Here is a 124,661-nt window from a genome sequence, read left to right as displayed (position 1 = left end):
TGGTGCAAATGTGATATTTCAGAATAAATGCACAAAATGCTGTTCAGATACTTGGCTCACTTCTTTCTTTGTCGTGCCTGTCAATTAAAACATCAAGTGGCGTGTGCGCATGCTGCGCGATGATAATCTTCCACAAATAATGAGGACAGGCAACGAAACCATACACAAATGGCTGCAAGTATCTAATCAATGTCTCACAGGGATGAGAATTGTGTTTTTTCTTCTTCTCTCCCTATTTTATTTTACTCTCCCCTCCTCCAGTAAATACAAATTGCTTATGCATCAGAATAGTCATTATCTCAGCTGCCAAGGTGCGTCGAATCTCAGAAACACGTGCGTTTTCCTGCAGTCTCCAGATCACAGGGATAGGCTAAAGTAGCACGGCTATTACAGCGGAATACAGGCCCGGTGTCATTCTAATTATTCACTATCTGCAGATATGCAAGCACTATAATCTGTTTGGGTGAAATAGCCATTTCTGATCAGCGGTGCCGCGTCGAGCTGTTTAGGAATTCACTGCGTTTTTGATCTAATCACAACATCAAAATATTCATGACACACAATGATATCTCTCCGAGGCAGGCTGACAGCCATTAACGGGGAAACATGGGTAATTTATTAACACTTATCTAGACCTGAAAAGGCCTTTCACTCCGCTCACCACAGAGAGAAGAGTAAAATAGTTTTATGTGATACCAAATGATTTATAATGGTCAGTCGTTATTTGCAAAAGGGATTTAATTAAAACGTGCCTTCCCAATTTTGTCCTGGAGGAAGTTTCCTGGAGAGGGAGAAACAGATGTAGGGTTTTGTTTGAATCACTTTTGCTATATTGTAAGTATTGTAAATAACTTAAATCGTACGGAAAAAAGGTGCGATAAGCGACCGAACAGTCATGCTTTGCAACAATGGATGTACTTCGCTAACTGCTACTGCTAACTTTTTCCACCTTCTCTCAGAGGCTAGGCTAAGATGGTCAGGGTTGCCAGGTCTTTGAAACAAAACCAGCCTAATTGCTAATCAAAACTAGCCCAATCATGTTTTTTCAGTAGTTTTTTATCCTCGTCAGCGTTTCGGAGAGATCACTTCAACGCGCAGACTTCAAAAACAACCTGCGGTAAAAGTAGCCCAATTCTGCAGTAAAGCCGCAGACTTGGCAACCCTAAGACGGTGGATCTCTTTGTCTTCTCGCAACTGTTCAATTAACCCAATCACCCACCATCAGAGGCAGCTGCGAGCTCTGATTGCAGTCGTGATAAACACAAAACAAATCAATACGAACGTTGTAAAGGTTAAATGATGTTATGTTGTCTGTTGTAACGCCGCTGTGTGCTGGAGCAGTGAGCCACTGACTCGCTCTCGCCTCGGCAGACTTTTAATGCGCAAAACACTTTGTAGTTGCATTCGACCCACCAGTAATTCATTCAAACCTTAGTTTATTTCATGTTTCTAATCCAAGAGCACACATTACGCTTGCTAATTAGTCTAAATTAGCCGATTCTCTCACGCACATCTTTCCTCAGAGAAAGGTTGTTTAGTCGATCCCACAAAAACACGACTTTGGTGTTGAAGTGAACGTTTTCAGACTCAAATCCTGTAAAGGGCCCAGCAATCTTTTCTTACAGGCATACAGTCACTTTCAAAAACAATTAAGCCAATGACATCACTGTAATTACAGTAACTAATTACCCTCTCTAAATGAACAGCTTAGCCCACAGAAAACACGCGCACACACAACACAAAGTGGCTTCAGGGAAAAGAGCGTCCGCTAAACTTCTCTTCTGCTCACCTCTCAAGACCACACAAAGGAAGCTCTTGTTTTTGGCTCACGTACGCGTCGTTCTGAAGGTACATCATAAATATTTGCACTCAGTTCTTATCAGTGAATTTGCATTAGTCTCTTATCAGTCCTCTTGCCGGGCTTAACTTGATAAGGAGGAAGCGCATCGCACGCCTGCCATTAATGAACCTTCGCTTAGTCTGATGTCATTCTTTAGCCAAGACTTCATCAGCATCAAGGAGTTTGCATGTTAAAGAGTTTCCCGTCTTATTATTGGGGCTTGCTAAAGCAAGCACAACTATATTGATTAAACTTGGAGTTAATGATTTGAACAAAGCCCTAATGTTAAGCTTTAAACTTTGGTGTCTAATTTGTCCTTAACATGTATGCTATGTACGTGATTGATATCTTGGATAATGTGGCTTGCAGGGAAAAGGAGCAAATAAAGATTTCACACCAGATTCAAGTGGATCACATGGATTCACTACGTTGACCAACAGCCGTCTGTCATATTGGAATGGATAAAGCCAGTCTGTGAACGCTCAAAAGCAAGCTGATTGTGTGTCTGCATCCATAGTTATACATAAGTGTCAATATCTATATCTGCAATAAACTTGTGCAGATGATTTAGCTAAATCAATACAATACAACAAGACAAAGACGTTAGCAACACATAAAAACATTCTGTCGGTTTCAGAACTCAAAACTTTGTCGTTAGTCTAAAAACAGCTTATATTGAAGCCAGTCTGCCAAAATGACATCTTGTGGAATGTGCTACGCTATGATGTAATAGTGTGGATAAGCACCGCCTCCACAGAAGATCAACACCTGCTTCTACATCACTGCCTGTTTAGCCCCGCCCACTGATTCACGCATGCAGTGTTTATGAGAGAGGCGAACGCAGATCTACGCAGAAACCAAACGATAAAGATTTCTCTGAAGACAACACGACGCTGTGCAGTGCCAAGTTGTGGAAAAACACAGTCTTTGCATTGCCTTCCTTCTGATCCCAATGCTAGGAAAGAGTGGATGAACTTTATTTTTAATGAAGATCCAGACCATGTCAGTAAGAACTCGTTCCTTTGTTTACATAATTTTACCACGGATTCGTTTACAAACAAGGCACAATTCGATGCGATTTCAAAAAGATTGAAACTAAATGACGATGCTGTGCCGACTATATTGGATCCGACAGTAATGTCACAACACACAAGTATGACTAACTGTTTTTATTAAGGGATCACAATTGCTTTGTTATTACAGAAAATTTATGTGAATATTTATGCATTTTTAACATAAATCACAGCAGCGTCCATCTTTAAAGGACGAAGACTGTCAATCATACACAACTGTTAGCCAATCATAGCAGTGGGCATTTACTTCCGAGTCTAGAACTTACCACACCTACTCAAACAGAGCGTTCTGATGAGGGGGGTCAATACAGGACAGAAAATAGCTTCTAAATAAAGATGTTTTTTGATGTAAAAATCTTGATAAAATTTTAAGTGGACCTCAGAGAACAGTACAAATAATAAAGAAGGCAGTTCATGACCTGTTTAATTTCAGCTGTTTTTACAACCAAGGGCTGTGCAGTGTTGTGACATCTTGAAAAACGACATGTTGATGTTTCAAGACACATCAGTGTGACTGGAGCAGTCAAATGTGGCATCTACATACAGTATAAGACTACTCCCAACACTCAAGCATCATAGGAGCGGGTTTTGCACCGGCAAGAGCCACTCAAATCAGGTTTCTGGTTTTCAGAAGGTCAGTTGTTTGGGACAGACTAATATATTTTGCCTAGAAATCTATTTTATTTAGATTCTATGCTTTTATAAGGACCAAACAAACCAAAAACTACATTTTCAGATCAAAACTTCTCGTCTCAAAACAGGTTAAGATATGACTGTTGATTACCAATATCAATTTATTAGAAAATAATTTTCTCTTGACTCTCTGTTTGATAAAGCAACTTGACCCTACCAGCAAAAAAACTAACAAAAATGTACTACAACATTTACAATAATGCACTTACAATGGATGTCTGTGGAGCAAGACATTCCTGAGGGTTGCAATGCTGCAAAGTAGAAAAACTGTGAAGTCAAAAATGTGTTGTTTGCGCTGTAAAGTTGTATAAATTGTCCTTTTGAGGTGGGGATACTGTTCTCTCATATTATACAGGTGCATCTGAAAAAAAAAAAAGAATATCATGAAAAAGTTAATTTTTAATTTTTTTGTAACATTTCAAAAAGTGAAACTTTCATATATTCTAGATTCATTACATGTAAAGTAAAACATTTCAAAAGTTTTTTGTTTTAATTTTGATGATTAGAGCTTTCAGCTCATGAAATCCAGTATCTCAAAGTATTAGAATATTTCCTAAGATCAATCAAAGAAAGGATGTGCAAACAGAAAAGTTCAAGTTCTTTAAAGTATGTTCATTTCTGCACTCAATACTTGGTCGGGGCTCCTTTAGCACAAACTTCAGCATCAGTGAGGTGTGGCATGGAAGCGATCAGCCTGTGGCACTGCTGTGGCACTATTGAGCCTTCAGCTTGTCTGTTTGTTGGATCGACTGTTTCTCATCTTTCTCTTGAAAATATCCTATAGATTCCATATGGGGTTCAGGTCAGGCATGTTGGCTGGCCAATCAAGCACAGTAATATCATGGTCAGCAAACCACTTGGAAGTGGTTTTGGCACCGTGGACAGGTGCTTAAGTCCTGCTGAAAAAGGAAATCAGCCTCTCGATAAAGCTTGTCAGCAGATGGAAGCATAAAGTGCTCCAAAATCTCCTGGTAGACGGCTGCATTGACTTTGGACTTGATAAAACACAATGGACCAACACCAGCAGACGTCACGGTACCCCAAATCATCTCTGAAACATCATCTGAAACTTCACACTGGACTTTAAGCAGCTTGGATTCTGTGCCTCTCCAGTCTTCCTCCAAACTCCAGACCTTGATTTCCAAATGAAATGCAAAAATTACTTTTATCTGAAAAGAGGACTTTGGAGCACTGAGCAACAGTCCAGTTCTTTGTCTCCACAGCCCAGGTAAGATGCTTCTGACCTTGTTTCTGTTTCAGAAGTGGCTTAGTAGCCCTTTTCCTGAAGATGTCTGAGCGTGGTGACTCTTGATGCACTGACTCCAGCTTCAGTACACTCTTTGTGAAGCTCTCCCAAGTGTCTGAATCGGCTTTGCTTGACAGTATTCTCAAGCGTGCGGTCATCCCTGTTGCTTGTGCATCTTTTCCTACCCAAATTCTTCCTTCCAGTCAACTTTGCATTTAATATGCTTTGATACAGCACTCTGTGAACGGCCACGCCTTTCAGTAATGACCTTCTGTGACTTACCCTCTTTGTAGAAGGTGTCAATGACTGTCTTCTGGCTCAAAAAATATTCTCGTAGCTTCATAAAATTACAGTTGAACCACTGATGTCACATGGATTATTTAACGATCTCCTTGCTACGTTTCTGAGCCTTGATCATGTAAGGATCCTTGCTGTCTATGGGAGGGTCAGAGAGCTCATGGAATTAATCAAAAATATCTTAATTTGTGTTCCGAAGATGAACGAAGGTCTTACGGGTTTGGAACAACATGAGGGTGAGTAATTAATGACAGAATTTTTAATTGGGTGAACTATCCCTTTAAACCTTACAGATTTTAATATCTATTCCAATACAGTGCCATCAGACTTCCATAGCAAGTCATTACTGTATTACTGTATTACTGCATTACTGCATTACTGTAAACTGTTGTAGTGAAACAGCCTGTGACAGATGCTGTCCACGAGCTGCCGATGGAGAGACTCCAGTGGTGTTTGGGTTGTGAGCTGCTGCTGATGAAGTGTTCTGCATGTTTTTCTGTGTCTCCTCATGTTTCTCTTTGCTGCTGATTTGAAAGAGCGGCCTCTCTTCACCTCGCACTATGAGATTCCCCCATCTGCTTCCCCTCCATTTCATCAGCTCTCCGATCGACAGCAGCCCTTCCCTCTATCACAGTCACCTCGCTGCATGCCACGGATTTGAAGATTAGCTACTCCCATATTTTCCCTTTCAGCGTTTATCTCCTACAAGACACAGCCATACTGAAAAAGGGCAAAACCACAATGAGCCACATGCTTTCCCATGCCTCGAGGCCTTTTAATTACAAAACCAATGAACAAACTGAGCTGGGGAGGGGTGAGTGTTAAAATTAAAGGGACACATTCAATATGTTGTTTGTTCTTTCTTAAAAATGCCATGTCGCATTGCATTGCTGTCATTGCAAACATTTTTTTCAGATATATATATATATATATATATATATATATATATATATAAACACACACACACACAAAAGATTCAGTAATGTTTAAGTATTTATTGACCCCCCCAAAAAAACATACAAATGAATGAATTCCATTGCCCTCCCAACCAAGGATGTGCAGAGAGTTCCTCAGGGGCAGGGGCTCAAATGTAAAAAGGGGCAATATGAGAGGAGTAAAATTATAGGTCAAAAGTTTGGATACATTACTATTTTATATTTTTGCAAGAAGTCACTTATAGTCACCAAGCCTGCATTTATTTGATCAAAATTTTTGATATACTTTATTCATTTAATTTATTTACTTAACACATTTTATGCAATGCTGATTTATTAGCAATGTTGGAAACCTGTGATACTTTTTTTCAGGGTTCTTTGATGAATAAAAAGTTAAATAAGAACAGCATTTATTTAAAATATAACTTTTGTAACACTATACACTACCATTCAAAAGCTTGAGGTCAGCACTTTTTTTTTTTTAAAGCAATTAGTTTTTATTCATCAAGGATTTGTTAAATTGATAGAAACAGTGATAGCAAAGATTGATATTGTTAGAAAACATCTCTATTTTGAATAAATGCTGTTCTTTAAATTTTTATTTATCAGTGAACCCCAAAAAGTATCACAGGTTCCAATAAATAAATAAAAATACAAATAAAGCAGTACAACTGTTTCCAACATTGATAATAAATCAGCATATTAGAATGATTTCTGAAGGACCATGCATTGAAGAATGGAGTAATGATGCTGAAAATTCAGATTTGAATCACAGAAATAAATGATATTTTATTAAAATAGTATAAAAGTATATTTCAAAAACAAAAACAACAACAAAAAAAACATTCTATTAAATTGTAACTGTAATATTTCACAATATTAGGCTACAGTTTTTTTTCTTTTTTTTTTCTGTATTTTTGATCAAATAAATGCAGGCTTGATGAGCATAAGACACATTCATAATGCTGCATAAATATCAAAAATGGTAATATTTAAAGTCCTTTCACGTCGCCATTCCGCCAGCCTACACTTCACATAATAGGCCTGTAGGTGGCACTGGCTATGATAGTTTCATCCTAATATTATCAACGTGATTGCACAGACACTATTGGAAGACAACTGAAGTGAGCTGCATGGTGACTTTAACTGAAAAATAGCTTTTTACAGTAGAATTTAATTTTGTTTACATTATTATTACAACCTGAATTCCCGGAAGTGTTCGGAAGTGTTCAGAGATGCTGGCTTTTGAACTGAACGCTGATAACACACTGGAAGGTCTCCCTCATCTTTAGCCCGGAGGACACGGTGTCCAAGATTTCCAACAAGAATGTTAAATTTGGACTCGTCTGACCATAGAACACTTTTCCACTTTGAAACAGTCCATTTTAAATGAGCCTTGGCCCACAGGACATGACGGCGCTTCTGGACCATGTTCTCATATGGCTTACTTTTTGCATGATAGAGCTTTAGTTGGCATCTGCAGATGGCATGGCGGATTGTGTTTACTGACAGTGGTTTCTGGAAGTATTCCTGGTCCTATTTAGTAATGTCAGTGACAGAATCATGCCGATGAGTGATGCAGTGTCGTCTGAGGGCCCGAAGACCACGGGCATCCAACAAAGGTCTTCGGCCTTGTCCCTTACGCACAGAGATTTCTCCAGTTTCTCTGAATCTTTTGATGATGTTATGCACTGTAGATGATGAGACTTGCAAATCCTTTTCAATTTGATGTTGAGGAACGTTGTTTTTAAAGTATTCCACAATTATTTTACACACTCTTTCACAGATTGGAGAGCCTCTGCCCATCTTTACTTCTGAGAGACTCTGCCTCTCTAAGACATCCCTTTTATGTTACAGACCTGATGTAAATTAAATTAATTAGTTGCTAGATGTTCTCCCAGCTGAATATTTTCAAAATTTCTTGCTTTTTTAGCTCTTTGTTGCCCCCGTGCCAACTTTTTTGAGACCTGTAGCAGGCATCAAATTGAAATGAGCTCACTTAGTGGATAAAAGCTTAAAATTTATCAATTTAAACATTTGTTATGTTATCTATGTTCTATTGTGAGTAAAATATTGGCTAATGTGATTTGAAAGTCTTTTAGTTTTCATTTTATTCAAATTTAAAAAACGTCCCAACATTTCCGGAATTCGAGTTGTATTATTATCATTATTATTTTTATTATTAAAGCTTAAGCCTAGTCCCAGCGTAAAATGCATATCTTGGCTGTTTTAACTGAAAGAAACTTGCGCTGACTCATCTTAAATATGTCAGTGCCATTGTTTCCATGTTTATAACATGTTTATAAAAGTCATGTTTATAAAAGGTACTTAAATATCCTAATTGAACTATGACATAATCCTAGCTTAACCCAAGCCCTGTCTGTGAAACCAGGCTTCTTCCTGTGTGTTCTATATACCCTAATTTTGTCCCACATGCGATGAAGACTCCAGTCATATCAGCTGATTTATTTTACATGGAGTGGTTGCGATCACATGACCAGCCTAAATTTCAGTAAGTGCGTTAAACGTTTTGCACAATAAATAATTCTTGGCTGACTGTGAATAATGGATTTCTACAATGCCAGAAATAACTTAAAAGTTTTGATAAATGAACTGAACTGCATTAGATATATAGCAAAATATCAACATAAAGTGGATCTATTTGAAAGAAAAACAGTACAAGGACACTTCTCAAGCATGAAAATAAGTTTGTTAGGTTTTAAATGATAAAAACAGTAAATCCACACTTACAATTGCATTAATTTCAATGCATAAGATGCAGAATACCAAAGTAGGTGGCATTAAGACAAATTGCTGTAGCTTTTCTCAGAACTAACTTCATTACTGTTCTCAGCCAATTTAAGATGGTCTCAGGTGATTGTATGTCCGTAAAAACTAATATAACATTTATAAAACTTAAAGAGAGACTCTGTCATGATTATTTCACACTTAAGTGCACGTTTAAAAAGTGCAGTTTGTAATAATTTAAACGTTTTACTGTAAAGTACATTTTAAATCATAGTTTTAATAATCTTTTGTTTAAAGAAGTGCATATATTTTGATTTGTTGACTAACATACTAAAACACATGTAAAGTACTTCATTATAGAGTGTTATGCAATATGACATTTAAAGTTAAAATATTTTAAATGTAGTACATTGTACAGCTTCATCATTACAAATGTGCAATTATATACTGGGGTACATGACATAAAATGTTCAGAAATTACATTAAAGTATGTTTTAGTATACTAAAAAGTTTAACCATATTTTAAAGACAAAAGATGTTTTACATATAAAGATGTACTTGAGTCCTACTTAAGTGCGTCAAAAAACACTCTAAAGATCAACTAATTGCATTTAATATAAATTTGATTGTTTAATTATTTAATTGTAAATAACATGCAGTTAAGTGTCCAAAGAACATTACATTCAGTTTATACTTTAAGAATATTATTTGAAAGTATATTTCCGTAATAATTTATCTTTTTAAAACAGTGCACTTCTTTTTCACCAAGTGTAGTTCATCACATTAACAATCAAAGTTATCCAATAACGTCTGACAACCACAATATGTCATAGTTTTTGTTTTAATTTTGAACAGAATATCAATCAATTTATTTTAAAGTTACTTATGTGAAAAAAGTGCTTGAACGACTTTCGTTCTTTTAAATAAATGCCTTTCGAGCTCATATTTTGTTGCAATGACCATTAAACAAGTGTCTAAAAAGCTGCTATTTGAGAGCAATAGAATGAGTCTGATGATCAAGGTTGAAATTCCAGTAAAAACAAATGGGAAATAAAGATATTCATTGCATGATACAGACCATGAAGCAACACAATGATGGATGTTTCATAACTCTATAAGAGATCCTGGTATATGTAGATGACACTCGGAGCGCTATTGTCTCCTCGCCGCTAACAGCTGTCTTTATCTTTTGTTATGACACGACAATCTCTGACAGAAGCCTAATTACTGTTTAAGTTAATTACCAGCACTACACTGATGCTCTGCCTTCAGTTCAAAGCTCTCAGCCGCTAATTGACATGTCGCCTTCTGCATATTGGAACGGTAATGGTGGCGTGCCATTATCAAACCCCTAATGATCAGGTGCTGGGCGTTATATGAGGAAGCAGGGCATTTCTGCCAAGGCCTCTGGACTCTACTCGCCCCCCGTGGCGACTCTTCTTGCCCCCGTCGCTGCTTTGATGCACTGGATGCTACGGCGGTGACAGCACTAGGAGAGGATGTTCTCAGAGAGAGGAAGTGAGCGTGTGACGGATAGTAATTATGGAGTTGTTCATTTGATAATCCTGTCTGCTGTCCCACAGGGAGCTAATTAAACACTGGGAGCATTCATTAAGCTGCACCTGTCTCACTGGAAACGATAATGGGCCAAAGTTCATCTAAGCTGAAAATGTCAATGACAGAATGGAGGAAGTCAGGAAACAATGTAGGAGCTGTTGTGGTGAACGACTCGAAGCATCAGTGAGCTTTATTTTTGATGAACAGCTTTATAGTCTAAACCCGCTGGGAAACCAGTTTTAATAAACATGCAAGCGCTTCATATTGTTTTCAGTTTTTTAAGGTGTCCTCTGCTAAACATTTAATATTGTTTTTCCTACTTAAAGACAACATGAAATTAAAATTGGCAATATTTTCTTTCTCAGTTTGGTTTATTATAATGATAACATCTAAATGGACTGTTTTCATTAAAGTTAAAATATTATTTACCATCACTGAATCAAAGTATTTTTATCCTTAAATAAGGTGAAAAATGCTCTTTAAAGTAACCATTGCAGGTTACCACTTTTTACAGTGTACTTGATAATTATTTTCCTAATTTAAAAAGTGTTACACATATCTCATTGTATTAATGTATTATTTACTATAAACAGTGGAGCTGTTATTTAATAATTTATGATGTAGATGTGCATTTCCAACATCTATACTATTAATCATAACCTACAGGCCATGTGAGAAAAATTATTTAATCTTAAATTCTTTTGTTTTATGCCTTTCCTATTAAAATCACAGACCTGTATATAATACTGAGAATTAAGTCATGTAAGACTGATCTCTTTGACAAATCTGATATTTGATTTGTCCAAATGCATACATTTAATTTGATTTGCATACAGAGTATTTTACATAAACGTTGGTAAAACCTTACGATAAGGTTTCATTTGTTAATATTAACATATAGAACTAACAATGAACACGACTTGAACATTTATTAATCTTAATGCTGTATTTTTATTAAAGGTAACAAAGATGAATAAATACTGTAACAAATGTATTGCTCATTGTTAGCTGATGCATTAACCATTTTTAATGAATGAGATCTCACTGTAATGTGTCACCAAATCATTTATTAAAAATTATATCAGTTGTATTTGATCTGTTTTGTAAAAATCAGATAACATTAGGGAAACACAGCCGGTAGATACCGCAAAATTTGCTGAATTTTATTCACAATAAATTTAAGCCAGATCAAATCAGGTAAGTAAGGGAATGCACTGATCGATAATATTGTGAAATTATTTTTTTAGGATTTAGTGGCATTCAATCCAACATTGGGAGCATAAGTCAAGACGTTTTATTTTATTTTATTTTTTTAAACATTGTTCAACTTTAATTATAAAACAGAAAGTTTCTGTAATTAACGCTAATCGGTCAATCCAGTGTTAGAGCTTCTATGACTGCACATCTTCCATAGAAACCAACTATTTTCTCTGTCTAAGACTACTTGTTTGTGCAAAAGTGGTACTTGATGGATTTTCTGAATGAAATAATAAAGAAAAATTGTGTACTTAATATTTTTTTTATTATGTATTATTATGTAGTTAAAACAACAGCCTTTAGCTGTATATTTACTGTGTTTTCGACCTTTGTATTCTATTGCATGAATATTGTTTTTGCATTTCTAATAGATTTTGGTATATGATCATTCTTTGGACTATATTAGTTTGCCTACATGTAAAACGAATTATGTAAACATTAAAAGCACACAAAACCGCTGTTAAAATGTTTAATTATTTAGACTCCGAGTTTAAAGATGTGTAACACAATATTGCAGTGTGGCGTGACAGGGGCAGAATTTGCTCTGTGCGACTGTTATAAGCAGAGGTGTTGTTCTCTTAATGATTAATTACCTAATGTCAGCGTGCCTGTGCGAGGGCCAGCCGCACACAGAGACTCCGTCAGGTTGTTAGTATGTGTGATGATTAGCAGTCCAGCCCCATAGGGACGCATATTAATGAGGCCACATACAGTGTTAACAATTCATATCAATTCTTAAGGCAGGGCCTAAATTAATTAAGCTCTCATTTACAGGCACACAGAAACCCCTCTGGATTTGACCTGAAGAGAGAGAGTGTTAATAACGCTTTTTAGAGTAGCATTTACACAATTAATTAATTCTCATTAACAGCTAGTGAAATATAAGAGTTATCAAAAGGATGTTAAGGTGATGTCTCAATAATGACGAGCCTGTCGCTTCGCTCCCTCTGTGGTCAGTCAGTAAAATCTCATTTAGTGTGAGCGTTTCAGTCGAAATATGACAGTACGTTGCATCTTGCTGGTTGTTTATACATACAGGAAATGCATGCGACAACATTTGGACAACACAGAAAAATGTTAAAGCTCAGAGGTTGAGGCTTATTAGAGAAAGCATTTCATCTAATGTATACGAATGTATATTAATGTTCTTCCGCACCTTATATGAATCAGTCTTGAAAGAATTTAATAAGAATTGATCGAGTTATCTTCTGAATTTATATAGGAAACGTGAGATGACTGGAGTCTTTTTTTGTGGGGGCAGAAATCTGTCCCGATTTCAATTTAAAAACATATTGATCAAATGTGGTTCTTTCATAATTCCGAAGACTTCGATTCCCTCTTTATCTACTTTGTCTGAGATGTTTCTCTTAACATGAGAGATAAAAACAGTTAAATTAAAATTGACAGTAAAGACATTTCTAATGTTACAAAAGATTTAGATTTAATGCTGTTCTTTTAAACTTTCAATTAAAAGAATCCTGAAAAAAATGTATTTCCACAAAAATATGACCAGCAGCACAACTGTTTTCAACATTGATAATAATAATGTGACACTGAAGACTGGAGTAATGAAGCTGAAAATTCAGCAATAGGAATAAATTACATTTAAATGTATTTCAATAGAAAACAGTTATTTGAATTTGTAATAATATTTCACATTATTACTGTTTTTACTGTATTTTAAATTAAATAAATGCACCCTTGGTGATAATAAAAGACTTCTTTCAAAAGCATTTAAATATCTTATCAACCCCAAACGTTTAGTGTATATGCTATAAAATGCATGTTGTTAGCACAGCTCAGATCATTTGGTCTTGAATTGTCATAAAAAAAAATTAAAAAAAGAGAGGAATGTTTGACTTGAAATCGTTTGATTGCAGACTTTTGGAGACTTTTTGTCAGGTGAAACTGAGATCTTCATCTGATCTCCTTTGAATCTCACTGTTGTCAAGAAGAAACAACTGAAATATTGTTCTTTACCAAAAATAATATTCATTTCAAAAATGATTCAGAGCATGCAGCGCTTTTAGTATCCAAGATTGCAACAACCAAGACTTTTTCCCCCTCATGATTCAGCGATGTGTGATAGGACCACAGTGTGTGTGTGTGTGTGTCTGTCCGTGTACATGTGTGACAGCCACCGATTTGGGGCCCCAAGGACTTGCTCCTTCCCTTCCCATCAGCAGGCGTTTTCAGGGGGCATGCAGTAATTTCATGGCTCGTTGAGGGTGCGCAAAACCTGGGCCACTGTCACTGTTAACTTTCCTCTCGCCTGGAGCCTTTAAATGAAGTTATTAATCCAGCAAACACAAGCGGACCGGGCTCCTGTGCATGGGGAGGGGAGAGATTCGCAGCCCCCCTCGACATGTGCGTCGCTACGAACCGTGTAATGACAATTTCATTTGTTTTTCAAGATAACTTTGGCATCACCTGACTGGACGTCACCCGTCAGGACCGGTCGCGCTTCGTCTTCCTCTTCCTCTCCGCGTTACGTCCTCCATGTTTGCACCGCATCGGTTTCTCAACCTCCACGTTTTGCCGGCGCATCTGTTTCCTGTTTAATTGAATCAAGCCTTTAGAGTTTCCCTACACCCCCTGCACTGAGTATATGTGGTAAGACCACAGAAGTAAACATCAGAGGTAGTAGGAAGCAGCTTTTGCCATTCACGGCTTATCACCAAAGACCCATATGTTCACATAATATGCCTTCAATTTGAAGGAAAGGATAACATTGTCTACCAAATATCCCTCGCAGACAATGTTGGAGCAATAGAGACAAATACATCAAACTAAATGTGTTTGCCTTACTGTAAATATAATCTTCTGCTTTGTTTTTAGGAGGAGTTAAAGCACACTTGCAGGAGCTGAGTTATTTTTGCCAGATTTTGGCCATTTTAGATGCATTTTTCTCTTTATGGATAGCACACAGGTGGGTAAAAGGTTGGCGGGGATGATGTTTTGCCAATTTATTTTATCAAATGAACTAAAAATGAACTTCAAATATATCTCATGCCAGAGGCGAAAACATATGCAAAACCCATTACGCAGGCTTCACCCTACCCCATTTCACACTATAATTCTATCAGATATCCTTTTAATGGTCTTCAGAAATGTGAAGGTGATGGAAGGTAGGTGCAAGGAGTTGAGGGCTTCAGACAAGCCAGATAAAGTAACTGGATGAATTATGCCTTAATTGTGCCTGCTCGAGTCAATCTTCTCAGAGAGATGGGGAAAAAAAGCATGGAGATGCACGCGGCAAAACCGTCAGACCTGTAGTTCCTCGAGAAAGATCTCAGACTTGTTTGCTGAATAGTTAAGAGCCATTTTAACCATTTAGGATGAGATGTTACATCCAATCCATCGTGAATGTTTAACTTTGACCCTTACGTTCTCCTTATGCCTTTTTTTGTGACAACATATATTGTAAATGGCTAGTGAAAGTGGTGATGCACCAAACACCTCTATTTCTAAGTCCTTCAAAATCTTAAAAATATACCATTTTCAATAATTAATGCATCAAAGAGTTCAAGTTCAAGCAAGCCAATTCTTGTAAACGAAGTCGAAAGGAAGTATAAGTTCCTACCTGCTCATAAATCCCTGAATATAATGAAGGTTAAGAGATCTGGCTTGCTGTTGAAAATAGAGGGCTTCAGCTTGAGACTCAACTCGAGCGTTAAAGTCTCCTTGGACTGCTTAATAATGAATGTGTTATACATTTACATAAATAAAGGAGGAGCTGAACTGTCATGGCACTGAAATATGCAGCTGTTGCATTATATTTGACAAGATTAGATGAACAAACTCATCCAGAGCCTTCATTTAGAGCGTAAAGCCAAACGGGAGAGGTGTTTATTGGAAGATTATTGAGAACAAGACATTCCAGAAGGGAAGTCCTAGTGAAAATGAAGTATACTTAAACAGAGTATACTTATGGTATATTTACACATAATTGTGAATTAATGTATTGGACACTTAATTGTGTGTTAATTGATATTAAATGAAATTTATTATAGTTTCCATTTATATTAAATTTTAAAGTGCTTTTTTGGACCATGTAATACGGACTTTATGATTTGTAATTTTATAATTACTTCTGAAATATGGTTAAAGTGAACTGAATGACAAGCATTTATGAGAAATTAGAATATTCTTTAGTGTCATGTCTATTGAAACTTGTTATTGTGTTAAATACATTACACATTTGTAATGATGAAGTTGCAATTTAGTACGTTTAAAATATATTAAGGTTAAATGTAATATTGAAATAAATGAATCAAGTGTACTTTAAAGCACAAAAATATTAATAAAACACAATGTAAATGTGCATTACATATTAGTAATTTAAAATGTACTTTTAATCTGACAATTATTATTATTTTTTTAATTTACCAAAGTGTGTTAAGAAACATACTCATGACCTGCATGATATGAAGCATGCTATAAGCACACATTTAATACAATTAAGCACACTTCTTTATGACAAGGGGTAAAATTTCAGTCTGAACGAACAAAAAATGCGATCTGTTCAACAGTCAACCTTCAAAATAAAAGTTTAAGCATATTCAAGGGTTTTAAAGCCTGATACCATAAGAGAAAGGTTTTCGGTTATACAATATCTAGTTCTTTAAAAACATTTATGTTTGTGCTTTAAATAATCCAGAAATGGTTTGATCTGAAGAATACAGCAAAAAGGAATTTTTACCCTCTAAAGAACCATAGCAACTCAAAAACATCCTATAGAGTGAGTATTGAAAGAGCCACTGAAGAAGCTTTAGTTTTAGGAGTTAAGTGGCTGCGATGCACTTTCACCCGTTCTGTATCTTCTGTTTCACAGAGGTCATTCTGTCCTCTGTGTTTTATATAGACTGTCTTTCCCCTGCCATAATTTTACAACACAGTTATTTACATCGCCCTCTCGGTTGAGCAAGATACGGCATAATTGCATGTTAGTTTTTAATTATAAAAAAGTAAGGCGATGGGTTGTAAGGTAGCATCGCATTGTTCCCGTCTTATCCGTGCTCTGTGATCGTGTGAGCCTGTCTCCTGTGCTAAGTGATGATAAGCCTGCTTTCTATGCTCGCTCATAATTAATCCATCTCTGGCGCGCCCCCGCCCTTATCGCGCTCGCTCCCGCGTCTCAATGGAACTCAATTCTCTATTGATATCTCCCATAAAAAGAGAGGTGCAAATCCTTTAGTTGAGCCTTAGATTGAAGACATGATTCCCATCGTGCTAAATCTCAGCATCTATAGCCTGAAAATGCATCAAATTACAAACAAGACTGGGACTTTTTTGTTTTGGTGACACACTTTTCTGCCATTTGGTTTTTAAGAAATGTGTCTTCTGGCTATGGAGGAATTTCAGCGTGTTTGTGTATATAGAACACTACACACTCTTAAAAATAAGGGTTCCTTATTGGCATTGATGGTTCCAAGAAGAACTTTTAACATCCATGAAACCTTTCCATTAGGTTCTTTTATAGTGGAAAAAGGCTCCACTTTTTATTGGATGTCATCAACTATGTACTTACATTTAAATTAATCATTTGATACAATGCACTTATTGTGTACATAAATGTTTTTACATCGGATATTGTAATACCTGCATGTAATTACAACAGTGGTTAATTTCTGTAGTTACATCTGTCGTCTCTACACTTACCTGTCCCTAAACTTAACCATATCCCACCTCAATAGCAGCAAAAGTGTTTTACAATACAACAGGAATATAATAGTACATACGTGCACTCTCAGAAAAAAATAAAAGGTACAAAAGCTGCCACTGGGACAGTAATCTTTCAAAGGTACACATTTGTACCTTATTTACCCCTAAAGGGTGTATAGTAAGTACACTGTAAAAAAAAAAAAAAAAAGTTGAGCCAACTTAAAATTTTAAGGCAACCAGCTTCAGCGGATTTTTTAGTTTGCTCAACTTATTTTTGTGGGAGATTCTCAAATTTTTGTTGTATAAACTTAAAACGACAAGTTGGCTCAACTTTTTTTTTTTTTTTTTTTTTTTTACAGTGTATCTTAAGGGTATACATTTTACCTAAAGGGTATAGGTATCTTAATGGTACTTATTTTACCTTTTGAAAAGGTACCAGCACAGTGACAGATTTTGTACCTTTTTTTTTTTTCTGAGAAAGTAGCAGTTAAAGACACTTAATATATATATATATATATATATATAAAGATGATTCTTTTAAGAACTGTTAGCTGAAAGGTTCTTTGTGGAACCAAAAATGGTTATTCTATGGCACTGCTGTGAAAACTCACTATTGGATCATTTTGGAGAGTGTAGGACACAGGATATTTACGGATAGTGAAAAAAGACTGATATAAAAAGCAGTGTGCATCTTATAAATAATAACAAATAAATTAACATTTTCCCTCCCCACAAAGTTTTAGCCTTAAAATGACTGAGCATGTGAACAAAACAGATTCAAATAAACTAGGTTTCTTCATTTATGATTATGAATTCAGTGTGATTGCACATAATAATTTTCTGAGCAGTAGCAGCATGGAGTTTTCATCATGTTTTGGATCTGAATAAATACAAAGGTTAAAGCCAAAGCTGCATGTTGCAATTGACGTGACGCAGTGGTTGGCACGTGATTACGGCATGCTTAAAAGTTTGAGTCCGGCTTCTGTCATGTTCCTGTTCCAGTTCCCCTTTCTCCCTCTCTTCCTTTTCCTGCTGTTCTTTACTGTCCTGCCCGGTAAAAAGGCAACAATTCTCTTAAAAAGTACGCCTAATTGTTACATTACACGCTTTAAAGTAATGCTACTCTGCAAAACTGAACTGAAGTCACATTCGTTGATATTGCTGAATTTTTTACCCTTTTATGAATCAGAATGCATTCAAATCAGGTCCAATTAAGTGAGGCAGCTCACTAGTGATACACTGTAAAAAACAGTGAAAATGCTACAGTAAAAACCTGTTAAATGGTTAACGGTAAGTTCCCCTAATATATATGGTGAAAAACTGTAATAGACATTTCAGACAATTTCACGGTGAAATACCGTTTTTGGAAGTGAAAAAGGATGTAAAATTTACAGGCAAATACCGTAAACTGACATTCCCAGAATTCCCTGCTCTGATTTTCAAATTTAGTTTGAATTTGATGTTTTTTCTTTGAAATAACTATGTTTCTTCTTATCAGTTATGTTTATTAGGGTTGTATGTTACATCTAATGTTGTTAAATTAATGTTTATTGCATATTTCAGTTTAATGAGTCTCACCATGATGGTGTTTAGTGTTTATGTGAATGACACTGTGCACCTTCTATATATGTTATTATTTAAAAGCTGCTTGTAATGGGCTTTGGTTCATCATGTGACTTTCTCATCACCACCTGCATTTGGTGGTTATCAGTGTATTTCAAAGGTACAAAACAGATTTCAGTACTTCAATAGATTGGTATATTAACATTATATCAGTTAATGAACGTAAAGTTAAAACCGTAAAACCTAAAATGTTGCTACCGTATTTTTTACGGTAGAATTCCGGCAACCACAGCTGCCTTATTTTTACAGTGTACATTTAGAATGGAATACTTGCACACTGCTTGTTGCATGCTGTGCGGTAAACACTGCAAACAGCCTATTTTGGTCAAACATGATGTATAGTGCAACATTTCAGATAGTAGTATTGCATGTTTAATTCAGCAAGCCATCAGCTCAGAAATAAAAATGTTCACATTTTATGTAAAATAGTTTTATTTCTTTGTAATCTGATAAACAAGGACATGATAAAAGTGATGGTTGCTGTTCATTCTCACACTCGAAAGGTACAATTGAGTAGATTGCAGCCTATTGTAGGTTATAGGGTTGCACAAATCCCAGTTTTCCTGTCCTGTACCAAATAGGCTTTGCAGGACCCCACAGAGGAGTCTTTGGCATACATCCAGTGTGGTCTCAGAGGACCACTGTGCAAACCATGCAAATGCTGTATAGGCTTTTGCATGAAAAAAAAAAAAAAAAAGTATGCATAGTATGGAAATATGCAATTTCGCACATAGCCACAGTATTAACAACTTTTACATTTTGTTGTTCTGTATTTAATATTTCCAGCTAATATGATAAACAAAACAATAAACACTGGCTGTAATTAAGAGGGCAAGATTGCATTCGTTCACAAGCAAAAAAAAAAAAAAACGCCTACTAATTCGGCAAGTTACATATATTTCACCATAGCTGGACATCCCGAAGGGACAGAGAAAACAGCTTGTGAATGTTAGAGTGCAGTGAATGTGTGTGTGTGGACAGTGTGGAGTGTGTGAGCGCCTCTGCAGCTCTACGGCGCACCGCTGCGCTCAAACCTCCTGCAACAAAAGCTGAAGACGCGCTCATCTGCGCTGTCAGTGTGCGCCCGGATCACAGCACAACTTAACCCTCTACACGACCAGACCAGCAACCCCTGACTGGAATCAGACTGACACCCAAACACACCCGAGTCTTACAGACAGCGCGTTTATCTGGGTTTGGATGATACGCGGTATCATTTTTTAATCTCGAGTCCAGCGCGCGGAGCAGGAATGTCCCGGAGGAAACAGAGCAACCCCAAGCAATTCAAACGTGAGTTTGCCAACGCGGATTTTACTCATGCATTGTTTCAGATGACAAGACAGGTTGTTTACAGTAGTTTCATAGTTTTTATAGGTTCAGCTGAAGTTGATGTTTCATTTAAAGATTTTATATAGGCTACATCGAATGTTGATCAGTCAGATGTGGATCAGAAAAATCAAAGGCTCGTTTATCTTTTATAGTTTGATCCGTTTATCAGAATTGTGATTAATTGTTATTCTTCTTTTATTTTATACATATAAAATAGAAATGACAGAATTGAGATCTCCTGAAAGTTGGAAACTCTTGATTTGTTTGAATGGCTGCATGCAATTTTTGAAGTAGAAGCACTTGCATTATGGTTTTTGCCAAAAAAAAAAAGAAAAGAACTAATTAACTACAACATATCTTTCTCTCTCTATATATTTTTTTAAATCAAGAATTTTCCAAATTAAGGCTAGAAATGTAAAATGTCTTATGGCAAAAAAAAAAAAAAAAAAAAAGATATTTAACCCGTAAAAATAGTAAATCTAGGCTACTACATTTATTTATTTATTTTTAAATAATGCAAACATTGCAAAACATCTGCAAGTATCTGTTCATGCATCTCAGAACTACAGAAAAGTGCTTTGGTCCACACTGTGTGAAATTTCAGTTTTTATTGAAATGTAGCACAAGGACAGCTCTCCAAAACACCTTATTTATTTTCAGTCTTGGCATATTGCGCTGGAGTTTCTGCAAGTGATGAAACTGTTTGCTTAGCAGTCCGGGCATATCAGCTCTCATCATGTCTGTTTTCTGCTTTTCAAGGTCTGCATTATACAGAAGGCAGTTGTAGTGATATCTCAATCTGCAGACGTGTCCCACATATTTCTGGAGTGATTTGAAACACTAGCACACAGCGGAGAGTTCTTGAAATGACTGTAGGCTAGAGCACCTGTAAAGAGCGCAGCTTTACCAGCCACCTGCTTCATAGCAAAGGACAAAGAGGTTGTTATGGGTAGAGACGCTCCTCTCTCTCTCTCTTTTTTTTTTTTTTATGGTTACATTTTGTTCCCAATTGAACAGAGTTTGCCCTGTTATCTGAACCCTGGCGATTCACCCTGGATTTTCATATTTTGCCTATTCCATTCTCTGGTGTGCCCTCTGTGAGGCAGATAAAGCGAGAGCACTGAAAGAGCTCCATTAATTTGCCCCGATGACTGTGGCGATAAGGGCAGATAATGGGCTTGATAAGCTGGGGAAGATATACCATCAGAGACCCCATTATTACCATTAGAATTCCAGGCCGGCAGTCTGTTCCACCCTGATAATCCCTCCCCCATCCTCCAGTTCGCATGATAAGACAAGGAATAGTCAGTCCGCACTCTCTTTATTAGCCCGCCTGGATATTCCGATAATATGGTGATAAATTATGTATTTTCTCTTCTCCCACTATTTTAGCTCCATTGAAGAATCTGTCTCTCTCCTTATGGAGAGATAAAAGGGCATTTTGGGTCATCTTTTTTCCCTTCCCATGCGTCCCTCCCCCCTCGGCTGGTGTTTAGGGGTTTATTGTAATAAGAGTTTGATGGTAAGGGAGATTGGATGGCCAAGGTGTCTTGGTGGGAGAGTAGACATCAGTGCTATCAGCTCAGCATCTCCAGCACAGGCTGCTACCAGCTGTTCATCTCAACCTCTTATCACCTGCACGGCCAATCGCGGTGTAAATTTGGTCAAATTGTTGGTCGGTGAAAGGCGGGATTGCCAAGTAAATGACAGCAACAATGGTACGAGTTGCTATAGTTGTCTACCAGCTATGTTTGTCATAAACTGAAACGTAATTCATTGTTATGTTGAGGACATGTTTACTGTCTATGGATTTTTAAAACAGCGAATAATTGCTGTTGGCCATCGCACTGTTGAGAAAAAGGTACAAAAGCTGTCACTGGGGCAAAAGGTACATTTAGGAATGTACCATTTAGGTACTCATAAGCACACTTTAGATACTAATATGAACATTTATAGTACTAATTTGCAGCCTTTAGGCATAATAAAGGTGCAAAGGTGTAGCTTTTGAAAAGGTACTGCCCCGGTAACTCTTTTGTAACTTTTTTTCCTGAGAAAAAAGGTACTAAAAGAGGCTGTAGATGTATTGAGGACTTTTTTAATGAATGACTTATTCACAAAATTTAAAATTATGGTATGTGTGTGTCTGTGTGTATGTAAATTTATGTATACACAATGTTACCCAGAATATATGCATATATTACACAACTCTCTCGAATACTTGATTTTGCGTTCTATCTTTGAAAGTCTTTGTCTAATGACTGCCAAACTGTAGATTTAATTAGCAGTGTCTTGTCTTTAAAGTCACTCTGCATCTCTGTAATCTGTCCAAAAAAAAAAAATAATATACAGTCTGGCAATCATCATTGCACAATAAACCCCTATAAAAACTTTTTTAAATTATTGTATTGGGGAACAAAATGCTTTTAAAATTTGTTTTTGAGCATGTTTTTAAGTTTATATACACATACACACACACACACACACACACACATGTATATATATATATATATATATATATATATATATATACACACACACACACACACATTTGTTTTTGTGAATTGTGGGGACATTCCATTGGCGTAATAGTTTTTATACGGTACAAACTGTATTTTCTATTGCCCTACATCAACCCTACACCTAAACCTACCCCTTACAGGAAACTTTCTGCATTTTTACTTTCTCAAAAAAACTAATTTTGTATGATTTATAAGCCTTTTCAAAAATGAGGACATGTCCTCATAGATCACCTTCTCCTTGTAATACCTATGTCATACCTGTGTCATTATACAAATTAGTGTCCTCATATGTCACAAAAACGCACACACACACTTAATGTGACACACCTGTGGTTCTTCTGTGAACTAGATAACTTCTGTGACTTCATACATCCACTATAAATCACTTTAAACCATTATAAATAAGTCACTGCAAAAATGAAGAAGAGTGAATTTAGTTCACTCTAGCATCATTTGTGTGCAGATACTGATAGTTTGATATCTATTTCAATGATATTGGCATGTTTTTAGTGCAGCTTAAGTGTTCAAATACTGTTTATGACCACTGTATATGCTTCTATATGTTATGCTTCTGTTTCAATATGTTATAACTGCTAATGAAGTTTTGTTGCTAGTTTCAGCTCTTGCAGCAGTGAACTGTCAAAGTATTTCTCTTGCGCTCATTGTTCATGATACTTCAATTATTTATTTGGAGGCTGTCATTCGTGGTTGTCGGCGCTAACTTTGTGCTGTCAGAATATGATAATTTATTTCATTATTATACCCTATCAAGGATGTCAGATTTGTTGCCTCTCCTTTATTCTTTTTTTAATCCATTTTGATTAACTTCATCTGCCAACTGTCAGCGTGAGGCATCCCTCAGTCGCGAGCTATCTCTCACAGATCAGTGCAATATGAAGAGAGGGCTTATTGCGTGCCAACTTTCTCCCCAGCATCTGTTCAGCACTAATGAGCTATGAAGTGCTGTGGCTCACTAGGCTGCAGGAGGAGGAGGGGAGATGGAGAGGACAGGAACGCCACGCGCCTGTCTCACCCTTCTCCAGGAACGCTGGGAGACGTCCCAACTGTTTAGGAATGCAGCTACTGTTTGTCTTTGTTTGTTACACACAACAGTTCCACAAGTCGGTCACAATAATGCCTGTATTCTAGTCAAAAGCAACAAGCCATGAGAGGCTGCGCATTACAGTAAAGGTAAGAGGTAACGGTGGTAAAATTATTGTAATGCACAGTCTTGACTGGTTTATTGCTTTAAAAATGGTGCAAATGCAGAATGATAAAACACCAATACATTTTTACATTTACTAAAACAATGCAAAATATGAACAAAATAATATTAAAAAAGCATATGGCAACCTAGTGGATGACAACTTGTATGAAAGGTACACAAGCACACACAAATATATATATTTGTGTGTGCTTGTGTACCTTTCAACATTTGTATCAGTAAACCAACACAAAATACAACCAAACAAAAAAGCACTATAATACAAATGTATAAAAGACTGTCCTTAAAGCGCGTCTGCAGGCCGCCTCTGGGACCAGTAGCTTTAAAAGAGGCCGACAGAATCAATGGCAAAAACAAGATAAGCGAGATGTTTATTTGACGAGCCTTAATCATTGTTGCCCCTGCTGTGCTAGATGTCCTATCAGTGAGGTCCAGCGGCTCTAAGGGAACATGCCACTTTTATTCTCCTCACCTTCATTGAGCCTTTAGAGTTCAATGATGTTAAATCAATAACTGTTGTCAGATGCACAAACTGGTGCTTGGTTTTCAATGGGAACAAAAAGACTGCTCAATTAGAGTGTTTGTACTGAAGATTCGTTAAAGAGCTTGTCCTTCCAGTTAGACCAGCATCCCTTTAAGGCATGTCATTGCACTTGGCGGCCATCTTGGTAGCGCCCTTGGGTGTCTGTTTTCTATGTCGTCAATAGGCAAGTACATCTTTCCATTTCAATGGAAAAAGATAGAAGCAGTCAAAACTGTAGATCAAGATTACATTTGAACAATGTCAAATCAGCAATGGAATCAGACAACAAGGGTATTATATATACCATATAAGGGTATCATAAACATTAAAACATCAATTTAATTTCTTTAGCTTTAGCTTATTTAGCTTTGCAATACTTCTGGTTCTGCATAAAGTGTTACTACACTCTAATTTATTGTCGTAAAAGTAGTGGTCGACTGATCTCCCTGGCCAATATATTGCCTGATATTTGGGATTTTTAAATTATCAACATCAGCAAATAAGTGTTTCACCAATCTGTTTCGCCAGTGTGTTGGAAGCAGACTTTTATTTTGACAGTGTACAGGAGTTTTATTTTGACATTACTGAGATCTCCCGAGGTGATACATCTGCTGATATTTGGGATTGTTTTTAAATATTAAAAAAAAAATTGCCAAAAATTGGCAGAAAATTCAAATAAAAAATATTTAAAAAGTTTGGCCAATGTGTCGGAAGTGGACTTTTATTTTGACATCACTGATAACACCAGCACCTAAGTACGATAATCAGAATTATTGTAAATGCGAGTTTTCTAGTCAAAAATTGGTCATATACGGCCTCTCTAGTTGTATTTACAACTGAAAAACTCTGAGATCATTTTAATAAACGAGTTTCCAAGCTGGGCGGGCCATAAACTTTAAACATAGCAGTAGTTCTGTAAATTTTTTTTGTTTTTCCCACAACAATTACATTGCTTTCTCTTGAGGTTACAGTCATGTATATTTACATATATAAATAACCATTTGATGCATAATGCATGTATTGAACACATCAAAAATAGGATTTATTTGACAGAAATGTAGTGTTTGCTTTTCTATGAATCCATTGCAGTTTCCATCTAAATAAAAGTTTATTTTTTATCGTTATACATTTAAAAAAAGATAAATTAAATTTCAACATTTGTTATGCATATGTTTTTACTATCTCTAAATTAAGTATGGTGATATCATATAAATATCAGTCATTGACCACCCTCCTCTTTATACTATTTTATTTCATAAATCAAAGAACTTTCTGAGATATTATAAAGAGAGGGATTTTTGTTGAATATTTTCATCCTGTTGTTGGCTCAGTGAAAGAGGAATTGGTTTGTTGACTGCCTACAGTAAATCATGTATCTGAAATGTATGATCAAACCCATTCGATAAAGGATTTTACTTTATTTTGCAGATTATTAAATGCCTCAAAGCACATTCTCTTTTAGCTAGTTGTGGAAATGAAGAATATCTTCCCTCAGTGACTGTTAAGAGTTCATATGTTACTTGCTCTGAACGTTTGTGCACTGTTAGACATTTCAAAGGGTTTTTACAGTAAGTGCCAGTAAGTTACTGTAATTAAGATTTTCAGCAAACTGTATTTGACTTAAAACTGTACTGGTTTACAGTAAATTACTGTAAAAATAATCAAATTAATCATTATACTACTGTAATTCATTCATTTTAATATAGATTTAATTAGATTGTATAATTTTTATATAGAATTCGTTTTATTTTTACTCTACATAGGTACTACTGGCATTCAATTAAACATTACATAGCCATCTGCAAAACCCAGATGCTGCTCCAAAACATGGCCACCATCTTTGCTCACCATCCACTTTGTTAGTGACAGAAATGTCTTCTCTGAAAAACAAGAAGTAAAAATGACACACTTTTAAAAGGCAACCCCCATATAAAATACACAAACCTCTCAAAACCATAGTTGTTCTCTTACCATGAATTATCAGTCTCAGAGTGGCTGGCCTGCTCATGTCTTTCTTGATGCTTCATTGCCTTTAAAACACAAATACAAAAAAAATGCAGTAAATCTTAAATTCTATTTAAAACTATAACAAACTAATTCTAAAACTAGAAAGGCAGCTAGCCATATAACTTGTTTAGCCTAGCTAACATACGATTTTATTTTCTCAATAGGCTACTGCCCAACATTAACTACTAACACCTGAGCAAAATTTCAAATTAGTTAACTTAATGTTAATATACGATAAAGCGTTGCTCGTTAGAAATAATAAAAAATGTTAATTCGGTAACTTAATTCAATAAGCTGGCAAAAGTCGTTTGTAACAACAGTTTACCATGGTAAAGTTTGTTACTGCCATGTTGACGGGTAAATGTTACTAGGTTAAAATGGTGTGCAAAAATCTGACACAAACACACAGACAAACGTACATATATTGTTACCTTGCTTGCTGGTCTTATTCTCTCGTAAGGTGCATCAACACACAGCACAGATGTTCTCCGGAGCTTTCATCCCCGGGCAAAACCCGCGGCGCTGCCCCGCTGGATCCGTGTCTTCCTCAGACGCGAATGGCACAGCGCGACTCGACAAAAGACAATATAGAACCCATTATACTATCTACAGTGGATGCGGACAGTAAAGTGATGCCCCGGTATATTTCTGCCATACACATTTACTCCAAGCACTCGCGCTGTTTCTGACACGAAGTACAAAAGGATTTTCCAATCATTACAAGCGATGTAACACATCCAGTGTAGTCAGTCCCAAGCTGTTGCGGCGTTGTATAAACGGTGTAGGGCTAATCGTGTCAATCCAAATGTAAGAAATTAGGAAAATAAAACAACCTCAATAGAATGGCGCCAAAGAGGCCGTTACGGCAAATACAGTAGTTTACAGCAATTTTAAAAAATACAGTAAGTCTCTATATGTGGGGTTTGACGTCACAGAAAATTCCCATGATGCAAAGGGTATTACAGTTATTCACTGTAAAGGGAATTTGCAGTATCATATTGGGTGATATATAGTAAATAACTGTAGAAATTACAGAAATGTCTAACAGTGTGGAGTTGTTCCTCACAGGAAGGTTCTGAGATTTTGATCGTCATGTGGCTGAAATATCACTTACGAAGTTAAAGAGACAGAAATATATAAACAGAAGTGCAGAGGAGCTCAGAGCGGTTTGCTTGTTGGATGCAGTTTTTTAATCAGTGTCTAATCTAAACAAAGACGCTAAACATGAGACATTGTCAAATCATCTTGACTTATATAATGCTTAATAAATGAGTTATTTGAAAAGCCAGATATGTTTGCTTGTACAGTGGCTGCTGGTGCCACAGTAAACGGTGTTTGTTGGGATTAAAGAGCTCGGCGGTCTAATTTTAACTTCAGCACCTCCACAGCAAATGTGATGGCACGCTTTTAAATGCGGAGTGGAAAATCGCTAATGGCACAAATCCGGGGCACTAATAGGTGATAGCTGAAGTTTGTGTGAGGATCTTTTGCGAACTGTGCTTAAAAGTTCATAATTCAAAGTGCTTTTGGGGTTGAGTCTGCAAAGCTGTTGATATCAAATGACAGCCTTTAAGTTCTTTAATTACCTTAGTGATTGCACAGCGTGCTCCCAGGATACTGGAATACTGTAAAGCTTAATTATTAGTTGTGCTTTCTGTTTATATCAGGGATTTGTCAGAAAATGATACAGTGTGTTGCTTGTTTGGAAAGGGATTCTTTGCCAAGAATATGAGGATCACAGAAAATAAAAATAAAACAGAAGATCTCTTTAATATCTCAGTTGATTTTCATAGACAGTAATGAGATTAAATGAACTAACAGAGACTTCTGTGTAAATCTGCTGCTTCTCTGATTTTCTCCTGAGAAAACAACCCCAATGACCAATGGTGATTTCTGCTCAGATTTGTAAAGTCTGCAGTGAAAAGTCTCAATATGATCTCAAATATTTCAGATGCTGATCTACATTCATTTTACAGTGCCATACTCTTACTTATTTGTGCATTTTTATTACTTCTGAACAATTTTAGGATGGTCATCAGTTATGCTTAATTTATGATTTAAGAGATTTCGCAACTTTGAATTTTGTACTTCTGCTGTATGACATCCTTCGTAATGTAAATATACAATATTTGTACAATATCAGTAGAGTAAATGTCTGGATAATGGAGACTTTGATTTGATGAATGTAATTGATTATTTTATGGTGGGTTGATTTCTTGTTGGGTTTCAGTAGAGAATTCCGTTTTTTTTTTTTTTTTTTTTCAGACAAGGATGTTGTAGGTCATTGTGTTCCCTCTTCAGTCACAGTTTCTCCGTCTAGATGTCAGCTCTTATACGAGTCGTTGTTCCTACACTTCTCCTTAAATACTAATTCTGGGATAACAGAGTGTATTGTAGGATGAGATCTGAACGTTTCTCATATTTCCACGTTGTGTAATCATTCAACTAATCTCATTTAAAGATACAGCAGCACAAAGGCTGTTCGTGGGAAACACTGAACATGTGTGTGTGAGGATTATGGGAACACGGTGATCGCTGATGGGCTTCTGTATGTTAAACGAAAAAGTTCATATTGTATCTCAGATTAGTCATGCATGGAGTTTTTCATTCTCCCCAAACATCACAGAGCAAACAAAGATGTATCACCGAGATGCTTTGAGAGCTGTATAGAGAATATTATATACTTAGCTTTAGGTGCTAAAAAGCAAAAACACAGTAATTACACCAACACTACCCTTAATAAAATGTACGTACGTTAAGATGTACACTTTGGTATATTTGTAAAAATATACACTTAATTGCATGTTATTTACAACTAAATGGAAATGTATTATAGTTTACATTTATATTAAAAGCAATTAGCTGAAATGAAGAGTGCTTTTAAACCCGCTGAAGTAGGCTTATCTTTATATGTAGTTTCATAATTACTTTTGTTGTCTGTTGAAATATAGTTAAAGTACACCTACTTCTGAATGTACTGACAAGCATTTATGCTAAACTAAAATATAATGTCATTTCTTTTGAAATTTGTATGGCGTGCATTTAATTATATTTGTAATTACACCTTTCTAATGATGAAGTTGCAGTTTAGCACATTTAGAATATATATTAACTTGATGTTAATATATGAAATGAAATATCAAAAACACTAGTTTAAATGATAATCAAGTGCTTTACATGCGCTTTAGTATGTTAGTCAACACATCAAAATAAGTGTACTTCTTTAAAGCACAACAAAATATTATTAAAACATACTGATTGAAAATGTACTTTAAAGTAAAACTTTTCATTTGACATTAATATAAAGTGCACTTTTTAAAAGTGTGTTAAGAAACTCTGTAAGTGGCCTTTTATTTGATTATATTACTTGCAAGTACATTTTCTAAAAGCATACTTTTAGCATTTGAAATACACTACATTTAGTGTAACATTTGTAACACACTTCTTTTTGTACTATACATTGTATGCAACCGTACACTCTCAGAAAAAAGGTACGCAAACTGTCACTGGGGCGGTATCTTTTCAAAAGGTACACTTTTGTACATTATATGAACCAATACATACACTTTCAAGTACTATTATTGACCTTTAAGATACCAATATGGACCCTTTAGGTACAAAGTTGTACCATTTGAAAAGATACTGCTCGACTGACTGCTTTTATTCATTTATTTCTGAGATCGTACGATATATTGAACATGCTGTGTTTTATCCCTCTCAGCCTAATGTTAATTATTCATGTCAAATTAAACATGGCCTGGAGGTGCAGTAGATATTCTCATATAGGCCCTGAGAGACTTTAAAAGACATTCTTGGCCCACACCTTTCCTGAACCCTCTCTTTCCTTGTCCCTTTCTCCTGTTTTCTCCGATCTCTCTGGCCCATCTACCCCTGGGAAGAGCCCAGCAGAACGACTGAGATGTTATGCCACTGAGGTGATCGGGCATGTGATATGCTGCCAGGCTGCCACAGCTGTTTGTTTGATGTTGTGCCGAGGTTTAGAAGGAGGAATCCAAATCTGACATTCACACAGAGAAACAGGAGGAAAAACGATTCTGTTTGGGAATGTAGTCAAGCATGCATACTCTATATGGTGCATCTTAGTTTTTGTGTTGTGTTGTCCTTATAGTAAAGCAAATTGTTTTTAAAAACTGCAAAATGAAATTAAGTAGGTCAGTGTAGGAGGGTAGTTTCTGGATGTTATGCACAGGTTTGCAATACACGGTATTTGCAATATGCATACAACGGGTGTGTAATATTGATAAAAACAGCAGAATTGATTTACACTGCACTTACAATTGCATACACAATTCTATGATATTAATGTTTTAAAAATATTTTGAATATTAAAATATAAAATTATTTTTTGAAATGAAATTAAGCTTTCACATTTGAAACCAAAACCACCAGTAGGTGCGGCAAGTCATTGAATAATTTATTCAACCAATTCTTTTGAACAACTTATTCGTTCAGTAACGAAGCAAATGACTGTCTTTATAGATATAGAATAGATCTTTGAATCACTGATTCATTCAAAAGTGCAGATTCTATCAGGAGTGATGCAAGTGATTGTCTTTATAAATAGATAATTGAATCATTGATTTGTTCAAAAACGCAGATTCATTCAAGAACAAAGCAAGTGACTGTCTTTATGAATGGATCATTGAATCATTGATTCATTCAAAAACACAGATTCATTCGGGAACGAAGCAAGTGACTGTCTTTATGAATGGATCATTGAATCATTGATTCATTCAAAAGTGCAGATTCAGTCAGGAACAAAGCAAGTGACTGTTTTTATGAATGGATTTTGAAATCACTGATTTGTTAAAAAAAAAAACATTTTAAAGAGCAAAAACAGACAATTCTGACAATACGGCATCTAAAATGTAACTCGCAATATTAACTTGTTAATTGAACTGTTGTATAAAATCAATGTAATATCAGTCTGCAGTCATCCTTATATTGGGACAAACAGCACGCTTGCTCATGTAGAAATATAAGACAAGCACAGCCATATTGGGGCATATTTGTTCCATAAATTGAATTTTGGGGTCATTCTAACTACAATTTATTATTCTGTTTTGTTTGTAGATCTGTTTTACTTTTGGCAATCCAATCAAGTAATAGTCAAAACAAAATGTTCAAATTTAGAAAATTTATATTATTTTTATTTCAATATTCATCAAACTGGAAATGGAAGGTCAAGTTGAGCGCATTGCATTGTGGGATATAATATTCTCTGCCATATTCTGTATACTACTGCATATTTTGTCAAATGAATTCAGTCATATTCTCTGCATGAAGAAAATTTGCATCTTGTGCACTGTATGCATTCTGCATTTCAAAAATAATTGGTAGGATGCCCTTCCTGCTCATCAGTCTTTGGTCAGATGTAAAAACTCTACTGTAAAATAGCAGAATAGAAGGAACAGACTGGAATGGCGGGGAAAAGAAGGCTGATTTCCATGCGGCTCGGTGCTGTCAGATTGAATTAGCTCAGGTGTAATTAGAGCGCTGGAGAGCGTCCTGCTTTGGCTGCGGTGTGCGACGGGGCAGCATGGCTCTACACTGAAGCCAGCTGATACCGAGCCGGGCCGCTATCACCATGCAAACACACGCCTCCAACATCGCAGGCGAGCGGCAAATCCAAGCATGAAATTAGCAGTCACTCAGATCATACCCGCATACTTGCATATTTCACTTTGTGTGTTTTCTGCTTTGTGTGTGTGTGTGTGTTTTAGAGGAAGTCTGAGTGTTTGAGCGGCTAGCTGGAGTTGAAGTGCAGTGTGTTCTGCTGGAAGGAGGTTAGACTCTGTTTGCAAACGATGTCTGTGCTTATTTGACCTTTTTGTCAACATGAAAATGGACCTTATTTACGGTCTTCGTATTTATTCAATGTCATTTTTTGTACAGTTTATCAGTGCATGTATGACCAATTCTTTTAATTTTTATAAATCTGTATACACATAAAAAAAAATAGTGTAGAAACAATTTTCACACAGATATGGATAGTAAATTTCACAATTCTAAAGAAAAGCAAGTAACAAAATTTTTTGAAGAATAAAAACTGAGAGAGTGTTTTCTTGTAAAGCACTTCATTAATCTGTTAAAAACATATATAGTGTAGATGTTATGAGCTTTGCAGATTTATTTACAATTACAATTATAGCATTTTACTCTTATTATTGACAGTTAGTTGATGTGATCAATTGATAAAAAGCTACTGTAATTTATAAGCAAGGTCACTGAAACTACCCATGATGCAATGCACATTACACTAAAGTTACTGGTCATTTTACAGTTCAGTAAGGGTTAACAGTGTATTTAGTATCTAGCGTTTATCCTAGAGCTCTGTTTAAGATTTGCCAAGATACTAAAGTCAGCAATCAAAAGATTTCCATAAGAACTCAAACATTTCATTTCTTTGAAGTTATTCCAAGACTAAATAATCTGAGCTGCCATCTACAATCATTTATACTAGGAATGAAATATGTTTATAACAAAGTTTGTACTCAAGCGAGAGCTCCATCAAGTCTGCTGAGCTGTGGAGAAGTAACATTGTCATCTGTTGTCTGGACATTTTTGTTTTTGCTACAAGATCAAATGTTGTAAAACTCTGACCTTGCTCTCACTGCGTCCGTGTCTCCATTCCTTTCATGCACACAGTCACTGCTGCCCTCCTACAAAGGGGCCATTCATAAAGCTAAAGAAAAGAAAGAGTTTACTCACCCAGATCACACCATCACGGCACTAGCACACACACACATTATACCTCACCCAAATGAAAACCTTTAGCTATTTTTAGCGTAAAAACAACACATATTTTATACATCAATTGATTTTCTTACTGAGAACATCTCCATAGAGAGGTTTTGTCAGATTTGGTTCACTTTTGGAGACGGTTCTGCACATAGACTCTCACTGAATGTACATCCACCCTTACAGTTTTCAGCCCTGTAAACATAAAAAGTGGAAGCCAGAATATTTTTAATATCAAAGGTGAAACACGTCTGTTTAATTTCGTTCAGGTGGGTGCTATTCCTCCTTGCCCCCTGATTGAAGAAAAAACATTAATATGCAAATATCAAAGTACATGTACAGCTGGAAGGGAAAAGGACTCTCTTGATAGAATGTAGCCAATGTCTTTTTTTTTTTTTTTTTTTTTGACAGAGGAAAGAAATTAATCAAACAGAGAAAAATGAACTTTGTGATTGCACGGGTGTACCACCCAAAGGCATGGCAAGCAAATGAAAAATCAACATTGTACCCACTGATAAGGCAAATTAATAAGAAAGTGTGCTATGTCTACCTTCAATGCTGCTGCTTGCGTGAACAAGTTATCTCGGAGCAGACGTAACCTTAGGCTTTGGATCTGTTCCTGTGTTGGCTTTGCTCGAACACTTTGCAGTTGCATTCATTTATACTTATCGAAGGTACAGAAACATTACAAAACAGATGTACTGTCGTAGTTTGCGTGCATGGCGGTATATGACTTTTTCAGTGGTGTTTGCATCCTGCAGTGTTTGATGGATAAGATGTTACATGGCTTGTTGATGAGAGATGTGCTTTTACTTTTCTAAACATCAGATTTACTTTCATTTGTGCCAGTAAGCATCCACCCAATACACCCTTGCACATTTTCTAACATTTACATCTTTCAAAAATGGTCAAATCTTGTCAGTTTTAATATTTGATATAGCTACCCAATTATCTGCCTCATCAATGCTCTTGTAAAAAAGAAGTGTGCACTTAACTGTATAGAATGTGCACATGTAGTGTACTTCAAATCTTGTATGCATATTTTTAAAAACTCTACTTGCAGCTAATGTAATATTAATGAATTAAAAAGCCACTTAAGTGCACTTTCATAAATGTTTTTAACACACTTTAAAAAGTAATATCAAAGTTTTACTTTAAGGTACATTTTAAATCATTAACATACTAAAGCACATGTAAAGTAAACTGTAGTGTGTTATTCATTATTACACTTTAAAGTTAATATATTTTAAATGTACTAAATTGCAATGTGCAAATGTGTAATTACAAACATATTTAAATACACGAGATAAATGTTTAAATAGAAATAACATTAAAGTATATTTTAGTTTACCTTAAATGCTTGTCAGTACATTCAGTAGTAACTTTAACCACATTTCAAAGACAATAGAAGTAATTATGAAATTACATAAAGATTTAAGTCCTACTTAAGTGGGTCAGAAAGCACTCAGCTTTTTTAATTAATTACTACATTTTATGCAATTAAGTGTTCAATATTATTTTACGGTATATGATTTCCATACAGTACTCTTCGTAAAAGTGTATTAAAGTGTCCTTATTTTTCACAAGAGTGAAGACAAAGGTGAATTCACTTTCGTATCTTCTGAAGTGCTAATGCTGTGCACTTGTTTCTCCGTTATTTGACAGGGGTGTTTGACAATGGGCTTGAGACAGACTCTGAGGAGACAGAGAAGAAAGAGATCTTGAAAGAAGAAGACGGGTCTGTGGAGGATGACTTGCTTTATTACTCTGACGCAGAGAACGTTGTCTCTAAAGATGGAGATCGCTTGAGGAACGGTGAGCTCAAAGATAACCTGAGAAAACATGTATCTGGTTGAAAATCAATTGGAAATCATGGTAACTTTAGATTAGGAAATGCATTTTCACTATACTATTAACTCAGAGTTTTGCCTCAATTAACTCCTAATTTGCTGCTTTTAGTTGTTGTAGTAGTTATGTTTAGATATGGTGTCGGGTTAAAAGATCTAGATTAATACGTGCTTTATAAAACAGGCAATATGCTAGTAATATGCATGTTAATAAACAACTAGTTAATAGTGAATCAGGTTCCCTAATCTAAAGTGATACCGAAATCACAATACACACAAAATTCATCATTTTTAAGCACATGTACGGGCTTGTTTTAGTACACAAACAAACACTTCTGTACTGTAATCCTATAGAGAGATGTAGATTTTCTATTGTATTTCACAATGCTCTATAAATGTTAGAAGTATCAGACCTTTTCTAGAACCCACAATCTTTCCCCACCTTCCCACCGCAGCCCCTTTAGCTCAAAGCAGTGTTTGGTTTTGTGCTGAAATTGAATTTGAATATGAAAGAGAAGATTGACGAAATATGGCATTTTGAGGGAAGACCTACTGTATATGTTACTAACAGGGTTATTGGTCATAGTAAATAACAACAGAGTTGCTGGTATTTGCTGCAGGCCTCCACCATCAAACTCAGGCTAATAGCATCAGCTCTTTGAACTGAAATTCAATTACAGGCGTTTCTGCCGGCCACACCTCACCGTCACAACGGTATAATTCAGAGCCCCCCCAGCCATTTGAAATTCACTCTGCATCCTAACGTTATGCTTTTCTATTTGTAAACGATGAATCTTCTCTTTGAAATGCCTGTCTCGGTATCCCTGACGTCCAAAAGTTTGCGACGGCAAAAGTGAAGTGCATAAACTACCTGCTTTGCCTGCGAGCGTGCAATCTTCAAAAGAACAATCACTTGCGCTTTTTTGTTCCAAATTGGTGGAACGATGTGTGCCGGTTTGCTTTTGTTCTTGTTGAATAGCAAGAGGGGCAATTCTTTTTAATTTCCTCGCATGTTTTGACCTATTAAGTTTTGAAGGGCAGTGGCAAAAACATTTTTGAATATTTGAATATTTATTGTTTTTCTTGATTTTTTTTCTCCCTCACTTGATCACATAATTGCTTTTTGAATCTCTGAACCGTATAATGGAAATGTCAAGAATAAAAGTATAGATCATGACACCTATACCTGATGAAAATGAGTTATGATGTACCGTTTATGATTTTCTCAGCGGGGTCATTTCGAGCCGCTCTCAGGACTGTATGATTGCTTATTAATTACTCAACCATGAATAAATAAATATGTAAGAATGTCAGTTTTCCAGCTGAGGTTTATTACATATATGAAAAGTCATATAATAGAATAGTTAATCTGCAAACCGTATAATAAAAATGTCAAAAATAACAGAGTAGATAATGGCATCTAGATGAGTTATGATTTCATATTTATAATTACATTAGTAGTGGAGGTAAAGCTGATTAATTACTCTAGAACAAATAGATGGATCTGTAAAAATGTCATGTTTCCAGATAAGGTGCTTTGAGAAAATATTAGCACCTGCTCGCTGACAGCGCTGAGTAGTAACTGAGTACATGTGATCTGGATTATGTAATCAGATTCCAAAAATGATGTACTTGTAATTAGATTACATTACATTTTTAAAATACTTGTAATCGGACTACAGTTACTTTTTTATTGATTACATGATTACATATTATCCACAAAATAGCATTTAATTATTTCATATATTAATTATTAATACAGTTGTGCTCATAAGTTTACATACCCCTTGCAGAATGTGCAAAATGTTAATAATTGAAACAAAATAAGACGGATCATGAAAATTGTTATTTGTTAATATGTTATTTTTTTATTTAGTACTGTCCAACACAATGCATTAAAAGCTGGGGGGTGTAAACAATTTGAATTGGATGATCAGGGTAAATTGTACTTATTTTGTCTTCTGGGAAACATTATGTAGCTTCTGGAGTCCAGTACTAAACTACAAAATATGATCGTTAAACAAAATGAGAAGAATTTACACATCATCATCCTGTTCAAAAGTTTACATCCCCTGGCTCTTAAAGCATTGTGTTGCCTTCTTGAGCATCAGTAAATGTTTCCACCTTTTATAATAGTTGTGTATGAGTCCCTCAGTTGCCCTCAGTGTGAAAAGATGGATCTCAAAATCATACAGTCACTTTTGGAAAGGGTTCAAAATATGCAGAAAATGTTGGAAAACCAAAGAATGTGCAGGAGTTGGAGGATTTTTCTGAAGAACAGCAGGCAGTTGAACTGCTCAGGACAAACAAGGGACTTATGAACAACTATCACAAAATATAAAAACAGTCGTGTTTCATCGAGGAAATTACACTTAAGATTCAAGGGTATGTAAACTTTTGAATGGGGTCATTTTTTTTTTTTTTAATAAATTCAGTTATTATTTTGTCTTGTGGAGTATATGTAAACATCTGTTATGTGAAATAGCTTATTCAGGACAGTACTAAATTAAATTAAAAAAAAATAACATGCAATTTTCATGATCCCTCTTATTTTGTTTCAATTATTAACATTTTGCACATTTTGTAAGGGGTATGTAAACTTATGAGCACAACTGTATATTTTCTTTCTCTTTGTAATTTTATATCAGTATGGTACAAGATTATCCTTTTTAAATCAATGTGATAAACAAGTTAGGTCAAAAGTAATCTAAAAGTAATCCAAAAGTAATCTGAATATATTACCTAAAATGTGCAATTTAATGGATTACTTTACCAACTACAATTTTTGTCATGTAATTTGGAATCAGTAATGGATTACAATTTATAAGTAGTCCACTCGTCAATTTCTCAAAATTACATAGGAATCCATATTTTTCAATATATTGCTTTTTTTTTTACTCATAATTTATCTGAATACATGTAACCCTCTGGTTTGAACATGCACCAGCTTTTAAGTGTTATTTTGGCTGTCTTGTCCCTTTAAGAAGGTTTAATACTTGGCTCTGTCCCTGTTTTTATTCAGCTCGAGTTTTAAGATCATACGGTTTTATCCATTCTAGTCGCTAGAAAGGAATTTCCTGTCTGCAGAGGACATGGTCTGATTCCCTGTCTGTGTGTGTGTGTGTGTGTGTGTGTGTGAAGTTGTGTGAGGATCTGAGGTAAATAGGCCTGTTCTTGGAGTTAACTTCTCTTGCCTGTGACGGTGTTAAATAGTACTTTGCCCATGGTGTCAGAGCCAAAGGCAGAAAATCCTTAATCACAGCTTAATTAAGGAATCATCTTGTAGCTTAATTTCTTTCCCAACACTGTAATTAAACATTTCCAATAAGTTTCGTCACAGGGCTTAACACAGGCAGCCGGTCTGTGATCAAGGTGGGTCCAGGGACTTGCTCTCTGTCTCTTTTCCATTCTCTCCAAAGAAACGAGCATAAAATCCCACAGCAGACACTTGAAAGAATCCAAAATGAGAAACTGCACATTGGAATTACAAGGAATAAGGGTTTTAAATGAAAGAAAATGAACAGATGCTGCCGCTGCGACTGGCGCGGTTAGGTTTACTGACTGTGCTACAGTTTAGCCGTCTGTACCGCAAAACCTTTAAGCTTTGATGTCTTTATACAGGTGAAATGGGTGGAAGTTTAAAGGTGGAGCAACAAGACAGTGACGGACAAGAAGAGAGAGTCCAACCAAGCCCATTGACAGGAGAGGAATGGGACGGCCCAAGTAAGACAGTTGTCCAATCACGTCTCAACAGTCTCAGCATATCTTACATTGGTAACACTTTATTTCGATAGTCCACTTCAGACATTATACTAACTATAAGTAACTTTACAACTACATTTCAATTAGCAGTCATTAGAGTATTAATATACTGTCTGCTTAACAGTGTTGGGGAAAGTAACATTTAAAAGTAATGCATCACAATATTGCGTTAGTCCATAAAAAAGTAACTAATTGCGTTATTTAGTTACGTTTTATGGAAAGTAATGCATTACGTTACTTTTGCGTTACTTTTTGTCTCCTAGGCTGGGCTTGCTTATTTGTTTTTTTAATAACAAAAAACCCAAAAGTTATATTTCTGGCAACTGTAAGCTTCACTTTCACACTAAAAGAGAAATTAATCAATTTCAGGCTGAAGGAAGTGTTTCTGCACTTATTCCCAATTTCTCACATCATGGGGACAGGAGAGATGCTAGTGAATGAATGGGAAAACAATGTACTTGCATTACTTATTTGAAAAAAACATATTCTACTGACTGTAAGTAACTTTGCAAGTAGCCTACATGTTAACTTATTCTACTAACCCTAACCTAACAGTCTACTAATACTCTAATGAGAATTAGTTGATATGTAGTTGCAAAGTTACATATAGTATTATGTCGAAAATGGACTATCTAAATAAAGTTGTAATACAATGCAACATAGATAAATCCACAAATAACACAGAGTGCATATGCCACAGTTGCACAGTGCAAGACGGAGTAAAGTGAGCCTGAAAGGTGCAGCTGGATGATGTAATAAGCCTTTTCCTCTTTAAAAGCATGAAATCTCATAATGTAATAATGGCACTTTGGGAGGCGTTTATCTTGTGTTTCACACTAGATTTACACAATACAGCCACTAGTGCCAAACTGAGCTGACTTGTCTCCTATCTTTATATCTGATCACGGGTCTTTGTAATCAGTTCTTGATGGTGAGATATCACAGCACACTGATATTCACGCTCTTTGTTGCACTCTCTATCTCTGGAATTCTCTTTCTCTCCCTCCAGTCATCTGAATAAACATGATTAGTTCGGTTACAGACTCATTCGAACAATAATGAGGCACAGCGTTTTCTTATCTGATCAGGAAACAGTGTTTTTGTCTTCAGTTCAAGTCTCACTATGCCAAGCCAACAGACACAGAATATCTGGAATTGGTGTTTTTGTGTGTGTTTGTGTCATATCTGGGATCTGACACCACATTTTGTGGATGCTTCATCTCATACGCCTCTAAAACAATCTGTGCATACTGTAAAATGCCATTCAAAAGTCTCTTATGCTTACCACGGCTGCAAAAAACAGTGAAATATTATTACAGTTTAAAATAACTATTTTCTATTGTAATACGGTATATTTAAAAATGTAATTTATTCCTGTGATCAGAGCTGAATTTTCAGCATCATTATGCCAGTCTTCAGTGCCACATGATCCTTCAGAAATCATTCTAATATGCTGATTTGCTGCTCAAGAAATATGATTATTATTATCAATGTTGAAAACAGTTGTGCTGCTTCATATTTAAATGGAAACTATAATACAGTTCTTTGATGAATAGAAAGTTAAAACTGTCACTTCTACTGATCAATTTAATGCATTCTTGCTGAATAAATGTAATAGTTTCTTTTAAAAAATCTTACTGACTCAAACTTTTGAATGGTAGTGTATGTTTCATGAGAAATAAAGTGTAATAATATTTGTTAATAACAGCGCTATCACTGTAAAAATGTAAAACATGAAGTAGCGATGCAGTTTTTGTTTAATCATTGAAAAGAGGTGGCAGATATGCTAGTTATTTGAATGCATTTCACGTTTAAATTCATAGAGGAGAGAGTCTTGCTTGCTACAGTAGCACAATAATCTTATTTGCATATTCATTTACCCCAGTGCATCTTAATAGGAAACCATTACTGTAGTAACGTGTTTTCAAGGCACATCACGCTCAATCTGTACTGCAAGCAAGTGTCGTGACACAACAAAACAAAGGGTGCTTGCACACTAGAGAAAACTGAGCGTTTCACCAACAGGAATATGTTAGAATCATTTGAATGTAGTTATACAGCAATTTGGATTCCCACAAGCACAGCTTGACCTGCCTGATTGATTTTGAAATGCGGGTTGTTTTGTTGAATTTAGTGGGAGTGACGTAGTTTCATCGTGTCACACCACACTCTTTTTCTTTTATGTTTCGTGACCCTCATAACCTGCCGGATCCGTCACTGGTCCTTGTTCCTGGACCTCAGTTACGAATTAAAGCATTGCCTGGAACGACTTCCAACATCTCAAATTGAATTAGCATCTGCAGTTATAACTTCCCTATGAATATCGCAGCGGAAACGGCAACGATTGTCAAAAAAAGAGTGAGAGATGTACGCGAGGAGCCCAATTCTGTCCGAGGCCCCTCAGAAGAAGGCAGGATGGAGTGAGGGATTTTAATGAAAGTGTAGTGGATTAGAGAAATCCCTGGAACAATATAAAATCATTACAGCCGCAGTCGACATCAAAGTCCCACTGATTGAGCCCCCTAAAGCCTTTTCACACAGGGAGCGGGAACGCAGCGGAGAACATGTAAACCAGAGCCGAGAGCGGCTGACCACTGCGCTCACATCCGACCGAGAGAGAGAGACGGATTCCAGACTTCTGACATTTAGACAGAGCATCATGGGAAATGAACCCGAATCAAACTGAGGGAATTCATTATCTCACTGGCCTCCTTGTTTTCAGATTGGTTCGGCAGATATTCTCAACCCTGAGTTCAGTACAAAACAAACTATATAAGCACATGTGGTAGCTTTTGGTGTCCCTCAAACAAGCATAAATCACAGTAATGCACTTACAATGAAGACATTTCACCCGATAAACACTCAAATACACACTGTTTGAAGTACAGCCACAGACGTCAACATTTACATGTTAGCATGAGACTAGAGTGATAAAATAACTTGTGTAAAGATAGACTCAGTTTTTCAGCTCCTGTCATGAACACTCAATACATTTTTCTGTTACTATAGTAATAAGAGTAAATTATGCATAACCAACTAACCCTAAACTAAACCCCAACCCATATTAAGGACATCTTTGTTAATTATTACCCGGTACTTAATTACTAAAATCTTCACAACTGATGACTATGACCAGGACACTTTCCAGCTGGATTGCGATGAAATAGAAGTTGTTAAAGACTTCAATCTACTTGGTTCGATAGTGAACACCGAAGCCACATCAACTATGGAGGTTAAGCGGAGAATCGCAATGGGAAAGTCGACGATGAAGTCACTGGACAGGGTTTTTAAATCTAAGGACATCACCCTGTCAATCAAGATTCGGCTTACGCATAGTTTGATCTTTCCACCTACGGTTGCGAGAGCGTTAAGGAAACAGGATAGACGAAGGATCGATGCATTTGAAATGTGGTGCTGGAGGCAAATTTTATCAGTCCCATGGACCGTAAGAGTCTTGGAACAAATCAAGCCGGTAATATCACTTGAATCTCTGATCACACAATTACAACTTGCCTACTTTGGCCACACCATAAGAAGACATCAGTCACTGGAAAAGGGCATCATGCTTGGCCGAACAGAGGGAACAAAGAAACAAGGAAGACCAGCAACCCGATGGTTCGATACAATCACCGTAATGACAACACGGACACTGGCCGAGCTCAATCAACTTACACAAGATCGATCTTCTTACAGATCATTTATCCAACAAGTCCCTATGGCTCGGAACACGAGCTGAAGGCCCTTAACTAACTAACTTAATTATACAACTACACTGTAACAAAGGCACCAAGAAAGCAACCTGAATTTCTCATTTCTAAAAATATTGAGCTAAAAAAAAAAGAACAAAATAAAAACATGCATGAATTTTTCACAATAAGAAGATTAAAAGATTATAAGTTCTCTAAATCGTTGTTTTAGCATTGGGTTACTGTTTAAAAATGTTCTGTGCTCTGTAAAAAAAAAAAAATGTTGGTGTAACTAAAGATTTGAGTTAATACAAAGAAAATGATTGGTTTAATCAGCAGAAACTCAATATATTATGTTACCTTAATCGTCAACATTAATTATATAAGTTCATTTGACAAAAGAAAAAAAAAGTTGAACAAATCATGATAATATTTTTTACAGATAATATGGAACGAAGTCATAAACTCAACCTTAGACCCTGCCTCTCTCCTTCAATTGGCTACAAGTTTGCATTCAAATCTGCTTCCATCCAATCAACAAGCTGCTGAGAACTAAGCCCCACCCTACAGTTTTGTTTTTCCTTTATCAGTTTACTCCTAGGAAAAGATCAATTGCTACTTCTGTTTCATTGTGACCTTATACCAGGGGCGGTTCTAGGATTCCATCTTTAGGGGGGCTTAGTCCTCAGAGAAATCATTAGATACAGCAATACAAATTACCAAAATAAACAGTATTTTACTGTGCTTATGAAAATTGTATTACTGTATGAAGTAACCTAGTAATTAGACACAAACACAATTACCTATTAAAGTTACAGAAGTTACTTGGTGAGTGATTCTCATGTTTTACTTTTGTTGTTTGATTAACATTATTAGCCTAATATAAGAAATGCATGGATCCGTTATACTGACACACATCCAATACTTTCTCAACTGTTTATGTTTATTTAAGACTTAAGCGACTGCATTAACTTGGATATTTACTTATTTGCTCGAGAAGAAGCGAAAGTGAATGACCTGATCTCATGAAGGTGCGTTTCGATGGCACGATTTTCTGTTTCTACTTGGTGTGCTATTTATATGCAGAAACTGACTTTGGCATGCATATGAAATGCAATGGTTAGGTTTAGGGGTGTGGGGAAGGTGCGTATCATACGCACACCAAATAGGAACAGAAAATTGTGCCATTGAAACGCATTTTCATGAGACCATGCTGGCGTGCTGTCCGTGCAGTGCCTCTCAGTGTTTGCGCTTCATTCAAATGTGCGCGCGCACATTAACCATCTATCACAGCGCGTGAGTACCACACTGAGATCGATAAACGAATGATAAACTTTCTTAAGGAAGCAGCACTGGCCTGATCGTTCAGATAGCTGATTATAGTTTTAGGGGGGCTGAGACGATAAATAGTGGGGCTGAAGCCCACCTAAAAAGGGTCTAGAACCGCCCCTGCCTTATACAAAACAAAATTTGCTCGTTTTTTTTTTTAACTTGAGTCAAAATTGTTTTCTGAGGTAAAACGTACAAACGGAAATAGCTCACTTAAAAGTTACACGTGACCTTTCTGTAAACTTCTTCCCTGTTAGACAGCATTCAGTTCAAAAACCGTCCCGAGCCGCGAGATCTGTCTGTGTGACAAAAGTTTGCGTGCTCCTCTTGACCCTCCTCAGACGGACACAATGTGGCTCATTCACTGCCGGTGCGATACGCCTGTCCCTCCTTACGCCTGCAGGAGGGGGGTGGGGGGTTCTGTCAGCCGAATTAAAATACCACGTAATAATAATAATAATAATATAAATAATGACATTGATAAAAGGGCTAATCTACACAAAACAAAACAGCGTGTTCCTCCCTGATTGTGTGGGTTGTTGCGGTATTCAATTAGGCCATTTTCACTGGCATATTAATCATCTTTTCAACAAACAAGCCGGCGTTAATTAAAGCGGAGCGCGAGGATAAAGACGTGTTGCTGGATCATCACTCCGTTTATCAGCGGCGCGCACACACCCCGCCGTTTAGCAAATCCCGCGCAGCGCTGCGAGGGGAATTTCAATGCTCTCTGGTTTGGAGCTGGTTTTTGGGAGGGGAGGAGGTGGATTTCGCGAGTTTCAAACACGAAGACTGTCAGTGTGAAGCCCTCTGCCCTTCACTGCCGGGAGATGAATTTATTCCTCAGTTTTATTCCTTCTGAAAAAGAAAAAAAAAAAAAGAGCGCGGAGAGTAAATCGCTTTAACCCGAAACGCACGCGAGAGGAAGTTAAAACTCTGTGCTTCTCTTTTAAGGGCCTCGACAGGGAAGAGAGTCAGACCTTTGAATAGGGTTTAATATGATGAATGAATGGATGTTTGGCTGGAATCTGTCTGATATTAATGCACATATTAGCGAGATCTCAAATGCACATGTCGTTAATTGCAAAAGTTTGCAGAACTTTTGCCATGAGTTCCATAACACGCATATTGTTAGCGACATTTATGTGTTTATGTTTATCTATTGGTCAAATAGTATGTATTACACATTCAGTAGTGCGATCCATATGAGATTTATACAATATTTTCATAATTTCCCCCAAAATATGTGTTGTAGGCTATATTTGGATTTTTTATTTATTTATTTAATTAATTTTTGATTATGTTCTAGTCTTATTGGCCACATTCATGAGATGCAATCAGAACAAATTTCTGCATGAATCATTTGTTAAACTATTATTATGTATATTGTCACAGTTCATTGTGGCAACGTTTTTAATGGGGTTTAATATGATGAATGATGGATGTTTGGCTGAAATCAGACTTATATCTGTTGGTCAAATAATATGGATTACACATTCAGTACACAGTGCAATTTATCGCTAACAAATAATCCATATACTATATTATAGACATTAAGTTAACACATTTTATACAATATTTTAATCAATACCCCCAAAATTGTATTACATATTGTTCCCTACAAAAATTAGCAGAAATCTTTACCATAATATCATCATATCATCGGTTTATTGTTATATTTACAGTTACATTTATGCATTTACTTTTATCTGTTGGTCAAATAACATGGATTACACAGCACAGTACAATTTATTGATTGCAAATAATCCATAAACAAAATTATGGAGATTAAATGAACACATTTTATCACTCACACACACACACACACACAAGTGTGTGTGTTTGTGTATCTTGTTCTTTTATATCTTTATGTTCTAGTCTTATTGGCCACATTCATGAAATGCAAAACGTACAAATGTCAATGTGTAAATCACTTGTAAAAATGTTTTAAAGATATTGTCGCATTCAGTTCATCTAGACCAAAAACTGACACAAAGGTTTGTTCTGCTCGCGTTTCATAAATGAGACCCATTACATCGTAGACAGAGAAGAGCCAAACTCTTGAATAAATCGAGTACATCACGTGTGCGTTGTGTGTCCAGGGCAGTCGGCGCGTTTGAACCCCACTCATCCACGCAGTGCACTTTGCCTCCGACATCTCAGCCGGCGAAGGACTACATCACACAATCACACCACACTCCCACAATCCCTTTCTTCTCTGGCTGCTCGACTCCAAGCACACTCAAACAGCCTGATGCACCGCACTGAGATCTTTCTCATTCTCCCGCGCATTCTCTCTCGCCCTTTTCCCGTCTCTCTCTCCAGGAACTCGCGGCAGAGAGAGAGGAGAGAAGTCAAAAACCCGCGACAATGTGCCAGAGAAATATCAGAGTGGCTTTTTTTTCACTCGTCACCCAAGCCAAAGATGGGCCGTCTCCAAATCCTGCTGCCCTATCAGACAAATTAAAGTAAATCAAGCATGAAATGAAGCAGGAGAGCCTGGAGATAAGGTCCCTTTAAGTCCCTCACAGATTAGACCACTGAGAGAGAGAGAGAGAGATGGAAGAGAGGGACAGTGTGGAAGGAGAGAGGTGCAGAAAAGGCCGGTTTGCTGGTTTCTCTGTGGCAGACGGTGCTTTTGATTACTTCACTTTGGCTTTGACGTAGAAGAACAGTGGAGCTGTTCCTTCAGTCATTTTTCTGATAATGACTTTTGTTTATTTTAGTGCTCCTGCGTCCTGAAGTGCTTTGGAGTGTGACTACGTTTTGGAGATGAAGTGTAGTTCATTGCGAGTGTCCTAATGTTCATTTGATGCATTGAAGTGGAACGGTACAAAAAAATATTTGGAAAGAAAAATCCTTTCCGCAGCGTGATATTGTAGTAGCTTTTAACTTGGGTTTTCTCAAACATTGATTGGATTGTAAATTACAAGTCTGTTCTTAGTTTTAAATCAAAACGGACCCTATTTTCTTAATACACATTGCTGTTGTCATTGTGAATGATCTGTGCACTTTAATCCAGAGATAAAGAAAAAAACGCTTTGCAATCTTTTTTCAGAATGCAATAATTTGCTCCGCCTATAAAACAACTTTCCTTTTTGGTTTACATTAAAATTATGATACTTCACCCCACCATTAATCAGGCCTTTTGGTATAATGGCCACTTTTCATTCCTGATGGTTAAAAACGAGTCCCATCCTAATTGTTCATTTTACTAAAAGAAAAGAAAAGAAAATTCTGTCATAATTTGCTCACCCTCTTGTTGTCCCAAAAATTGTATGACTTCTGTGGAACATAAAACATGATATTTTGATGGATGTTGGTAGCTAAACAGTTTTGGTTCCCATTGAGATCAACTGTGTTTTATCCATAGAGTGGAATTCAATGGGAGCCGAATTGTTTGGTTACCAACATTCATCAAAATATCTTCTTTCATGTTACACAAAGTAATAAATGTCACATGGGTTTGGAACAGAGTCAGAAAGTAACTTTTCAATTAAGGGGCAATATTTGCCCCTGGTAATGCACAACAAAAAAGTAACACTTTATTTCGATAGTCCACTTTAGACATTCTACTAAAAGTAAGTAACTTTCCAACTAGCAGTCATTAGAGTATTAGTAGACTGTCTGCTTAATATCTTCTAACACTTTATTTTGATGGGTCCACAACATACAACACACTTACTGTGAGAAACTTTGCAAGTATATGTCAATTTATTCTACCAACCCTAAACCTACCCTACTGAGAGTTAGTAGACATGTAGTTGCAAATTAATGAAAAATAGTTGACATGTAGTTACAAAGTTACTTATAGTTAGTAGAATGTCTAAAGTGGACTATCAAAATAAAGTGTAACCAAATAAATAAATAAATAAAATAATGTGTGTGTGTGGGTGGGTTTTTTTTTTTACCCTTTATCTTCAATTTGTGGGGCATTTTTGTTCATTTTGGTGGCATTTTTTCCACAAGCCCGTGTTTATTTCTGAGCCTGGTTTGGAACGACACGAGGGTGAGTAAATGATGACATGATTTTTGAATGAACGATCTTTTAAAACTTCGATGTAATGTGGTTTCATGTTGTCTTTACGGTTCCCGATTTAAAATGAACCTTTTAATTTACGTTATAAACCTACATGACTTTCTTTCTTTTGTGGAACACAAAAGAAGATATTTTAAAGAATGTTCATGCTGCTCTTTTCCATACAGTAAAAGTGAATGGATAAAATTACCATAAAGCAGTCGTCATTTGCTGAAAATCTTCCTTTTCACTGCAGCTCTCAAATTTTTAAAACTAATTTTAATTCATTTTAAATGTTTTTTTTTTTTCTCTCGCTTATGCATAAATTCATTTACAGGCAGCTACAAAGACATATTTACCTGTTTTGACTGAATAATTTCCTTAAATTATTCTAAAGTACAAACATATTGCACCATCTTTAAAATTCATGAATATCTAAAAATATATTTATATATAAAACGTTTTTGAATCATGCCCCACATTGGTGCCCTTCTGTGGCTGAAGACATCTATTAATCCAGAGAGGGGATGGGTGTAAAGGCTTAACCCTGATCTCCTGAAAGCACTGCCTCAAGATTCTCTTTATTTATCAATCCATCTGCCGGCATTTCGCATCTCCTCCTGAAACTGGATAATTTAACACGCTTCTGCACTGTTCACATCAAAACTTCCAGCAGAAAGAGGCTTAATCCACCTTATCTGAAGCCCTGTCAAAGCAGTGAGCGAAAGCCTAATCAAAGAGACAGGCAGGGTCACCCGGGAGAGGGTCCGACGGATGGGTGTATGATTTCTAATTGAGGGAGATGCTCACACTAGGGCTTAGTCTGCTCATGGAGTAACTGTGGTAACTGTGTAGATGTAGGTTTAAACCCCATGAACTTTCAGCATTGTGCCCTTGAGGAAGGCACTAAACCCCAGGTAACCCCAGGTGGATTTTCCCTGTAATTGAAATGCACATACAATATATACAATGTAATACACAATATGAAAGAACATATATATGTATATATGGGTTGATTAAATAATTTCTATTTCAAATAAATGCTGTTCTTTTGAACTTTCTATTCAATCAAATTCTGAAAATTCAAATCCTGAATCCTGTTTCTTAAAAACAATTATTAGGTAGCACAATCATTTTTAACATTGATAATAATCAGAAATGTTTCTTGAGCAGCAAATCATATTAGAATGATTTCTGAAGGATTATGTGACTCTGAAGACTGGAGTAATGATGCTGAAAATTCAGCTTTGATCACAGGAATAAATTACATTTTACAATATATTCATATAGAAAACACTTTAATAATATTTCAAAATATTACTGTTTTTACTTTATTTTTATCAAACAAATGCAGCCTTGGAGAACCTAAGACTCTTCTCAAAAACATTACAAATCTTACCGACTTCAACTTTTTTTTTTTTTTTTTACATAACATCAAAAACAAGTTAGAAACATGCTGAGCTGCTGTTTGGGTCATAACTTTAAGTTTTTGTCTTCTAAGGGGAGCTGAAAATGTTTGGTGAAGGAGGAGAGAGAAGGATTTGTTCTTGTCAGGCACTTCTGCTGGGCACCACGTGGGGACCTTTCCCTGGGAAGATTGAGGTGGCCACAGGAGGAAGTGACAAGGTAGGCTCACTTTAATACAGCTGTTAAACTGAGTGGGTCTGATATAATGATATATGTTGATGATGATGGGATAGAAAAGGATAAAACGTATATTATTCAATTACTGGTTGTAATGGGGAAATTTCATATACACAAAATGAAGTGGTCGGGTGGTAAACCAAATTTTTTTTATTTTATCAACGAATTTAAACAATATTGTAATATGGTATATAAATGTAAAACAAAAAAAGCTCTCAGGACTTATAATGTTATCTGCAAATTTGAAGTGGACAAATAAACTGTACCATCTTCATTATTTTAGTTATTTTATTTATAATATATATTTTATTTTTTCTTCCTCTGGCTAATTTTTATTTTACTTGTAATCTTGTGTACTGATGGCATTTATATGCAAAGTTGTATTTCTCTTGTGGTTATATATTTTCATATAAATTCGGGCTAAATGTGGACATTTAACGTGGACATAATTCTGAGTTTTTTCATTCACAAATTTCATTTTCCATTTCTTTTTCACTTACCAAGCTTTTTTAATGCTATTTTGATGCTTGCAGAAAATAAGATATGTTTGTCACTGATTGTTTAAATGACACGCCCTCAGTTTGAAAAAAAAAAAAAATCCAGAATTGAATTATCAATTCTGGATTTTTTTTTTTTTTTTTTTGACATTTGACATTGGTGTGTCATTCGTTCATTTCTAAATACAATCATTATGACATGACTTAACATAATATGTACTATTGTGGTTTAGCCAGGTCAACATAATGTTTTATTTTGTATACAGTCTTAATGAATTGTGGGTCATTTTAGGAAGGCATAGAGAGATGGACAGATTGAGAGGGACAGAAGTGAAATCATTTGAGCGCTTTTTGTGTCCATTTTTGTGTTTGGAGGCCTTGGAGAAGGTGGTGTTGTGTTTTGGAGTGTACGAGAGAGAGCGCGAGTGTGTGTGTCACGGGTAATCTGTGCCCGTGGCAGGTTTACCCTGTGAAGCGGACTGGTATCGCAGGCCCATTGTTGTTGCTCCTGTCAGAGCGGGGAGAGGCCGATGGAGGCCTGTGCTGGCCTGATAAGGGGAAAGAGGATTCAGCGGAGAGAGAGAGACAGGCAGAAAGAGAAAGAAATGACTCAAGGAGAGTGGAGTGCTGTGTAGACTCTGTCTTTTTCATGAAGTATTCCCACACAGTCAGATCCGCGCAAACCTCTCTCTTTTTCTGACGCTCCATTCTGAAGGTGAGGCTTTAAAAACAGACACCATACGTGCTGTAAGTGAGTACGCGGGTCGCACGTGGAAGGTAAACAAAGTATGCACAATGTTTGTTTGGTTCTCGTGGGTTTTTACTGGTGTTTGTAAGACAAGGCAGTCATCGCTACTGTTACTATCGCTCAAACTTAAAGGGACAGTTCACCTCAAAATGAACATACTGGCAACATTAGAATTCATAAGAATTAATCAGATCTGAGAGATTTGAGAGACTCAACTTGCATTGAAAGAGGAACCCAGGTGAGAAACCAGTATAGCAACCCATTTATTGCAAAAATACCCGAGAAAAACATACAAATGTCAATGGTCGGAAAACGTGAAATCGGTTTCCTGGGACAACAATCAATTATACCGTTAAGTGTCACTATATAAATATATATTTGACAGCTGACCGCCACGACTGCCCAACCAGAATCAAGTATTCCAGAGAGCCATGTTATAATAATAACTATAGTATTTTTCTCTAAACAAGTGGACTTAGTTGCATCAGTAGAAAAAAAAAAAAAAAGTTGTTTGAGAGATATTTTAAAGAAAGTAAATCATTAAGAATGATTAAAAACTAAAGTTTTTTGGTAACACTTTACTTAAAGCCTTTATGTATAATGCATTATAAAGGTATTCATAATGTATGTTATAATGCATTATATCTTTTCATAAATAATTGTAACCAAAGTTAACATGCATTATAATATTTGAAGGTTTGTTTGTTGTGTGTTTTAATGCATTATGCATTTTATAGGTGTAGTATAAATATTGTAAATGTGGTTACAATTATTCATGAGAACATATAATATGTTATAATGTGCATTACAAAGCATAATTAATGCATTAAAATGGCTTATGCATGCATTAAAAAGGCTTTATAATGCATTATATACTTGATTGATTACTGATCACACTGATCAATTAGTCACAATAAGATCAAGAACATTTATAAAGTACATAGTCAAGTTGAATTTCACTTTCGCCATTACTTTTCCTGGAAAAATAAATAAATAATGCAATTGCAGACACCAAAATCTGCAATCAAACAAGATTTCAATATGAATATTTCTGATCAAACTTGTCTAAAGGCTGGAATACACTACATGACCTTTGCACAGATTTGACTCTAATTTACAGTCTGAAGGAGTCGACTGTAAAACGGGCCAGTTGGAGTCGATAGACTTTACAGTAAATCACATAGTGTATGATGGTCACATATTTTTTGGCTTCAGACTGTGATTCCATACATTCGTCAGAGACCATCATCAACATGTTTGATATTTTAAGGCGATTTCATAACCCATATTGTTTTCATTTGTTTTGTGTCTTTCAGCAACAAGGCACATTTCTCTGTGAGTTTGTTGTGTTCAAAACAACATGAAAAGTCTGGTAGTGCGATCCCCAGTCGGCAAGTGTATAATGCTTAGTGTTATAGTGTATTCAAGCCTCAAGAACACTGTAGAAAATGATTTTTTATATATTTTTTTCAGTGTGTTATTTGCTGGTTCTTCATAATTATTTGTGAAATTTACTAGCACTTTATGTGAAAATTCAATGAGGGTTTATTTTGATTTAGTTTAGGTCTGCATTGATATGCATGGACCACAAGCAGACCCCCATGTCATCAGTTTGTACTAATTTCAGATGAATTCATCACAGCCCTTCGAGGTGAAGTGGATACGATCTCTGCTACCTGTAGGGATCGGGACACGTCCTGCTCTAGAACAGCATCCTCCCTTCATATCCCTGTGGGGGAGGAAAGGGAACCCAATGCTTTCCAGACTCTGAGACGGTTATCAGTGCGCTTATCTCTGCAGGAGCTCGCGCTCCCGCTCTCTCGGGCCAAATCTGCATTTTTGCTGAATCGTATCACCTTCCTGCCGACTGGTCAATCCCTGACCAGCCTGACAGGACTTTGTCTTATGGCCTATTAGAAATAGAGAGCGATAAAGCATACTTAGCACACTTTCAACAAGAACACTTACTACAGAAATAATATACTTTAAAAGAATAAAGTGTGAACTTAATGTAATGTTTAATGCAAGTATTTAAATTAAATGTATTATATTATAGTTTAAAGTATTTTAGTTAAAATTTCTGTTAATTGCAATTAGCTGAAATACCCACTAAGGCCCCGTTTACACTAGTGCGTTTTCGTTTTAAAACGGCGTTTTAAAATAAAAACGATCCTCATCTACACTGGATCTATGGGTATCTATGGGTACAATACGCATCTATGGGTGCAATAATGTGCATGATGTTATTGTTTACACGGTCGTCAAGGATACACTTTAACGCCATCGTTTTCTAAAGTCTCCGTTTTGCTCCGTTTACATTAAAACACAACCCCGGTTGTCATTATTACAGAGTGTACTTAAGCGTGTTAAGAAACAATCATGAAAGTGAACTCTCTTGAAGTACACTCAAGTTGCCTTTAGTTTATTAATATTATATTATCTACAAGCATAGTTTAAAAAAAAATCTATATACTTTTAAGATTCGAAGTACATCACAAGTGCATATTCAATACAATTAAGTGCACTTCTTTTTCACAAGGGTATATTTTGCAACATTACGGATATCACACAATTATGTGAGCATGCTTTTTTTTTTTAAACAGAAATATCCATTTAATTCAGTCACTCTGTTTTCAGTTATGAAATCAAATCCTCCACCCATCCTTTTGAAACCCATGCCAGCTCTTTAAATTCCCCGTGTGTGGGTGTGAGGAAGCTGTGATGCTGTGATAGAGGGCACAATGTGTCTAAAGATCAGCGCTCAGCATCCGCTTCTTCTGTCTCCAAGTCCATGCCGCTCCATTCTGGATCCCAGAGCTCCCAAAGGATGAGATCTGATCAGGTGAAACATTCAGAGGCTCTCTAACAATGCAGCCATTCAGAGGGCGAACGGGACGGGGTGTGGCCTGCTCGCCCCTCTCCTCACACACATACGTGGAGATACAGCCTTTGGGAATGACGAATTCATGGTTGAAGTTGTTTAAACAAGCTCACTTAGACATTGGATAGCTTGACCCTCTGATGCATTTTGCAGACAAAAAATGGCAAGTTTTGGGTTCGAGGCTGTGGTCGGTCGCTGTACATGTGGATCAGATGGTCTGTTCTGGTGGGGAGGAGACTGAGGTGTGTGTTTTGTGTCACAGGTTTCGCTGGGGCTGTATGGAGGTCCTCGCTGGCTGATGGACATGATGTGGGTCAGTGCAGAGGACGGAAAGAGCAACTGCGCCGTGTACAGCAAAGGTGAGAGTTTATTCTTTGGGCTGACAAATGTCTTCTGTCAGGCTTCTGTGTCGCTGAACGGGGTGTTAAAGACCCTGTGAAACGCCTGGACAAACACAACTGAAGCAAATCAGAAGGATATCCATCAGTAGAGATGATTTTGAGGAATACAAACTGTTTAAATGCATGATTTTGTGGCAGTGTTTATTGGATCAAGGCCCTTTTTATTGACTGAAATTGTGTTTACTGATTCACATAATAGGAAACAAGGGAGTGGAATGGTAGTGGTATTAGATCGGGATGGAAATTTGTTTCTTTCCTTTTGAAAATAAGAGAAAAAAAATAAAAAATAATATATATATATATGTATATATAAATCAATAAATAAATGTTTTTTTGTTACATTTTCAAGGTTCATTTTTAAAATCATGATTAAATATTTATTTTATAAATTTTTTTTATTCTATGATGAAAAAATATGAAAAAATACTGCTCAACTAAATTATTTTTCAATTTTACTACAAGTAATTATACATGAAAGTACACAGTAAGATTAAAAAGAAGTGTACTTTTATTCAGAAAGGACATAATCAATTGATCAAAAGCGACCGTTTTGTGTGTGTGTGTGTGTGTGTGTGTGTGTGTGTGTGTGTGTGTGTGTGTGTGAGAGAGAGAGAGACAACAATGTAAAAAAATTTACTATTTCAAAAAAATATTGTTCTTTTGAACTTTTTATCTTCCTCAAGTATCCTGAAAAAAATAAAATATTATATATATATATATATATATATGGAAGGGTGTTCCTCATCATCATATCTGAGGGTCTGTAGCATCAAAAAGTTTAAAAGCTCCTCCAGTACCATATTCAGATGACCTCAAAGCTATATCACACATGGACTGAAAGCCACAGCTCAACTCTTAACTCGATTTCATGGGATCTTAAACCCCCATGTCTTGACTTCATATGTACAGGGAATCCAAAAAAACCATGTGCCCTTTTCCGAGATAAAGCCATGGCCCCGTTTTTAACCAAAGAAGAAAAAGTGAGCGGTAATAACTTACCATTCCACGAACAAATGCTCAATGTTTAAAGAGCATAAAGATAACTCTTTGTTGCTGGCGCTCGCTCTCCTTGACTAAAAGTGATATTTCCGCTAAAGTGCTCCAGTTTTTTATTATCTGCAGGGGCTTAATTGATTAATCTACTTACAGTACATGTGTAAGTTCAACAGAGAACAATCCCTTCTCCATTCTGAAAAAAAGACTTGAGGAAATGAAAGACTTAAAGGCCTTTATCGCACTTATCTGAGAACACAGAGAAATAGAATAATGGTTGAACATCTCCAGCAATGTCAAATTCCATTATCAGTGTATTCAAACAGCACCGCCCCCCTGGAGGAGCGCGCGGCACAGCGATTGCGTTTAATTAAAAGACAACGCTGATGAACTGAAGGGCTTTCAACGGAGAAGTTATTAAGGAACTGAAAGGGGGTCGGGATCGATTAGGCCGGGCTGCCGGATATCTCACAACTCTCCGGCTTACTGTACTCAACCGGCTCGCAGAGTTTCCCAGCGCTGGTCACATCAGAGGTTTTGAGTGAGGATTTTATACTGTATGCAGATTATAGGATGTACTCACATATTCTGGATCGAGGGGTGAATTATCATAGTATAATGTTGGTTTTCACACTTTATTTGCTTGCTTGGTCCAAACCCGAGTATCCTACTGGTCTGTTTTTTTGGCTCTGAGGGCCACTTAAATTCATGGGGCCTGGAAAAGTTGTTATGTGTTGGTTGGGTTTTGACACAGAATTCACAAGTCAATTCAATTCCTATTCATGAGGTTTTGATTAGATTCTGATTTGAGATTGATTCGTATATAGATTCTTTAGGGAGGAAAAATCTCTCAATTAATGCTGTAAACTATACAGAGTACTCTGTCATACATTACTATGATATTCAAGGTTAAATTAACAACAGAGACCAGAATTTGTTTTACTTTCATTTTGTTGTTGAAATATAAACTTTTAACATTTGGCTGTCATAAAAACTTGATTTCATGACAGGTTTATTGAAACATGCATTAAATAAGATATCACTAACAGGTGAAAATATCATCAGTATATAATATAGCACAGTGAATATATTTAGCAAAATGCTGAGGTAATTCCTGAGGTAAATGTAACGTTATGTGACATTATTTGCAAGCTGTTTTATTGACCTGTTTTCTGTGATTGACAAACTGATTGAGTAATTAAATCATGATACATTTTAGTTATTCAGTTTTTTTTTTTTTCAACGTACCTTCTGATGATCATTCATATTTATTTCATGCTGTAACTAGTATTAAAGTGGAGGATATGATATTTTCACGTGAGGTAGCTACAGCAATCTGTCATGCCACATTAAAGAGCATCAACACAGTATTTATTGTTGGAATTTGGTGATAAAATTGATAGACTTGATTTCAAAAGAAACAAAGCACAAAGCTTATTGTGATTATTGGATGGTATTAGTGCTGTCAAATGATTAATAACATAAAATAACAGTTTTTGTTTACATTATATATGTGACCCTGGACCACAAAACCAGTCTTAAGTCGCTGGGGTATATTTGTTGCAATAGCCAAAAATACATTGTATGGGTCAAAATTTTTATTGTATGCCAAAAATCATTAGGATATTAAGTAAAGATCATGTTCCATGAAGATATTTTGTAAATTTCTTACTGTAAATACATCAAAACTTAATTTTTGATAAGTAATATGCATTGCTAAGAACTTCATTTGGACAACTTTAAAGGCGATTTTCTCAATATTTAGATTTTTTTGCACCCAAACCATACATCAATGGAATTTATTCAGATTTCAGATGATGTATAAATCTCAATTTCGAAAAATTGACACTTAAGACTGGTTTTGTGGTCCAGGGTTACATATGTGTGTGTATTGTGTATATTATTATCAACACATGCATATACATATTTAAGAAAAATATGTTATGTTTATATATTACATATATTTATATTTATGTACATGTAAATATTTTCTAAATATATATTGTGTGTGTGTGTGTGTGTGTGTATATTTATATATACATAATAGATATACACAGTACACAAACAAATATTATGTTAACAAAAACTTTTATTTTGGATGCGACTAATCACGATTAATCATTTGACAGCACTAGATGGTATACAAATAATGTTTATAAGTTCTGTTAACTGACAAAATGTAATAGTTAATATCAGTTCATCAAAGTGAAGACTGATTAAAAGCCATTAACTGATATTGTCAACTCAGCCGTAGTCTCGCATAGCCAGACATTTGGACCGATGGCAGAAGGTCTGGACTCTGTTGCAGATTTCACTGGCCAAGGATTGCCCAAGAGGCCACCTGACGGACAAATAAAGCAACCAGTCACAGTTTGTTTTGTTCAGTGTCATGTATGTTTAAGCCATGAAAAAGGGGTAGTTCACCCAAATATTCTGTCATTAATTACTCACCCTCATGTCGTTCCAAACCCGTAAAACCTTTTGTTCATCTTCAGAACACAAATTAAGATATTTTTGATGAAATCCGAGAGCTCTCTGACCCTACAGACAGCAACACAACTGACACATTCAAGGCCCAGAAAGGTAGTAAGGATATCATTAAAATAGTCCATGTGACGTCAGTGGTTCAACCGTAATTTTATGAAGCTATGAGAATACTTTTTGTGCGCAAAGAAAATAAAACCATCGACTTTATTCAACTATGTCTTCTCTTCCGGGTCAGTCTTCGATGCACGTTCACAAGAGTAGCATGCATGCGTAGAACCCAGATGTGCTGCGCCTTGTTTGCAAGCAGAGGAATGCAGAGTGAATAGCGGCGGACTGACCCGGAAGAGAAGAAATTGTTGAATAAAGTCGATGGTTTTATTTTCTTTGCGCACAAAAAGTATTCTTGTAGCTTCATAACATTACGGATGAACCACTGATGTCACATGGACTATTTTAACGATGTCCTTACTACCTTTCTGGGCCTTGAATGTGTCAGTTGCATTGCTGTCTATCCAGGGCCAGAAAGCTCTTGGATTTCATCAAAAATGAAGATGAATGAAGGTCTTATGGGTTTGAAACGACATGAGGGTGTGCAATTAACGACAGAGTTTTCATTTTTGGGTGAACTGTCCCTTTAAGTTGATATCCCTACAGTTACAGACCAGTGTGCAATTCATTCAAGAACGTTGTGCAAGTTTGCTGCAATATTGGTGATAATGATATAATGATAAATAATCATCGTCAAAGTTGTAAACAGAACGGCTGTCTTCATCCATGAGAAGGTTTGGTGTCACAATGGCTTTGTTTCCAGGTGGACCGTTAGCAAACCCATACTGCTTGACCGCTTATTTGGGGGAACGTGTCCCCATGAGGGTCTATAGTGGTTCTGGTCCAGTGTTTTCTGTAACAGCGTATGGGTTGTTGAGTCGTCTGATATGAAATGTTGCGTCGATTGCATTTGGTACACGGCTCATGAACTGATGAGTTCTCGCCAAGAGGGCAGTAAAATTCTTAAGCGTGTGTTTTATATGTGCTCTCTATCCTGTCAGAGGGCTTTTGGCTTATCTTGAGTGAATGTCGAGGCTGGAAATGTCAGGCACGGGCAGAAAAAATATGAGATTATGAAGCTGCTGGATGTTGTCATGGGGTTGTGATGCGTCATAAATCCTGGTTTGATGGCAGTGGATGTCTGGATCAGGAGGGACACGGCTTAAGGACTGCAGAGACTCTGAGCTCTGCCACTGAACAGGAAAGAGGTTTATTCTGGTCATTAGACGATGTAGACCTCATCTTTTGATTTATCATCCCCCCACCTCCTCCTCCGATTTTCACTCTCCTCCCTTCATATTTCATGCTGGCTGTCTCTCTCTCTCTCTCCCTCTGTCTCATTTCTTGATGGACTGATATCTGACAGGCTTATGGCTGTCTGTGATGGGAAGGAGCAGCTCTGTTAAGGTGAATCTGGGGTCAGAAGAAAGAAAAAAAGTCCTGGCACACCGCGGCAAGAGGAAACGATGGTCGTTGGCTTATCACTTGTAGTTTCCTGTGATAGTACTAGTGGATAGTAGCCAGAAAGCCATGCGGAACATTTGTAATGCTGCTTAAATGTATGTTTGTCTTGAGAATTTGAAGTTCCGCCACCTAGAAAATGTTTCTGCCTAAAATGATGATTCAGTCGACCTTACAGATCAAATTTTAATCTTGTCATGTTTATTGAATTAGCTGTTAGTGCAAAATTAATTAGCTTCGCATTTCTGTTTTTAGACTCTTCTTTTAAAAGATACTCCATACAATATATTCCAGGACTTCTAGTTATGTGCAATAGCTTTAGATGAGGAACAGACTGACGTTTAAGTAATTATTTACAGAAAATCGAAGGGAAAGTGGAAAGGACTTGTATTTCAGTCAGTGTTTTTGAATTATTTTCTTTTGTCCCTTTATGGAGTTTGACAGATGTGGTCACCATGAATTGTTTATTATGTGGAAAAGACTTGCATTATTCTTTAAATTCTTCATTTTTATCTTTTGCGTTGCATAGAAAAACGAACAGCTTGCTGGCTTAAACAGTATGAACTACTTTCTGAACCCTTGATTTAATAAATCCCCATCAATTTAATAAAGTTACACAGAAGTCCTTAGAGGACAAAAATGTCAGTGGCAAAAACAGTCATAAAAATATTATATAACAATATTTTTTTTATGCTTTCCCCTTTTTGTGTTTACATAATGGCACTCCCCCACCCCAATCAGTCATTTTTCTATATAATAAATGCTAATGCAGTTTTTTGGGATTATTACAGTCATATGTAAATGATTAGCAACAACCTTAATTTACCACGTTTTTTTGTGAAGTGTATTAAAAATACCACTCACACTCACACACACACACACACACACACACACACACACACACACACACACACACATTTCTCAGTACATACATACAAACCACACTCTGGCATCCATACTAATACACCCACACAATTATAATTACACAATTTTAATTCAATTGGCTTTTTTTCAGCAGAAGCAGGAAACAAGTAAATGTTTACCTTGACTTAGAAAACGGTAAAAAAAAAAAAAAATTAATTAATTAAAATAGTAACAATTTTGAAACCTTGCCACTAGAATGAATGCCTTTTAACAGAGAATGCATAGTTTATGAGATTAAATATTGTGTAATAATAAATAATAAAATAATAAAAATAAAAAATATTGTTTTAATGGTTTTTCAGTTGTTTTCCTTCAATTGTTAAAAGAAAAAGACAAACTTTGTAGGTAAACATTTTTGGTAAATTCTTTTGTCATGTTATTGTTTTTGAGGATCTAAAGCAGGAATCTCGTATCTACCCTGGGTTACAGTGTAATGTCAGAGAAATTTCAGTTTGATTCTCACTGAAGACGAAGTCGACAGAGACAAAGTTTAATTGAGTTTTCCTGAAACCAATCGGGAGTTTTGCTAGAAGGTAGAAAAGCAGAAGCACATAATCCTCTTCCCACTGAGGCGCTCGCTTGAGGGGTATCTCTCCTCCCTTTCTCCCAATCTCTCCCTCCTTCCGTCCCTCCCACCCTCTCTCCTGCTCTATCCCATTACCTGGAAAAAAGCTGAGGGTCCCAAGCCACAATACTGAATACCCCGAGATAAAAGTAAAACATTTCCTTCTGAGATGTTTTTTATAGAAGCTGCAGTTGTTTTTCAGTCACAGATCAAAGTGTCTCACCGGTGTGACTCTATAGGCTGCTCTATAGGGTCATAAGCATCAGCTAGAGGACACTCCTCTGAGCAGCAGAAATATTCTTAGTGTAAGCACAGTGACGATCTACTGGGAGAAATAACAAAGTGATTTGCATAGTATGTCAGTCATCGACCATAATCCCTAGTGAGGCCCGGCAGTGTCCTGTTGTGTGTCTAACAATTCCTGAGAAAGAGAAGGTGATGGATGAGTGTAAGAGTACGATTACGCAGATTTGGGAACCAAAAAAAAAAAACTGAAATCTGAAATCTAACTTGCAACGTCACCAGACTTTGTTTACCTTTATGTTTGTTTACATTTAGCCTGTTTACCTGTTTTCTTTACATTTACATTTATATTTATTAACTATTTTGTTAATGTTTACCTTTTAGCCTTTAAATTTACTTTCACCAATTTTGTTAACAATTACTTTACACTTGCTCTTGTTAACCTATTTTGTTCATGTTTACACTTGTTTTTTTTTTTTTTTACATTTCCCTTTGTTTACTTATTAATGTTTACTTTACATTTGTCTTTAAATTAGTTTACTTCTACATTTATTCATTTTAGTAACATTTACCTTTAGATTTGCCTTTGTTTACCTATTTTGTTTCATGTTTACACTTGCATTTACTGATTTTGTCAACGTTTCCCTTTATGTTTGCCTTTGATTACTAATTTTATTAATGTTTACATTTATGTTTGCTATTCTGTTGATGTTTCTCTTTGCAAATTGCATTAGGCAATTTGTTTGCCTATTTTGTTAATATTTACATTTATATACCTATTTTAATGTTTTCCTTTTTATATGCCTTTGTGTGGTTTTGCTTTTACTTAACTTTTTTACTTTTATTAATAATAAACATTTGTTTATTAATGTTTACCTTAATATTTGCCTTTACATTTATATACAGGTGCTGGTCATATAATTAGAATATCATCAAAAAGTTGATTTATTTCACTAATTCCATTCAAAAAGTCAAACTTGTATATTATATTCATTCATTACACACAGACTGATATATTTCAAATGTTTATTTCTTTTAATTTTGATGATTAGAGCTTACAGCTCATGAAAGTCAAAAATCAGTATCTCAAAATATTAGAATATTTACATTTGAGTTTGAATAAATGACCATCCCTACAGTATAAATTCTGGGTATCTCTTGTTCTTTGAAACCACAATAATGGGAAGACTGCTGACTTGGCAATGATCCAGAAGACGAACATTGACACCCTCCACAAGAGGGTAAGTCACAGAAGGTCATTACTGAAAGGTGTGGCTGTTTACAGAGTGCTGTATCAAAGCATATTAAATGCAAAGTTGACTGGAAGGAAGAATTTGGGTAGGAAAAGGTGCACAAGCAACAGAGATGACCGCAAGCTTGAGAATACAGTCAAGCAAAGCCGATTCAAACACTTGTGAGAGCTTCACAAGGAGAGAACTGAAGCTGGAGTCAGTGCATCAAGAGTCACCACGCTCAGGCGTCTTCAGGAAAAGGGCTACCAAGCCACTTCTGAACCAGAGACAACGTCAGAAGCATCTTAACTGGGCTGTGGAGAAAAAGAACTGGACTGTTGCTCAGTGGTCCAAAGTCCTCTTTTCAGATGAAAGTAAATTTTACATTTCATTTGGAAATCAAGGTCCCAGAGTCTGAAGGAAGAGTGGAGAGGCACAGAATCCATGTTGCTTGAAGTCCAGTGTGAAGTTTCCACAGTCAGTGATGATTTGGGCTGCCATGTCATCTGCTGGTGTTGGTCCACTGTGTTTTCTGATGTCCACAGTCAACGCAGCCATCTACCAGGAGATTTTAGAGCACTTCATGCTTCCTTCTGTTGACAAGCTTTATGGAGATGCTGATTTCATTTTCCAGCAGGACTTGGCACCTGCCCACACTGCCAAAGGTACCAAAAGCTGGTTCAATGACCATAGTGTTACTGTGCTTGATTGGCCAGCAAACTCGCCTGACCTGAACCCCATAGAGAATCTATGGGGTATTGTCAAGAAGGAAGATGAGAGACACCAGACCCAACAATGCAGATGAGCTGAAGGCCACTATCAGAGCAACCTGGGCTCTCATAACACCTGAGCAGTGCCACAGACTGATCGACTCCATGCCACGCCGCATTGCTGCAGTAATTCAGGCAAAAGGAGCCCCAACTAAGTATTGAGTGCTGTACATGCTCATACTTTTCATTTTCATACTTTTCAGTTGGCCAAGATTTCTAAAAATCCTTTCTTTGTATTGGTCTTAAGTAATATTCTAATATTTTGAGATACTGATTTTTGACTTTCATGAGCTGTAAGCTCTAATCATCAAAATTAAAAGAAATAAACATTTGAAATATATCAGTCTGTGTGTAACGAATGAATATAATATACAAGTTTCACTTTTTGAATGGAATTAGTGAAATAAATAAACTTTTTGATGATATTCTAATTATATGACCAGCACCTGTATATACAGTTTCATTTAACCACTTTGTAAATGTTCATCTTTGCATATGCATATTTGCATATATTTACATAAGTATTTTGCTAATGTTCCCTTTTACATGGATTTGTTAACATATTTTGTTAATGTTTACATTTATGTTTACGTTTCCCTTTAGATTTGCTTTTGCGTTTGCCTTTGTTTACCTATTTTGGTGGTTTTCATTTTTATTTTGCTAATGTTTACACCTTTGTGCTCTTTTATGTTTACCTTTGTTGTTGTTGTTTATTTTGTTATCATTTACATGTTTTTCACCTTTATGTTTGCATGTTTGTTTAAAAATCTACCTTTATAGTATGTTCACACTTACATTCAAGTTGATCTATTTTATCATCTATTTTCTATTTTGCAAGCTGCGTGCTTACAAGCACGCAGATGCTGTACGTGCATCTCAATTCAACGACACATCAGCCGGGCAACATATAGCACTGATGGTGTGGCGCACAGCTATTAAGGAGCTGTCACAAAGCTTAATTACACATTGGGATATGGAAATGAGTTGCTGCCTGTCAGCGCGTCTGTGATTTGAATGCTTCACATGTAACACAGAGAGACTGTCAAGAAAGACTTCAATCAGAAATGCTAAAATAACCGAGTTGAACGGCTAGCTACACTTTCCTCCGTCTTTATTAAGATCACCGCAGTATGAAAAACAGTAAGCGAGGGGGAGGGAGGATGGGAAGCGGGTCTATCTCAGGCAGAATTGATGTGGTTCTATCCATATTCATATTCAGCAGCAGCTGTTATCGCTTAAAAGGCTTTCTAATTACAACAACAAGACAAAAACTGCTTGGATACGGTCCAGACCCGCTAAATGATAAAATAAGCACTCATTCACTCTCTCTCTCACTTTCTCTCTCTCTTCCTCTCTTAATCTCCACAAAGCACCTTGGAGTCTACTCACCCAAATACATGCCAATGAACAGGGAAAGTGCCATTCGGAGATGCAGGTGTCACGTTTGATAAGAAACTTCTGGATTAAATATGCTGTGGCTAATGAGCAGCCGGGCGAGCCAGTGAGGGTGCGACCATGGGCACGATTGTTCTCCGGCTGATAACATTCTGCGGAAGAAACAGCCAAATTCCATCATTTAATAAACAGCCCCTGCCTCTATCAGAGAGAGCGCCTGGATCCCGGTGTTAAGTGGGAGACATTGCTTTTCATTATGCCAATCTCAGGGGGCTTCCATAGGGGTGTGGAGGTGCAGCGACAAACAAATTGTCCCATATTCAGACATATCTGTGTGTGTGTGTGTGTGTGTGAGTGAGTGTTTCTCAGACATGCAGCTGGAGTTAAAATCTTCAACTTGACAAAGTTCTTGCTTTTATTAGTGGAATGCATCACTATTGCTGTTGCTCATTCACTAAATGCATTTAGTGTAGGATCTACTTTGAAACAATTGAAATTGATTGTAAATGTCGCAGATAATTACAAAGGTATGGTAAGTCACACACGGAATTAAATGTGAAAATTTGAAGTCAAAAGACTGAAGTAGGATTTTCTTGTAAAACATATTCCAATAATCTTTGTTTTAATTACAATTTTTACTTGTACACTTTTTAACGGTGTACTTACTTTTGGGAATTTTAACAAACTCAAGTATTAAACTTAAGTGCATGAATCATATGGCTTGTTCAGAATAGGTGTGCTATTGTTTTCACCTGGTAAACAACTAAAATGTTTGCATAAATACCACTGATATACTGATGGTGGGATCTGAACAATATCTAGAGACTAGGGGCCAGTTTTAGTCTACTAAACAGGGCAAATTAGCGTGAGAGCGCAATTCCAAAACAGTGCCGATGGGCGTGGAAATTTCTGCGGGTGATTTACTAACAATGCTCAAATTAAAGAACACAGATGCAACATTTCATTTACATATCGACCAACACAATATACCAAGCACAGCGCAAATTAGAGTAAATGCAAATAAAGAATAAAGAAATAAAGAAGCCACAGTACATTGAAAAGTTACTAGAAGTTTTGGTAGACCTGCATGGTATTGCGGGACTCCTAGTTGAGGGTTCAAAGTCGTCTTTTATTTCCTGAAGCAAATAAAAAATAACATGACTTGATATGTTTGGATAATGTGTTCTTCTGGCATACAAAATAAATTAATACTTGTAGAAAAAATCCCTCCCTTCTACCATACGCTCTCTGTTCCCTGTGGTGCAGCCATTTCAAAGGCAAAATAGTTTAAGACAGGCTTTTTTTGGACGTTAAATAATGGCAACGTTAGTGCAAATGTTAGTCAAACACATTGCGTGATTCATTTTAATATTCTCCTCCCATAACTTTTGCGTCTGAAAGGGAAACTCCTATATTCAATAAGGTCAGGTGCATAATGGTGTCCACGCCTTTTCAGCGCTAATTCTTCACTTCGCGTCTTTAGTAAAACCTGACAGTACAATTTTAACGCCAAAAGACGGTTTGCATTGGCGCAAGCTGTTCGTAAAACTGGCCCTAGATCGTATACACATAAACCAAATATAGAATCATCTAGTAAAAATGCCCTGGCATGTAGCCCCAAGATCATATATTCAAAAAGTTTTCTGTATTTCTTAAGGACTTTTCCTCATACACTGTAAAATGTGTTTGTCACTGGGGCAGGGACAACTCTTTATCTTGTCTATCCCTAAAAGCTGCATATTAGTACCTTAATATGTACTCTTAAAGTACTATTATAAACTATTAAGGGATAAAGATGCCCCTTTGAAGGTACTGCCCCGGTGACAAGATGTTGATGATTTCATGTATCATGAAACTATGATTTGTGCACATTTTATTCTGAGATACAGTTGTGGTCAAAAGTTTACCTTTCTTTGACTTGGAAATCTTCTCCAGTTCATTTTTTTCCCCCCCTGTTCAGTCTGTCGATGTCTGACACAAGAAAAATTGAGCTCAATGGAAAGCTGCTTTATAGTAGAAGTGGATGCTGTAATTAAAATTGACACTGACATTGTTTTTCATGTTTAATACTGTAAATCTGGCTGCTTTAAAGCAATCTATAAAGTGGTATAAAAATAAACGTGATGTGACTTCACCAGAGTGCCAAATTGCAGAGCTTGTGCAAACATATCCATATCTCTATGATCAGATGCTTTCTTAACTGCTGTTTTCTCACCACTGCCATTTTTTGTTATGTTTATTTTGTTATTGAGAGGAAAGCATGCAGAACATATTTACATATTCGGTAGTTAAGGGACCAATTCTCACTATTAACTAGTTGCTTATTAGCATGCATATTACTAGCATATTGACTGTTTATTAGCACTTATAAAGCACATATTAATGCCTTATTCTGCATGACCATATTTTAGATCCCTTAATCCACCCCATACCCAAACTTAACAAGTACCTTACTAACTATTAATAAGCAGCAAATTAGGAGTTTATTGAGGCAAAAGTCATACTTAATTGTTAATCGTGATAATTGGTCCTTAAAACAAAGTGTAACCACATATTCAACTAAATTTCCAACATCTTTTTACCCCTAAACAAAGAGCGAAAAAAGGCATTCACCGTGAGTGAGGGCCTTAAGTGATAAGTGGTGACATCCCATTCATCTAATTTCCTCTATCAGTAAATAACTCTGAAGGTCAAAGATTGACCTCTTCAAGGTCATTTAGATGCCATATTGAATCTGTCGGACTGACATAAAAGAAAGGAAAAAGGAAAGCGAGACAGACGCAGGTCTTGACCTGTCACTCATAAGGAGCTTAGTTCAGCCAGCCAGTAAAATCTCACTTTCTGCCAGCATTCGCTTTAGCCGGACCAGTAGGCTAGCTGTCAGGAAGACGATTCATTTCTCAAAGCTCATATTTAGAAATTGGAAAACGGCGGGATAATTTTTTTGGCAGACCTGTCAAGCTACTGCCGCTCCTCAATTTGAACCTGAAAGCCGGGGGTGTGGTGTGGTGTGCTGTGCTGCAGGGAAATAAACACTGACTGCACCGCCTCATGAATATACAAAAAGAGGCATAACTTCACACCCTGCTTCCCCAGCCAGATGACTGGCCGTGCCTCACAGGAAGCCGCATGATGCCCCTCTGGTGTGTGTTTGATGTAGCGCGCGGGCCAGGAGATCAATGAGGGTGCAGGTGTGCGGGGCAGATGGTGGAGAGGTGATACCCGGGGCGCTGGCCAGGAACACAGGAGCTCCATGAGGGCGGTCCCCAGGGGAACGGAGTCGTATGACTGATGCACTCTGGGATGCAGCGAGGCAGAGATGTGATTTATGGAAGGGAGCAGTGAAAGTGAGCTCCCCGCTGTCTCTCACACACTGCTGCTGCGCTTGCAAGATCTCACTCTCTTATGCTGGGCTTTTTAGGACACTTTTTGTCTGCATTTTCTTAGGACTTCCTCATTAAACACAGTGGCTGGGTGAAATAAAGATGGTCTTGGCCCAAGAGCCAAGTTATGTAGGTCGTTTTCTGCCATGAGTAGAGGAGGAGAAGGCATAGTTTATTGTCCTTTTTATTTTAAAATCATACTTGTAATTTTGAAATAAGGTTTAACACGTGTAACCCAGGATCATGAAGAAAGCCATGCAGAATGTTAAAACCTGATTAAATATTCATGTACTTTTTACAGTATTAGAAACCTTAATACTCTTGCTTGATATGAAACATATGAGGGAAGCAGATCACCATTCAAAGGGTCAGTAATATTTTTTTGGTGCTCAAAAAACATTATCAATGTTGAAAACTGCTTAGTATTTTGTAGAAATCCTGATACTTTTTCTAGGATTATTTGATGTATAGCAAGTACAAATGAACAGCATTTATTTGAAATACAGTAACATTTTCAATGTGTAACAGGTGGAACGAGACGTGAGGATCCATACGCAAAGCTTTATTCACAAACATGGTCATACACAGGCAGGGTCGAGCATTAGCAAACAGATATATAGAAGGCAAGACAGAGTATTCCTAGGGCTGGCGTAGGTCATCGATCGGCAAACACAATCCAGAGGGGTAATCCAGAAACACGAGCAATAGTCCAGGCGAGGTACAAACAGAGTCTGAAACAGCAGGCAAAGGGTAAATCCGAGATACACTGGCAGGAATCAGGAAACAAGGCAACACAAAATGACTAGACTTCAACTAGAACTAAAACTAGGCTCCGTAAGGCAGCTATCACTAGGTGAGTGATAAACGCAGAACAATACTCAGCTATCTGAAGGAAGAAGTCCAAGGCTTATAAAGCCTGTCTGAATGGATTCAACTGTGTATGTGTAATCAGTGCATTCAGCTGTGTGTGTGCAATCAGTGCAATGGATCATGGGAACTGTAGTCCGGAGTGACATGTAAAAGTCTGTGTGGTGTGAGAGTCAATGTAAAGAGAAGACGACATCTGGTGGCTAGCGGATGGAAGTCCATGAACCAGATTCATGATACAATGCCTTTACTGTCACATTTGATCAATTTAATGCATACTTTCTAAATAAAATTATAAATTAATGTATGAATGAATGAATAAATGAAAAGAAGGATAGATAAATAAATCAATACGCACATACATACATACATACATAAATATTGACCCCAAACTTTTAAACAGTAGTGTGCATTTTTCAAAATTGTCATACAAAACAATCACATTTTGAATGTGGTATCAGAATATTACTGCTTTGTGTGTGTGTGTGTGTGTGTGTGTGTGTGTGTGTGTGTGTGTGTGTAATAATAAGAGGAAGGATGATGATGATATTAATAGTAAAATATATTATTATTATTATTATTTATTTATTGAATAAAACGGGTGCTGAATTATTCTGAATTTATTCAGGATATTTCTTCTGGCTGAAATACAGCTAGCATATTTCCTCCTTACACACACACACACACACGCTCATTATGTATATGTATATGCATGTATATTGAAATAAAAAGTAAAACATCCCAGTTAATATTTGCAGCACTGACAGAAACAAACAGTGTTTAACAGAGGAGCAATTCAACTACCTTTATGAATGATCCTGTGAGACCTAACTTTCAAAGGTGAGGACATTGCCACCTTGTGGTGAAGGCTTGATAGTTATGCTGTGTCCATCACACAGATTCCTCAGGAAGCACAATTTAAACGAAGCCTGGCCACAATCGTCTGCCCATACGGCACTGTATAGTCCATTCTCCAAAAATGCTATAGCTATGCAGTTTCACTTTAGCCGTTAACTAAATTTTTTTAGTCATGTTGGACGCTCAAACACTATAAAGCTTTCTTATTTTCTTTCCAGCTTTGATGAGCAAGAAACTCATTGACAGATCCAAATATTTGCTTGAATTCATGGATGAAAGAGAGAGGGAGGAAAAACGTATATGCATTTAATTTAAACATTCTCATTGTCATTCTCATTCAACTCTCATTGTCTTCACTGCAGTGTGTCGTGCCAAAATAAATGCTGGTCAGACAGATTGCTCTGTTTCACTGCCAGAACTGAAATAGCAAAGACACAAGAACAGGCTGGGCAGAGGCTAAACGACACTTTTATTTTGCTTTATCTTTGTTTGAGTATTTTTCCTAATGCTGCTATAAATTGCACATTATTTACACACTGCAATTTTTATGTTATTTGTCCTTAATAAATATGCATTATGGTAACTGTAGTATCTACAAAATACCAGTAACAACAATTAATAAAACTGGTGATGTAGTTTTGTCAGTGTCATCAACAAATGATAAAAAAATGTATTGTAGTATTGTTTCAAGTGGCTGTTAAAATGAATTATTATGAATAATTTTTTACTGGGTACTGATGCAAAACCACAATTGCATTAAAACATCTGTTTTACTGAATGGACATCTGTTCCTCATGTCAGACCCACAATACCAAAAGTCCCGTCCAAGCACATGCAATTAGCATTCCTCCGCGTGAGGCATGACAGCACATCACAGGTCACTTTTTCTGCTTCGACATGCTGTCAGAGAGCACTCACACATGTTTGAAAGGTAGCATTGAGTGTACTTCATCCTCATTGTTCAACTCCCCAATTAGTCCACGTCCTAATTCTAGCATTTAGTGCTGGCATATCATGTCTCTTCTTGTTATCTTGCGTTCCAGACTTTTGTAAATAGTCATATTTAAAACTTTAATCCCCTCAATGGAAGATGACGTGCAGACAGAAAGTCCGTCATTTAGACAGATAAATGTTATCTCAGTCACAAAGCACTCCTCTCCTTTTTAACTGGCTAATGAGTTTGTTCTGCAGACTCCAGTGGAATGTTTCATCCACAGCCCTTCAATTTGATAATGCTGTACTTTTATCCGAGATGTCCATTCTCTTTAGCGGCAGCGTCTTCTGTAATGCACTTGTCCCTCACTTGTTTGTTGCTGCTTCAAAGCAACGCATTCGTGTGTAGGACAGCGTGCTGTATGTGGGTTCAAAAAGTATTATGTTTCTATTTACCACTATGCTGTATTTAGTATAAAAATAGATAAAAGTAGAGGCTTACTACTGCTGTTTCTGCTGCTTGTGAGGTCTTGCATTGATACCACACTGCCAGAAAAAAAATATTTGCAACAACAAATGGTTCTCTGAGTGAATTTTATGACAAGTAGAAAGCACCAGTTTTATTTTAATTTTTTACATTTTGTACTGTTCTCTGAGGTGCACTTAAAATGTTATCAAGATTTTTTTTACATAAAAAACATCATTATTTAGAAGTAATAGGCTATTTTCTATCCTGTTTTAACCCCCTCATCAGAACGCTCTGTTTGAAAAGGTGTGGTAGATTGTAGACTCAGAAGTAAACGCCCACTGCTATGATTGGCTAATAGTTGTGTATGTTTGACAGTCTACATCCTTCACAGATGGACACTGCTGTGATTTAGGTTAAAACTGCATAAATACTCATATCAAACGATCTGTGAAAACAGACAAAGCAATAGCAATGTGGGTTAGCACATTTCACACACAGCTGTGGTTTTGGCAGACTGCCTTCAATATAAGCTGATGTTTTTACACCATGTCTACACCGGACGCAAGCGGTGCGGCACAACACGACAAAATACTATAGAATTCAGTATAAACAGTAATGCTGTCTACACTGGATGCGCTGCTTACAGTAAACTGCTGCCGCGTTCTATTTATGATGTATTGACACAAATTTCAAATGATTTTCAGTGGTCGCTTTGACGCGTCCAGTGTAGACAGTCTTTAGCTGTTGCGGCGCGGTGTAGACACGGTGTTAGAATAAAACAAAGGTTTGAGTTCTGAAACTTACAGTTTTTATAGTACAATGACTGAAGGGAATTTTGGTTTCTCAGTTCATGACCCCTTTAAAATACTCTATTAAATACAAACTTTGCTTTTTCTCACAGGAGGACATGTGTGGTGTTCCACAACTAAAAACATCATGGAAGGAGACGAACTTGCAGCCTGTGTGGTGGATTTGCACTCACATCTTCAAACACCAGCTCAAACTCCCTACGGTCAAGGGATGTACCCAGCCCGACAGCTGGACGGCATCCAACTCCTGCCTCAGCAAGCAGCCATGGCGTCCATACTGCCCGGTGCTATCATCAACAGTGAGTACTGCATTATCAGGCCTCTGCCACAGTGGATAGACTGATTAATGTGCTTGGTTAAAAATGGAAATCCATGTCAAAGAGTCATCACAGCTCTGATGTGCATGTTTTCCATGGATAAGAGAATTACCAAGGGTCGAGGCTGACCTTCAGTTTTGCAAGAATTAGATATTTACCCTCTTCCACTCTTAGTTAACAAGAAATTGATGCAAACAACAGTGCATTTGCTTTGATGGGGTGTATAGGGTTGGGTTATGTGGTTCATCCCTTTACTGCATAATCAAAATTACAGATATATTGTATCCTAGCATCCATCTGGGACTGATGTGCTCTTGAGCCTTATATTATTAGAATTTATTTGATAGTATTTGTTAAATTATTTGAGTAATGCTTTCTGTTGTGAATTGCTGAAAAGCATTTAAACCTATATTAAATATGTAGGACTTTGGAACTTTTCAAAAAAGAAAAGTATATTATAAAACAAATAAGAAATATTTAAGATTCTGCACTATTTCAAGGTCACTAATCAATTTTGTATAAAATGACAAAAAAAAAAAAAGTAAAATAGAAGCAGTTTTCTAGTGGTCTCAGATTTCTTGACCCCACTGTATTTAACTTCTGCAATTTTAGATGCTGGCATTTTACAAGCTTTAGATAATACAATATGGATATGCTTGTGTCCATTTCTGTCTTTGTAGAAGACATCTTCCCTGCAAGGCTTGTGGCATCTGGTTTCGGAGTGAAAGAAACCTCCAGGCCCACCTTATGTATTACTGCAGTGGGCGACAAAGGGACCCTGAGATGGTGGCAGAGAAAAACGCCAATATCAGCCATCAAATGCTCCGCAATTGCACATACCCCCAATGCAATATGAGCTTTGCAGGCTCGCATGCCTTGGAAATGCACTTATCCACACATAACAGTGAGTAGACCAAGAAGATATTCTTTTTCAGATAACCATTTGACCAGTCAAAAATAAGAAAGACACACTTGTTTAACTAGTCTGGTCAGGTTGGTCTAGTTCAGGGATAGGCAACATCAGTCCTGGAGTGCCGCTGTTCTGCAGAGTTTAGCTTCAACCCTGAAGAAAAACCTCACCTGCATGTAGCCTTAGTAATCCTGAAGACATTGGTTAGCCTGTTCAGGTGTGTTTGATTAGGGTTCGAGCTAAACTCTGCAGGATAGTGGCACTCCAGGACCAACATTGCCTATCCCTCGTCTAGTTTAAGGTCCGGGAATACTTTACTTTCCGCGTTCTGTTCCATCTCGTGCACAGCCGCATACACACAGCTTTCAAAGTATACTCAAATGCAGATGAGCTCGCATGGACAAGTTCGACACATGTGCAGTACCACCTAATAGACTCTCAACATTTATCTTGTGCACGTGCTGTTATGCATGGACAATCTGCGGACACTTCTGATGATTAAAATTGCATCACGCTGACAGAGTGTGGAACATGGATGGAAGAAGTATACTTTGGGCTTTAGGGGTGTCCAAGCCTGTTTCTGGAGGGCCACTGTCCTGCAGAGTTAAGCTCCAACCCTAATTAAACACACCAGCTAATCAAGGTCTTCAGACCCATTAGAAACTTTCAGGCAAGTTTGTTGGAGCTGTTTGGAGTTAAACTCTGCAGGACATTGGCTAGAAGCAGGATTGGACACCCCTTGTCTGATTGATGGTTTTAGATGAGTTTTGGGCAAGTGTCAGGCTACGAGACCAGCTAAACCAGCTTAGGCTGGTTTGAGGTGTTTTTTGGTAGTTCAGTAGAGAGAGGACAGGGATTTATGGGTATAGCGCAGGGGTGTCCAAACTTGTTCCTGGAGGGCCGAGGTCTTGCAGAGTTTAGCTCCATTTAGCTCCTTAATTAAACACTCCTAAACCAGCTCAACAAGGTCTTCAGACTCACTAGAAACTTCCAGGTAAGCGATTTGGAGCTGGTTGGAAATAAAAACTGTAAGACGTTGGCCCTCCAGGAGCAGGATTGGGCACCCCTGGTATTGACGATCAGGAAATGTTCCAAACTGGATTTCAATTAAATTTATCTGCACAAGCACCATGACTCAACATAATAGGAGTATTGGTTAGACTTAACTTTGTATTGTAGTGTTGCTCATTAACATCATTTCTGTTTTCTTTTTGTTTATCAAGGTCTCAAATCAGATGAGATAACCACTGGAAGCAACTTGAAGTGCACAATTTGTGACTACACTGCCGAAACCCTAATGGTACTCCAGCACCACATCCTCTCCCATCTGTCCCAAACTGGCCTGAGATGTGGTCACTGCCATTTCACATTCCAAACCCCCAGAGAACTGGTAAAACACCAGGAGCTACATGGACATAGCTGTACGGTCAACAAACTCAAAGAAGACAAAGTTGATAACTCTCCTAGCAGCATTGCAGGCAGTCCTCAACAAGCCAGAGCTAATGCAAACATGAAAGATCTTCAGGAAAGCACAGTACAGCGTGATATAAGTCAAATGTCAGAGCTGGAAAGCACGGAAAGTAGCCAGACATCCACTAAGAATGAGGGAAACTCAGGTAACAAGGCTAGTGTTTCATACTCCAGAGTGAAGTCAGAACCTTCCAGTCCCCGTTTAGCCTCTTCACCCATTCAACACCACCTGCCTCCTGCATTTTCCTTACCCCCGTTCATACCACATGTCCCGTTCTCACAGGATATTACGGTGGGCCCGCAAGCATCTGAGATACTGGCCAAAATGTCGGAGTTGGTCCATCGCCGGTTACGTCATGGGGACATTCTTACCCTCCAGTCATGTACAGCACACTTGTGCCAAAAGGAGCAACGTGCTTTGAATGCAATATCACCTTCAATAACCTTGATAATTATTTGGTGCACAAGAAGCACTACTGCAACAGTCGCTGGGAAAACACACACAAGCCACATGACTTCCCTGGACTTCTGGATAAACCAGCAGGCACTGTAAGCCCGAAAATTGGAGCTAGTTTAGCTGTTATGCTAAATGCTGGCCATCCCTCTGAAGTCAAAGGGCATGAGCCTAACCCTTGCAATCCTATCGCAGGTGGAAAAGTGACTGATGAACTGTCGGTGCAAGTTAAAAAAGCGTCAACTCCATCTGGTGCACAGGAGAGACCAAATGGTACACAGCTGGATTTACAAAGCCAGAAAATGCCACCCACCGAAACTAACCCCAACCACACAACATGCGATGCCTGCAAGATCACCTTTAGTCGACATGAGACCTTCATGGTGCACAAGCAGTATTACTGTGCCACTCGGCATGATCCTCAAGTGAAACGCGCAAACAATAAAGGAGCAGCCAATCAGAAGGCAGTACGTCCTCGTAAAAGAAGAAAGGCATATGAGCTGGCCACTCCTGAACAAGAACAAATGCCTCCTATGGGTATGCCATCATTTCTTGGTATGCCCACTATAGGAGGTCCATACATGTCAAAGGACACACTGGATAGCTTCAGGGACCATCAGAGATACAGCATGATCCAGGGGTTAGTACCCAAATATCCAGAGGCTTCATTGACAGTTTCAAAATCAGCTCTTGTGTCAAAATGTAATTCAATCTCTAAGGAAGAAGGTGATGCACCTATAGATCTCAGTAAAAAATGCATGCCACAGTTTGGCAACACTTCGGTTTCCTCTAAAGGACTTATGGATTATCATGAGTGTGTAGTGTGCAAGATAAGCTTCAACAAGGTTGACGACTATCTCAAGCACAAACAGAACTTCTGCCCAGGTACTATTTTGCAAAACACTTCCGCTGAGAACAAAAGCATCAAAAAGGAAGGTCTTAGAAATACTAGCACCCTTTTAGAGAGTGCCCTCTTTGAGCTCCCAGCTCCGCATGGAAAGATTGAGCATCCAAATGGAACTTCTGATATCCAAGCTTCCAGTGAGGAACAACCAATCCCGATAAAAGATGATACGAGGAGTGCGTTTCATCCCTCTGGTGGTTACCCAAGTCCTGCTAAGAAAATGAGACCCGATGAGCAAATTTGGCCTTACTATGAAATCAAAGCCACTGATTACGCTACAGGGATGCTGGTCTCACAAAGCGAACGGAGGCAGAGTCCAAACGAGGGAAGTGAGGGGGAAAAAGACCAGCCGATGCCTGATGGTAGCCATCTTAGCACAGATGACCCTGAGACTCAGAGCAAGTCTTCATCCTTAAAGGATAATCTTGACCTTGAGGACAAGATGGAAGATGCTGGAAATAAACAACATGGTTCCCCTACCCCGGAGAGCCATGCAGACAGTCCCGTCAACTGTAAGGAAAGCACAATGCCGGTGCCATCTTTAAAGACTGAGGAAGTCTCAACGAGCTTCAAAAGAGTTTTGAATGGGTCCATTGCCACCACAAGTAACGTAAAGTACTGCCGTCCATGTGACATCCAGTTCAACAACCTCTCAAACTTTATAACACACAAGAAGTTCTACTGCTCGTCACACACAGCAGAGCATGTGAAATAGTGTACCTGCACCCTGTCTTAAATCTAGTCCACAGTAGTAGAAAAGTTAGAGCTGTTAACCAGCGTCACATCTTGAATTCACATGGCCCGGGGCATTATAAAGGCGGGCCCAAGCCCCTAAACGTAATAAATGTAAAGACACCAGGACAACTTACCCAGTTGTCCCCCTTGATGATGGCCCTGCTGTTTTGAATCGGACAACGGACACTTTTGTTTTTGATGACTAAAAGTGACCATTTGCCCCCTCTTCTTTAAAGTGGACATATTACATTTTTCACAAGCACCATGCAGTTTCTCCCCTTGTGATCAACAGCGTAAGACATTTTTACAATTCCATGCTGGTGTACTCAGCAGCAGGAGGACAATCAAATCAGGAGATTTATCCTACAGTCATTTATTAGAAACTTTTAAAATATTTGTTGGGAATACTGTGTGTTGATAGTTTGTGTTTTTTATGTATTTATTTATTTAATAATAGTTGCAGCTCTAAAATGAAAATGCAGATCTGAGATGAAAAACCGGTTTGTTGAAAGTTCTCTTCAATGTTTCTTTTACAGTTACAGAAAGAAGCCAGATGAATGGTAGAAATGGATTAAAAAGAAAAATCTACAGATAGTGGAGTAACCTCTGGCTGACTAATGTGTCAACATATCCTTAAATATGGCAATCAAGTTTTTTGTATTAATAATTGTCAAAACATGTAGAGTCTAGTTTGTCCTTGATGTTTCTTTACGCTTCCATATGTTTTTCTTGTCAATGCAGAACTCTTCTTAAAAAGTGACCTGTATGTGTGTTTGTTGATTCATTATCTCTTTTTTAAATATTTGGCTTCTAATGCAATACTTTTTAAAAGATGAAACATTATTTAAAGCAGTATTATGAAAGGGTAACTTTTTTACTTGGACCCTCAGAAGTCTGTGTGAAGTGTTTACTAAAGTCTTGCTGGAGAAGGGTTTACACTTGGTATGGATGACTCGTTGTAATCTTTCCTACAGAAAAAAAACAAAACAAACAAAATAATCTGCTCAAAAAAAAAAAAAGAAAAAGAAAAAGAAAAAAAAAAAAGTTGTCAAAAATGTGTTGCTATGCATGTACCTGTATGGAATGAAATTCCAGAAATGTGGGAAATGTTATTTTATGTGACATAAAAATTAAAATTCTAATCTCAGGACAGCAGTGTCAATAAATTTGCTATGTATCATCTCTTTTTTTTTTTTTTATTAATTATTACTGCACATATTTAGTTCAGGACAATATCTATAGACCAGGGGTGGCGAACGTTGGTCCTGGAGAGCCGCAGCCCTGCAGAGTTTTGCTTCAACCCTAATCAAACACACCTGATCAAGCTAATCAAGGTCTGAAGATTTACTAGAAAGCTTCAGGCAGGTGAGTTTTAATTAGGATTGGAGCTGAGCTCTGCAGGGCTGCGGCTCTCCAGGACCGGAGTTCGCCACCCCTGCTATAGACAGTAGGAATGTGTATGGCCAAATGTACAAGCACTAGCACCACCTAATGCTAGTTACGATTTAAGATACCTTTCCTTTAAAGAGAATAATAAGCAGTAAACAGTCTTTAAATGGTCGAATAGAAATTGCCATTTTCAATCCCCTACTGCAATCAAATCTTCCTGTTTAAAAGCCACCTGTTTTCTATACAGAAAGTCTTTTGTATGCTTTGAATGAGGTTGCTAGGTCTGCGTAACAAAATCAGCCAAATTGGTACTCAAAACTAATCCAATCACATTCTGGGGAAGAATGGCAATCAAAACTGATTCAAAATCACTCTAAAATCACCTTCCGGAGAGCCAAAGCCTTTCTTTCTTCCAGGCGGTCTAAAAAACAAAATGCAGCAACAGTATAAAAAAGCAATTTCTGAGTGAAAATTGTTTATGTGTTGAAATGAATGTGGTTGGGAACCTCTGAGCTACACAATACAATAAAGATACTTATGGACAATGACTTTTATTTCACATGATGAACAATCATATTTAGAGGTGCAACATCAATCTTTCACAGAAATTCTCACTAAAATGTATGTAGAATGCAATTTTTTATAATACCACTCACTTATCATGTGTGTGTGTGTGTGTGATACACAAATAAAAATATTTCAGTTATAAATTGAAACCCATTTTATTATACTTTCTACATTTTCCACAAGATTTCATAAGGAAATAGTGAAGTCGATTAATATGGGTAACTTTTTTGGACCCCAAAAAATTAGTTGAAGTTAGTTGAATCATTTAGAACAGTAGGAGTGTTTCTGGCCAAATGCACTAGAGCCACCTAGTGTTTAGTTATGATTCAAGACTAGAAATCATTACATTTTAAATAGAAAGAGTCTGCAGCTCCTGCAAGAAAAGCACATAAATATTTTGGCGAGTTACCATTTTACTCTGACTGAATGCTTGAAGCTTGTGCTGCATTTTTAAATCCTAAAATAGCAAGCATAATGCCATTCAGATGTGATTTTTCTCTCTCTCTCTCTCTCAAATCCACAGCAGATTCTAAAGCAGATTTCATTAGTTATGATAATCGCTTACACCAGTGTTTCTCAACCCTGTTCCTGGAGCCTCAACACTGCACGTTTTAAATGTTTCCTTAATCAAACACACCTGATTCAGGTCACCAGGAGAGACAAAACCATTAATGTGTTTGAGATGAGCACATCACTGAAACGTGAATTCACACAGAGATAACCTGAGCTGGTGTAAATTTCTACTTAACATATAGTGACCAATGATGCTGTAAAAAAAACCTTGACCTTCTTGACACAAGGCACAGCTGAGCATGTCATGCAGCTATCATGAGAACAGGAGAATAACATAAGAAATAATTAAAACTCTCCTTCTACACAAAACTCTTGATTCATGTGACTGCATGATGATCAAATGCACTGATTACAAAACAAGTGCGTATTAATTGTGAAGCCGGCTAAATGAATAAACGCTTATTTTATTCCTGACCCTCAATCACTTACCTACAGACATTGCCTGTAACATAAATACTAGAATAGAAAATGATTCCCTGTTTGTTATATAATAAAAGAGAGGGGGTGGCAGCAATTTAAACATCTTGGCCCTTAGAAGCCAGAATTTTCTAATGATGTTAAGTGGGGTAAAATGTGTCCTGATGTAGGCATTTATGTAGACTGCGTGACTGCTTCATTGCCATCTGTGCTGAAACTGAAGGATTCTTTATAAAGTTGCCTTTGTTTAGCATTTGAAATATATAAAGTAGATACTGTTTTAATAAGGAGAGTCAATGCAACATATGCTACTGATACTTTTTGATAGTTTTCATACTGTGGCAGAGACAAAAAAGCAGGACCGACCCTAGCATTTTGGGGGCTCTAAACAGATTTCAAGATGGACCCCCACTGTACACAACATACTCGTCCTTCACACAGACACAGACTACATAAGACAACCGTAATAGGAATAATATGTCAAATTAACAATAAAATTTTTGATCTTTCTTTCTTTTTTTTTACTTAATAATATGTGTTTAGACACAAAACACTAATCCCATTATTCATAAATTATTAAACAACCATCATAACTTGGTAATGACAAACACAAATTGTGTAGGTGAAATGAACAAATAAATATTTTAAATAAAATCCTAAGACTACGGAGAGCAAATAAAAACTACACAAAGTTCCAATTGCATATAATCAAAATAACTAATAAATAGTTTCAACGACACAACTGAACTGAACAAGATATTGTAACCGAGTAAAGTGAATTATGCCATCAAGGAAAGCCCACGCAGACCTAAATGATTGTCCGTCTTGCCTTTTTGCTTGAAAAGTCATGTATTACATCATCACAGGACAGCTGGCTGCCAACATTGACTGATGCTAATTATGACGAGAGCACTCAGGCGTTCTTGTGCCATTGAGGATCTGAGGTAAGTTTTTATTAGCTAGAGCTTTGATGCCACTGTCACTGGCAGAGTACATGGAATGTGAATAGCTACCTGAAGGTTTGCATATAACTCACATATGCCTTTATAATGCAAGCAGTTCCAGTGCTGTCAATTTGTCTCTAGGGAGAGTTGGGACTGGCTTTCTTCTCATTCAAGCCTGCAGCTCTGTAGCTCATCTGGGAAGTTTTTGTCTGATGGAGATCTTATTGATCTTACAGGAGTTTGAGTTCTCAGAAGAAGACCTGGGCCCGTATTCACAAAACATTGTATCTTACCACTAAGAGTTCTCCTAAATAGCAATAAAAGTTTTTAGCTAAGAGTTTTCTCTTAAAACCTATTCACAAAGCTGCTGAGACAAACTTTTACTAAGGAATAGAGAGAGAAAGTCTTAAAGGGCATATTCCAGGTTAGAGACTCCAGTGAGTTGATGTAACGTATAGAAAAATAATGTAGGTACTAGATTTTCTTTAAAAATACGCTTTTCTGACAGTTGACAGTGCAATAACAGTTCGGATGCTGAGGAAATTTTACATGTTTATTTACACTCGTATGACGGACCACAGATAAAATTATGAGCCTGCTGTGTAGCCAAGAGAGCGGGACAGGCCAGGATTAGACAGAACAACGGTCAGAGGAGACAGATTGAGTTGGTGTGTGAGGAGAACAGGGCAGGTGTCTTGGTGAGAGACCAGTGTTAGCTTACAGATATACACATGTTAGCTAATGTAATCAGGCAATAGCAAAGCTAGTATTGGTCATCTATGAGTATTGATACCAGTAACATAAACTAATAAGCATTGATCAGGCATGTCACGCTCGTATATATTACGTGATATAGCAGTTTCTCATCACCTCAGGAGAGAGAGACAGATAAACACGTTTTTGTTTCATTACGTGCTTGTGTGGTAAATGCGAGGCCATGGTCACAGCTGAGGAAAGTCAGTGCTGCAGGTAATTAGATGCATACTGGGTCTTAGTGGAGAATGTGACCCCCACACTTGATGTGCAGTCTGACTCTGCACCCAGGCTTTGAGGCTTGCTGTCTGAACCCATATGTGACCCTGGACCACAAAACCAGTCTTAAGTCCCTGGGGTATATTTGTAGCAATAGCCAACAATACATTGTATGGGTCAAAATGATTGATTTTTCTTTTATGCCAAAAATCATTAGGATATTAAGTAAAGATCATGTTCCATGAAGATATTTTGTAAATTTCTTACCGTAAATGTATCAAAACTTAATTTTTGATTAGTAATATGCATTGCTAAGAACTTCATTTGGACAATTTTAAAGGAGATTTTCTCAATATTATGATTTTTTTGCACCCTCAGATTCCAGATTTTCAAATAGTTGAATCGCTGCCAAATATTGTCCGATCCTAACAAACCATACATCAATGGAAAGCTTATTTATTTCGAAAAATTAACACTTAAGACTGGTTTTGTCGTCCATGGTCACATATGTGCTACAGATAGCCTATATGCACTTCAGACAGGAGCACAGACCTCTCTATGTTGTTCAGGAGGGCTTCAAGAAAAATTCTCCTCGCTCATCCAAAAATAAACTCCAGCATATTCAGTTATCAGACACGACTGGAACTTCAAATGGCACTGGCTTCTATGATCAGATGAAACTAAAAAATGAGCTTTTTAGCAGCAAACACTCAAGATGGGTTTGGTGAACACAGGCGTTGTGTAACTTAGCGATCACTTACACCAGAGGATAATCATTCCGGCGATATGATGCAGTTCAACATGGGATACCGAAGTAAGAAGCGAGTGAGACGCCGAGCTGGTGCTGTTCCTTTGGTGCACACAGCACCTTCACTGGGTCCGCCATCAGCCTGTGGTTCGGCCGCCGTCAGTCAGCCAGCCTATGATGCTCACGGATCCGTAAGAGATGCTGCTCCACGAAAATGTCAACTGTGCACCTACTAAGTCTTGATTTTTAACATTTTCTAACTACTGTATCGTAGTGACAACAGCCAATCACATACTTTTCTGGTGTTGCATGAACGGGATTGGCTAGCGTCTGCTGGGCTAAGCTGGTAGTTGAGTGTGCCTTTGGCATCCTCTCTGCTCGGTGGCGGATGTACCGCTGTGTCATCGCGACAAGTCCTAAGGTTGCGGAGGTGTGTGTGAAGGCCACATGCATGTTGCACAACTTCCTGTGCTTGAAGACACTGGAAAGTGGGAGAAGATGCACACGCAGAGCTGAGCCCACCATTGAGCCATCTTCAGCTCCCGAGGCCCTGAGAGATGCACCAAGAATGGGCTTCAACAATGCCACCCGTAGAGCAATCCAACTCCGGAAGACATACTGTGCCTACTTCAACAAGGAGGGTGCAGTGCCATGGCAACCGAGTACATAGAGGCTCTGTTCAGATCCACAAATCCCAAAAGCTCTTTTAAGAGCTACCCATATTTTACCATCAAAAGAACATTTGTGTAATTACTGTTTGTTTTATATTTAATTTCCATGTGCCATAAAGTACACAACTTTTGCCCATTCAGTTCTCTTTTCTACTAATTACTTCATAATTTTTGCATATTTTCACAGGGGAGAACATAAAGTCCTGAACATTTCATTGCACAGTAAAAGTGGCTACTAGTTCTAACATGAGTTGAATATCATGAGGTAAGTAAAAATGGTATCTGTGGGTAAACATTTAAGTGATTGTATTATGTGTAGGCATAACTAATGAAGCTAGTTTCTGCCACTAAAAATTAAAATTAAAATGGCAATTGCAACTATTTATCTTTTATCATTTAAACTCTGCAAGACACTGACCCTCCAGCATGGAGTTTGGGCACCCCTGCTCTATATGAAGTGAAAATGCAGTAAAACCATAGGATTAATATTGTAGTATTTTTATTTATGTACTGATGTGTGCAATAGTGGGTGTAAAAAAATAGAAAAGTGACAAATGTAGTGATGTGAATGTAAAAAGGTAAATGTAGATTATTGTGTGTAGAAAAAAAAAAGAGAAAACTGACAATGTACTGACGTGAGTGTAAAAAGTTAAAGGTAGAGCAAAAAGATTAAAAAATTTAAAAAATCACGGGAGACCCTCAGCAGCCTCCTGTTCAGCCTGAAAAATCAGCTTATGAATTTCAAAACGCAACCTTGCTCTCCTTGACACAGAAAGGCGATGAACTGAGGGCAAGAGGCTTCGAAAGAACATCTCGTCTTCATCCTCTGGTGCTGGAGGTGGTGGTGGACGTGACAGTGTGGTGAGCGGTGTCAGTGGCTCAATTGCTGCCAACAGTCCTTTCTCAAACACTGACACGTGCTGTCTCTTTCTCTTCCTACCCCTGTCAGCAACCTCCACGGGTTCCTCCTGCTCCATCTGCCTGCCCAGTTCTGTCTCCCTGCCTGCCTCCATCTGACTGCCTGTATCAATGGCCGCTTCATCTACTGTGGCTCTGCTTGGATGGGCTTGCTGGGAAAAGACCTGGCTGCGTTCTCTGACCTGACTGTCCTCCTCTGGCTCTGGACTGATGGAGAACTGATGGACAGAAGAGGTGGTGGGTGAAGGGGGCAGAGCTCGTCTGGGGATGTTGCTGGACGTCTCACGGTTGGTGAGGAATGGTGTGAGAAAACCCATCACAGCCATAAAACGCCACGGCTGTGTCGCAGATGACCCTGCCCCACTCCTTCTCATTTCCCTTTCCTTATTTCTCTCCTTCCTAAACCTGTCTCTCAAGGACTTCCACCTGGTCCTGCATATTTCCTCTAACATACAAAAATGAAATAAAGTAAGCCATTCCCTGAAATACAACCAGTGTTTAAAGACTGTTTATTTAAATATGCCTTATCAAACATGTTCTGGCATAGATTTTTATTTTCTGCAAGTATATGCAAGGTTCAGAAATAACTCTTTCAATGTAATACCAGCCAATTGACTGATACATGGTCAAATTCACTAGCCACTCAAACGAATAAATGAATGGTTTTATGAATGAATGAAGCATAAATCATGATTTTCTTTTTTTTTTGTCTGAAATCTTTAATATTTCATTATTCTGCATTTGACTGCTGGATAGTGATAATTTGAACCCTACATATGACATGCTATCCTGCAATTGACGTTAAAACAAGCTATTCTTTGCTTTACTATGACAGCTGTCAATCATTGATAAACCGAGTAAATGGATATAATACTACCACAATACACACCAGATTCACCAACCGCCTCTGCCACCTCCTTCCAGGCTTGGTCCCTCCGGTACGCGTCCAGGTACATATATAAAGATTGATCATAAAGCACCGGTTGATTAGCGACCGTGATAATAAGCTTTTCCTCCATTTAGACTTACCGCTATTCTCTAGTGTTGCCCGAACGTGATTGGCTAGCATATGCACTAGTATATTTGCATAAAGCGATCTGATTGGCTGACGCCTGCGTTGGCGCTTGAAAAATTGAAAGCTTTTAAATTCTGCCGCGAGCAACGGACCTAACGCGGCGGACCCACAATTCAGTTCGGCAACGCTTGAAGTCACTCCATTCAAAGTAAATTATATTACCCATCCTCTCAGGATACCTGGTCACAAGTACCACAGGCACATCGTTTTTCCATAAAACCGATGCGAGTTTCGGATCTTCCCAATGTTTTTTTTTTTATGGCGCTGAAACCTAAAGATGTCCGATTCCGCTCCCCGGTCAACTGATACTCGACTGCCATTGGCTAGTCTGCGTTCGAGGGGCGGGGCTTACCGATAGGTCATTTCAGAGCCATCCAAAGTATTTTTAAAAATTCTCCTAACTTTCTAACCATTCAAATTCTATCTGATCCTTTATTTGGAGCATAAATATTTATGAAAATAAATAACTGATTATCAATCTTAGCTTTCACCATTAAAATACGTCCTTTCTCTATTTCCATTTCTAATAAAATGATGACATTAAGGCGAGTTGAGCCATAGAGAATTGTTTTGGAATGGGTTTCTAAGAAAAATGAATTTGATAATTTGATACAGTGGTGGGAAATAGGAAAGACACACAACATTTTTTTTTATTTAATTTTTTTTTTTTTGTCAGCGGTATACATGTTTTTCAACGAAAAAAAAATAAAACAAAAAATTTCTGAAATATAAATTTTTCATATTACATCTGGGATGATTCAGCATTCTAATTCATCTTCAACTGGCATTTTATGTGAAAAGAAACAAGATCTAGAGTCTGTACATGAGATGGATGCTCCAACAGCTTATTTTTTTTATTTAGAAAAAGTGGGCTAAAGACGTCTGATTCAAGGCAAATGAGAAAGATTGCAGTGGACTTTTATTCAGATTTGTACAGAAAAGAAGAAACTGATACTGAATGTGTTTCACATTGCAACAACTGCCTCTTACTAAAATACAGAGTGAGAATCTGGACAGTTCTGTGTTGTTTGATGCCGTTAAACAGATGAAGCTCGGTAGAGCACCTGGAATTGAGGGACTATCAGCGGACTTTTATAAAGCTGTATGGAAGTACATTGGAAAAGACTTTTATGAGGTGATCCAAGAGTGTTTTAAAGAAAAACGCCTTCCCACAAGTTGCCAAAGGGCAGTTTTAACACTATTACCAAAAAAGGGTGATTTGAGTTTTCTTAAAATTGGAGGCCTGTGTCACTTTTAACAACTGATTATAAACTAATAGCCAAAGTTTTGGCAAATAGGCTGAAAACTGTACTGGGTGATTTAATATATCAAGATCAATCTTACTGCATTCCAGAAAGAACAATATACAATAACATTTTTATGATCAGAGATATTTTAGATTATTCTAAATTACATGAAGTGAATGTTGGCTTTCTGTTTTTGGATCAGGAAAAAGCTTTTGAGACAATGAGTGCTTTTGGGTTTGGAGATGTTTTTATTTCTTGGATCAAACTCTTGTATTCTAAAAATAGGGGATGGGTTAAGATTACTTAAAGGTATAAGACAAGGAAGCCCACTGTCTGGTCAGTTATATGCTTTAGCAGTGGAGCCAATCCTGTCTCTTTAAGAAAAGATCTGACTGGTTTAAAGGTCGATGGTAACTGCAATGCGTTTAAGTTAACAGCATATGCAGATGACATTACTGTAATTGTGAAAGATCATAGAGATATTGATATTGTTATTTACAGTATTTCATTATATGAGAAAGCATCATCTGCAAAACTGAACTGGAGTAAAACAGAAGCTTTCTGGTGCAATGACAAAAGAACAATGTTTTTACCTGTTATTCCTGGAAATGTAAAGTGGGAAAAAGATGGTTTTAAGTTTTTAGGCATCTGTTTAGGTTCAGAAGTGTATCAAAGGAAAAACTGGGAAGGTGTAAAAGATCAAATTTGTAATAGATTATCAAAATGCAACTGGATTTGACCTCAACTATCTTATAGAGGAAGAGTGTTGGTTATAAATAATCTTTCCGCCTCTGTCTTATGGCATAAACTGAAAGTGTTGAACCCACAAGGAAATTCAAAACGTGTTTGTTGAATTTTTTTTGGAATGGACAACATTGGCTATAGCAGTGTTGTATCTGCAGTTAAGTGAAGGAGGCCAAGGCCTTATGGACATTAAGTCCAAAGTAGCTGCTTTTAGACTGCAGACTGCCACCAGTCTCAGAACTGGGCAGAAATAGCTTGTGCTTTATTAAAGAGAGTGGGGCGGATGAATTTGGATAGACACCTCTTTTTAATGAATTTGAAGGAAGTGGATTTTAATCTTCTTTTTCTACATCAGTACTAAATGCATGGCAAATATTTATTGTTAAAAGAGAGCAGTTTGAGATAACCCATGAGTGGGTTCTTGAAGAACCTTTCATTTTGAATCCTCTTTTATCCAGTGTGATTTTAAAATCTAAGGGTGTCTGCAAAGCCTGGTTAGAGCAGGAATATGCACAATTTGTCATCTTAGGTCAATGGACCAATGGATTTGTATCCATTGGTATCCATTCTGTTTGGATTGTTGAAAAATTGTTATCTGAGATTCAGGAGTCATTTCCTGTAATACCATTGCAAGAAGAGATAGTTCAGAATGTATTCCCTAACATCAGTGTGGATGTAAATGTATTGGCAGGAGGTTGATGGAAGATTACGTTCTTTTAAAACACCTGAACTTGGCCACTCTGTCACTATATCTAAAAAGTCATTTTATCTCGTTTGTGTCAAATATTTAAATTTAAGAGCATTGAAAAACCTTCCAGAGACCAAATAGACTAATTTTGTTGAATTAGGTACTTCTCCAAAAGGATGTTGGAGGTCATTGTATAAGAAACCAATTGAAAAAAGAAGTGGGGATTTGCAATGGCAGATTTCACATTGGATTTTGGCAACAAAGCGTTATAAAGTTCACCTAAATCCTTTGCAAGGAGAAGAGTGTTTGTTTTGTGGTCTTTCAGAAACAGTATTTCATATATTCATCGGGTGTTCAAGGTTATTAGGAATTCTTGATGTGTTAAGAGACTTGAGCAATAATCTTGGTTTTATTTTTACAAATAGTTTTTTTATTTTTGGACCAAAATATAGCGCCTCAAACAAGAGTAAAATTGTTTTGATAAATTTTTTATTTGGTAAGGCAAAAATGGCAATTTGGTTGACAAGAAAGAGCAAAATGTTGTTTAATAGTGATACTGATCCTTTTGAATATGCTCTGCTGGTAAAAAGTAGGCTGGTTATGGAGTATGAGTATTATGAATTGGTGAATGATACTGAATCTTTTTTTCTTTTGTGGGGAGTTGGAAATATTTTATGTCAACCCAATGAAGAGGGATTGTTGTAAAAGAAGCTGTTTTTATTTCTTTTTAATTTTTTTTTTTTTTGAATATGTATTCGTGAAGTAATGTATTGAGTTTAATGATGTATGTATTTTGTGTTAATGGATTGTAATTAAGGAGATATTGAAAGGTCTCTCTCTCACACACACACACACACACACACACAGCTGGCGCGAGCCTCAACTTGTCCTTGTTACTGTCAATCTATTATCGTCACTGTTTATTGAATTGAATAAAATCCGATTTATTCTACTCTAAATTTCGGTGATTTCCTAGTTATACTTAGTTATTGATGTTTTAATCAGGCTACTTGTCAGCACGGGCTTTTTCACCTGCCCCTTCAAAAAAATCCACTTCTTTAATGTAGAGCCCTAGGTCCATTTACAGTTCTGACAGCATACTTTATGTATCTTGTGTATATTTTGCATGTATTTAGGCTGTGATACTGTTTTAGTTATGCGCCACATTAACGGTAATGCGAGCTCTTCTGGCTATGCATCATTATTTTTCACAGACTTTATTAGGGCTGTGCAATTAATCGTATTCGATTATCATGCGCATCTCGTCAGTAAAGCCATCACCTGCTTACAGATGGAGCGGCAGTTAATACACAGAGCCGTAGTTCTTAGTTTTCTCCCTCACTGTAGATGTGATATCAGCATGATCTTTGAGAATGGCTCACCAATGGGTTTCAGCTGCAAAAAGAGTGAACAAATTCTGTACAACTTCAAACAAGTCACTAATTGAGGAGACATGACTCACAAGTAAACCTTATCTGAACGCACAGCATGGGCCCCCCTGGTGGACACAGGGGCCTTATGCAGTCGCTTATGTCTTTTATGAGTTAGGGCTGGCACTGGCGATCAGCAAGAGCACATTCGTCATGATCAACTCCAGGACATTTTCTCTGACTGCTGTTTTGTGGAGAACTGCAGTAATAACAGAGCAGCTTTGGACAAGTTTATAGCTTCAGCAAGCACCACTGGATTTGCTGATGCAGTGCAAATCTTATTTCCAGACTCCTGCGGCCCTGTCTTTCTATGGGCCTGATTTAACCTTTCCTTTGCGATTTGCCAGGCAATTTCATCTTACTGTGGCTTAAGACAAAGACAGCTTCTCTTCAGAACAATCTGAGTGCACTTAAAAGATGTGCTTTGTGTCACACTTGACTTATATTGTTGTGACTGTTAGGTTGTGTATTGTAAAAATCTTCACCTAGCCAACTTTAGTTACTTTAGATGGTTGTGGTATAGGTTATGTGATAATGGCTAATCTTTGCAAAACAATTCACACTGGAATCGATAAAAAATTATTTCATTCCACATTTCCATTCAGATATTTAATAAAGGATGACATTGCATTGTAAACATGCATGCAATTTGTGCAATAGGTTTGTGCGTCACTGAGAATCGTTTCAATCATAAACACATCCAAATAAAAGCCAGAGAGATTTATTTATTTATTTTTTAATTCATGATATAAGATTTATTATATAAACCGTAAATAGATTTTTTTGGTTTATAAATGAACAAAATGTCTTAGTATGAACACAAACTTTATTTAAAATAAACAGCAGCTTTTCTGTTTGTGCAGTGTTTTGACAACTTCGAAAAAGTAAATCAGGAAGCAACTGGTTCAATTCATTCAAAAAGCTTTTTTTCATGAACAGTGTTGGATTTGGGTCTCTAGTGCGAGTTATTTTCTAGATTTCTTTAATTTGTAATTAATGCGGATTAAAAATAATTAAATTAGTTTTAAGAATTAAAGTTAGTTAGCGATAAAATTTCTAAGCAGCAGTTTGGTATTTTCACAGTCACAACAAGCGCTGGGACTTTTATTTTGGAAAACGCCAAATGGGACTCTTACTTTGAATCTCGCATATGTTGTTGCTGATTCTCCACGCCGAGCTGCTGCACCGGGAAAATGTCTCGAGTTTACGTGGGAAAATTGAGCTATCGCGCCAGAGAGAAAGATGTAGAAAGGTTTTTTAAAGGCTATGGGAAGATACTGGAAGTAGACCTGAAAAACGGGTATGTGATATTCTCTTTACTCGAGCAAACTGAATGTGCAGCCGAAGCAGCGATTGAGTCACTAAGAAGGATAAACTGTTGTTTCTTTTGCTCCACACGACTCAAAAGAGAGCTCCAGAATGGATTAAATAGCCCTAATAATGAATTACGCTTAAAAATGTGTTTGGAAATATAAAATCGGAATTTAATCAGTCTTTTTAAACCAGATTTTTTTTTAGCGGTTTTAGCACAGCATGCTAAACTCCATTGTTTCCAGGCTGGCCTCGATCGAGTGCTTCATTTTGCCTTTCATAGTCCCAGTCACTAAAAATAAAATCTAGTTGATATTTAAATATTTTATAAATAAGTAGGGTCCAAAAGTCTAAAGCCCTAGTGAAAATGCTCATATTTAGCTTTTTTAAAATTTATTTAATTTATTTTTTTTAACGTTATTTACAAATTATATGATCAGCAATTTGAGTGAAACTGTGATAATGTGAGAAAGCAGCGGTCTAGCTGCACGGTCGTCAGGTTTTACGCAACGTGTGGAGTTCATGTTATCTAGCCTTACAACTTTTAACCCTCTGTGCGATAGTGCCTTTTTTTTTCTCTTTTTTTTTTTTCTTTTTTTCTTTTTTCTTTTTTGTAGTAGTATGTAATACGTTGGGTTTATGTGCTCGTGTAATTTTATTTAATTGTATTGTTCATAACGATGTAAATAATGGCTGTGCTAAAGAAAAAAAGGTACAAAGCTTTTGATAACTCGTGGCTAAACTTGCTGCTTCATCAGGAAATGTGACCCTGCGCCACAAAACCAGTCATAAGGGTCTCTTTTCTTTTTTTTTGAACGTGAGATTTATACATAATCTGAAAGCTGAATAAATAAGCTTTCCATTGATGTATGGTTTGTTAGGATATAGGACAATATTTGGCCGAGATGCAACTATTTTTAGGGTGCAAAAAAAAAAAAAAAAAAATCTAAATATTGAGAAAATCGCCTTTAAAGTTGCCTAAGTTAAGTTCTTAGCAATGCCTATTACTAATCAAAAATGAAGTTTTGATATATTTATGGTAGGAAACTTACAAAATATTTTCATGGAACATGATCTTTACTTAATATACTAATGATTTTTGGCATGAAAGAAAAATCTATCATTTTGACCCATACAATGTATTGTTGACTTTTGCTACAAATATACCCCAGCGACTTAAGACTGGTTTTGTGGTCCAGGCTAACGAATATATCAGTACAACAGAAAATTGTACTTATCTAGCCATTTAATGATGTCTTTTTAAAAATTGAATTAAATAAATATCTGAAACAGCTGATTTGATGAGACAGCTGGATTTTGTGTTTGATATATCATAAATCTCTTCAGATATGGCTTTGTGGAGTTTGATGACCCCCGTGATGCAGATGACGCTGTGTGCGATCTGAACGGCAAAGACCTTTGTGGGAAGCGAGTGATTGTGGAGCACACCATAGGACAGCGGCGCGATGGTGGCAGCAGATCTGGCAGAAGTAAGATACTCACGTACTCGCTCTTCCACAATACCATACACCAAATACTATTTCTGTTTCATAGGAACATCTTTTTCTTTGGTTGATGTTGAATTGCATATATAAACAGAGCATATTTTCAGGCTTCTCAAATGGAGAGTTTGGTGCTCGGCTTGCCCATTATAATTTTTGATCCTTATGCCAGAAATAGATGTTTCCAGAATTAATATTTCTAGTCATGTCACCGCAGGTCTTCAGGTGAAGGAGATCGGCTCTGACGTGGTTTCCACAGGTCCGTCCATAAATCTGTTGAGTAAGACACTGGTGGTTTAAAAACAGTGAATCACTTGTCTTTAGGCATGGTAATGTCATCAGTGATTTGGGTTTATTTGGGTTATTTTCACATTGACTCGATCTAATTGCAAATTTAAAGGGACAGTTCACTCAAAAATAAAAATGTGTTTTTAATTTACGCCATCTGACATGTAGCTGTCTTTTTTTTTCCGTCAGTAGAACAGTAAAGATTTTTAGCTGAACTCGGGGGTCCTTGTTTCATTAAATGCAAGTCAGTGGTTGCCCGAATTTGACATTAAAAAGCATATCAAGGATCACAAAATTAATACCTGTGGCTCCTGATGATATTGAGGTCTTATGAAGTGAAATGATCAGTCTGTGCAAGCGAATTGCACATGAACAAGGGAAATCTGATTCGTTTCCGCAAACTGGTTCTTTCAGACCGTTCGTTTCACTGGTGAAGTTTGTTTACATAAACACATACGCAGTTATATTATTAAATCACCCAATAATGATGTGAAACGTGTTTGTTTTCCATACTTTAAGCATATAAAGTGAGTAAACTAGTCTTTATGCATAAATGCACATATCAGCAGCTCATTGGTCTACACATTTTCATTTTTGGGTGAACTGTCCCTTTAAGAGTGTCCAGTCTCTGTATGAGAAGCCTGAAAATTGTATGTTAAATTCCAAACCTTACTACATATACAGTTTCTGTTGAACTTTTTTAGGGAGTGAAATTGTATGAGTGGTAATCTTTAGAATATTACTGATTGGTGATTCTTCAGTTGGGAGTATCTTTTTGTCTATACAAGAATATCTCAAATTAAAAGAAGGATTTAACTCAAGTAAGCTTTCTCAAGTGTCCCTAAATGAAGAATCACCTTAATAAACTAGTAATTCTGAGTATTGTAGTTTCTGCTTCACTATATGCAGATTATAACTGTTGCAATACAATGATTAAGTTATTTTTTTTTCTTTTAAATGGAATAACTTCTAATGTCAAAGCTAGAAATTTAACACTCAATGTTTTATTAAAAGAGTCTGACCGCCTGCCCCTTTTGCTGGCCATGGTGTCCCCCTTCCCATGCGTGTGGCTCTTTGACCAAACTGGGCCCCTGGGCAGACCATTAAAGCGAGCCAATGTGAAAGAGGACCGCTTTTCCCATTAAGCCGGGTGGTGAGGATCTCAAGGGGTTTAGGAGATGTGGTTTGAGCTCTTTTAGGTGTTTTGGTTTTGTTTCTTTTGACATATTTCCCCAAATAATTAATCTCTTAAGTACAGCGTAAGTATGTTATTTGGTGGAATATTTTCAGTTCTTGAAGAAGATAGTTCACCTAAAAATGATTGTCATTTACTCACACTCATGTGATTTCTAAAATTTCAAATTCAGTTTGTAATTTATTGCACTCTAGTTGAAGTAAGCTCAGTTTCTTAAACTTACTTTTTCTGTCATTTTATAGCTTTTTGTAGATTATTGCTGTCTCAGTATAAATCTTTTAAGTGTTACTGTGTGTGAAATCCACAGAGTCTTAAAGGCCAGTGTGGAGACTCTGTTGTGTTTTTCCTGTCCTGAACGGTGTGCATCTTCCTCTCGTCACTCTGAAGGTAGTCGGTATGGTCGTGGAGGAGGGGAAAGGTACGGCCCACCCACTCGCACAGATTACAGGCTGATTGTGGAAAATCTGTCCAGTCGCTGCAGCTGGCAGGACCTGAAGGTACAGAGATGCTTCTTAGTTTCATGTCAATGCCAATAGCCAAGTCTGTTCTCCTTCTGTATTAATCCCTGTGCATCAATTTAACTTACACAGAGGTCCTTAGAGAATAAAAATGTCTGTGTTAAAAAAGGTCATTAGTAAGGATGTCTCGATTGGTCTTATGGGCAAAAGGTGTAGTTTTTAAAATATTTAAACTTCTTATTCTAACATAAAGGGCTTTAAAGTTGTGTTTTGGGCCATTATGCTAAAAGCACAATATGGCTTAGTCCCTTCATCAAGTCTGTTTTCACTGCGTGTTTCAAAACGAAGCGCACACATTGTTGAGCCGATCAGCTTGTGACCCGGCGCCTTTATATTTTAATATCTTTTATAAACAATTAACAATTTAATATAACATCTTTAATATTTTGATGCATTATTAGTATTTTTTTTGGTAAAGGAAAAAAAACAGCTACCATTCACACACATTTCTCAGTACACACATACAGTGCATCCAGTGTTTAATTTTGTTCGGCTTTGGCCAAGAATTTTCATTTCGATGCATCCTAACATCTACAAATATGATTAAAAAGAATATGAGACAAAACAATACATGTTTTACAAAGTAAAAAGGACAGCACTTTGAGTTCACCCCACTATCTGATGTGCATTGCAACAGTTGAATTTAAGGCAGATATTTAGATGCAAATCCCTTGCGTGCAATCACAGCAGCGAGTCTCCAACCCATAGACATCACCAGACTCTTGGTCTTATCCTTTGAAAAGCTTTCCCCAGCCTTTAATGCAGCCAGTTTCAGCTGTTGCTTGTTTTGGGGAGTTTCTTTAGCCTTTAGTCTCCTCTCCAGCTGGTGAAATTCATGTTCAATCGGATTTAAGTCTGGAGATTGACTTGGGCAATCTAAGACTTTCCATCTCTTTGCCCTGATAAACTTTTGTGTTTTGGGTCATTGTCCTGATGCAATATTAAGCGCTTTCTGATGAGTCTGGTGGTATTTTCTTGAATATTGGTAGCCAAGCTGGTTTTGTACACTTCTGCATTCATTCTACTACTGTCATCATACATTAATTCATCAGTAAAGTTGAGAGGGCCTGTTCCAGAGACAGCCATGCATGCCCAAGCCATGACACCAACTACAGATGAGGCTGTATGCTTGGGATCATTTACAGTTTCCTCTTTTCTCCACACTTTTGCTTTCCCATCACTTAGATGAAGGCTAATCTTTGTCTCATCGGTCCATAAACTCAGTTCTAAAACTCTTCTGGCTCACCTTTTTTGCAAACTCTGATCTTGCCTTTCTGTTTTTGGTGCTGGTCAGAAGTTTGTATCTTGCGGTGTAGCATCTGTAATTCTGTGTCAAAGTCTCCTGAGGACAGTAGCTTGTCAGAGCATCACACCAGCTTTCTGGAGGTTGTTGGCAGTTTTACAGACACGTATTTTAGGGTTCATTTTCACAGCTTTTATGATTTGTCTGTCATTTAACAGCTGTTGTTTTTCTTAGCTGATCAGGTCGTTGTTGGTTTCCAAACTCTTGATTTCTCTACATGATGAAACTCTAAAAGTGCTGATCTTCTTAGCTGGTAAAACATCCGTCTCTCGAACCACCAATAATAAAATGTGACATTCTGTAGTTAATAGTTTATATTCATCTTTTAATCATATTTACAGATTTCATGGCTACAAGGCAAACAGAGCAATTTTGTCTGTACTTTCCCAATACTTATGGTGGGCACTGTACAATCTACTCTCTGAAATCCATACCAATACATCCACAAAATAATTTTAATTAGATTGTTTCAATTCAACTGACCCAAAGATTTGCTTCTTAGGTCAAACCTGAGAAAATGGTGGCATCAAGTGGAAAACAATAATAAAAAAAAAATATATATATATATATATATATATATATGTGTGTGTGTATATATATATATATGTGTGTATATTAGTATAATTTTGAAGCTTTGCCAACAAAATTAAAGCCTATCAAAGAATGCACGATTTTATGCTTAAATGGCATTGAGATTAAATATTGCTGTTTTAATATAGGTTTCAGTGAGTACACTTTTGTCCTTAAGGTATATATATTTTTGTGTGTGTGCTTTTTGCATTAACACAGCCAAAAAAAAGACCCTAAGGATGTACAAGGGTAAAACTATTATGTACTTTAAGCATTTAGGAAGTCAGTCCTGTAAACATGATCAGCGGTTTGTTCTTGAGAGTCACTATTGTGTCACGGATTCACAGGACTACATGCGGCAGGCTGGTGAGGTGACTTACGCAGACACTAACAAGGGCCGCAAGAACGAAGGGGTCATTGAGTTCAGGCAGTACTCAGACATGAAAAGAGCCCTGGAGAAACTGGACGGCACCGAGGTCAATGGAAGGAAGATTCGGCTCATCGAGGACCGGCCTGGTGCCAGACGCCGCCGCTCCTACTCTCGCAGTGCCTCCAGGTACAAACGAATCAAGTTTAGAATTGCATTGCAAATGTGGGAGACATTTAACTGATAATTAACTGAGACTTCACATGTCACAACTTGATGTCAGGATATTAGTGATTGGCTAATATCCTGACATCAAGGTGTGACTTTGCTTGTAGTCAAAGCTGCTTTAGAGTTTCACAGAGAACGTGTGTAAAGTTTCTTGCTCGCATCCCTCAGGTCTCGCTCCAGGAGCAGGAGGTCTCGCAGGAGCCGAAGCCACAGCCGAACCAGCAGTCGCTCAAGGTAGGCAACTCAAGTGAATTAAGATTTCAGTTTTCCACTATGCAAACTTGAAAAGAAATAAAATATGACTTTCTGTTTTAGAAAACATTTAAAGATCAGGGGCTCCTGTATAAACGTTGCGTATGCACAAAACGGGCATGGAAATAAACTGAATTAGTGTGCGTACGCAATTTCCCACATATTGGGATTTAGAAAAAATAAACTTGGCGTAGATACTGTATGTGCGCACCGTACGGGAACTCTAGACCGTGTGTACGCACTCTTTTACTGCCGTAATAGCGACTTAATGATTTCAGACTCTCTTTTCCTTTCAATATACACATTTAGATTAAATATTCTGCTGATTAATGGAGTTGAGCCTTGACATTACATAAAGTCATTATTCAAAAGTTAAACAAAACATGAATTTAGATATTTAGACGTATTTGTAGTGAATGCGCTGTTTTTTGATCACTTTTCTTGTTGCATGCTGTTTTAATGACAGCAATGTTTCTTTAAACTGCAGATCTCATGTTAAGAGAAAATATTTTTAGCAAAAACATCAACGATATGCGCACTTACTTCGATATTGTGGCAGACACTGCTGGATTCGGTGGTTGAACGGTCCATTGGCAAGTTTAATAGGTCTGATTACATTAGCCTAGATACTGCACAACCAGGCTGCACGGAGGGGTTTATTTCGCGTGAAGGCAGACTTCTTCTGCGATCTTCAGAACATTATGAAAATAGCATTGTGATTGAAGGATAGAATCTGAAGCAAACAGTAAGATTTGCACATTTCTCTTTTTAATGATATTTTGTCAGTGAAGCTGCGTCAGATAATTATGTACACTTATTTACACACGCAATAACCTATTTATGATTCTACTATAGCCTATACAAATATAAATAAAAAAAAAAAACTTGGAATTTATAATTGACAATATTGTTGTTTCATTTAACAATAATGTTCAGACTGAGCCAACAGACCATTTTAACAGGATAAATTGAATATTAACAAAATGTATGGGTCTAGGTAAAAAAAATGTCATGAAAACTATTAAAATGGATTTATAGCGTTTTGGAAAAGAGCTCTTCAAATACAGTGATAACAAACTAAACAATTAAGACAGTAATATTTATACGTTTTAAATTAACATAATAATTTATATGCTTGATTGATCCCTTTTCATAAAAACGGTCTATAGCCTGAAACGCTGTTGTATAAGATTTTAGTTTTTGTGAAAACCTGTATCTGAACTGTAAATCATGTAATTTTATGGCTCAAAACTGTATGTTACCATAGACATTGTCCAACCCCGCTCATTCTGTGTTCATTTTACTTGTGCAGCTGTTAAAATAGGTCATAAATTGCCTTAAATATATTTTTTAAAAATTCTGCAGATACCCTGTAAATAGTGAAATAAGATTCCTTCCTTCATATTTGTTGATATTTGTGTATTGAAAATATTTTTGATTGACATTTAAACTCCTATCTGATTTTCTATATTAAAAAAAAAAAAGAATAATAATAATAAAATAAAATAGTAATTTTTTAATTAGGGCTAGTTAATTAATTTTCGGGCTACCAAAATCTGAAGAGTACCTGCCCGAAGGGCTACCAGGGATTTTGAAATTTTGCGAGCCCTGCGCATTTACACTGCATGGTTCAAGTGACCCAATTCGGATTTTTTCCTCTCATGTGGCACAGATCGGATATGGCCCATAACCGTGTAAGCAGGAAAAAAATCACATGGATTCTGATATTCTCCGATCGGTTTCAGGCCTCATTCATATGTGGAAATAAATCAGATATGAATCGGATACGTGCATTTGCGCTTGCCGTGTAAGTGGTCAGATCGGATATTCCCCTGTAAATGCGACTCCTGCGTCATTGAAAAGTGAGTTTTTTTTTGTTGTTTTTTTACATTTCGCGGTACAGACATACCTGTAAAAAATGAAACCTCTCTAGTTGAGTAGCAGAGTATTGATTTCGTTCGTTTGTGTTAAATAAAAGGCAATCTGACGCTGAAATGTGTTGAGTTTGAAATCAGTGCTCGTTGCCGCTGTTGTTGTCAGTTACGGCTCGTGCACGTACGAGCGCTTCAGTGCCATTCGTTCCATTGAAACCACAAAATAAAATGCACACAAACATGTCCCTGCCTTTTAATATGCAATCACTGATGAACGCATTTGGTTTTAATTACTAAAAAAACACAGACGATGTGACATGCTTAACAATATCTACCATCTGAGTATTATTCCACTCGCAAGCTTTCAGCGGAGCTGCGTACATCACTGTCCTGAAGAATTTGTACTAGAATATATAATTATTTTGATGTATAGATGTAACTATTGCATTAAAAATGTTTCTATATGAATTCCATGTCAATAAATTAAACTCAATGTACTATTCAAATTGATTTGTGATGTCATATGCTATTTTTGGCTTGTTTCACCAAGTGCAGTTTAAAATGCACACATCGGATATGGGTCACTTTTAAAAGAAATGTAAGCACATCGTCCAAAAAATTGGATATTTGGATAATTGGAAGAAGATGAACGGTCTTACAGGTTTGGAACGACATGAGGGCGAGTAATTAATGACAGAATTTTTTATTTTTGGGTGAACTAATCCTTTAAAATTCATGGTAAATATCTAGGTACGGTTGCTAATTCAGTGAATATTTTTATTTATTTATTTATTTTTTTCTACAAGGAGCAGTGCTCAATATTTATTAGTGCTCAAATTCACTAAAATAGTATTTCAATCTTGTTGCATTCTCATTTACATGACTGTTAAAATAGTATAAAAACTATATTCCTCCAAGGGACCTACTTCTCCATTGCACAGTTATTTATTTTTTAGTCAAACTTTTTTTTCAGTGTTTTTTTCAGTATTTATGTTGGTCTAATTAATGAAATAAATTGGCTAGTGTAACTGAAAGCAAAAACTTTCCTGCATCTGATATGCTGTGCATTGCAAATTCTCATTCAAGTTTCTATATTCTCTTATGACAGTAGTGTAAGCACAGTTTAGATGTATGAATCCACTAGAGGGCAGTAATTGCTATAATAATTTCTGTGTGGCTTCAAAGGTGCTAATATGTTGATTTCTCTCTTTCCAGAGCATCAGGCTCACGATCACGCAGCAGGTCAACCAGCAAGAAGGCAAAGGGTGAGAGCAGTAATGGAGCTCGCAGGGGAGGTGAAAGCGCTAGGGATAATAGCACGAGCTGCAGCCCCCCGAGCAAAAAGAGCAAACGGGAGAACAAGAGGGCTCGCTCCTATTCTCGATCCAGGTCCCGATCCAGATCTCGATCCAAATCGGAGAACGACAAGGATCTCTCCAGAGAGTCTGGGTCCAAATCTCAGGAGGCAAACAAGAGCAGCGATGAAGGCCGGGTGACTGAAAGGGCGCACCGCTCTAGAGCTCATTCTCGATCCAGATCACAAACGCCACCAGATGCTGATCTGCGGAGGGAATCTAGATCCAAATCTAGATCCAAATCTCGCTCGCATTCACGCTCGCGATCGTATTCCCGATCTCGATCCCGCTCAAGGTCACGGTCTTAGATATAAAAAAAAAAAAAATCCAATTGGCATTTTTTTTTTTTTTCTTGTTTTCCAGTCTAACTAAACATCTTTAAAACAAGAATATATCTTGATTTTTTTTTTTTTTTTTTTTTTTTTTACCCCACTGACAATTTTTGTCACTAAATGGTTAGATTTGTGCTATAAAAAAAAAGAGACAATTTGTGGTTGAGGTAAGAAAATCAGAATTCAAGATATATTATCTGAAAACAAGTCTGAATATGTTACTTTTTTGTGAAAAGCAAAACGGTGCATCTTGTTTTTAAATATTTTTCTTGATAATGACAAAAATAGACTGAAATTTGTCTAAATGTGTCTAAATGTTGTTCTGCCCTACATTTCTCTTCTTTGAAGCAACTACTTTTTTTTTTTTTTTTTTCTTTTTCTTTTCCTTTTTTGTCGAATAGTTTGTAGTGTTAGGGAAATTGCTTGCGTATTCACATTTCAGTATTTACTGGTATTGTTAACCTTATGCATCATTTTTAGTAGTGTTTTTATTTTAAATTTGCTTGCAATATATTTTATTCATAAACACTGAGTAAAATTAAACCAACAGTAGATGTCCTTGCCTTTGCATTGTATATTTAGAAATGTACCATAGTTGTTGTTAAGCTGGGGCAGAGATTATGGTCTTTTTACAACAAAGTTCTCCATACAAAAATAATAAAAAAAACAACTGCCTCACAATACTGTGTCCATTCAATTAATTTACAAAGGTGTTTTGTGGTGGGTTTACTAATATTGCAGTGTCAAATGTATAAAAAACTGTTTAAAGGAAATTGACTCTCACTCATTTCATTCCAAACCGGTATGAATATGAAACACAAAAGATGTTTTTCAGACAGTGTGCTGCTATCAACCATTCAATGAAACGGAAAGCATGTCCAAAAACTGAAAAGGGGAGACTAAATTCTCCACTGTCTAATCTCTCTAATCTCAATAAGAGAAATCTTACCATTACCTTGACATCTCTGACCTCAGTTAACTTTTAATTTTTTCAGTTAACAATTAACTTTCCCGCGTCTTAATGTAAACATAATTCCACAAGATGTCGCCAACATTCAGAGAAAAGAAAAAAGCTGTCCGGTATCTGGTATGTCAATTATAGCCTACTTGTGTGTCAGCTTTTCCATATCATTTTCCTCTTCTCTTCCCTCAATATTACATTACATACCTATATATACATATACGTTCATATTCACCAACAAGTTCTGAGAGCCTTTGCTGTCCAAAACCCCGAAGAGAGTCAAATAGCCTGTTGAATGTTTGTGTAATGCGCTCAGCCTGACTGTATGGAAAGCGAACTGAAGTCTGGTCACTCCGTTGAGTCTCGACGAAGGCGGCGCTCTCCTCAACACTTTACTGAGGGGAGAACGCGAAATGTGGACACTGGTGAACGGACAGACGGTGACTATAGATGATGGAGCGACATTTACCTTATCTGCCTTTAGAAAGTCAGTTCTTTTAACCCTTCAGTGTCCTCTTCTGGAGAGGAAGAGCTGTCATGGGAGACGCGCGGCACTTCGCACGCGTCTGGATTGATGGAGAACCGCGAAACTTCGCAGCGGGTGAAGAACATCACGAACATGCGTGTCCAGCGCGGTAGAACGATGGAACGCTGACGCGATACATTGTAACAAAGGCAAGTAAACGCGTTCTTTATTGAGGCGCCTTTGATACATTTGTAACCAGTAACGCCAAAGCGCCAATATCAATACAGCAACTGACTTGACCTTATTAGAGGTCGATAGATTTGTAATGTTACTGATGGAGTCTAATCTCAAGTTTGGACGCAAATCGAGAAATGGTGCCTTCAACATGTAGAGCTGTTTAAGTCCATTTGATATACAGAGAGGGGCATATCTTTATTAGAATGAATGAATTTGAGGTTGAACCCACAATTAAGAGAGAAAAAAAAATGTTTTGATGTCTTTGATCATTTTAGCACAAGCTGGTCAATCTTTGAGAAGCGTCCAGAAATGTGTCTGAAATGATAATGAATTACAACAAAATAATGGATCACATTTGGTGCATTTTTGAACATTTTCTATATATATATATATATATATATATATATACATATATGGTGCATTATATAGGGTCTGCGGCATGCACAAATGAATTGGAGATTCAGCCTTTATTAAGGGGAAAAAAAAAAGGGTTTTTATTATTATTGTTTTGTGTGATATTACAGCTACAACAATGTTTTATGAAGCTTACTGCAATGTCAGAAATGATTATGAATAGACTTGTTCTCTTTATTTTACATGCAACATGGAAATCAGTCTGTCACAATCAATTTGGACTGTTCGTGCATTTATGCCAGTGATGGCAGAAATATTTGAGTGTTCAGACACGAATGTATGCGACAGTCAAGTTCAACTCAACATGAGTCCTGTCTACAAAGAGATGACCTGGGTGCTTAAATAATAATCTGTACAAATAATCAAACAATAATTTGAAACATTCAGCACAATTCGGATTGAACGATTGATCTACATCTGCTGTTTATATTTTATACTGTTGTATAATTAATTTCACCCATTTGAAAACCAGGGTGAACAGCCATTAAAAGTAAAGCTGAACTTGGTAATGGAAAAAAAAAGAGATCTGGAATTCATCAGTCCAGTCTTTTGATGAATCAGTCCAAACATATGCTCCGAGATGCATGTACTGTAGATTGTTTTTCTGTGTGCATCTCATTTTACTTATGGAGTTTGACATTTGCATAGTTGTAAAGGAAAAAGTTCAGTCGTTTATGATGCAGTATTAATGTCAAAAGGGAATCAGTGCCAAAATTACATATTATTATTGTTATTATTATTAGTATAATATACATATTTTGCCACAACCTCAGTGTTTACATGGTCATACACTTTGTATTTTTAGAATACTGACATGTTGCTTACAAGTTCTATCTGATTTAAGTATTCTAGCAGAACATTCAAAGCATTTCCCATGAGTTTAAACAAACCAAGTGAGTTGGCGCAATGGTAAATGACATTTTCAGAGTTGTTGAGAAACCTCTGCCAATGGAGCGTTTGTTATTCCAGAGCGAATTAGCCACATATAATTTCTCATTTATGGACTGTTGTTTTTCCCCCACATTCTTCCTCAGCCAAAAGTGGCATGGACTTTGGAGATTCTTAGTGGTTCAATTTATTTTTGCCTCGGTCAATGCAATGAGCGCAAGGCTTCCCCTGCACACCTGTTTCTTCTTCAAGTTAATATCAACAACATAAAGAAATGACCTAAAATCAACTAAGCTTGTTTAATATCTGGAGCTCCCTTTGGAAATCCAGCTGGGTAGTTTATCTGTCAGTGTATTAAAGAAATATGTCATGCCTTAAAACTAATGCAACAGTTGTTTCAGGGACTGGGAATACTCTCGTTGCAATAAAACACAGCATCAGCCACTTTTAAGTAAATTTAGAGCCTATACGATTTATTTAGATACAGTTTATGATTTGTTTGTGGTACACCATCAGAATGGTGTTAATCTATGTATACATCTCTGAAAATCCCATGCATTCCTGCTGCATTCTGTTTCTGAAATTTTAACTAAATCTTTGATTATTTGTGCCATTTATCTTTTATTTTCCCATCAAAGTGCAAGATGCACTGGTTCATACATTGCCAGCCTTTTTTCTTTTTTATTTCACTTTAAAGTCATCCAACAGTTTGTAAAAACAGTTATGTAAATACACTTAAAGTCCACGGGCTAATCGTACATTTCATTAATATGTTTACGCAGCGCAATGAGTCAAGAGTTTGACTTGTATTTAACCTGAAACATTCCTTTAATTTATTACTATGTATTAAGTGCTTTTTGCAGGCTGTAAAGTAGAAATCACTGTGCTTGTTTTCTTAAATGATTTAAAACAAGACAAGCCCCTATGGATTAAATATTAATAGAAGCCATTATAACAAACATGTCTGAGTAGGACTAAAGAAGAAGAAGAAAAAAAAAAAGTCCCAGGACCATTAGCATCAATGTTTCAATTTTCAGTAAACAAGGGGTTATAGTAGTTGTAGCACACATTTCAGATTTGTTTAGGAATCTGAAGCAAACATTAAGATGAAAACTTGAATGCATTGCTGAGTGCTCGTCAACACTCAACTGTAACCTTAATCTCGCCTTTCCCTCTTCACCTTTTCAGACTCCCATTAGGGACCATTACAGACCAGCCTATGCCATGAGGACTCAGAAGTCCCGCGGCCGGACGTCAGCCATACCTTCCCGCCAGCGCTTGCCACGTTTCAGTCTTCACTCCAGGAGAAAGAAAGAAGGTGTAATCCAGGGAAAGCTGCGTATCCGTTCCATGCCGGGTGCCTTTCTGGTGCTTGGGGTAGTGGTTGTTGTTGTTGGCACCGCGCTTGCCGTGGCAGGCTACTGGCCATACAGGGCCCATCGATCATCAGTGGACACGACAGAGGAAGGATCCCCTGGAAGCGCATCAGGATGGGGATTAGGGTCCAAAGGACTGTTTTCCGCAGCAAGTCTGGTTCATAGCGAAAGGATGAAACTACTAGGACCTGTCATTATGGGAGTGGGACTCTTCATACTTATTTGTGCCAATACGGTTCTCTATGAGAATCGGGATAGGGAAACTCAAATGCTTCTGGCGCAGATGCGGAGCGTCATTTGCTCTGTTTCTGCAGCCATGCCCTCGGCAGACCTCTTGCAGGTGAACTCTCTTGCTAGCCACTACCAATGGGTCAGCAGTTTACCTGCAGCCCACCTGAACATCCTCTGCCTGCAGGAAATGTCCAGTTCGGAGCCTCTACTCCAAGTGAAGAGCATGGATGAGGAGGACAGCGTTCAGCAGCAAGACACGATGCACACTGAGGTCCTTCATCATCAGGACTCCTCCTCCACGCCATCGATTCACTCCTCCAACTCTTGCAACAACAGCAAGGAGGTTTTTTGCACTGAGGAACGGGGGACCAACTCTGCACTGGATCTGCGGCGAGAGAGTCACTTTGGACTGAGCAACTGTATGACAGCATCCTCGATGTCCACACTGGGTGGGGAGGACTTGGAGATCTTCTCCATCCCACCCAGACGCTCCTACAGCATGGGCCACAGAACTAAACCTCAAATACTGCCCAGGGATCTGGTGCATCCAGAGGACAAGTCCGTGTCTTTGACGGGTCACCATAGACTGCTTCCAAGACAGTCCAGCTCAGAGGTGTGCTTGAACATGGTTGGCATTACAAGCTTTGACCTTATACCTGTGGAAGAGCAGAGGCACCGCAGCTGGCCTCGGCTGGACCTCGGAAGCGCCAGAAAGTATCTCAAGCTGGAGAACAAGGAGGACTCTGTGGACAAGTTACTGGACCAGCTTGAGCAGCAGTGCTTGCAGTTGAACAAAAGCTACGGCTCAGGTCCCTTCCAGTGAGCCGAGGTTTAATCATTACATCAAGGTTAATGGCTTGGCAGATCAGAAGGAGCCTTATATAGTGGTATACACTTGGAATAACCCAACCAACAAATGGGTGCAAGTTTCCAGTGGATATTCTTTGCACAGTTTCTGGAATCCCTTGAGGCCAACTAATTTGCTCATTTCCAAGACCTAGCCATTTATCTCACCTGACTAGTTTTGGTAACTAGCTTGTTCGGAGATTTGCGGAGTATGGAATTGTATCACCTGCTGCCCTTGACGTTACGGAGATATAAACCCACGCCCTGAAGGAAGCTAGGGATGGAGGTATTTTACAGTCATGGGAATGTGCTAAACAGCTCGTGATGTCATTTAGATGATTGGATGGATCCCAATTGGAGGGATCCATTTGTTATTGTTGACCTATTTGTTGCTAAGACACAGCAAGCAGCATTACCTAACCTACGAGGTAGAATAAACGAAGACCTCGGCAGTGACTAGATTCAAAGTAAACACATTTCTGACTTCCGAATTCAGGTCAGCCAAAAGCACGGCTCTGGTTTTGATAGTTATAAGGGCCAAAAAAATGGAGAATGCTGGTTATTTGACCAAAAAAAAAAAAAGAATTCTTCCAAACTGCGTGTCTACTATTGGATTGTCCATTAGAGTTCATTTATATGGTTAAGGTAAAGCAATCTCAGTTGGTGTGTCTGTAAATCTTTCGTCTATGCTTTCCCTGAGTATCTGTTCTTCTTGTATTTCACCTTTCTTCCATCTCTGCCTGCCAGCAGTGAAACGGAAGCATTTACGATGAGGGCACATTGCCCTCTTGGCTTCATTAACTAAGGTGATCAGTGTTTTTGCATGCACTAATGCGGGTACATAATTGCTTTCCCTTTAAAGGGTGGAGCTGGACCGAGCCCCTCCTCTTTGCAGTGAGAATGTGTAACTTCACTCTGTTTACAAAAACAAGGCAGTCACCCTGTCTCTATTTCGTCCGTGTAGCCTGTGTTATTTGCCGTGCATTTTCAATGTATACTGAGCAATATCCACAGTCTGACTGACCAATTGGATCCTTTACACCACCTTTGAACTGAATCCCATGCCTGTGATGCAAATAAAAGGCAAAACAAAACCACTTTAAATGTAAGCGTTTGTTTGCTGTCCATGATTTTACGTTGATGCAAGGTAGCATCAGGGGGTCAAGGTGTGGCTTTTTATCTGCTGCATTTTTTACCCCTGCTGGTAGATGCTATAGCCAAAAGCTTCTTTCTCCATCGACAGACACTCATATGCAACATATAAATCACATTTTTAGCTGTGACAATTTTTCTAGACATTTTCAGCTCAAAGGATTGTCTCGTAAAAAGAAAAAGAAATAAAAGATTCTGAAATTGAGTAGGTGACAGAATACAGATTAGAAAATATCTTTTAGAATGACATTTGATATTGAACAAACAATAACTTTTCTGTCTTAGATCTGTTTGCATATTGACTGATTGTCCTTTTTTCTTGAATTTTTTAACCATCCGTAGTAACTAGAGATAGTTGAGTTGTGTCTTGTTTTCTGCAGACAACAGAAAACAAGATGCATATTTCATTTACTTGATGCAGCATTTAATTTAATTTGGCCAAAGCCTAAAAATACATTTATCAAAAACTTTACAATTTTAACTAAACTTTAACTGGTAAAAGTAATTTAACTTATTAAGTTCTATAATAATTCATAATTAAATGAAAGACCTGGTTTTGGTTAAACTGTTGTGTCACGGTGCAGAGCGACATAAGATCAGCGTAATGGAGCAGAACTCAGCCACACTCTTTGTTATATGTGTACGTGCAAGATTATGGATGTTTGATGTTTGTAACCACTCTGCCATACAACCTTAAAAGCAAGGTCTGATTCAGTGATGATGGATGAAAGCAGTGTGAAAAAGGTTTGCTTTTATATATCCAAGGTGCTTTTATTGATATTAGGCTACTCAGACATTCTGTTTTTTTCTACCCAACTTTAAGAAATTAATTCAGCTTAAACTACTTATTGTACTCCATTCAAACGTTTCAACATTCTATTTATTTTAAGATTAAATTTATTAAATTTATTTATTTTTAAGATTTAACATTGTTAAAAATGTAGAATGAATTCCGTATGAATTTTCATACTGAATTATGACTGGACTTACATTTTTACAGTTTTCAGTGCATGTTACTATCAGTCTTTCTCTCCCTGTTTCTTATCTATAGCTATTTGGGTTTACAACTTTTTAAAAAATATCATGTTACTTTTTATTATGCTGCCTTTTCCATCAGAAAATGCAAATCTAGGTTTATTTTTGGACATTTTGTCAGTTTTATTGATAGGGACAGTGGAGGTTGTAATGACAAGAGCAAAACTCAAATTCATATCACCTGCATGAACCTCAGTATATGATAAATGTCTACAGAGCACAGTGTTTTCAAAGTTTCTGATCTCCATTGCTCTTAATTTAATTTTACAAAATGTCTTGAATAGCTCTGCTCCCAAATGCTAGAATATGAAAATAACTTCTAATGTAATTTCAGACCAAACTGCAAAAAAGTATTGTATTGTTTTCCAGTTTAAATGCCTAAAGTTTCTTAAATCAGGATACATTTGTTTTCTGTGAAAAATCAGTTTAGCTCAAAGGGAAAATAGGTTTTCATACTCCATTGAAAATCGTGCAGTGTGTCTTGGGCTTAAGACCTTTTTAAGGCCTTAAATTGTGGAAGGGTGAACTAAGACTTTCTGAGACCAGCATTAAACCCTGTTTATTTAACACAGCTGATTTTGATTGGTTCATTAATAGAGTCTCTGACCTGCACTCCATGTGTCACATAAGGAAGATGTCTAAAATGTGTCGTCCTGGGGTCCTACAGAACCATGACTCTACGCAACATCAGCGCTGTCTTAAATTTTGAGTCAGACTCTATTTAAATTACCCTGCCAGCAACAATCATTACTTAAAAAATGGAGTCCCTGTAGCTCGACTGGTAGAGCATGGCATTGGCCACAGTCATGGGTTTCTTTCTAAAAGAAAGTGACATGACATTTCAAGCCGTGCCCTGCAATCTGACATGCTATACTTCATCTCAAACCATTGTAGATGTGTGAACTGTTTTTTTTTTTTTATCTTGTTTTTATCTTCTTCTTCATATTATTTATTTATTTTGCTTCATCAACTGTTTGCTTTAAAAGTCTAACAGAACATCTCATTGGAATGAACTGAAGATTTCTGTGAAGAGCATCATTTTCAGTATGTTCATTGTAAAAAATGGATATTATTTTACGCAGGCTTTAATGAAGCGTGACTTGCAAAGCATTTTTTAATCTTTTCCTTTCTTGAAGCAATTTCTAAATTAAGAAGTAACAAGAAGCTGAAATCAGAATCAGGGTAATCACTTTTAACAGATAATGCTTATAACATTAATTAGAATAACCCAGTGGGCAACTGATGTTGAAAAGACATCAAACTGACATCAAGAAACAGGTCAAATATGCAAATCAAGCTGACAATCAAGTCTTGACTAATATTTGATGTTAAATTGATATCAAGGGAAGTGAACAGGACAATTCCTAATATTTCTGCAACACATATACTATGGTAATGTATGTTCTTTAGTTATTTATATGTATTTACCTTGAAAGAAAAGGCAGATGTTTTTACTGATTTTCCACAAATTCATTTGACACATAATTCACTTCCCAAATTTAATATAAAGATTTTAGAAAAAGTAATTGGAGATTAAAGATTATTGGAGTATGTTTTGAAAAAAAAGAAAAAACAACAACCATTTCAGTCTTTCTACTTTAAATTCACATTTAATTAAATGTTAAAATAGAGTTAAAATAGTTTGAAAGTAAATCCTAAACCAATCATTTTCCATGTAAATATTAAAACAATCAGTACTTATGGCTTTCAAAAAACTGATCATTTGGCAGATCACATTATGCATGCAGCTTTTATTAGAATATTACAGAATACTAGAATATTATGGAATATTCCAAAACGTTACGCCAACTTCTACAATGTTCCCATCCTTGTATTAAAATATTAAAAATATCTGTACAAAACCAGTGTTTCATAATAGAGTTCTAAAACTTACCTGACCTAAATATTTACCAAAATATTGATGCTACATGAAAAAAACTTTTTTTAATAGTACAATAATAATTAGCACTACAGAATTACAGAAGAACCATAAAAGTGTAATTGAAACAAATTTTTGTTACATTGTGGAATCCACACAGAATATTTGTACTTTCACTTGTCACACTGCAGGTCTGCAGAAAATCCTGCCAAAAAACTAAATAGTAACCAGTCATAGCAGCTAAGAATAACTTTCTCTTATACATTCATGCGCATTTTACAAAAAAGAAGAAAATAAAAAAAAAACACTACCCCAACTTCCTAAGTTACAACTCACTTTGTATATAACTGTCTTCCAAACTGATGAATGTAAAACATGGAGAAAAAAAGCAGACTAAAGTTTGGTGCATTTGGTTCAGTAAGTTTCTGTAATGGAAGAGGAAGGAGGAGGGGAAGATAAATTCCCCTGTTGTAATTATCCTCAGCAGTGTTTTTGTCAGGGGCCAACTTTTCCCCCCCTTATTAGGTTTTATGGCTCCTTCCGGGCAGGTATGCAGTCTCTCGTGATCTCTTCTCATTTAATTGGTCATTTACAAGATGGCTTCTGCGATTCTAACAGCTTGTAAAGCTAGCAGGCAAGACCCAGGCCTTTTTTTGCCAAAAATTCAATGAGGAAGAGTATGTAGGTGGAGAGGAGGCAGAGCAGAGGACTAAAGCGCAGAACTGTCATTTGTCTCTGTGTGAATTTGAATTTGATGTTTCAAACAATGGCAATGCTACCCATTTTGGCATTATATACAGCTACAGTGTGGACCGGATGACATTTTGTTGTACTGCTATGTCACGGTAGATATATCTGCATATATCAGAGGGCAGGATTGCTTTATCTTACATGCGAGAGCAACACAGAATCATGGAGTACAGAAAGTATGTGAAAGTACAGAGCAGGCCCCAAACAAGATGATGATGAACAGTGTGACTATTTGATAAAAAGTGAAGTTTGGTTATTGTTTATTATTGCTGTGCATCTTTGCAGTTTGCTATAGTCTGATATATGCAGTCTGACTCATCGAGTCCAAATTTAGAGTGACAATCTGTATTATAAAATTAGTATGAATTAGTTTTATAAATTTTATATGCACTGATGGTTTGGTTTGCTTCCATCAAGTACTATACATAAAAAAATAATCACATACTTTTATTTGTAATTATTTAATTTTATTACAAGTATTACATTTTCAATAGTTTTGTAATTTTTTTTTGTTTGTTTGTTTGTTTTTGTTATTTATTATTTTTTTTTAAAGTTGGCACAGGCTTGGCATTTATTTTTGGAACTGATTGGTTGTAGGCCTCATTGATCTAAGCTTATGCATTTAATTTTTTTGAGTAAAAAAAAAAAGCATTATTTATGGTTTATTTTGACAATATTCACTGAAAAACCGAAGTGCATAAACTCAGATCAGGCCTACAATCATTCAGTTCCAAAAAGAAAATGGTTTGAATGAAAACAAGTTGATTGAAAAAGATTCAATCTAATATTTGGCAATAATATAGCATATCGAGAAATTTATAAAAAATAAAGTGTGTTTATTATTATTATTATTTAACCCTGAATACAACATCAGGGTTAAATAATTTGATTATTTGGAGGAAAAAAATATATATATTCCCACATAGTTATTAAAATATAAACCCTTTTTTCACAATTTCAAGAATTTCTATATATGCCACCCACCTCTAGCTGCCTATATGTTTATCTTGCTCTTACTATCTTTGCCAACAATTATGCAGCCATTATGTTTGGCAGAGTTGTTTAGATTTATGGCAATCTTGGACCATGCTCTTCATCTCAGATAAATTGGCACGGCATTGCAGCTTGTGCTTTACCAGACACATTCTCCTCTGGCACGGGGTTATTAGCCACCCTCAGCATCTGCAGTGCATTAACAAAGTTTAGTAAAAGCTTGCACAGTTTCAGAGGTCCTCTCGGCACCTTAAACATGTCGCAGAAGTGTGTTAAAAACAACACCTCTCTGCACTAAATGCAGCCAGATGCCGAGTTTGAGAAACACAGCTTGCTGTTTCCCTTAAGCAGAGAACTGCAGGTCACAGTGTTTTTAAAGTGGATTATAGTTTTGAACAATACGTCATGTAACTGAGCACTTTGGGTCAGAGCGTGCTGTTTGAGTTTGTTTATATGTGTGTGTTCAGGATGTTAGCAGGAGGGTTGTATAAACGGCCTGGGTGTAATTGTTTTTTACTGCTGCAGGTCCCAGAGGCACAGTCTCGTTGGCTTGTGTGCGGCCAGTCAATGGGATCCAGGTGTGACAACACACTTGTATAGTGATTCAGAGCTATTTCATGTTTTGGCAAGTTAGTAGCTAATTCATATGAATTCACATGAATTGTACATTTAAGTACAACCTGCTTGAACCACACTGAGTGTTAGCATTAGGGGTGGACCTTTGTGTTTTTTTTTATAAAAAAAGCTAAGTTTGGTAACACTTTATTTTGATATAGACCACTTTAGACATTGTACTAACTATAAGTACTTTGCAACTAAAACTAGCAGTCATTAGAGCAGGGGCGTCAAACTCAGTTCCTGGAGGGCAACAGCCCTGCACAGTTTAGATGCAACCCTAATTAAACATACCTGATCCAGATAATCAAGTCATTAAGGCGTATTTCCATGAACTGAGTTTGACACCCCTGCATTAGAGTATTAGTATGGGTGCCATTAGAATGCGAGTCCAAACTGATATCACAATAATCCACAAGTAATCAACAAGCTGCATGTTTGTAATACACAAATCTGCCATTAAGACGTTTTTAACCTAAAACAGTTGCTACTAGCTAAAAATGCTGGCATGCTTCAACCCAACTATGGGTCAAATATGCACTAACCTGACCATTGGGTTAGTCCATATTTAATCCAAAATTGGGTTCAAACAACCCAGAATTTTTTAGAGACTCTCTGCTTAATATTTGGTAACACTTTATTTTGATGGATAACAGACATTCAACTTTGCAAGTACGTAAACTTATTCTACCAACCCTAAACCAACAGTCTACTAGTACTCTGAATGTTAGGTGACTTGTAGCTGCAAATTAATGGGAATGTGTTTAATTAAAAAAAATCAACACAACAATTTGGTTAGTCCATATTTGACCCATAGTTGGACTGAAACAACCCAGCATTTTTAGCCAGAAGCAACTGTTTTAGGTTAAAAACGTCTTAATGTCAGCTTTGTTTATTACAACCATGCAGCTTGTTGATTACTTTACTTGTGGATTATTGTGATATCTTACTCAGCTGTTTAGACTCGCGTTCTAATGGCACCAATACTAATACTCTAATGACTGCTATAGTTGACATGTAGTTGCTGAGTTAAATTAGTAGAACGTCTAAAGTTGACTATTGAAATTAAGTGTAAACGTACGTTTTTGTATGCATTAAATCATAGGAATTCATATAAAATCGCCACCTTGTAAAATAGTTGTATTTCCTCATGAGATCGGATTGGGTGAAAACAGTACTGAAAGAAGATGCCACAAGACAACACTAAAGAAGGTGAAGACATGGCTGACACATTGCATTCCTTGCTAATGGAGCACTTTTTCAGTATCCTTGGTTCCAAAAGTATTCTTCCGATTCATTTTCTCCATTGGCATGTCAACACATTCTTCAGTAAAGATCTATGAAACAAACAAACCATCTCTGGAATGAGCCACATCATAACATTGAATAAAAACAAAAACAAAACAACAATACACGACTCTGTAGTTCATTCACGAGGGAACATACAGTCTGATCTCACAGCAATTCATACATATTTTACGAGGTGGCTAATTTGTACGAATTTGTATGACCTCACTTGTACAAGTTTTACAAGTTGCACATTCGTGAATTTGTACGAATGACCTACACCTAACCACGCCCCTAAACCTACCCGTCACTGGGGTCTAGACAAAAAGAATTTGTACGAATTATCCACCTCATAAATACGTACGAATTTGTCGTGAGATAGCATCGAACAAACTACTCATCCCACACTCTTAAAAATAAAGGTTACTTATTAGCATTGATGATTCCATGAAGAACTTTAAACATCCACGGAACATTTCCATTCTAAAAAAAGGTTCTTTTTAGTGGAAAAAATGATCTTTAGACTATTAAAAATTTAAAATCACACATGGAAAAAACGATTATTTTAGGAACTTGGTTCTACTATGGCACTGTCGTGAAAACTCGTTTTGGAAGCTTTACTTTGCATGACTGCATGAAGCATTGCAAATAACCATGAATAAAAAATGACAGTACAATAGGCTCATTTGAGATGCGCCTCACCTTGCCTTGAAAGTAGATGAGAGTAGACAGCTGCAGTGAGGAGAGGAGTGAAATAAGTGCAGACAAGACAGTGAATCAGACACCTAAAAAGGCATATATTGCTTGATTCACACTTATGCGCTTTGCAGTTAATAAACAAGATGTAATTTAAGTTCTTTATTGACACTGATGGTTCCAGAAGAACCTTTAAGATTCATGGAACATTTCCACTGCACAAAGGATTCTATATAATGGAAAAAGATATGTCAGATTATTAAAATGTTCTTCACAACAAGAAAAAAGTGGTTCATTTAAAGGGTTAATTCACCCAAAAATGAAAATTCTGTCATTAATTACTCACCTTCATGTCGTTCCAAACCTCACAACACAAATTAAGATATTTTGGTGCGGTCCTAACCCCTCATAGACAGCAAGGGAACTACCACGTTCAAGGCCCAGAAAGGTAGTAAGGACATTGTTAAAATAGTCCATGTGACATCAGTGGTTCAAACATAATTTCATAAAGCAATGAGAATAATTTTTGTGTGCAAAGAATTGTACACAAATAACAATTTTGTTCAACATTTTGTTCTCTTACGGGTCAGTCTTCGCCGCGTGTTCACGAGACTGTCAAGATAAATGCATGTGACGCTGCTGACGCAGGAGCTGGTGTTCTGATGTAGAGCCTGGATGTGCTGCGCCTTGTTTACAAGCAGAGGAAGATGCATATACATACAGTATAAACATGTCTGAAGATTTCAAGGATTACTTGCAATTCTTTTGCCCAGCCATACTTATTTGAACCAGAATATACAGATGATGAAATAAGAGAGATGGACGTTCCACACTCATGCATCGTGGTACTCTTGTGAATGTGCATTGAAGACTGACACGGAAGAGACGAAATCATTGAATAAAGTTGTTTTTGTTTTCTTTGCACACAAAAAGTATTCTCGCAGCTTCATAAAATTACAATTCAACTACATGGACTATTTTAACGATGTCCTTATTAACTTTCTGGGCCTTGAACATGTCTATGCTGTCTATGGAGGGTCAGAAAGCTCTCGGATTTCAGCAAAAATATCTTAACTTGTTTTCCAAAGATGAACGAAGGTCTTACAGGTTTAGAACGACATGAGGGTGAGTAATTAATGACATAATTTTCATGCTTTGGTGAACTATCCCTTTAAGATCTGTTCACTGAAAGGTTCTTGGAGAACAAAAAATGGTTCTTCTACAACCCCCCTTTGGAAGCTTTATTTTTAAGAGGGAAAACCATCCAAAATCCTGAACAGAGAGGCTAATGTTACCATGGAAAAAGATGCACAGACGTGTTTGTATATATCTCAATATTTTTAAATATATTGCAATTTATACTTGCAATAAATGACTAAAAGGTTTCATAATAGGCTTGTTTGATATGATGCAAAAATCTGTACAAAACAAGTGATTATCACAAGTGATCATTGCAAAATGCATGCTGGTTAGAAATCTGAGTGTTGTCTGATTTTATCTATGTCCACAATCTCTGATATTGCGCAGTTGGTCTCCCTGAAGGTATGATGGAAAACAACGTTTATTGGATTAAACAACTGGGAGGAATTGTTCTCTGTTAAAATGCTTGATAATGTAACTCTGATATCATGCTTTGACAGTACAATCTCTCTATGAGATATGTCATGCTTCTAAAAAATCTAAAATATATGCCTGTATTTGAGTAAAAATGAATGGAAAATGTTTTTCAGTTGAAATTAAATAAGTACTTTTGAGTGTCTTTTTCATCATATTTATTTTCATATAAAAGCAACAGAAGCTTTATTTTTAAGAGTGTAGCTCTTTACTGGGAATTGTGCTATCAAACATGACTTTCTTTTTTTAATGAAGGTCAAATCCCAGTGACTTGTGACTTTCACAGAAGCATATCATCTCTTTAAATCTCAGAACATAAAAGTCTCTTCTGTGTCTGTCTTAAAAGGCTTGTCTCTACAGAGGAAATGACTTTTACTTCCGAAAGCCTAGTGTGGCACTCTATACCCTTGAGGTTACAGAGAGGAGTTCTGAACACATTGTCTGCAAATCTATGCAAATATGACTCAGACAGTAGAGAAAGTGAAAAAAGAAAAAAAAAAAATCAAGGAGAAAGTATTTGATGGAACTTCAGGTGAATGAGGCTTTTATATTCCTTATAGAGAGTCCCACGGGTCTGTTGCCTCTCCTCGATGAATCACCGTTCAGATGATGAGCATATTTGGACTTTGAGTGAGAAGGATGAACAACAATATTCTAACAAGGCTGAATATTTACCTGAAACGGTTTTCATTTGAATATGTGAGCGTAACATTGAACGCATTAGATGTTTTGCATAAGATGTGACATTATTTTCATGACAATAAAGAATGTTTTTCACTCAATTTCTCATCCTCAGACTATTATAAAACACCCTGCATTGCAGTAAAGTGAGTCTACTGAGAATCATCATTATGTGATGTGGGGCAAAGTGCGCTTAATTATCATTGAAATAATGCAATAATATTAATAAATGAATAAACATTTCGGTAACACTTTATTTTGATGGTCCCTTTTGAACATTCTGCTGACACTAAGTAATGTTGCAACTACATGTCAACAAACTCTCATAAGAGTATTAGTAGACTGTCTGCTTCATATATGCACAACTCTTTATTGTGTTGGTCTCCCAACAAACACTCTACTGACTATAAGTAACTTTGCAAGTACATGTCAACTTATTCTAACCCTAACCCTACCAATCTACTAATGCTCTACTAACACTCTAATGAGAGTTAGTAGAAATGTAGGTGCAATGTTACTTATAGTCAACAGAATGTGTTAAAGGGACCATCAAAATAAAGTGAAACCAACATTTCTGCATATTACTATTATTTTTTATTTTCTTTTGATTTTGGGCTGAAATATTACCCTGGCAGGTTTTCATGATATTCTGCAACCTTCATTATCTCTAATGGCTGACTTTTTTAATTCATTAGTAGCTGCACAGTTGTATTATTTACTGAGCTTAAAGGTTACACACACACACACAAACTACAGCTGAGGTGAAGCGGCAAATGTCATGAACTTTCTGTCCAGGATTGAGGTTTCTAGATTTTTTGTTTGTTTGTTTTTTAATAAACCTTATGAAAAAGACACCAAAGTGTGTTGAATGTGTACTAGTTAAAAATGTAGAAATAAATGCATTTAAAAGGATTATTTCAGGTAATATCATTTAAATGAATTACTATGCATTATACACATAATGGGTGCAAAGTTTTAATGCCAAATGAATATTATAGTATGTTACTTTCTAACATACTAAAACACATTTTTAAAATTCAATTATAATGTCATATATCTCATTTAATACATTTTAAAAATATGTATACATGTACTACACAAAATAACAAAAGAAACAGAAAAAAAAACTCTGCACATGCATGAAAGTTGTAAGGATTTACATATTATGCATTATACATTTCAATTTGTATCTTCACAGTAATACTACAATCGAATTTTAACTTACAATGAAGTCATTAAAGTATGTATTATGGACTTCCAAAGTCTGAATGCTTTTAAAAGCTGTATATATTTCCATAAGGGCTGGGCTGCAGCAGTAGCTGTGAATCTGTGTACATCAGGAGGCTGTACTGAAGGTTAGACCTTTTTATCTGCATAATGTGCTGTTGTGCATCATTACATGTTGAGCCTCAAGCTTCAGGATGCTATTAAATAAACATAAAAAGACCTTTGAACATCCTTGTTGCTTTATCCAGAGGGAAACGTTGACATAACCAGTGAAGTGCAGATTTATTTTAATTTCAGCATTAATTCTGAGCTTCTACATAATTATACATTTCAGAACAAATTACTTCTGAACTCAATTACTTTCAAGAATAACATGCAATTATATCGTATTAAAATTCCATTTAAATCCATCTAAAATCCAATCATTTGTTTCATTTTAAACTTTTTTTTTTTTTACTTGATTAAAGCTGAACTGATGGGACTGCATAGATAATTTGACAAGCTTTTGAATGAATCTACATTTGACTTCATGCAGTTGAATTGCCTGATAAGGTCTACATGTCCTCCACAATTCAGCAAAGACAGATAGCAGAATTCGATCCTCACATATAAGATGCCTTATGTAATTTTAGTACATTGTTTGTTCAGGTCTCATACAGTCTTTACTTTCCTATTCAGGTAGCAATCAAACAGCACAAGACACGATAACACTGTAGGTGTACTGTAGTACATTAATTCTTACAGATTGTAATATCATGTTACTTAGAAATGGGTCAGTAACAAATAAGAAGGATAGAATGGAAAAAGATAATAAAAGCAATAATAATAAAATTAAAATTCCAAACATGTTTTTTTTTTCTTTTTAATTTAACTCTCAAAAACCGAACATGTTTAAGTGCACTCACTGTCTATGTGAACTGCATTTATAACGATTTTTTAAGAACTTAATATTCAGATCCAGACCAAAAAATGATTGTTATGCTACTTCAGAACTGTCTGAGCCAGAATATATTTCACTCCTCCTTTTTCTCCCAGCAGGCAGCTCAGATTTTCACTTTCACTGGATTGCCGTTGTTATTTCATAAGCTATATTCTCAAGTCTCCATTGATCACATAGGGAGAGCTGTTTGGCAATGCACACCTGTTTAAATGTTTTGAGCTTCATGGCTCGTGATGAGAGCACAGAATCACACTCGAGCCATTCAAGACACAGCAGAGGTGAAGAAAGACTTTATGCATCTGAGCTGAGGATCTGATTACAGATGTGTGAACCCACCTCTCGCTGGATTTACAACAAGCAGTTGTGCACAAACACACATGCTGATGACTGTCCACTGACAGTTTGTTTTGTTATTAGTTAAACTTATCCTTCATACCACATTTTATTTATTTAAAGGTGATTGTCTTCAGAAACATTTTTTGTTATTCTGGTTGAAAGTCTCTTCACATCCTGAAAGCAATCATTAAGTTAAGTGGTCTAAATATATTTATCTGTATTTATATATTCTGTGGAAGGTGTAGGATCAAGAAATGTTCGTCCAATTAAAACGCTCGGTCCGAGCATTTTAATTGTCTTTCCTACCTGCCTGTCAACGTATGTATGCATACCTCTGCGCACCCTGTTCGCGCAGACAGGATACGTCATCAGCGCGTTCACGCACGCTGTGCGGACAGAGCAAGAATGGCAGGCAAACATCAACAACTCGATCTTCCTTCCTGCTATTGTAGTACTTTTACTAACTGTGCTGTAAAGTTTTCTCACCGGTGAATGACACATGATGTAGCCCAGCGCTGTTCCCAGTTCCAGTCCTCACGCCCCCCGCTCTGCAAATTTTGCATGTCTTGCTTAGTTAACACACCTGAATCAGATAACCAGCTCGTTAGAAGAGAGCTCCGTGCATGAACTGTTCTGATTGACATGCTCCCTACACAGTGTTCATTGCTCCCTAACGTTACTCCCTGAGCAGGGAAATCCGTTTATTTCACCTCAGAACATTCACTCACGGATTTGCGCTGCTCCTCACACACAGACGAAAGAGAAGTGTGACATAATATACCTCTGTAAATAAATACAATTTAAATTCACGTCTGGCACACTTTAATGCCCTTTGTATGGAACATAAACGCTCGCTTCGATCTGGAATCATGGCGGAATATCTGGTGATGTCCACTTCGCAGGGCACTTATGACTTATGGTCGAATAGAACAACTGTCGGACGAGATAAGATATACATATGAAATGTGCAGAGCGGGGAGGGTGCGAGGACTGTAATTGGAAACCATTGATGTATCCTATTGTAGTAATTTATGTTGTCTCTGGCTGCTCTTTGAGCGTATGTGCGTTCAGGGGGTGTGGCTTTGGACGGAGATTGCAGGGAGGGTGGGACATTCGCTTTCAGTGCTATCAGGCTAAAGTTAGCATTTTCCGAGATCTCCTACTGCACCTTTAATGTAACATTTTCATTGCAAGATCATTGTTTGTTTATTAATCTGTTTTCCTCATCTTGGGCTTTTGACTGGTCCATATGATGTAGATGATTTCTGGTTTTACTGTCCTTGTGGGGGTATTTGATTCACATAGTCTGGACAAACTTAACCTACGCACACACACACGTTTTGCTCAGACAAACTCATGTTCTGTTGTTTGTTGGGAATTGTGGTTTTGATTTTCAATCCACGCACACACACACAAAAGAGAGACAAAATGAAGAAAAAAAACTCTTTGAAGGGTTTCCGTAGGTCTTTGTGCTAAAAGCTTCAAATGGAGACATGGAAACTTTCATTAGTCACAGATAACATGATTTCCGCACTCATTTGTGAACCTCACTCATTTGAGACTTTGTCTTGTTTGTTTGTTACATTTCATGACCCATGTTGTCTTTATTGCATGTGTGTACAAAATTGTGTAAAATAATTGAATTTACAACCCTAATTCCGGAAATGTTGGAAGGTTTTTTTTTTTTTTTTAATTTGAATAAAATGAAAACTAAAAGATTTTCAAATCACATGAGCCAATATTTTATTCACAATAGAACATAGAGAACATAACAAATGTTTAAACAGAGAAATGTTATGCTTTTATCCACTAAATGAGCTCATTTCAAATTTGTAAAATTTGAAAAATAAAAAGTAAAAGTGTAAAATTTTTCCGTTTAAACATTTATGTTCTCTATGTTCTATTGTGAATAAAATATTGGCTCATGTGATTTGAAAGTCTTTTAGTTTTCATTTTATTCAAATTTAAAAAATGTCCCAACATTTACGGAATTAGGGTTGTATTATGTAACTCTCAATCTAAATTAAATTCTTTATTTGTAATGACAATAGAAATAAATGCTGGAACTGTAAAATGAATGTGGATAGCAGCTCAGATCATTTAGTCTTGGAACAATTTGATGATATATGTTTCATATACAGGTGCTGGTCATATAATTAGAATATCATCAAAAAGTTGATTTATTTCACTAATTCCATTCAAAAAGTGAAACTTGTATATTATATTCATTCATTACACACAGACTGATATATTTCAAATGTTTATTTCTTTTAATTTTGATGATTAGAGCTTACAGCTCATGAAAGTCAAAAATCAGTATCTCAAAATATTAGAATATTACTTAAGACCAATACAAAGAAAGGATATTTAGAAATCTTGGCCAACTGAAAAGTATGAAAATGAAAAGTATGAGCATGTACAGCACTCAATACTTAGTTGGGGCTCCTTTTGCCTGAATTACTGCCACAATGCGGCGTGGCATGGAGTCGATCAGTCTGTGGCACTGCTCAGGTGTTATGAGAGCCCAGGTTGCTCTGTTAGTGGCCTTCAGCTCATCTGCATTGTTGGGTCTGGTGTCTCTCATCTTCCTCTTGACAATACCCCATAGATTCTCTATGGGGTTCAGGTCAGGCGAGTTTGCTGGCCAATCGAGCACAGTAACACTATGGTCATTGAACCAGCTTTTGGTACCTTTGGCAGTGTGGGCAGGTGCCAAGTCCTGCTGGAAAATGAAATCAGCATCTCCATAAAGCTTGTCAGCAGAAGGAAGCATGAAGTGCTCTAAAATCTCCTGGTAGATGGCTGCGTTGACTGTGGACATCAGAAAACACAGTGGACCAACACCAGCAGATGACATGGCAGCCCAAATCATCACAGACTGTGGAAACTTCACACTGGACTTCAAGCAACATGGATTCTGTGCCTCTCCACTCTTCCTTCAGACTCTGGGACCTTGATTTCCAAATTAAATGTAAAATTTACTTTCATCTGAAAAGAGGACTTTGGACCACTGAGCAACAGTCCAGTTCTTTTTCTCCACAGCCCAGTTAAGATGCTTCTGATGTTGTCTCTGGTTCAGAAGTGGTTTGGTAGTCCTTTTCCTGAAGACGTCTGAGCGTGGTGACTCTTGATGCACTGACTCCAGCTTCAGTTCTCTCCTTGTGAAGCTCTCCCAAGTGTTTGAATCGGCTTTGCTTGACTGTATTCTCAAGCTTGCGGTCATCTCTGTTGCTTGTGCACCTTTTCCTACCCAAATTCTTCCTTCCAGTCAACTTTGCATTTAATATGCTTTGATACAGCACTCTGTAAACAGCCACACCTTTCAGTAATGACTTTCTGTGACTTACCCTCTTTGTGGAGGGTGTCAATGTTCGTCTTCTGGATCATTGCCAAGTCAGCAGTCTTCCCCATTATTGTGGTTTCAAAGAACAAGAGATACCCAGAATTTATACTGTAGGGATGGTCATTTATTGACACTCAAATGTAAATATTCTAATATTTTGAGATACTGATTTTTGACTTTCATGAGCTGTAAGCTCTAATCATCAAAATTAAAAGAAATAAACATTTGAAATATATCAGTCTGTGTGTAATGAATGAATATAATATACAAATTTCACTTTTTGAATGGAATTAGTGAAATAAATCAACTTTTTGATGATATTCTAATTATATGACCAGCACCTGTATTTCAGAAATTCCTTTGATTTCTGACCTCATGCTGAGAGACTTTTTGACTGCAGACTTCAGTATCTTGGCAAAGCTGAGCTCGGTGTGAGACTGTAGAAGAGACATGTGAGATTGGGATCTTACCACAGGATCAAAATCTGAGATCAGCTCATGGTGTCTTCGTTTGCTCTTCATTTCATCTCAATGCTGTCTGTGTTTGAAATACTAAAGAGACGCTTTCTATCTGAGGTCATGTGTTCATTTTGCATGAAGTCTTGTAATCTCACGTTCTGAGTTTTGCTTAGAACGAGTCTGAAATTGCGATGGCTGTAGAAATCTGCTGTGTTGGGATTATAAGGATTTGTCCGATGCTTATGTAACATGGCATGCTGAAGTATTTAGTGAGTGTGTTTCAGCTGGAGTAGGGTTTCTTGTGTCATAAACTCAAATGTCACACTAATAGTGTATGAGATTAGATTAGGAATATGTACCTACAACTGAATTTTGGAGGACATGTAGACCTTATCAGTCAGTTCAACTGCATGAAGTCAAATGTAGATTTATTCAAAAGCTTCATGGGTTCATGGGTTTTGATGTGAGAGAAGTAATCAAGAGTGTGATTGTGTGCTGCAGTCAGTGTCCATGTGCGTCCTCACTGTGTTTGTCTGTGGGTTTATTTAGCTGTTCTTTGTCTCCAAGTTTGCCACATGACTCCGGGGACGTCCTGAAATGTAGAAATGATTTATAAATGAAGTAAATAATGTTTAAAAATGCAAGAAGTTTGCTTGAATGGCTAAGATTATGTTGTGGTTATAATTAGATTTATGTAATAACAACAGAGGTTTACAATATGTCAACAAAAGTTACAAAAGTTTGAGGTTGGTTAGTTTGTTTGTGTGTTTATTTATTTATTTATTTTTAAATAAATTATTGTAATTCAGCAAGGATGAATTAAATTGAAAAAAGTAACAATAAATTACATTTTACAGTATAGTACAATACAAAACAGTTATTTTAAATTGTAATAATATTTCACAATATTACTGATTTGACTGTGTTGTAGTAATACAGTATAGTATTAGTCTTTTAATTTAGGTTTTTTTTAACTAAACAGCAATACTGCCAATGTTTTGTGTTTGGGTTTGCGGGTGTTTGTTTGACTGACCAATGGAAGACACAGGGAGGGAGGGTTCAATTCATTCATTCGTTCAGTTACTCATTCATTATTTATGATTTCATTTGGTGACACCTATGTTGCAGAAATGACACACTTCAGCTTACATTTGAGTGTGTTTGTGTGATTAAAAAAGTGTTTGTTATTCTGTTCTCATGTGTTTCCTCACTTGCTCTTTGGCCCTTTGAGTTTATGTGTGTTGAATTGGTATGATAGTTTAGTATGGGTCACATTTTGCCTATATTGTAGGGACCAACCCCCCACCACGTGTGTGTGTGAGGATGGTGTAACAGCACTGTAGGGGGTTCCTCTGGCTCAACTGTTTGTTTATCATCACTCAGTTCACAAAGCTGAAGAGAGAAGTTACTTTGTTATTCAAACGGAATAATCAAACCCTCTGCAGCTCATTTTACTTCCTTACGAAGTCACTTTATGCCTCTGTAAGTCTATCCTTGTTGTTTCTTCTCTCTCTCCTTAGACACATCAAACTCTGCAGTCTCCTTTCCACATGCTCTTATACAAGATTATCAATTTTAAATGGAAATATGAAGGAAGCACAAGAACTTAAAAGAGATTCTTTTTTAAATTTTCCATTTACTGTTCTTCATTTCCTCCACCGGTTCTTGCTCGTGCTGCTGACAGACCACTGGACTCTAATCACGTGGATCATTTCTTAATAAAAGCCCTTGTGAAAAGAAGTGCACTTATGTGTATTAAATGTGAACTTGTAGTGTACTACAAATCTTAGAAGTATTAAAAAACTGTACTTTCAGATGAAATAAAATGCCACTTAAGTGTTCCTATCAATGTTTTTATAATCTTTTGTTGTGCTTTAAAGAAATACACTTATTTTGATGTGGTGACTAACACACTAAAGCACATGTAAAGGAGTTGATTATAATTTTAACTGTACTGTTAATCAATATTACATTTAAAGTTGATATATTTTAAATGTACTAAACTGCAACTTCATCATTACAAATGTATAATTACAAAGATATAATATATAATAATCACAAGTTATTATTGTTATTATATTATGTGTGTGTGTGTGTGTGTGTGTGTACGTATATATATATATATTATTGTTGTTGTTATTATTATTATATACTGTATGTATATATATATATATATATATATATATATATATATATATATATATATATATATATATATTTGTCAGTACATTCAGCAGTAAACTTTAACTATATTTCAGTACAATAGAAGTAATTATGAAATTATCAAAAAAGGGTCCTTATGTCAAAAAGGCACTCTTAAGTTCAGCTAATTGCATATACTATTGAATTATAATACATTTAAACTATAATACATTTTAATTTAATTGGTAATAGCATGCAATTAAATGACTGAAAAATTA

The 124,661-nt window shown here is 36.8% G+C and overlaps 4 protein-coding genes and 1 long non-coding RNA gene across 7 annotated transcripts; 3 read left to right on the top strand and 2 right to left on the bottom strand.

The window, feature by feature from the left end:
• Positions 1–3,132: 3,132 nt before the first annotated feature.
• Positions 3,133–15,325, bottom strand: LOC131526327 (uncharacterized). The gene is made up of 3 exons (XR_009267425.1): positions 15,230–15,325; positions 14,077–14,200; positions 3,133–3,967 (listed from the first exon to the last, which is right to left on the bottom strand). It is a non-coding gene; the product is annotated as an uncharacterized LOC131526327 (long non-coding RNA).
• A 4,698-nt stretch (positions 15,326–20,023) lies between these two features.
• Positions 20,024–77,480, top strand: zfpm2b (zinc finger protein, FOG family member 2b). Its single transcript, XM_058753716.1, is given in 8 exon segments — positions 20,024–20,223; positions 34,964–35,113; positions 38,767–38,868; positions 49,442–49,566; positions 53,973–54,069; positions 71,641–71,847; positions 73,999–74,601; positions 74,604–77,480. Coding segments are annotated over 8 exon segments (3,039 nt in total). The 5' UTR covers positions 20,024–20,183; the 3' UTR covers positions 76,319–77,480.
• A 5,641-nt stretch (positions 77,481–83,121) lies between these two features.
• On the bottom strand, positions 83,122–84,902 carry LOC131526034 (transcription factor Adf-1-like). The gene is made up of 2 exons (XM_058754097.1): positions 84,427–84,902; positions 83,122–83,982 (listed from the first exon to the last, which is right to left on the bottom strand). The coding sequence occupies exons 1-2, from the start codon at positions 84,554–84,556 to the stop codon at positions 83,306–83,308; spliced, it is 807 nt and encodes a 268-aa protein (XP_058610080.1). The 5' UTR covers positions 84,557–84,902; the 3' UTR covers positions 83,122–83,305.
• Positions 84,903–89,838: 4,936 nt separating this feature from the next.
• On the top strand, positions 89,839–100,497 carry srsf4 (serine and arginine rich splicing factor 4). 3 transcript variants are annotated; one of them, XM_058754275.1, is made up of 7 exons: positions 89,839–90,021; positions 91,380–91,522; positions 91,752–91,814; positions 93,405–93,514; positions 95,756–95,964; positions 96,172–96,237; positions 99,345–100,497. In XM_058754275.1, the coding sequence occupies exons 1-7, from the start codon at positions 89,915–89,917 to the stop codon at positions 99,790–99,792; spliced, it is 1,146 nt and encodes a 381-aa protein (XP_058610258.1). In that variant the 5' UTR covers positions 89,839–89,914; the 3' UTR covers positions 99,793–100,497. The 3 variants fall into 3 exon arrangements, with proteins under 3 accessions (XP_058610258.1, XP_058610260.1, XP_058610261.1); XM_058754277.1 differs by having other exon boundaries at positions 89,840–90,021; positions 91,752–91,793; XM_058754278.1 differs by lacking the exon at positions 91,752–91,814 and having other exon boundaries at positions 89,842–90,021.
• A 551-nt stretch (positions 100,498–101,048) lies between these two features.
• tmem200b (transmembrane protein 200B) lies at positions 101,049–106,332 on the top strand. The gene is made up of 2 exons (XM_058752594.1): positions 101,049–101,452; positions 103,971–106,332. The coding sequence occupies exon 2, from the start codon at positions 104,007–104,009 to the stop codon at positions 105,210–105,212; it is 1,206 nt and encodes a 401-aa protein (XP_058608577.1). The 5' UTR covers positions 101,049–101,452; positions 103,971–104,006; the 3' UTR covers positions 105,213–106,332.
• Positions 106,333–124,661: the final 18,329 nt, after the last annotated feature.

The sequence above is a fragment of the Onychostoma macrolepis genome, chromosome 19 (assembly GCF_012432095.1).
Source record: "Onychostoma macrolepis isolate SWU-2019 chromosome 19, ASM1243209v1, whole genome shotgun sequence".
Taxonomy (NCBI): domain Eukaryota; kingdom Metazoa; phylum Chordata; class Actinopteri; order Cypriniformes; family Cyprinidae; genus Onychostoma; species Onychostoma macrolepis.
This window is presented reverse-complemented; position numbering and strand designations above follow the sequence as displayed.

Coding starts and splice junctions, on each gene's coding strand:
- LOC131526034 (XM_058754097.1), bottom strand. CDS start 84,556: ATGGAGGAAAAGCTTATTATCACGGTCGCTAATCAACCGGTGCTTTAT. Junction 83,983..84,426: donor AGAGGCGGTTGGTGAATCTG/GTGTGTATTGTG, acceptor TTTGTATGTTAG/AGGAAATATGCAGGACCAGG.
- srsf4 (XM_058754275.1), top strand. CDS start 89,915: ATGTCTCGAGTTTACGTGGGAAAATTGAGCTATCGCGCCAGAGAGAAA. Junction 90,022..91,379: donor GAAGTAGACCTGAAAAACGG/GTATGTGATATT, acceptor AAATCTCTTCAG/ATATGGCTTTGTGGAGTTTG. Junction 93,515..95,755: donor GCAGCTGGCAGGACCTGAAG/GTACAGAGATGC, acceptor ACGGATTCACAG/GACTACATGCGGCAGGCTGG.
- tmem200b (XM_058752594.1), top strand. CDS start 104,007: ATGAGGACTCAGAAGTCCCGCGGCCGGACGTCAGCCATACCTTCCCGC.